The 144,179-nt window shown below is 38.5% G+C and overlaps 1 protein-coding gene and 1 pseudogene across 1 annotated transcript; one reads left to right on the forward strand and one right to left on the reverse strand.

The window, feature by feature from the left end:
• Window positions 1-17,976: 17,976 nt before the first annotated feature.
• On the forward strand, window positions 17,977-71,106 carry Ccdc7 (coiled-coil domain containing 7). The gene is made up of 13 exons (XM_032887978.1): window positions 17,977-18,249; window positions 20,277-20,288; window positions 21,020-21,100; window positions 32,421-32,504; window positions 36,120-36,140; window positions 36,398-36,430; window positions 37,094-37,245; window positions 47,201-47,262; window positions 48,588-48,644; window positions 63,889-63,961; window positions 65,828-65,858; window positions 66,228-66,317; window positions 71,035-71,106. The coding sequence occupies exons 1-13, from the start codon at window positions 17,977-17,979 to the stop codon at window positions 71,104-71,106; spliced, it is 1,041 nt and encodes a 346-aa protein (XP_032743869.1).
• Window positions 39,297-39,417, reverse strand: LOC116886740 (annotated as a pseudogene).
• Window positions 71,107-144,179: the final 73,073 nt, after the last annotated feature.

Raw genomic sequence — 144,179 nt, forward strand, 5'->3', positions numbered from 1 at the left:
TTATTTAACTATGGGTGAGGCTCATGTTTGCTTGCAAAAGTACACACATGGAGGTCAGAATACACCTTATAAGAGTTTGCCCTCTCCCTCCATCATGCAGGTCCCAAGGACTGAATTCAAGTTGTCAGGCTTAATAGCAGGCATCTTTATCCAATGAACCATTTTGCTGGTGCAATGATCTTTCTTATAACCAAGGCAATCAAAATAACCAAGCTCATATTTAAAACTCACCATAGAAGCAAGACTATAAAGAGTAGATTACTGAGAGTTAAGACAGAAGGAATTGGCTGAGACTGAAAACATTAGCATTCTTCTGTCAAATGTCACAAGAGAATCTCTGTGTACAGAGCAATCCATTTAGACAGTGTGTGTGGATTCTGAAGGTGAAAGTTGACCCCTTCCAGCACATATTTTTTTTGCATTAGCATTATAAACACATACAGACAAGCCGTCTTGTCTGAAGCCTTCTTCTTCAGGTTTTGCTGCTCTTTTTTCTTTATCTTCACTGATATTTCCAAAGGTCTTCTCCAAGGTAGAAACAACCTAAGAAAAATGGAAAGTGATTTGCATTTCTTCATAGTCAAAATGCTAGAACAGTTGCACCACAATTTAACAGATGTCACTTTATTGTCAGTGGCAGAAATGTAAGTTTTCTACCCTTTGACTCATCACACATTGTCAAGTAGGTGCCCTGCTCAATAGTGTTTGAGTCTACTTCCTAGTCATGAAACATTCCAAGGCTGTATGTTCTTTATAATGAATAAATGGCTAAAAAAGGTAAGTATCTGTGAATGACTGAAGAAAGCAGACTTTTCCTTAAAGTCTGATTTTTCTCAGAATATCACTAAATAAGGAAAATGTGGTACATCTATACAATGGAATACTATTTGGCTATTAAAAACAAAGGCATCAGGAAATTTGCAGACAAAGAAATGGAACTTAAGAATATATATCATCCTGAGAGAGGAAACACATAGCCAAAAAGACACATGTACTCACTTATAAGTGGGCATTAGTGATAAAGTGTAGACTAACTATGCAACAATACACAGACCCAAAGAAACTGGGTAATAAGGAGATCCCAAGGGAGGATTCAAAAAACTTACTCAGAAGAAGAAGCTAAGTAGTCATCTGTGGTGAATGAAGAATGAGAAATGGTTAGAAGAGGACATGATGAAGAGAATGGTGGTGGCATTAAGGTGTGGTGTAAAGAGAGTGAAAGTGGCCTAGGAGTGAGAATGGAAATCAGGATGGAGGAAATTCTGGTGACTAGCTGGAGACCAAGGATAGGAGATAATATGGGGAGTCTACATGGATGAGTAGCTTAGATTCCTACAAGAAAGGAACACAGAGACTGAAATGGCCACCTCCTGTAGCCAGACAGGATTTCCAGAGGAAGAAGGGAGAACATCAATCTACCCCCAGACACCTCAACCCAAAATATGTCTTGCTCACAAGATGTACAGGGATAAAAATGGATCAGAGGGGTTGGGGATTTAGCTCAGCAGTAGCGCGCTTGCCTAGCATGCGCAAGGACCTGGGTTCGGTCCCCAGCTCTGAAAAAAAGGAAAAAAATGGATCAGAGATTGAGGGAGCAACTAGCCAATGTCTGGCCCAACTTGAGACCATCCCATGTGAGAGAGCCAACCCCTGGCACTATTAATTATACTCTGCTGTGCTTGCAAACAGGAACCTAGCATAACTGTCTCCTAAGGGGCTTTAAGCAGCAGCAGACTGAAGCCAATGCAGAGATCCAGCCAAACATCAGGCTGAGTCCAGGGAGTCCTGTAGAATGAGTGAGGCATAGAAGTGGGAATGTCAGAGGGGACAAGGACAGCCCCAGGAAGTCCTACAGAGTCACGTAACCTATACCATGGAGGCTCACAGAGCTTGGGACACTAAGTAGGAAGAATGGAGGAATTTGATCTAGACACCCTACAAATTTGTAGCAAATGTACAGTCTTGATGTTCATGTGGTTGCCCTAACACGTGGAACAGGCGCTGTCACAATCTTTGATCTCCACCATTGGATCCTCTCTCCACTATTTGGACTGCCTGGTTGGACCTCAGTGGAAGACGATGTCCCTAGACTTGCTGGCACTAGATAACCCAGGGTGTTGTGGTATCCAGAGGAGGGCACAATGGGGCAGGGACTTATAAAGGTAGACTGTTAGGAGAGAAGGGAGGAGGGTGTAATGAGGATATAAAATGAACATTTAAATAAATGTAAGGAACAGGAAGCAATAAAATTCAAAAGACATTCTCCACAAAAGCAAATCATGCGATCTCAACAGGTGTCTCTAGGAAGTATGATAAACTATATTATCTTTTAATTTGGTGTCTTCCCTCCTTGTGACACTTAAAACCTATTACAACTTGATTGTCAATCCTTATGTACTTGGGGAAATATCAAGTGCTATAGTCTGTCTTGCTCCTTCTTTGCTTGAAGGCGCAGACAAGCATCACTACAGCTGGAATGGGAGTTTCGATGCTCGATGCTCACAAGGTCCCACTTTGGAATGGTGGCTTTAGTCTGACATTTAGAAATTTCATTTTCAGGAAGCTAGAAAGAGTGGTTTTTATCCCAGATAGTATGCTGTGAGTGTTGAACTCCTGCTTTCCTTGGATTCTCAAATTCTAGTATGTGGGTTGTCAGGGGACCATGCGATGGTTTGTATAGGGTTGATCCAGGGAATGGCACTATTACCAGGAATGACCTTGTTGGGAGCATATGTGTCACTGTGGACATAGGCTTTAAAACCTTTACCATAGCTTCCTGGAAGCCAGTCTTCTCCTAGATGCCGTTGGAATAAGAGGTGAAACTCTCAGTTCCTCCAGCCCCATGTCTTCCTGGATGATGCCATCTTTCTGCCTTGATGGTAATGGACTGAACATCTGAACCTGTAAGCCAGTCCTAATTAAATGTTGTCCTTTATATTGAGTTGTCTTGGTCATGGTGTCTGTTCATAGCAGTAAAGCCACAGACAGATTCACTTTAAGGTATCATCACTCTGGATATTGTCTAATGACTTCCTCTGGAACACATTCTATATGAGTTTTCATGATTCACTGCCAGAAGAACTAAGAATGTCTCAGATAACTTGGGTCAGATAACAATCTATAGCCTTGGTCCCATTTTCCTTCTGATTTCTCTTCACATGCTGGGCATAATAAATCTTAACATTGGCATAATAATATACTGAGTCCATCATAAATATAGCTGATTCTCATGCTGGCTTACAGCAAATCCCCCAGCTAGTGACCATGTTGGGAACTCTACCAGTAGAAGACAAAGGGACCTTACCGTCTTCTGTGGTTGATGGGAAAGTGGGAGGATCTAGGAGGAAGAGTTCTGGGAGGAAACCCATGATAAGAATATTTTGTATGAAAAAAATCTATTTTCAATCAAAAATTAGTAGTCTCATAAAGTAAATCATTTTTGTAAAAGTTTCAAATACTTAATTTCTCAAATAGGTTGGGCATAATTTCTAATGAAGAAAATACTTATTGATACAATTGTGGACTTAAAATGCAAATAGTTTTTTTTGTAGGCTTTTGCGAATATTTCAGCCAACAGAAAACACTTCAGGTAAAAGTTTAAGAGACACCTTATAAACTTTTAAATATGCACACCCAGTGACAGGGATACATTTCAAATATGTGTGAGGAAAACAATGAAGCTTGGTGTCTGGAACATGAATGACAGCAACAATTTCAGGGACTCAAAAGACACCAAAACCTACTTCACTTAAGTCTCCCTAGACAACAATTTTCAGAGAGGAAATAGAAGGAACATGAATATAGGAAGTTAAAGAAATGTAGCTAAAATAGAGGCTAATTCTGTATTACTAGACAGAGTAAAGGTGGTCAGGGGTTTCCTAGAAGGAAAAAGTATCGAGTTTTCATGTTGCTATAGGGTAAAATGAGTTATGCCCCAGATATGCAGAACCTGTGAATGTGTCCTTGTTTGGCATTAGCGGTTGAAAATGTCATCGGTTGAGTTCACAATAGACCCGGAACAGGCCCCCAATCTCAGCGTTTTCCTATACAAAGTAAATAAATGGACACAGACACACAGACAGCAGAATATCCCTGCATTTGAGGCAGATATTGGCTCATACACGGGTCTCTAAGCCGAAGGAAGTAATGGGTGCAAGCAACCAGCAGAAGTGAGCAGAGCAGCACACACTCGTCTCCCTACAACTCTCTAGGCAAAACCTGCCCTGGAAACACCTGAAGCCTGAGTTTCTAATCTAGGAACGGGGAGTGATGAACTTCCATTTCAAGCCACAAAGTCTGTGCTACCTTGTTGCACCAGCCTTAGGAAACACACACTAGGATGTGAAAAGGAACTAATGGGAAGTGGTTTCTGACTGGTGGAGATCCAATAGCTGGACAAATACCCCTAAGGAACAAGAAGGGCCTTAAATATGGCAGCTGTTCCTCAGGACTCATCACTGGGAAAGCTCTTGCAGGAGGCCTAATGCTCACCTTTACCATTTCAGGAAGTCACCCCTCCACCGCTGCCCTCTGAGAGGGTACCTGCTGAGGCTGTTGGCAGTTGTCTTACTGGGTGACTTGACTTTGGGGAGGCAGGCTGGAGGTGAGAATCTATTTGCCTGAGAAAGTTGTAAATCCTGAGTCTCCTAGATCTCTTTGGAAGACTCCAGCAAACTCCCCGGACAACTGCTCTGCCCCAGTACAAACTGACATCTGTGCTGAAAGGGAAAAGTGGGCCTTTGGGCCCCGGGTGGTAACAACGGACCACAGGGCACGCGCCTGGCCCACCCTGATCCCTGGCGCACAGGGGAGCCAAAAAGATCACAAGGCCACAGGGCGTGGCGCGTGGGCTGTGGCTCACCAGGATCCCTCATGCCCACTGATGAAGCAAAGACCAAGACTCGAGGATGCAAGCAGCTGCCTCCAGCTCTGCTGCCTTCGTGCCCTGGCAGCTACAAGGAGTCAAGTGTGGGTGCCAGGGATCATGGAAACCTAGAACATGGAAGCCACACTTCGATGTTAAAAGAAAGCCAACAGAGAGCTTGCGCCACCTGCCAGCCAACAAAAACAGTGATTTTTTCCAGAGTGGAAGAGGTGAGAGAGTGACAGATCTAGGTTTTCATAGAACACAAACAAATACATACAGACCAAGGTAAATAAAATAGGTTGAAATGAACTAAAGGAGAGGTGAGAGAGAGGTGAGCCATTAAGCAGCTTCTTGTGCTAAGACTCTCATCAGGAGCACCCTTGGAGTTACAATGTCATTATGTAATTGTAGGTGTTACCTGTAACAGCTCTTGGTATTCTGAGAAAGAAGAGAAGGTGCTTATATGTAGTAGAAAATGAACACAGTGGGATGATATTGGAATATGAAGTCTGAGGTACCAACAGTGTCACTGACTTGGGGTATGTGCTGATAAATGCTTGTTGATGCATGAATAAGCCAATATTTATGCCAGCTAAAGTACATTAGGTAAAGACAATATTCTGTTTATTTAAGTTTTCTGTGTAAAAATTTTTATTTTTCAAGAACCTTTGGGAGATTCATAGACAAACACTGATCTTTATAACTACAAATGTAGCAGTTCAATTATCAATATAAAGCCAAGTCGCTTGACTATAAGTATTATTTATTAAGTATATTGGGAAACACCTGAAAAGAACCTAGAGTTTCTGGGTCTGAAGTCTGGTGGTGAAGAGAGGTAATCTGGCTTTTCCTTGCCTCATCCCGAGTTTATTAGCTATGAGAGAAGATGAAAAGGGTTGAACTTATGTGCTAGGATGATGTATAACAACTGCATAGCCTGTCCCAAGGTCGTGAACTTCTAACGTCATTGAAGAGGTGTCTGCCCTGTTAGAATTTCCGATGTATTTACTCAACAGCTTTTAGTGCCCTTGAAAACTTGCTTTTGTTGAAAATATTAAGACATGCTAGCCTATTTCCTTTGACTTATAGAAATGTGTTATAATATACTGGGTTGAAGAGTCATGCCTCTTATCTCAGCATTAGGGAGGCTGAGACAAAAGAATTTCCTGACTTTGAAGCTGGCCTAGGTTACATAGTAAGCTCAAAGCCAGCATTGGGTATAGAGTATAACCTAATCTCAAAAGACCAAACCAATTTGTAAAGTTCGTTGTCAAGGATGCTATTGGTAATATTAATTCTTCTGAGCTTACTCTATAATTGACAAGCTTGATATAACTCACTACTCCTTAGTAACAAGGCAGTAGGGTAAGCAGAAGTATAAACATAAAACCTATAGGTCGAGGTATAGCCCAGGGAGGGGGAAGCAGTGATTGTACACAATTAAGGAGCACGGTATGATATATTGTTACTTTCACATACAGGAAACTCATAGTTAATGCCAGTTACTGGATAAGTTGTACAAATGTATGGACTGGACACAGTTCTGGAGCCCAGGAATGTCTATAGACATTTTCTGAGGCAACCATCATCTCCCTTGGGTCCTTTTGGTTTCTACTACTCTTTTCTTAAAGTACAAAGAGAAATAAATGGCCTTATTTTAATGGTATTCAAAGGGATGTCTGTATAATGACACAAGAAGAATTCTGCTTTTATGGGAAGAATCCTCGCTGTCAGCATAAGGCTAACACTAATCTACAAAACTACAAAAGCTGCAATTCAGAAGTACAAAGCAGAAGGGAACAACACTAATGCCCTTCTTCAAAATTTTCCTTTACTCATTCTGGCAGAAATAGACATTGTTAGAGGGTCACCCAGAGAAGACTCATTTTGTTGTTTTGTTTTATTTTCCTATTAAGATGAATTTTCAAAATATAAAAGGAAGGGTTGAAAAAAACTAAGCATTGCCTGTCCTTAATAAGAACTATGTTAGGAAAGTACAGTGCAGGTTGCATAAAAAGAGTGTGAAAAATAGTCAATACTATGCTACTACCATGCTAAAACTGCTTCAGAAAATGTAATTTGCAATGTATATCAAATAAGAACTAAAATAGATAAGACCATATTTATTGTCTATTAGTGGCTCATATCAGTTTAAGGCTATAAAGCTATATTTTTCTCCATTAAAGAAGCTAATCCTATTTTTTTAATTGAAGGAGAACTAAAATTAATATGGATGGCTGTTATCTCAAGGAAACCAGCTCTTCATTTTAAGTCAGAATAATAGAAAAGAACTGTGTCGATACTTTGGCATCAACAGGCTACGGCAGGTAAGAGATAAACAAAAGAAATGCAGTCTTCAGACTATACATGGACTGACCCTGCGCTCCAACCTCATAGGTAGCAATGAATAGCCTAGTAAGAGCACCAGTGGAAGGGGAAGCCCTTGGTCCTGCCAAGGCTGAACCCCCAGTGAATGTGATTGTTGTGGGGAGGGCGGTAATGGGGGGAGGATGGGGAAGGGAACACCCATAGAGAGGAGGGGAAGGGTTAGGGGGATGTTGGCCAGGAAACCGGGAAAGGGAATAACACTTGAAATGTAAATAAGAAATACCCAAGTTAATAAAGATGGGGGGAAAAAAAGAAATGCAGTCTCTCTGTAGATGACTTGATACTTATAGACTACTCCTAAAAACCACCTTTAAACCACCTGGATAAACCAACAACTGATTATTTCTTGAAAGACAAACTCTATAGCTTTTCATTAAGAACTACAAAATACTTGTTCGTGAAATAATGAGGATTGTGATGTTTACTGAACATGCGTTAACCAACTAAAATTTCCTCAATGCAAAGCAAGAATTATGTTGGACATTGGTCTGAACTGTTTGGGTAAATTCAAAGGGAACTCTGTCCATAATCTATGTATAAAGTAAAAGATAACTCAAAGCAGCATCTCTATTGGGAAGAGGAAATAGATGATGAGGTGATCAAAAAGAACCAATGTTCTTGCAGTAGTCATAGACTATCTCACCAAATCCTTAGTACAAGGCTTGGGAAACCTCCCTTTGAGTTTTTATTTGGAGGTATTTAAGAGGTTCCCAAAACAAAATGGTATTTCTGTTTCCCTTGGTTGTCTAAAAACATTGAAGGTAAGACCCTATTTTCAGAAAACACCACACACTGTAGACATAGAACTTAGGGAAATCAAGCTATAACTGATGTGGCAGCCTCCTCTCATAGTATTAGATATGAAAATGACCAAGGGAGAAAAGCAATCAATATTCCTACCTAGATATTGTAAGCGAAGGGTGTTGGGTGTACCTGGAAGAGAATGGGGGACAAGAGACACGAAGAAGGACGCCAAGACAAGAGTCTGATCAAGGCAACAATTTTATTTTTCCCCAAGGCTGAATTTATACCATAACCTGGGTAACAGAGGGAGGGGGGAAGTGTGAAACATTTACGCAGGCCAAGGACACAGTATTCGTGTGGTCAGAGAATCGGCTGATGTTGACAGGATGTCAGAAAGGTCACAGGTTTGTCATATTATTAGTCAGCAGGAGAACTTTATCATATTATTATTTATATTGACCACCAGGTTTGTATTAGTCTTCTGCAGCTGGCTGGGGATTTTCCATGAACCTAGTCATACTTAATTCTAACCATAATAAAAACATCAACAATGGAGGGCTTCAAGGGCATCACTCCCAACAAGATATAAAGCCTAGAGCCACAGCAATGACCAGCTTGTTAAGATGTACCAATAAGTGGCACTATTACCTTGGTGGTAACCAGTAGCTATCTAATTGGACTGTACAGTGGGAATGAATTTGTGCCTGGTACTGTAAGCCTAGTCAACCGTCTGTGGCTAGAGGGGTCATAGACGCTACAGGAGAAACGACTATCATTGTCCTAAACCAACATAGTTCTTAACTGTATTCTAAAGATATAACCTTATGGCCACATGTAACGGTAGCTCTCACCCTTCATCAAAGAAGCTCCTTTTGAGGCAGATGAAAACTATTACAAATACTGATCAAAGTGCAAAGAATAAGTGACCACGAGATATGCTCCCCCAACTGGAACATCTGCAGTGCAAACCCTAGACCTATGGCTCATGGAGCATCACAGAACAAGCAGAAGGAGCTAAAGGACCATGATGCTGTCTACTGTAAGATAGTGGCTTTTACACATGAAAGGGAAATGACATCTATGAAATCTTCACAATTCTGGCTGTCTAAATAAAATCTGCATAATGATAATAACAGTCAACATGCCAATACCAATGGGAGAAATTTCATAAGATACATTGGTAGGTGAACTACAGCCAATCCATGGTTACTAAGAAACAGTTTTCTCCAGAGAATGGACCATGATATGTTATCCAATCCTTAAGCATTTAGCCCTAAACACATGTACATAGGAACACCTCTAAATTAACTCAGTATGTTATAATCTATATGTAGCAATAATAATTAAATAAGAGGTGATAAATTTGAGAGGGTGTTGAGGTATTCAGGAAAAGCTGAGAGAGAGTGTGGTGGAAGTTATATAAATACAGAATGCATGAATGAAAAACTCTCAAAAAAATAAAACATTTAAAATTATTTGATTTTTCTATTTTTATTTACTTACTTACTTATTTATTTATTTATTTATTTATTTTTACACTCCAGATTTGATTCCCTCCCCAGTCCACTCCCCCCCCAAAGGTTCCATCCCCACCCCGCACTTCCCCCTCCTGTCTCCACAGGATGTCCCCATCCCACCAGACCTCTGAACTCCCAGAACCACCAGTCTCTTGAGGGTTAGGTGCATCTTCTCTGACTGAACTCAGACCTGGAGTCCTCTGCTGTACACGTGTTGGAGGCCTCATCTCAGCTGGTGTATGCTGCCTGGTTGGTGATCCAGTGTCTAAGAGATCTCATGGGTGCAGGTTAATTGCTACTGCTGGTCCTCCTAGTGGGTTGCTTTCCTCCTTAGCTTCCTCCAGCATTTCCCAAATTCAAACTGACAGTTCAGCAGCTTCTGTTTGTTGGTTGGGTGCACATATCTGCATCTGACTCTTTCAGCTGCTTGTTGGGTCTTTTGGAGAGCAGCCATGGTAGGTCCATTTTTGTGAACACCCCATAGCTTCAGTAACGGTGTCAGGTCTTGGGGCCTCCCCTTGAGCTGGATCCCACTTTGGGCCTGTCGCTGGACCTTCTTTTCCTCAGGCTCTTCCCTATTTCCATCCCTGCATTTCTTTTCAACAGGAAGAATTATGAGTCAGAGCTTTGACTGTGGGATAGCAACCCCATCCCTCACTTGATGCCCTGTCTTACTGCTGGAGGTGGATTCAATAAGTTCCCTCTCCCCACTGTAGGGCCTTTCATCCTAGATCCCCCCATTGAGTCCTGAGAGTCTCTCACTTCCCAGGTCTCTGAGGGTCTTCCCAACCTCCTTCCTCCCCAGGTTCCCTGTTTCCATTCTTTCTGCTGGCCCTCAGGACTTCAAAGTAATAATTCTTTGAGGTTCTGAGCTTATTGCAAAACCTTAAGAGTTGGATCCTGTGCTTTCTGTGTTTCTCACCTCACATTAACCAAGGAACCATTTTAACCACTTTGTGAATTACATATCCATTTATTCCTATTTGAATCTTTTCTCATAAGTTTGTCGTTAAAAGAAAAAAGTATAAGGAAGTTTGTCCACAAATACCCCATGGACAATGATAATACCAAAGATCACAACTAAGGAAAGTTAATTCGCCAGGTCTCTGAATGCATCTGAACTTAAGCTGCCATCTTCCAAAAATAAACATGTTAATACTTCTGTGAAAAGAATGCGGGAAAGTTTTTATTAAAGTAGATATTCAAAATACTAATGAAAATTCTCACGGTGGCTCACAACTTTAATGAAGCACTTGAGAGGCAGAGGGAGCCTGGATTGCGTGATGAATTTCAAGCCACCACAGAGGTACATAGACACACTGTTTGAAACAGCAACGAACCAAGCACCTAATGGAGCAGACTGGCTGTATGAAAACATGAAGAGAGCTCTATAACATACTTCCAAACATTGAAGCTGAGAATAAATACTCATGATACACAAAACCACGTGTCATCTAAACATGAAAATATAAAATTTAAAACTAGACATATGAGAATATCAATGCTGATAAGTCAGATAAACAGATAAAACTCTAAGCTCCACTTTTCTAAAAAAAAAAGACATAGACATAATTTTTTTCAGAAAGACATAAAATGAATAATAATGCAGAAAGTCCCAAAGAATACAACACACAGGGAGAGATCAAAAACCAGATTTAGAAAAAGAATGACAGTGACTGCAGCATTTGACCGAGAATTAATAGAACTGTGCAAAGTTGCTAGGCTGGCTTTAGGATTCTCACTGTTTCCAGCTTATAAGTTTATATCTCTTATATAGTAATTGGCACTAACAGTCAGGTTCCTTTATGTGAGAGTAACAATATACCATACCGTGCTCCTTAATTGTGTACAATCACTGCTTCCCCCTCCCTGGGCTATACCTCGACCTATAGGTTTTATGTTTATACTTCTGCTTACCCTACTGCCTTGTTACTAAGGAGTAGTGAGTTATATCAAGCTTGTCAATTATAGAGTAAGCTCAGAAGAATTAATATTACCAATAGCATCCTTGACAACGAACTTTACAAATTGGTTTGGTCTTTTGAGATTAGGTTATACTCTATACCCAATGCTGGCTTTGAGCTTACTATGTAACCTAGGCCAGCTTCAAAGTCAGGGAAATTCTTTTGTCTCAGCCTCCCGAATGCTGAGATAAGAGGCATGACTCTTCAACCCAGTATATTATAACACATTTCTATAAGTCAAAGGAAATAGGCTAGCATGTCTTAATATTTTCAACAAAAGCAAGTTTTCAAGGGCACTAAAAGCTGTTGAGTAAATACATCGGAAATTCTAACAGGGCAGACACCTCTTCAATGACGTTAGAAGTTCACGACCTTGGGACAGGCTATGCAGTTGTTATACATCATCCTAGCACATAAGTTCAACCCTTTTCATCTTCTCTCATAGCTAATAAACTCGGGATGAGGCAAGGAAAAGCCAGATTACCTCTCTTCACCACCAGACTTCAGACCCAGAAACTCTAGGTTCTTTTCAGGTGTTTCCCAATATACTTAATAAATAATACTTATAGTCAAGCGGCTTAAGCTTTATATTGATAATTGAACTGCTACATTTGTAGTTATAAAGATCAGTGTTTGTCTATGAATCTCCCAAAGGTTCTTGAAAAATAAAATTTTTTACACAGAAAACTTAAATAAACAGAATATTGTCTTTACCTAATGTACTTTAGCTGGCATAAATATTGGCTTATTCATGCATCAACAAGCATTTATCAGCACATACCCCAAGTCAGTGACACTGTTGGTACCTCAGACTTCATATTCCAATATCATCCCGACTGTGTTCATTTTCTACTACATATAAGCACCTTCTCTTCTTTCTCAGAATACCCGCAGCTGTTACAGGTAACACCTACAATTACATAATGACATTGCAACTCCAAGGGTGCTCCTGATGAGAGTCTTTAGCACAAGAAGCTGCTTAATGGCTCACCTCTCCTCACCTCTCCTTTAGTTCATTTCAACCTATTTTATTTACCTTGGTCTGTATGTATTTGTTTCGTGTTCTATGAAAACCTAGATCTGTCACTCTCTCACCTCTTCCACTCTGGAAAAAAATCACTGTTTCTTGTTGGCTGGCAGGGCGGCGCAAGCTCTCTGTTGGCTTTCTTTTAACATCGGAAGTGTGGCTTCCATGTTCTAGGCTTCCATGATCCCTGGCACCCACACTTGACTCCTTGTAGCTGCCAGGGCACGAAGGCAGCAGAGCTGGAGGCAGCTGCTTGCATCCTCGAGTCTTGGTCTTTGCTTCATCAGTGGGCATGAGGGATCCTGGTGAGCCACAGCCCACGCGCCACGCCCTGTGGCCTTGTGATCTTTTTGGCTCCCCTGTGCGCCAGGGATCAGGGTGGGCCAGGCGCGTGCCCTGTGGTCCGTTGTTACCACCCGGGGCCCAAAGGCCCACTTTTCCCTTTCAGCACAGATGTCAGTTTGTACTGGGGCAGAGCAGTTGTCCGGGGAGTTTGCTGGAGTCTTCCAAAGAGATCTAGGAGACTCAGGATTTACAACTTTCTCAGGCAAATAGATTCTCACCTCCAGCCTGCCTCCCCAAAGTCAAGTCACCCAGTAAGACAACTGCCAACAGCCTCAGCAGGTACCCCTCTCAGAGGGCAGCGGGTGGGAGGGGTGACTTCCTGAAATGGTAAAGGTGAGCATTAGGCTCTCCTGCAAGAGCTTTCCCAGTGATGAGTCCCGAGGAACAGCTGCCATATTTAAGGCCCCTTCTTGTTCCTTAGGGGTATTTGTCCAGCTATTGGATCTCCACCAGTCAGAAACCACTTCCCATTAGTTCCTTTTCACATCCTAGTGTGTGTTTCCTAAGGCTGGTGCAACAAGGTAGCACAGACTTTGTGGCTTGAAATGGAAGTTCATCACTCCCCGTTCCTAGATTAGAAACTCAGGCTTCAGGTGTTTCCAGGGCAGGTTTTGCCTAGAGAGTTGTAGGGAGACGAGTGTGTGCTGCTCTGCTCACTTCTGCTGGTTGCTTGCACCCATTACTTCCTTCGGCTTAGAGACCCGTGTATGAGCCAATATCTGCCTCAAATGCAGGGATATTCTGCTGTCTGTGTGTCTGTGTCCATTTATTTACTTTGTATAGGAAAACGCTGAGATTGGGGCCTGTTCCGGTCTATTGTGAACTCAACCTGATGACATTTTCAACCGCCCTAATGCCAAACAAGGACACATTCACAGGTTCTGCATATCTGGGGCATAACTCATTTTACCCCATAGCAACATGAAAACTCGATACTTTTTCTCACTAGGAAACTCCCCTTGACCACCTTTACTCTGTCTAGTAATACAGGAATTAGCCTCTCTATTTTAGCTACATTTCTCTTAACTTCCTATATTCATGTTCCTTCTATTTCCTCTCTGAAAATTGTTGTCTAGGAGACTTAAGTGAAGTAGGTTTTGGTGTCTTTGGAGTCCCTGAAATTGCTGCTGTCATTCATGTTCCAGACACCAAGCTTCATTGTTTTCCTCACACATATTTGAAATGTATATCCCTGTCACTGGGTGTGCATATTTAAAAGTTTATAAGGTGTCTCTTAAACTTTTACCTGAAGTGTTTTCTGTTGGCTGAAATATTCGCAAAAGCCTACAAAAAAAACTATTTGCATTTTAAGTCCACAATTGTATCAATAAGTATTTTCTTCATTAGAAATTATGCCCAACCTATTTGAGAAATTAAGTATTTGAGACTTTTACAAAAATGATTTATTTTATGGGACTACTAATTTTTGATGGAAAATAGATTTTTTCGTACAATGTATTCTTATTATGGGTTTCTTCTCTTAACTCCTCCCAGATCCTTCCGCTTCCCTATCCACCCCAATCCACATCCCTTCTTTTACTCTCATTAGAAAATGAATCTGCATCTATAATAGAAAATAACAACATAGAATAATAAAAAAAACAGAACAGGACAAAACAAACAGAAAAAAAAAGCCCAAGACCCTCCTTTTGGGGGTAGAATGACCCTTTCATAGGAGTTGCCTATCAGACTTCCTGCATATCAAATATTTACAATTCACAATAGAAGCAAAATTATAGTTATGAAATAGCTATGAAAATAATTCTAAGTTTGGGGGTCACCACAACATGAGCAACTGTATTGAAGCATTGCAACATTAGGAAGGTTGAGAACCACTGGAGCACATTTAAAGGGAAATGTAGTTCTCTGCTAAATACTTTTCATGCGTATAAATCCTGAAGGAGATTTGAGAAAAATCCCCAACAGGAGTTATGTAGTTTGAAATTGGGATTAAATGGGGACTAGGAACAAAGAAGCAGAAGCTGACAATTCAGATCTTAGAAATCCTACTTTACACTCAGAGTTATTCAAGACTCTCAGGCCAAGCTTACTTTGTTGTGTGGGTAATTTTTTTTTTCGTCAGGTTGAGGTGTGGCCGAAGTTAATGGAATAATCTAGTTACTTAGGTTACTCTCCATATCACTGTGCCAAAATTCCATTCTGGACATCTAGTCTTCCATATTGTCTCCAAAATACGATGAACACTGTTTAAGGCATTCCTAATGGAAATGGCACTCTTTTGAAGTCCCTCTCCAGTGGTGGGCAAGCACCTAAATTAGCACTGTTTTTGAGATGCTTAACTGAGACTCAACAGAAATATCTGCATACTCATCTCTGCGATGCTGGTCCTGACTGTATTAGAGCCCAGATCATCATTTCTAAAGTTGATTTCATTTGCTCAATACTCCTGTATTATGTTTGGGGTTTGCTAAGGTGAGGTTTCCCGTTTAGATTTGTTTTTTGTTCTACTCTTCCTTGACAGCATCCAGATCCTCCTTAAGAGCACAGTGCATTCACACAAACCCAACATGGCATACAATTCACAACTTACCTTCAAGATGATGAGGGCACAGAGGGGATAACAGATCCTGCAGCACAACTGTAAGTAGTCCTCCTTGACAAAAGAATGGCTCCTAGTTGCATGGGAATGAATCTTCTTCCTCTCTTGAGTTGTTCTGTGGCCAACTCCAGAGGCTCAGGATTAAAGAGAGAGGAACCATCTGTGGGGTAGCTTATCGCAGTGAGCTTTGTGTGATTCTTTTTCATCTTCTTGGAGAATTGAGTAGAGATACCAGGTTCTTACCTCACATCCAGTTGTCTGGCTGACTTGGAGCTGCCTTTCAGGAGGGAAAATCCTGAACTGGATCTGTCTGAACTCCCATTCAGGGGTGAGACTGACTAGATTCCCTGGAAGCTGGAAAATGGAGCCCAGGGAAACTGGACCGCAGATGGGTGGGGAAGTCACACAGACATGATCAAGGAGTTGGTGATCTGAATGGATAAATCCCTTTGTTTTAAATTAAGAGGATAGGATCAGTTGTTATCTACCAAAGGGGAAAAGAACTAAGCCAAGAATGAATGTCTCAGGCTTTTACTACTGGGAGCGCTGTAGGAGCTGGGGAGGACACACTTTGGATTGCTGAGACAGAGCTCTCAATGGAGAAGGGAAAGAAGCTTGCTTTTGAATAAGATATAGGAGGGGTTGCAGAGCAAGCAGTGGTAACACCCTGGTCCCTGGCCTGAGAGACAGCAGGAGAGAACTCCCAGCTGCTACAATCCTCACACTGCCTGAATGCCCAGAAAATGCTGAGGTTAGGAAGCTGATTGGGATTGATCATCTTTTTGTGGCCACTCTCCTGCGTTTGGAAGAACCCAGTTTAGAACACCAAGCTAAGATGAACAACCCTGTGACTGGAGAAACTACAACCTTGCTGGCCAGGCTTTGACTCTTGATGATGAGAGGTGACCACCACATGGCCAACTTAATGTGTTCCTAGTTTGGGGCATCCTAGCCCTGACAAACTGCACAACCTATACAGCCACTTCCACTAGAGCCTTCATTCAGGCTTTGTTCCTTCAGCACGAGCTCTGACTAAGTTGGTCATGGCAGGGTGCTTGGACTCTAGTCCCAGACTTAGCTGGTTCATTCTTAGCTTAGGACCACTGAACCTAGTCACAGCTCCTTAGCTGGTTTATTCTTTAAACCACATTTATTTGTTGGTCCTTAATGAGTTTGAAATTTAGATAACATTTAAAATCTTATGAGAAGAAATATTAAATCAGGGTAGGGGAGGTGGCTCAGTGGTTAAGAGCACTGACTACTCTTCCTGATGTCCTGAGTTCAATGCCCATCAACCACATGGTGGCTCACAATCATCTGTAATGGGATCTCATGCCCTCTTCTGATGGGTCTGAAAACAGTGACAGTGTACTCAAATACATAAAATATAAGAGAGAAATATTCAATGATACTATTGATTTTCCCATATTGTCTCAATGATATGCTCCATTTTCTGTAAGATTTTGTACTTTCTCTTTTGTTCTGTGTTTTCTTTTCTATTAGTTTTCTGAGAATATTTTATGTGTTCTTTTCTTTAAAGATGTATTTATTTATTTTTATTTATATGAGTAAACTGTAGTTATCTTCAGACACAGCAGAAGAGGGCATCAGATCCCATTACAGATGGTTGTGAGCCACCATGTGGTTGCTGGGAATTGAACTCAGGACCTCTGGAAGAGCAGTCAGTGCTCTTAACTGCTGAACCATCTCCAGCCCTTATCTGTTTTTTTTAAAGTGTATATATTCGGTACACTTTATGTCTCAGACATTCATCTTTATTTTTATTTGGAGTGTTTTCCCTATCTGTTTCATCTTTCTTTTCCTTTGGATCTCTTCCTATCAGTCTGTCAGTATTTACAGAATTCGTTTATCTCTTAGTTTTGCTCTTCATTTCTTTCGTATTTTCTCTGCATTGCTTTGCTTTTGTGTTCCTGGTGCTGTGTATCATATCCTTCCATCTCATCTCCTATCTTACTAACCTATCTTGGGGAATAGTCAATTATGTGATCCATTTTTATTTGTACTATTTTCATTTTAAAGCCCCAAATACATCCGTTTATAATGTATAAGCCCTAGCCTATTTGTGTTGAGTGTAAGACCACAAAGCTACATTATTATATCTTAATTAGGTCACCATATCCACAATCATCATGGTCTGACACAGGTTTTCACATTCTGTGGGAGGAGATATTGTTCTTAGTCTTAATCATGTAGCAAAGACGAAAAACGTTCATGAATGAAAGCTTAAACCTTTCTGGTCTGTTTTCTTTACCACACTGTAACTTTTAAAATAATGTTACATATTGAGACATCCATTGTAGGGGAAAAACAGAATTTTTCTCTTTCTGAAAACAATGTCTTATTTATTGCCTCTGCCTTCTTTCTTCTTCCTGAATCTCCCACACACAAATAACACTTGAGCATAGTATATGGATTAATTTAAATAATTTTGTTGATATATTACATGAAGCAGTGTGTGTTTTTCCTCTGAATTTCTTATCATTTTCTTCACAGGGAGGTACTGAATTGTTCACATTTAATTTGAAGCTGAATCAGCCACAAAAATGAATCAGGCAATGCATCCATCCACCATTAGTAAGAAATTGACCAGTGTTCCAGAATTACCTTTTAAGAAAGGACAACTGAATTTATCACCTGCACTGAAAGAAAAACATAGTATCAAGTCTACAGATGCTAAAATTGAACCAATGGTCCTGAGGTCTCCACCCACAGGAGAGTCAATTGTACGGTTTGCCTTGCCAATACCATTGAGTAAGACAAAGGAGTTAATATCAAGTCATGAAATGGTCAGGAATATTACCCAAAACCTGAAGACGGTAAGGTTTTTTTCCTTTGTCTTCTACTGGTAGAGTTCCCAACATGGTCACTAGCTGGGGGATTTGCTGTAAGCCAGCATGAGAATCAGCTATATTTATGATGGACTCAGTATATTATTATGCCAATGTTAAGATTTATTATGCCCAGCATGTGAAGAGAAATCAGAAGGAAAATGGGACCAAGGCTATAGATTGTTATCTGACCCAAGTTATCTGAGACATTCTTAGTTCTTCTGGCAGTGAATCATGAAAACTCATATAGAATGTGTTCCAGAGGAAGTCATTAGACAATATCCAGAGTGATGATACCTTAAAGTGGTCTGTCTATGGCTTTACTGCTATGAACAGACACCATGACCAAGACAACTCAATATAAAGGACAACATTTAATTAGGACTGGCTTACAGGTTCAGATGTTCAGTCCATTACCATCAAGGCAGAAAGATGGCATCATCCAGGAAGACATGGGGCTGGAGGAACTGAGAGTTTCACCTCTTATTCCAACGGCATCTAGGGAGAAGACTGGCTTCAGGAAGCTATGGTAAAGGTTTTAAAGCCTATGTCCACAGTGACACATATACTCCAACAAGGTCATTCCTGTTAATAGTGCCATTCCTGGATCAAGCCTATACAAACCATCACATGGTCCCTGACAACCACATACTAGAATTTGAGAATCCAAGGAAAGCAGGAGTTCAACATACAGCATACTATCTGGGATAAAAACCACTCTTTCTAGCTTCCTGAAAATGAAATTTCTAAATGTCAGACTAAAGCCACCATTCCAAGTAGGACCTTGTGAGTATGAGCATCTGAAATCCCATTCCAGCTGTAGTGATGCTTGTCTGCACTTCAAGCAAGAAGGGCAAGACAGACTATAGCACTTGATATTTCCCCAAGTTTTTTTTTACATAAGGATTGACAATCAAGTTGTAATAGGTTTTAAGTGTCACAAGGAGGGAAGACACCAAATTAAAGATATTATAGTTTATCATACTTCTAAGACACCTGTTAGATCGCAGTTTGCTTTTGTGGAGAATGTCTTTTGAATTTTATTGCTTCCTGTTCCTTACATTTAAAAAAAATTTAAATGTTCATTTTATATCCTCATTACACCCTCCTCCCTTCTCTCCTAACAGTCTACCTTTATAAGTCCCTGCCCCATTGTGCCCTCCTCTGGATACCACAACACCCTGGGTTATCTAGTGCCAGCAAGTCTAGGGACATCGTCTTCCACTGAGGTCCAACCAGGCAGTCCAAATAGTGGAGAGAGGATCCAATGGTGGAGATCAAAGATTGTGACAGCGCCTGTTCCACGTGTTAGGGCAACCACATGAACATCAAGACTGTACATTTGCTACAAATTTGTAGGGTGTCTAGATCAAATTCCTCCATTCTTCCTACTTAGTGTCCCAAGCTCTGTGAGCCTCCATGGTATAGTTCACGTGACTCTGTAGGACTTCCTGGGGCTGTCCTTGTCCCCTCTGACATTCCCACTTCTATGCCTCACTCATTCTACAGGGACTCCCTGGACTCAGCCTGATGTTTGGCTGGATCTCTGCATTGGCTTCAGTCTGCTGCTGCTTAAAGCCCCTTAGGAGACAGTTATGCTAGGTTCCTGTTTGCAAACAGCAGAGTATAATTAATAGTGCCAGGGTTGGCTCTCTCACATGGGATGGTCTCAAGTTGGGCCAGACATTGGCTAGTTGCTCCCTCAATCTCTGATCCATTTTTTCCTTTTTTCAGAGCTGGGGACCGAACCCAGGTCCTTGCGCATGCTAGCAAGCGCCTTACTGCTGAGCTAAATCCCCAACCCCTCTGATCCATTTTTATCCCTGTACATCTTGTGAGCAAGACATATTTTGGGTTGAGGTGTCTGGGGGGTAGATTGATGTTCTCCTTCTTCCTCTGGAAATCCTGTCTGGCTACAGGAGGTGGCCATTTCAGTCTCTGTGTTCCTTTCTTGTAGGAATCTAAGCTACTCATCCATGTAGACTCCCATATTATCTCCTATCCTTGGTCTCCAGCTAGTCACCAGAATTTCCTCCATCCTGATTTCCATTCTCACTCCTAGGCCACTTTCACTCTCTTTACACCACACCTTAATGCCACCACCATTCTCTTCATCATGTCCTCTTCTAACCATTTCTCATTCTTCATTCACCACAGATGACTACTTAGCTTCTTCTTCTGAGTAAGTTTTTTGAATCCTCCCTTGTGATCTCCTTATTACCCAGTTTCTTTGGGTCTGTGTATTGTTGCATAGTTAGTCTACACTTTATCACTAATGCCCACTTATAAGTGAGTACATGTGTCTTTTTTTTGGCTATGTTTCCTCTCTCAGGATGATATATATTCTTAAGTTCCATTTCTTTGTCTGCAAATTTCCTGATGCCTTTGTTTTTAATAGCCAAATAGTATTCCATTGTATAGATGTACCACATTTTCCTTATTTAGTGATATTCTGAGAAAAATCAGACTTTAAGGAAAAGTCTGCTTTCTTCAGTCATTCACAGATACTTACCTTTTTTAGCCATTTATTCATTATAAAGAACATACAGCCTTGGAATGTTTCATGACTAGGAAGTAGACTCAAACACTATTGAGCAGGGCACCTACTTGACAATGTGTGATGAGTCAAAGGGTAGAAAACTTACATTTCTGCCACTGACAATAAAGTGACATCTGTTAAATTGTGGTGCAACTGTTCTAGCATTTTGACTATGAAGAAATGCAAATCACTTTTTCCATTTTCTTAGGTTGTTTCTACCTTGAGAAGACCTTTGGAAATATCAGTGAAGATAAAAAAAAAGAGCAGCAAAACCTGAAGAAGAAGGCTTCAGACAAGACGGCTTGTCTGTATGTGTTTATAATGCTAATGCAAAAAAAAAAATATGTGCTGAAGGGGTCAACTTTCACCTTCAGAATCCACACACACTGTCTAAATGGATTGCTCTGTACACAGAGATTCTCTTGACATTTGACAGAAGAATGCTAATGTTTTTCAGTCTCAGCCAATTCCTTCTGTCTTAACTCTCAGTAATCTACTCTTTATAGTCTTGCTTCTATGGTGAGTTTAAATATGAGCTTGGTTATTTTGATTGCCTTGGTTATAAGAAAGATCATTGCACCAGCAAAATGGTTCATTGGATAAAGATGCCTGCTATTAAGCCTGACAACTTGAATTCAGTCCTTGGGACCTGCATGATGGAGGGAGAGGGCAAACTCTTATAAGGTGTATTCTGACCTCCATGTGTGTACTTTTGCAAGCAAACATGAGCCTCACCCATAGTTAAATAATAAAATGTAAGTTTTAAAAAGTATTCTTTTCTAAACTTTAATGTAGGAAATAAAGAGTTTTGAGATTTAGTAAATTGTTGTAATTCACGTATTAACAGTGCAGTGTGGTTCTCCCTAAATTGGTTGTTCTTGTTTTTGTTTGTTTCTTTGCTTACTTTTAAGCAAATACTATTAAGGTATTTTTAAAATTTTATTTTTGTGTATGTATGTGTGTCTCAGCATATGAATGTGCACATATGTGGTGGTGCCTACAGATGCCAGAAAAAGACATTAGGCTAAAAAGACAGGATGTTGTAAGCAAACCAATGTGAGTGCTGGGAATTGAATTCCAGTCTTTTGAGAGGGCATCAGGCACCCTTCACTGCTGAGCCACCTCACAAGCACTATTTTACATATATTTGACTCATCCAAATGTTTGCACTTGAGGATTTTTTTCATCTTTATTAACTTGGGTATTTCTTTTTATTATTATTATTATTATTATTATTATTATTATTATTATTATTAACTTGAGTATTTCTTATTTACATTTCGAGTGTTATTCCCTTTCCCCGTTTCCGGGCAAACACCCCCAACCCCTCCCCCTCCCCTTCTTTATGGGTGTTCCCCTCCCTATCCACCCCATTACTGCCCTCCCCCCAACAATCACATTCACTGGGGATTCAGTCTTGGCAGGACCAAGGGCTTCCCCTTCCACTGGTGCTCTTACTAGGATATTCATTGCTACCTATGAGGTCAGAGTCCAGGGTCAGTCCATGTATAGTCTTTAGGTAGTGGCTTAGTCCCTGGAAGCTCTGGTTGCTTGGCATTGTTGTACATATGGGGTCTCAAGCCCCTTCAAGCTCTTCCAGTTCTTCTCTGATTCCTTCAACGGGGGGTCCTGTTCTCAGTTCAGTGGTTTGCTGCTGGTTCACCTCTGTATTTGCTGTATTCTGGCTGTGTGTCTCAGGAGCGATCTACATTGGCTCCTGAAGGCCTGCCTTTTTGTTTCATCCATCTTGTCTAATTGGGTGGCTGTATATGTATGGGCCACATGTGGGGCAGGCTCTGAATGGGTGTTCCTTCTGTGTCTGTTTTAATCTTTGCTTCTCTATTCCCTGCCAAGGGTATTCTTGTACTCCCTCTTAAAGAAGGAGTGAAGCATTCACATTTTGATCATCCATCTTGAGTTTCATGTGTTCTACACATCTAGGGTAATTCAAGCATTTGGGCTAATAGCCACTTATCAATGAGTGCATATCATGTGTGTTTTTCTGTGATTGGGTTACCTCACTCAGGATGATATTTTCCAGTTCCATCCATTTGTCTATGAATTTCATAAAGTCATTGTTTTTGATAGCAGAGTAATATTCCATTGTGTAGATGTACCACATTTTCTGTATCCATTCCTCTGTTGAAGGGCATCTGGGTTCTTTCCAGCTTCTGGCTATTATAAATAAGGCTGCTATGAACATAGTGGAGCAGGTGTCTTTGTTATGTTGGGGCACCTTTTGGGTATATGCCCAAGAGAGGTATAGCTGGGTCCTCAGGTAATTCAATGTCCAATTTTCTGAGGAACCTCCAGAGTGATTTCCAGAATGGTTGTACCAGTCTGCAATCCCACCAACAATGGAGGAGTGTTCCTGTTTCTCCACATCCTCGCCAGCATTTGCTGTCACCTGAGTTTTTGATCTTAGCCATTCTCACTGGTGTGAGGTGAAATCTCAGGGTTGTTTTGATTTGCATTTCCCTTATGACTAAAGACGTTGAACATTTCTTTAGGTGTTTCTCAGCCATTCAGCATTCCTCAACTGTGAATTCTTTGTTTAGCTCTGGACCCCATTCTTTTTTAATAGGGTTATTTGTCTCCCTGCGGTCTAACTTCTTGATTTCTTTGTATATTATGGATATAAGGCCTCTATCTGTTGTAGGATTGGTGAAGATCTTTTCCCAATCTTTTGGTTGCCATTTTGTCCTAACAACAGTGTCCTTTGCCTTACAGAAGCTTTGCAGTTTTATGAGGTCTCATTTGTCGATTCTTGATCTTAGAGCATAAGCCATTGATGTTTTGTTCAGGAAATTTTCTCCAGTGCCCATGTGATCCAGATTCTTCCCACTTTTTTCTTCTATTAGTTTGAGTGTATCTGGTTTGATGTGGAGGTCCTTGATCCACTTGACTTAAGCTTTGTACAGGGTGATAAGCATGGATCGATCTGCATTCTTTCTTACATGTTGACCTCCAGTTGAACCAGCACCATTTGCTGAAAATGCTATCTTTTTTTCAATTGATGATTTTGGCTCCCCTTGTCAAAAAATCAAGTGACCATAGGTGTGTGGGTTCATTTCTGGTCTTCAATTCTATTCCACTGGTCTATCTGTCTGTCTCTGTACCAATACCATGCAGTTTTATCACTATTGCTCTGTAATACTGCTTGAGTTCAGGGATAGTGATTCCCCTGAAGTCCTTTTTTTATTGTTGAGGATAGTTTTAGCTATCCTGGGTTTTTTGTTATTCCAGATGAATTTGCAAATTGTTCTGTCTAACTCTTTGAAGAATTGATTGGTATTTTGATGGGGATTGCATTGAATCTGTAGATTGCTTTTGGTAAAATGGCCATTTTTACAATATTAATTCTGTCAATCCATGAGCATGGGAGATCTTTCCATCCTCTGAGATCTTCAATTTCTTTCTTCAGAGTCTTGAAGTTCTTATCATACAGATCTTTTAGTTGCTTGGTTAAAGTCACACCGAGGTATTTTATATTATTTAGGACTATTATGGAGGGTGTTGTTTCCCTAATTTCTTTCTCAGCTTGTTTCTCTTTTGTGTAGAGGAAGGCTACTGATTTATTTGAGTTAATTTTATACCCAGCCACTTTGCTGAGCGTGTTTATCAGGCTTAGTAGTTCTCTGGTGGAACTTTTGGGATCACTTAAATATACTATCATATCATCTGCAAATAGTGATATTTTGACTTCTTCTTTTCCAAATTGTATCCCTTTGTTCTCCATTTCTTGTCTTATTGCTCTGGCTAGAACTTCAAGAACTATATTGAATAAGTAGGGAGAGAGTGGGCAGCCTTGTTCCAGTCCCTGATTTTAGTGGGGTTGCTTCAAGTTTCTCTCCATTTAGTTTAATGTTAGCTACTGGTTTGCTGTATATGGCTTTTACTATGTGTAGGTATGGGCCTTGAATTCCTATTCTTTCCAGGACTTTTATCATGAAGGGGTGTTGAATTTTGTCAAATGCTTTCTTAGCATCTAATGAAATGATCATGTGGTTTTGTTCTTTCAGTTTGTTTATATAATGATTGCGTTGATGGTTTTCTGTATGTTAAACCATCCCTGCATACCTGGGATGAAGCCTACTTGATCATGGTGGATGATTGTTTTGATGTGCTCTTGGATTCGGTTTGCCAGAATTTTATTGAGTATTTTTGTATCTATATTCATAAGGGAAATTGGTCTGAAGCTCTTTTTCTTTGTTGGGTCTTTGTGTGGTTTAGGTATAAGAGTAATTGTGGCTTCATAGAAAGCATTCAGTAGCACTCCATCTGTTTCAATTTTGTGGACTATTTTGGATAATATTGGTATGAGGTCTTCTATGAAGGTCTGATAGAATTCTGCACTGAACCCATCTGGACCTGGGCTTTTTGGTTGGGAGACCTTTAATGACTGCTTCTATTTCTTTAGGAGTTATGGGGTTGTTTAAATGGTTTATCTGTTCCTGATTTAACTTCGGTACCTGGTATTTGTCTAGAAAATTGTCCATTCCCTGCAGATTTTCAAGTTTTGTTGAATATAGGCTTTTGTAGTAGGATCTGATGATTTTTTGAATTTCCTCTGATTCTTTAGTTATGTTTCCCTTTTCATTTCTGATTTTATTAATTTGGACAGACTCTCTCTGTCCTCTCGTTAGTCTGGCTAAGGGTTTAGCTATCTTGTTGATTTTCTCAAAGAACCAGCTCCTGGTTCTGTTGATTCCTGTATGGTCCTTTTTGTTTCTACTTGGTTGATTTCAGCTCTGAGTTTGATTATTTCCTGCCTCCTTCTCCTCCTGGGTGTATTTGCTTCTTTTTGTTCTAGAGCTTTTAAGTGTGCTGTCAAGCTTCTGGCATATGCTCTCTCCTGTTTCTTTCTGCAGGCACTCAGAGCTGTGAGTTTTCCTCTTAGTACAGCATTCATTGTGTCCCATAAGTTTGGGTATGTTGTACCTTCATTTTCATTAAATTCTAAGAAGCCTTTAATTTTTTTTATTTCTTTCTTGACCAGGTTATCGTTGATTAGAGCATTGTTCAATTTCCATGTATATGTGGGCATTCTTCCCTTATTGTTATTGAAGACCAGTCTTAGTTGGTGGTGGTCTGATAGGATGCATGGGATTATTTCTATCTTTTTGTATCTTTTGAGGAATGTTTTATGACCAATTATTTGGTCGATTTTGGAGAAAGTACCATGAGGTGGTGAGAAGAAGGTATATACTTTTGTTTTAGGATGGAATGTTCTATAAATATCTGTTAAGTCCATTTGGTTCATGACTTCTCTTAGTCTGTCTATGTCTCTGTTTAATTTCTGTTTCCATGATCTGTCCATTGATGAGAGTGGGGTGTTGAAATCTCCTACTACTATTGTGTGAGGTGCAATGTGTGTTTTGAGCTTTAGTAAGGTTTCATTTATTTATGTAGGTGCCCTTGTATTTGGAGCATAGATATTTAGGATTGAGAGTTCATCTTGGTGGATTTTCCCTTTGATGAATATGAAGTGTCCTTCCTTATCTTTCTTGATGACTTTTAGTTGAAAATCGATTTCATTTGATATTTGAATGGCTACTCCAGCTTGCTTCCTCAGACCATTTGCTTGGAAAGTTGTTTTTCAGCCTTTAACTCTGAGGTAGTGTCTGTCTTTGTCTCTGAGGTGTTTTTCCTGTAGGCAGCAGAATGCAGGGTCCTCATTGCGTATCCAGTTTGTTAATCTATGTCTTTTTATTGAGAAGTTGAGTCCATTGATGTTAAGAGATATTAAGGAATGTTAAGTGATTGTTGCTTCCTGTTATATTTGTATTCGGACGTGTGATTATGTTTGTGTGCCTTTCTTCTCTTTGTTTTGTTGCTAAGATTATTAGTTTCTTGCTTTTTCTAAGGTGTACCTTGCCTCCTTATGTTGGGCTTTGCCATTTACTATCCTTTGTGGATTGGTGAAAGATATTGTGTAAGTTTGGTTTTGTCATGGAATATCTTAGTGTCTCCATCTACGTAATTGAGAGTTTTGCTAGATACAGTAACCTGTGCTGGCATTTGTGTTCTCTTAGGGTTTGTATGACATCTGTCCAGGATCTTCTGGCTTTCATAGTCTCTGGCACGAAGTCTGGTGTGATTCTGATAGGCCTGCCTTTTTGTGTTACTTGACCTTTTTCCCTTACTGCTTTTAATATTCTTTGTTTTGTGCATTTGGTGTTTTGACTATTATGTAATGGGAAGATTTTCTTTTCTGGTCCAATCTATTTGGAGTTCTGTAGCCTTCTTATGTGTTTATGGGCATCTCTTTCTTTAGGTTAGGGAAGTTTTCTTCTATGATTTTGTTGGAGATATTTACTGGTCCTTTGAGCTGAGAGTCTCCACTCTCTTCTATACCTATTATCCTTAGGTTTGATCTTCTCATTGAGTCCTGGATTTCCTGTATGTTTTAGACCAGTAGCTTTTTCCATTTTCCATTATCTTTGACTGTTGTGTTGATGATGGAATCTTCTGCTCCTGAGATTCTCTTGTCTATCTCTTGTATTCTGTTGGTGATGCTTGTCTCTACAGTTCCTTGTCTCTTCCTTTGGTTTTCTATATCCAGGGTTGTCTCCCTTTGTGCTTTCTTTATTGCTTCCATTTCCATTTTTAAATCCTTCACCTGTTTGATTGTGTTTTCCTGGAATTTGTTCAGGGATTTTTGCGATTCCTCTCTATAGGCTTCTACTTGTTTATGTTTTCCTGCATTTTTTTAAGGGAGTTCCTTATGTCATTTTTGAAGTCCTCCAGCATCATGATCAAATATGATTTTAAATCTAGGTCTTGCTTTTCTGGTGTGTTTGGATATTCAGTGTTTGCTTTTTTTCAGAGATTTGGGCTCCAATGATGCCATGTAGTCTTGGTTTCTGTTGCTTGGGTTCCTGCGCTTGCCTCTCGCCATCAGGTTGTCTCTGGTGTTACTTTGTTCTGCTATTTCTGACAGTGGCTAAACCGTCCTATAGGCCTGTGTGTCAGGAGTGCTGTAGACCTGTTTTCCTCTTTTCTTTCAACCAGTCATGGGAACAGAGTGTTCTGCTTTCTGGCGTGTAATCTTTCCTGTCTACTGGTCTTCAGCTGTTCTTGTGTGCGTGTGTCCTGAGTCTACCTGGCGGGTCGCTTGGAGCAGAAAAGTTGGTCTTACCTGTGATCCCGCAGCTGAAGTTGCTCGTGGGGGCTGCTTTTGAGCTCTCCGTGAGGGCAGCAACCAGGAGGACCTGTGTCGCCTTTTCCCGCCCCCCCCACCCCCCCGTGCACAGGGATACCAGATGGCATTAGGTGTTTCCCTCTGGAGTCAGAAATGTGTGCAGGGTGTAGTCTCTTCTGGTTTCCTAGGCATGTCTGCACCTCTGAAGGTTTACCTCTCCCTCCCATGGGATTTGGGTGCAGGGAGCTTTTGACCGGGTCCCTTCAGGTCTGGGTGGTGTCTGGACCACAGGGAACCTGCTGCTTGAGTTCCCCTGTCTTCTGGTTACCAGAGGCCCTACACAGTTTCCTCTTGGCCCAGGGATGTGGGTAGGGGTATGCAGTATATTGGTGGTCTCTCCTGCTCTGCAGTCTCAGGAGTGCCTACCTGTCTTGGTGGTGAGCTCTCTCTCCTATGTGGTTTGGGAGCATTGGGCCGTGATAAGCGAGGTTGGGGCTCCAGCTAAAAACCAGAAGTGTTCTGTGCCAGAGGAATTTTGCCTCTGTTGTGTCCTGAGTCCACCAGGCAGGTCACTTCGAGCAGAAAAGTTGGTCTTACCTGTGGTCCTGCAGTTGAAGTTGCTCCTGCGGGGCTGCTTTTGAGCTTTCAGTGAGGGCGGCAACCAGGAAGGCCTTCGCCTCCTTTTCCCGGGGCCCTTGTGCACCGGTGTCCCAGATGGCATTAGGTGTTTTCCTCTGGAGTCAGAAATGTGGGCAGAATGTAGTCTCTTCCAGGCATGTCTGCCCCTCTGAAGGTTTAGCTCTCCCTCCCACGGGATTTGGGTGCAGGAAGCTTTTGACTGGGTCCATTCTGGTCCGGGTGGTGTCTGGACCTGCACTTGAGTTTTTTTAACTTTTATTTTCTCTTTGTTATATTGTGTGTATGAACAGCTGCATGTGCCATAGCATATATGTAGAGGTCAGAGGACAACTTTGTGGAGTAAGTTTTCTTCTTTCACCTTTACTTGGGTTCCAGGGATCAAATTCAGCTTGCCAGGCCAGTCTCTTACCATCTCATAGCCATATTGCCAGCCCCCAGTTTTACTCTTCAAACATAAAATATTACCCTTTTTTATAATTAGTTTTTTAATGGATTGATTTGGGCTATATAATAATACACCTGGGGTGAACCTTCCCATAAATATGTTTAATAACTGTACTTATTTATATTGTATTTAATCTTGTTCACCACAATTTAAATTTGCACACTGTTTAGATCTTTTACATGATTTGTTTGTCCTACACTTTGAAAGAATTGTTAATGACATGTTTAAAACTTTAGTTTCTACACATTTGACATTAGTGACAGGCATATGGTGGTTGTTTGTGATGATCTTTGATCTTGTGATATTAGTCATTGTATCATTTAACTCTCAGAACTTTATGCTGATTTATTGAAGGGATAATTATGTTGTCCTCACCAGATACTCTAATTTCTTTCATTCAGACTTCCAGTCTGAATGCTTTTCAGTTCTTATTTGACTCACAATGGTTTGGGCATTGTAGTAAATAATAGTGGTAAAAAATGAGGACCTTGTTGCATTCCAGTAGCTGTGCTCAGAGAAGGCTAAAAGTACAATTCAGGCTTAGCCCTAAAAACACAGTGAAAAAGAAAAAAAGGGCCAGATACTTCTATGAAACATTTAGCCTAGTGATTTGCCCTTGGTGTGAGAAGTGGAAAACCACTTTTCACTGTCACACAGCTGTGCTGTACTATCAGGTAGTGGTCAGAGCATTGGTCACTGCATGACTTACACACATAACTAGACTTAGCTTATGGATTAGATCCCCTCACCCCAGAAATACTTAGAGCGTATCTAACATTGAGGAAAGATCAATCTTCCAAGTTTCAGGGGACACTTGAGTGTTTAAATTTTGCTTACTTCCTGAGTCTAAGGCGCTGCCTTCTTCCTTCCTGGAGGGAACTTTTCAAATCTGAGGCAATCTGTGCAACAGCCTGAAAAGACTGATGGATGCTCAGCTGGTTTTTCTTCATCTCACAAATTCTGTTGTCCATACCAGAGTGCTTTGAGATTGTATGTAGGTAAGACCATCCTGCTTCTCCCATGCCCACTTTAGATAGGTTGGGCTTTGGGTCTTTGTTTCTTTTGAACTTGTTCTGTGGAATTCAGTTCCTCAAATTTTATGTTGTCACATTTTCTGTCTCCTCACTGAAGACTATGGAAGTTAATTTTTAGTTTTTCTTTTCTTTTCTTTTGTGACAGTAGCACTGGAGTTAGGTGTCTCATTTCTTTTTACATTTCAGTGCTAAATGAGACCTGTGACTCCTTTCTTGGGGTATTCATACCAGTGTTCTTCAGCAGTGTGGTTTTATTTCATTGAACTCATTGGGACACATGCCTATCTTTAGAGGCAGGGCATTTCATTTGATTTTATCCTTGTGGTATATTTATTTCAGTATCTTTTACTTTGTCTCATTTTATTTTTTTATATTAATTTTGTTAGAATTTCCTATGTAACTATCATATTTGCAACATTTCTCCCTTCTCCCTTCAACAACTTCACTACCTCCCTCATATTCATGGCTTCTTATACTTTACTTAGTATTGTATAATATATGTGTATGTATATATGTAAATGTTTGTATACACAATAAGCGAACAATGGCCTGTACACAGCCCATTGAATTCCTTTAATACTGCTCATTTGTAAATGATTTTAGAGTAGACCAATTGGGATAGAATAACCTCTCAGAGGACTCATCCGTGGAGAAAAATTAGTTTCCCTCACTCAGGATCTATTCATTGCCTCTATCTCTTCATTTAGGATTAGGGCCCTTTGAGATTTTCCTCATCTACATTGTCATATTAGGTGGTGTTGGCATTTTTCATGTCTTGTTTAGGCGACTATATTGTTGATATTTTATGTGGCACAACTTCCTGTCAATATGGAAGATATTCCACAGCAGATATCCTGGTACTCTTGCCCTTAGAGTATTTCTGCTCCTTCTTCTACAGTGCTCCCCAGGCCTTATTTAGTTGGTGTTGTGTTGTAGATATTTTGGCAGGAGATGAGCACCCTGTCGTCAGGTGTTCTTTGCAGTATAGTCAGTTGTGGGCTTTTATGATGGTCTCCTATATGCTGCAAAATAAGCTTCTTTGAGGAGGAATAAGAGCTTTATCTCTTTGTGTATGTAAGGAGATGGATTAGATGCATTTTGAAATTGAAGTGACTTAGGGCATTCTCCTCTAAGTTCTGGGACTCACCTGCTAAAGGAAGTTAGCCAGGTTTACAGTACTGGGAATAAATTTAGGTAAAATATAAACTTTGTCAAATTGATCTTTAGTTTTTGGCAATTAAATGCAATAGTGTCTTTATGTTTGTGACTGGTTGATCTTTTCTATTTTTGAACTCTCCAGGATGATTCTTCCAGGGTTGTTTTGTTTGTTTTGATACTAAGGGTTGAAATCCTGGCCTCAAGTATGGTTGAGAAACACTCCACTACTTTTTTAACTTTTTGAGGTCTGGCAAAGTGGTCAGTGGGTAAAAGTGCTTTCTACCAAGCCCAATGACCTGAGTTCAATCCTTGGTACTCACATGAACATCCATTACTATTCTTGGATCTCCACTGGATAATATGGCATACACACATATAGGCACATATATACACAAATACATAAATAATCCTTAAATTTTTTGAGACAAGCTAAGTTCCCTTGAATATTCTCTGGAGTTTGATCTGACCTGAAACTTGAAATCTCTGGATTTGTCCTTCCAAGTGCTGGAATAATACATATGTCTCATTAGTTTTGTTTGTATGAATATATTAATGGTTATTCTTTAGTGGACACCTTCTTCTGTGAGAATCTTAACTGGAAATAAGTGTGTAAGATTTATTTAACATGGGTTGGGTTTCTCATACAGAAATATCTACCAGAAGATATTTGATCATTGCACTGTATTGATGATTGGCTACTAGAAGATAACACTGAAAGGCTAAAGATTTTGCAAGAATATTCACAGACAAAACTTGTAGTTCACATTCTTTTCTATTTTTGTGATGTTGGTGTTTGCCAGACAATTTCTCTACCACTGAGACTCATCCATATCATACATTACATTCTAACATGTGCAATTCTATACACAGTATAACACAGAAGTTCCTTTTTGTTTTTTAGACCATCTTAAAAGCAGGAGTAGGATGTTCGGCTGCTAGAGTCTCTGCAGTTGTATAGATGAGATGAGGAAAACATACTGTGTCATCACTCTCATGATATGCTTCTTTCCACAATTCATTTCTAACAGGGTTCTCTGGGAAAACATTTGAAACATGTCTTCGTGCCACCTAAGTTTGAAGCAGCAGAAATTTCACAAAACCAACATATTTTCCAAATACATTTAAATAGATTAAGAAGTAAGTGGATATACAAGTGGGCTCTATAATTGAAAGTAACTGTTTTGCCAATTTTTTTGGAAGGTTGGTGATGATGTGAAGTCATTCTTGTTGTGCTGTTCAGAATTTACAGCTCAGCTGGAGGAAGCAGTTAAGGAAGAACGTGGTGTATGTATTCCAACTTTTGTCTGGTGAAAACTATGAGAGCTTGCATTGTGCATAGAAACTATGATGTAATATCTAGTAGGCAGTTAGCCTAGAATCAATCCTTTGGGGAATTACAGAAGTCATTAGAAATCTTTGTATTTTATTTCTTTATTTTGAATGTAACCATTTATATCTGTGGATTTTTCTTTAAATACAATATCAATACAGTTCTTATAAATATTATCTCTATATTTTATTTTCATTTTAAAAGTAAACCTGTATTATCAAAATCACATTATGATTAATGTTAATTTAAAAATAAAAAACAGGGGGTTGGGGATTTAGCTCAGTGATAGAGCGCTTGCCTAGCAAGCGCAAGGCCCTGAGTTCGGTCCCCAGCTCCGAAAAAAAGAAAAAAAAAACAGTTTGGTTTTTTTAAAAAAAGGATCATCATAATACTAAATCACTATCAGTATGAAAAAGCACTATTAGCATATATATATGTGTGTGTGGGTGTGTGTGTACACATGCACGTGTGTATATGTGTTTATATATATAATTTTTCAAAAATGATATAATGTGTGGCAAAAAAAGACAGCTCAGTGGTTAAGAGTATTTGTTGCTCTTGCAGAAGAGTCAGACTTGGTTCCCAGTAGGTACATGGTCACTCACACTCATGTGTAACTCTAGTTCTTCTGGCCTCTGCAGGAACACATGTAATATATACATGCAAACATTCATAAGATAAAACCACAGAAAATAAAAATGAAACTTTTTAAAATTTTAAATGAAATCACATTTTGCTCATTTCCAAATATACTTTAAGTTTTAAAATATATCATGGTCACTATATTTATAAGACATTTTGGACTGGTTAAAGCTTGTTATTGTGTAATATTTTCTTGCACAACCCGAAAAACAGACTCATCTTTATATGTGAGGGTCAACATTTGGTTGTCTGTCCAATATATATGATATAGTTAATAATACATAATATCATGTACTTTAAATTCTGTAAGATATACATATTTAAATGCATTTGTAATGTTGTTTAACTGACATCATTTGTTGTAGCCTTAGATTTTTCAAGACCTTCTTTATTTAGGGTTCTTAAATGCTTCAACCTTCTTTCTAGCCCACCGAACGAAGGTAGGAAAATAAAGGTTATTAGAAAAAAGGGTTCTGGACCTGTTTAGAAATCATTTCTGGGGGCGGGGGAGCAATTTTCCTCTTCTTTTTCAAGATACCAGCAGTCTAGTCCAGTAGAAAACAACAAATGGGAACCAGTAGCCAGAGCACAATCCAGCAGAAACAGCAAGGCTCTACAGAAGTGGCCAGAATCTGCCAGGATAACAGGAAAATTTCTTTGGTGCTTTTCTCTCTATAAAGTCAATACCAGCAAAGACCAGTGAAGACCAGTCAACACCAAGAACACTACTGAAGATGAGCAAAACATTGTTTGGGGCTAGCAAGTCAAGACCATCCTCTCCTCGTGGGGTTCTATTTATATTCTAAATATCACACACCCTCTCAAGTATCTGTTTTCAGCAAAACATCACATGTTCTTCCACACAACAGCTTCCAGAAAAACATCACATGACACAATTGGGGTTTTATAGAAACCAGAAAATTCCTCTTCAATTTGTCTTTGCCCTTCCTTCCTCCTCCCCTTCTCTTCCTTGTTCCTCTGTTTCATAATTCCTTATGACTATTTTGTTTTGATGGCTTCTGCTTTGCATGTTACTTTATCTGATACAAATGTTCCTACTACTTTTGTTTTTATTTTCCAATTAAATATTTATCTTTTTAAATACCTCTAACATTATTTTATGTTCATTTCTTATTGAAGAAAAATACTTCAAAACTTTTCTCAAAGTTTTCATTAATCCAAACAATATTTTACCACACAGACATGGAACTATAGACCTGTAGAACAAGCAGAGAACCCAGAAGTAAAGTGCCTGCCTATTGCATAAGCTTGAGGATCTGAGGTAGATCCCCAACATCTACATAATATCTGGTTGGTGCACATCTATAAGCCTTATACTGGGATGAGGGATGGAGATGGATGGATCCATGGAGCTTGCTGCTCTAGCCAATTGGTAAGCTCCAGGGTCATCAAAATAGAAGTCATAACGAGAGGGAAATACAAACCACAATAGGAAAGTCTACTTAACTCAACTATATTAAAATTAAAGTCTGAGTTTATTCAACAGTGTTGAAACTGAAAAATAAACAAATATTGCATTATGGTATGAACACACATCTTTCAGGGCCTTGAAGTGGAATGTGGTGGTTTGAATGAAAGTGGCTCCCATAGAGGCCATGTTTAAAAAGTTGGTTCGCAGTTGGTGGAACCATTGGGAGTTATGGCCCTGTTGGAGAAAGCATGTCACAGGGGTGGCTTTGAAACTTAAAAACCTCAGGCCATTCCCAGTGTGATTTCTCTTCTTGTTGCTTTCAGATCAAGATGTGCACTCTAGGCTGTTCCTGACACAATGCCTTTGCTCCGTCATCTTGTATTCTAACCCTTTCCTTGATAAGTTGTCTTCTTCATGATGTGTTGTCACACAACGTAATGGTAATTAGGGTAAACATGCAATCCTCTCTTCAGGAAGCTTTTCATACGGTTGCTTGAAGCTCCAGCTCCATGAAGCACAATTTAGCTCAACTCAGACTTCAGCATGAAAAGCAGTCATTTAAAGTCACAAGCTGAATGCTGGCCCCACTAAATATCTGATTCAGTAGCCGAGGGAAGGAAGAAGTCAAAGCGTCCTTATTTGCAGATGATACAACTCTGTATATAAAAAAACCATGCATTCCACCAATAAACCTCTACTCATAAATATGTTCAGTAAAATAAATGGACACAAAATTTAGACACAAAAATCAGTAGCTTGCTTTCTTGTACACAAATGACAAACATACATAGAAAGAAAACAGGAGAACAGTATTTACAATGGCCTCAAAAACAGTCTTGGAATAATGCATGAACTTTTTATACTAACAGAACAAAGAAAATTATAAATCAAGCAATTTTCAAATACTCTTCTAGGAAAATCAGGTTGGCAGATTATGGCACAGTGGGGAAATCTCTGCTGTAGCCCTCAGATGCTAACTGATATATTCTTAGCGTTTCAGGTGCTGGAATTTATGGATCTTGTCTGTACATTGGAAACTGATTGATCTAATAATCACAAGAACATTAGGTCACACAGAGGTGGACAATAAATGGCAATTTGGAGGCTGAGATAGCCCAAGGTGATTTCCCTCTGAAATTGCACATTTCAACTGTCATTTATGTTTCAATCAGTTAAAATCCTCTTCTAGAATATATAACACAGGCATGACTCTCTTCTGGAAACTTAATTTTATGAACAATATGTTAGATGTGAATCATTTTGTAGTTTCCTGATACAGTCCTATGGAGTGAAAAAGTAATTTTAATTTTGGATGTAGTTTTATATTCAAAATGGACCAAAAAACATAACCATTAAGTTATTACAACTTTGGAACTACAGAATTGTATTTGTTTCAGCAATATAAATTGTAGTAATTTTAGCAAATTTAATATTGAAAATTGTAAGTGTTGCATGACATTTTTGTTTAAATATACTATCCAACACTTTTTTTCAGGCGTTGGAATCTCTTTACAAGGTATGTGTTTCAATTAATTGCAGCTTAAAGTAACTAAAAGTAAAAAGAAGAATGCATATCAAGCAAAGATGATCTAAGTTTTGAGATCACAGCATTCCCTGGTTGCTGCTAGATATTTTTAAGTTTATCTCACAGTTGTATGTTACTCTACCCACTTCTGAACCCTGTGTGATGCATGTGAGTTAGGACTGGTGCTTGGCAGATACAGGGTCACAGACACATGTTCATTAACTTTCTCCCTTTTTTTTTTAATGAAGTGGTTTCAGCAACAAGTCAACCAACTGGAGGAGGTAAAACATAACTTCTTAACTGTTAATTATATTAGTAAATATTTGACTCATTTGAAAATCAGTTTAAACTATGTATAAATCAACTGTTTCAATAATGATGTCCATAATCATTGATTATAAAGTAATATTTTGATTTAGGTTGAAAAATAATTAGTTTGTAGCAAAATATTTATTAGTAACTTGCATAAGAGTTTTCCTCATGAATCCAGTAACAAGAGTAGCTATTGGATCATTTTTTCTCCTAAAGAATAATATCAATTTCACTTACTTGCTTTATCAAATTTACATAAAATGGTGGGAATTTGTCAACTGAAAAATTTTCCTATATTTAAAAACCATCCATAATATAAGCAGGCATAAAATTGTATTGTTTTTCAAAATTTATTCTGTTCTTTAGTGATATCCTTTGCATTTTAGATTTTCAAATCCTATAAAAACTAGACTAAGAATAACTGGTCTCTGTTTTCAAGGACGCTAAATGCTGCTTTGATAGAGAATATATATATTCCTTTAAGCATGAAAGAATAGTTTCCAAAGAAGCTTCATGGATTGTTCAAAATTATTTTTAGGTGATAATGTCATTTGATAAAGGAAATAATGAAATGCTTTTAAGACATGATATCAAAATGGGTCTTTAGTAACTGGTAAATTTTGTTACTTTAGATTGGCAAAGATCAAAGTAATTTAGAAGCAGAAGTTCAATCAGATAGAAAATCAATTTTGAACATTGTACAAATTGCAAGACTGGCACGTAAATTTGAAGATATTGAAGGTCGCCTAAGAGAGCGCAAGGCGGCCATGCTGGCTAAAGAAGAGTAAGTGAATTATGAGGATTAATTGAATTAAAATCAGTGACTAACATCAGATGTAAGCTAAGTCAATGTTACTGCTTTATAAAAAACTTCTAAATGATATCTGAATTTTTAGTTACTTTTTTGATATAAAATTTTAATAGTCTGAGATGGTATTATTTGGTGCAATGGACATTAGCCACCTGTGACTATTCAGATTCAATTTAGTAAAACAAATTGGCTTCTGGGCCATACTAAACACATTTTAAGTACTCAATAGCTATATGTAGTTATTATCTAAAACTTCTGTTGCATAGTCCTATCTTTAAAACATCTGGGTTGTAATCATGTTTCTGAATGCTTTAAAAAATATATTTTAATTAAAATAGAACTGCATCATATTCCACTTTCTTCCCTTCAGCTCCTCCCAGGTGCCCTGACATGTCCCCTCAAGTTAATAGCCTCTTTTTCCTTATTATTGTTACATATACACATATATGTATGTACATGTATGCACAGATACATAATTACAACCTGCTGAGTTTGCTTTTGTCTATACAGAGTTTCAGGGCTGACCATTTCTCATTGGACAGCTAATAAAGGGGGTTTATCTCTTTTCTGGGCAGTCAAAAATTGTAATTCTTTGTCTAGGGGTGGAACCCTGCAAACATTTCCACCTTCCACATTAGCATGTCTGTTGTTATTGCCCTTGTTCTCCAGTCTTGTTTATGTAGCCATTTCTAGGATATACTGTTTCACAGCAGACTTCCAGCTATTATGGTTCTTGCAATCTTTCCACCCCCTTTCCTGAAATGTTCTTTGAGCAATTGATGCAAGAGCTATGATGCAGATGTATCTGTTGGGGCTAGGCTGCCCATGATGTGTTGATCTACGCATTTTGTCCACTTGTGGATTACTGTGATGGTTTCCATTTGCTATTAAAAATGGTTTTTTTGAAAAGAAGTATAGTTATGCTTATCTACGATTATAAGGATAACATTTAGACTATAGTTAGCTATTATGCAAGTTTAGTAAATTTCTGATATAGGTTCTGTTTAAAAAAACCTTGTGAATTTCACATCATGCATCCCAAGCCCACTCATCTCCCACTTCCCTCATACCTGCCCTGGACCCCTGAAGGCTCCTCCCAAACAGAAAAAAAAAATCTTGTGGAAGCTGAAGTGTGTCGCACTGCATACCATTTCCTTCAAATTTTTTGCTTGCAAATGTTGGTTGTAATGAGTCATGTGGTCTGGTATGAGGCCTCTGATATAGTATCAATACCAGAACCTTAATTCTCCCATGTCCACATTAGCCCACTGTACCTCTGTCACTAAGACAGCTCTACTGTGCTGCCCAGGAGAGTTGCAGGGCCTATTCTCCAGAGCACTGCAGCAGATAAAAAGCTAAGACAGGCCTCCTGCTCTCGTGACCATAGGGTCGGCTCTCCTCCAATGCCTAGGCAAGGGGTGGGGCCAGTTCTGCACATCCCTCAGACATCAAAATGTCCCCAGACTGAAGTCCAGATCAGAGATATCCACCTAGACTTTGGTGGTAATAGATTCCTGCTGCTATGGGGACATGTACCCAGACTGGTACCCAGTAGCAACACAAGCCAAGACCCAGCTTCTCAAGTTAGGCTGTTATTCATTACCCTCAAGTCTCCAGTTCTGCCTTCTTCTTCTTCTTCTTCTTCTTCTTCTTCTTCTTCTTCTTCTTCTTCTTCTTCTTCTTCTTCTTCTTCTTCTTCTTCTTCTTCTTCTTCTTCTTCTTCTTCTTCTTCTTCTTCTTCTTTTCTTCTTTTTCTTCTTCTTCTTCTTCTTCTTCTTCTTCTTCTTCTTCTTCTTCTTCTTCTTCTTCTTCTTCTTTTTTTTCTTCCATAGCCTTACTCAGGAGTGGTCTAAGAAGTGATATACCCCACATGTCCATTATGGCTCCAGGCAGGGTATCCTCTTAGGCATGGGCTGCTTCCCACAGCCTGTGCAATGCCTGACTGGTGGTCATCTCAGGCTAGCTCCCTGCCTGAGCCCCATGGCACTGGACTGGTGATCATCTCAGGCTTTTCCTTTTCAGGAAGTGTTAAGTTACTAATCATTCAGATGTTCACATGTCAGAACACTGAGCACAGGCATAGCCTCTCTCCTCTCTGCTAGTTACTAATGCAGCAGTCACATTTGCAAATCCTGTAGTGGTAGGTGTAGTTTCTTTTTTTCTTTTCTTTTCTTGGGGGTGGGCTTCATCACTTTATTTTTTTTTTCAATGAAAAAATACCTTTAATTCAATTTTTTCCCTGCAGGTATTTTAATTTTATTTTTTAAATTGGATATATTTCTTTATTTATATTTCAAATGTTATTCCCTTTCCCGGTTTCCTGTCCATAAGCCCCCTATTACCTCCCCATCCCCCATGTCTTTTTAAAGGTACATTATATCAGTAGCTATGTTTCTGGTACCAGGCACTGGAAAAAGCCGTGCAGGGAATGCTGTGGCAAGCAAGTAAGCCTCCTGGAGTCAGCCTACCATTTTGCATGGTTGTGATGGGTGAATCCTGAAAAGGTGGGGCCCCAGGAGCTTCATTCCAGAATTGCTTCTTATGGCTAGTGTTTCTATTTATATTTGTCATTGCTCTGTTACTTGTCTTTCTGACAAATGTGATTGGGAAGGCACAGAAAGAATATCCAAATTAACAAAATCAGAAATAAAAAGGGAGATATAACAACAGAAACTGAGAAAATTAAAATAAATCATCAGATACTACTAGAAAAGCCTATATTCAACCAAACTGGAAAATCTCTAGAAAATGGACAGTTTTCTAGACAGATACCTGGTACCAAGTTAAATCAGGATCAGATAAACCACCTAAACAGTCTCATAATTCCTAAAGAAATAGAAGCAGTTATTAAGTCTACCAACCAAAAAAAAAAAAAAAAAAAGCCCAGGACCAGATGGGTTCAATGGAAAATTCTATCACACCTTCATAGAAGACCTATACTGTCCTATTGCATGTTTGGACATACCAATACTGTCCAAACTATTCCACAAAATAGGAAAAGAAGGAACACTACCCAATTACTTCTATGCAGCCACAATTATGCTTATACCTAAACCACACAAAAGACCCAACAAAGAAAGATAATTTGAGACCAATTTGCCTTATGAATATCAATGCAAAAATACTCAATAAAATTCTGGCAAACCGAATTCAAGAACACATCAAAATGACCATCCATCATGATCAAGTAGGCTTCATCCCATGGATGCAGGGATGGTTCAATATACAGAAATCCATCAATGTAATCTACTATGTAAACAAACTCAAAGAAAAAAACCACATGATGATCTCATTAGATGCTGAGAAAACATTTGAAAAAATTCAGCACCCCTTCATGTTAAAATTCTTGGAAAGATCAGGAATTCTAGGCCCATACCTAAACATAGTAAAAGCCATATAAAGCAAGCCAGTAGCCAACATCAAAATAAATGGAGAGAACCTCGAAGCAATCCCACTAAAATCAGGGACTAGACAAGTCTGTCCATTCTCTCTGTACTTATTCAATATAGTTCTCAAAGTCCTAGCCAGAGAAATCAGAAAACAAAAGGAGGTCAAAGGGATAAAAATTGGAAAGGAAGAAGTCAAAATATCACTATTTGCAGATGATATGATAGTGTACTTAAGTGAACCCAAAAGTTCCACCAGGTAACTACTTAGCCTGATAAACAACTTCAGCAAAGTGACTGGGTATAAAATTAACTCAAACAAATCACTAGCCTTCCTCTAATCAAAGAATTAACAGGCTGAGAAAGAAAGTAGGGAAATGATACCCTTCACAATAGTTGCAAATAACAAAAAAATACCTTGGCGTAACTCTACCAAGCAAGGGAAAGATCTGTATGACAAGAACTTCGAGGCTCTGAAGAGAGAAATTGAAGATCTCAGAAGATGGAAAGATCTCTATGCTCATGGACTGGCAGGATTAATATAGTAAAAATGGCCATTTTGCCAAAAGCAATGTACAGATTCAATGCAATCCCCACCAGAATCCCAAGTCCATTCTTCATAGAGTTAGAAAGAGCAATTTGCAATTTCATTTTGAATAACAAAAAACCTAGGATAGCAAAAACTATCCTCAACAATAAAAGAACTTCTGGGAGAATCACCATCCCTAACCTCCAGCTGTATTGCAGAGCAATAGTGATAAAAACTGTATGGTATTGGTACAGAGACAGGCAGGTAGATCAATGGAATAGAATTGAAAACCTAGAAATGATCACATACAACTAAAATCACTTGATCTTAGACAAAGGAGCTAATGCCATCCAGGGGAGGGAGGGGAAGCATTTTCAACAAAGAGTGCTGGTTCAACTGGAGGCCAGGATGTAGATGAATGCAAATCAATCCATTCTTACCATCCTGTATAAAGCTCAAGTCCAAGTAGATCAAGGACCTCCACATCAAACCAGATACATTCAAACTAATAGAAGAAAAAATAGGGAAGCATCTGGAACACATGGGCACTGGAGAAATTTCCCTGAACAGAGAACACCAATGGCTTATGCTCTAAGATCAAGAATCGACAAATGGGATCTCATAAAACTGCAAAGCTTCTGTAAGGTAAAGGACACTGTCATTAGGACATAATGGCAACCAACAGATTGGGAAAAGATCTTTACCAATCCTACAACAGATAGAGGCCTTATATCCAAAATATACAAAGAACTCAAGAAGTTAGACTGCAGGGAGACAAATAACCCTATTAAAAATGGGGTCCAGATCTAAACAAAGAATTCTCAGCTGAGGAATATAGAATGGCTGGGAAACACCTAAAGAAATGTTCAACATCCTTAGTCTTCAGGGAAATGCAAATCAAAACAACCCTGAGATTCCACCTCAGGCCAGTCAGAATGGCTACGACCAAAACTCAGGTGACAAGAGATGCTGGGGATGATGTGGAGAAAGAGGAACACTCCTCCATTTGTTGGTGGGATTGCAAGCTGTTTCAACCACTCTGGAATTCAGTCTGGAGGTTCCTCAGAAAATTGGACATTGTTCTACCTGAGGATCCAGCTATACCACTCCTGGGCATATACCCTAAACATGCTCTAACATACAGCAAAGACTCATGCTCCACTATGTTCACAGCAGCCTTATTTATAATAGCCAGAAGCTGGAAAGAACCCAAATGTCCTTCAACAAAGGAATGGATACAGAAAGTGTGGTACATCTACACAATGGAGTACTACTCAGCTATTGAAAACAATGACTTCATGAAATTCAGAGGCAAATGGATGGAACTAGATAATATCATCCTGAGTGAGGTAACCCAATCACAAAAAAACACACTTGGCATGCACTCACTGATAAGTAGATATTAGCTCAAAACTTGAATTACCCAAGATGCAATTCACAGACTACATGAAGCTCAAGAAGGACAACCAAAGTGTGGATGCTTCAGTCCTTCTTAGAAAGGGGAACAAAAATATTCATAGGAGGCGATATGGAGTTCGCCTATGCTCAGTTTGGAGCAGAGACTAAAGAAATGGCCCTTCAGAGCCTGCCCCATCTGATGATCCAGTCCTTATACATAAAGCCACGAAACCCAGAGAATATTGCTGATGCCAATAAGTCCATGCTGACAAGAGCCTGATATAGCTGTCTCCTGTTTGGCTCTGCCAGAGTATGACAAATACAGAGGCAAATGCTAGCAGCAAACCATTTATCTGGGAACAGGTCCCCATTGGAGGAGTTAGAGAAAGGATTGAAGGAGTTGAAGGGGCTTGCAACTCCATAAGATCAATACCAACCAATCATGTACAGATCCATGGCTCCAGCTGCATATGTAGCAGAGGATGGCCTTGTTGCATACCAACAAGAGGAGAAGCCCTTGAGCCTGCCAAGGCTGGACCACCCCACCACCACCACCACCAGTGTAGGGGAATGTCAGGGCGAGGAGGCTGGAAGGGATAGATGGTTGGGGAGGGGGAACACCCTCATAGAAGAAGGGGAATGGGTGATAGGATAGGAGGTTTATTGATGGAAACCAGGAACGGGGATAACAATAGAAATTTAAATAGAAAAACTATTGCTTTAAATGTATGATAAACTTGTGGGTTTAAAAAAAAACAAACTCAGGTGACAGCAGATGCTGGCTAGGATGCGGAGAAAGAGGAACATTCCTCCATTGTTAGTGGGATTGCAGACTGGTACAACCATTCTGGAAATCAGTCTGGAGGTTCCTCAGAAAATTGGACATTGAACTGCCTGAGGATCCAGCTATACCTCTCTTGGGCATATACCCAAAAGATGCCCCAACATATAACAAAGACACCTGCTCCATTATGTTCATAGCAGCCTTATTTATAATAGCCAGAAGCTGGAAAGAACCCAGATGCCCTTCAACAGAGGAATGGATACAGAAAATGTGGTACATCTACACCATGGAATATTACTCAGCTATCAAAAACAATGACTTTATGAAATTCGTAGGCAAATGGTTGGAACTGGAAAATATCATCCTGAGTGAGCTAACCCAATCACAGAAAGACATACATGGTATGCACTCATTGATAAGTGGCTATTAGCCCAAATGCTTGAATTACCCTAGATGCCTAGAACAAATGAAACTCAAGAAGGATGACCAAAATGTGAATGCTTCACTCCTTCTTTAAAAGGGGAACAAGAATACCCTTGGCAGGGAATAGGGAGGCAAAGATTAAAACAGAGGCAGAAGGGACACCCATTCAGAGCCTGCCCCACATGTGGCCCATACATATACAGCATCCAATTAGACAAGATGGATGAAGCAAAGAAGTGCAGGCTGACAGGAGTCAGATGTAGATCTCTCCTGAGAGACACAGCCAGAATACAGCAAACACAGAGGTGAATGCCAGCAGCAAACCACTGAACTGAGAATAGGACCCCCGTTGAAGGAATCAGAGAAAGAACTGGAAGAGCTTGAAGGGGCTCAAGACCCCATATGTACAACAATGCCAAGCAACCAGAGCTTCCAGGGACTAAGCCACTACCTAAAGACTATACATGGACTGACCCTGGACTCTGACCTCATAGGCAGCAGTGAATATCCTAGTAAGAGCACCAGTGGAAGGGGAAGCCCTGGGTCCTACTAAGACTGAACCCCCAGTGAACGTGATTGTTGGGGGGAGGGCGGCAATGAGGGGAGGATGGGGAGGGGAACACCCATAAAGAAGGGGAGGGGGGAGGGGGATGTTTGCCCGGAAACCGGGAAAGGGAATAATACTCGAAATGTATATAAGAAATACTCAAGTTAATAAAACAAAACAAAACAAAACAAAACAAAAAAACCAGATAAGGGATGAGTAGTCAGAAATGCCTCTTAGTGGAAAGACATGTAAACAATTCTGCTGTAACTCCTTAAAGCCTATCAACCTATGACATGGACTATTACTTTAAACTTACTATGAACTTATGAAATATAAAAATGTTTAGAAAACCATGTAATCAGTTTTCCTGCTGTGACTTCTTATGGGACATTTTATCTGTGAGGTAAATTCTTACATAGAGAACTTTCATCAGTGAAGCTATAAAAGGCTGAAAGTAAAAATAAAAGAATGAACTCTTTTCATTTTCTTTCTTTTTTGTTTTTATTTCTTTTTGGAAATTTTATTTTTTTATTAGATGTATTTCTTTATTTACATTTCAAATTTTATTCCCTTTCCCGGTTTCCTTTCCATAAGTTCCCCTCCCCGCCGACATTCCCCTGTACTGGGCGTCCAACCTTGGCAGAACCCTTCCCCTTCCACTGGTGCCCCAACAAGGCTATTCTCTGCTACATATGCAGGGTCAGTCCAGGCATAGTCTTTCGGTAGTGGTTTAGTCCCTGGGAGTGATGGTTGGTTGGCATTGTTGCTCTTATGGGGTTGCAGGCTCTTTTGATCCTTCCTCTAAGGGAGTCCTGTACTCAGTTCAGTGACTCTTTTCATTTTCATCCAGCATGCATGCATGCGCTTTTGCACACGCTGTGCATGCGTGCGTGCGTGTGTGTGTGTGTGTGTGATTTTTCTCTTTTCCTTTTCTTTTTTACCAGTCCCTAAAGAGTTGAAAGACTTCAGAGTTTCTAGTCATAGAAAGTACTGGCTGTAAGGAGCTAACTTTGCTATTCTAGTCCCCTGCTGCTATCAGCAGGAGTCAATTGCAAGAAGCCATCAGCTCTGGTCCCAGAATAGTTTAAGAGTGTTAATTACCACCAGCTTTCAGTCCAGCCATTTTTCTGGTTCTCTCTGTTCTGCTGGATGTTAAAGCTGGTCTTTGACAGGGCTTGATTTCCTTACTGTTGAATGGGCTTTATGCTGAGTTAGACAGCTGCTGGTTACCAACACGTGGGTATCATTAATGCATTGTTACAGATTTCTTGGTATATTTTTCATTGTTGTGGTTCAATTGTTCAATTGCTTTTTTTGGTGGGAAGCTTGTAAAGTATTTTCTGGTACTATAAGCTAGATTGCAAGAAGGAAGCTTTCAGATCAGATACAGCTCAAATCATTTGAGACCTGTGTCTGTCTGTTGTATGGCATTTCTTCAGCAATAGGTGTCTACCGTCAACTCCAAGAAGTAACCAAAGGCTATTGACAGTCTCTATTGCTTTAGGAGTCACTCAAACTACCCTGAGCAACTATTTAACGAGTGATTTTTCATGCCTGGTACTGGGATCTCCATTAGTCGATGGTTTTGTGGGGATCATTGTCACCCAAGTGGCATAACTTCCTGATAGGTAGATTGGACGGTAGTTAAATAAATAGATGATTGATAGATAGTGTATATATATATACTTATATGAATTTTGTAAGATTTTAGATAAATATAAAATAATGATTCCTTGAGGCTTTATCAAACAATCTTACGGGTAATAGTTCTGCATCTGTCTTTCTCCATCTGCATTTCCCTCCTGTCCCTCCACCCTAGTTGAAGCCCTTCAGTGTTTTCTCAGTTCCTGTTTCATATCACCTGTGTCCTGCTATTTCTTCTCACTCCCTTCCTACCATGCCTAGGGTTCTTTTAGACTCTTCTCATGTTAGTTGTTACTCCATGCTGTCTGCTCACATATGAAGATTTGTAGCTAGAAACCACACATGAGACAGAACATTGTGTTTCTGGGTCTGGTATGTCTGAGTTTGTTCAAATGGGTCATAGTTGCAAACTCAATACTTATTTAAAAGTTATCAAACCACATCTAGAATTGTACTTATACTTGTTTTCATCAAGTATGTATACAGCACATTTGTATTATTAAAAGAAAAACTACTTATACTGGGAAGAAGATAATACTCAGTATGCAATCTCTTCATGTGCTTTTTATATATTATTGACTTGACTTACAGGAATGGAGAGAATATTACTGTGTCACTACTTAATAATGTACATAATAAAATATGCCAGTGTAGAGGCTTCTATAAATGTATTTGAGCTTCTTGTTTGTAGCAGGAATATTTTAGAACCACATATTAATATTTATATTTGATATTTATGTGTCTTCTTGTACAAGGTATTTTTCTAGAAAATCCTGGGAGACCTGTAACTACCTTATGAGAAAGGCATTAGTACGTGTAAGTTTTAACAGATGAGGACCCTGGAGCAGAGAGAGGCACAGAAGGTGGCTCCAGGCCACATAGTTACAGGTTTGGAGCAGGTTGTCTCACTCTCGGGCTTGTGGTCTTAGCTCTAGACCAAGTGATAATGTACTAGCAGTTTCTACTGATTTGTTTTAGTTATTCTAGTTCTAAATGTTATTGGTGTACTTAGTTACATTCTTGGAATACACAACTTATAGAATTTGTGCTTTTTATTATAGGACAGAATTTATCTTAGTACTGAGTGACAGATAACTGATATGCTAACTTTTAATTAACAAACTTCGTATGTCTAGTCTAAATTACAGTTCTTTAAGCATGTAACTTAACTCTGAATGTATATGAAGATATGTTTTCTTTATTGGCACTCTTAACAGGGATAAAGCAACTGTATTAGAATCATTGAAAAATTATGAACTTATAGAAAAGCAAATTGAAGGTAATATTTTATAAGTGCTTAATTTTCATAGTTTCATAAATATATTTTTTAATTTTAACTTACATCCCTTCAATAAATCCCTTATTACTTGCTGTTTCCCCTGGCCACTTGCTCATGGTCCATCTCCTCTCATAGTGATTTCCCCCTTTTGTGTGTACTTTCTTCCTCTCTCTTCTCTATCTGCCACCCTGACTGAGGTAATTGAAAACCCACGTACCTTTGTCTACTGCTCAATCACAGGACTTAGACTTTTATTGACTTATTAACTCATGAAGCAAGATGACATAGCATCACTTGGTACATGTGAGTCCTTGTTGTGGGCAACCAGGTCTTGGGAGTCAGTTTTTAACATTTGAATACACAACAGCCACAGACCAACCCTAACACAGGCATTGCACACATAGAGGGCACAAGCAGGCAAAACATTCAAACACATAAAACAAATATTTGTAAAAGATGAATGTTGTTATGACTTGGTTGTTGCTTCCATAAAGTTTAGAGATTTCAAGGAAAGAACACATTATGGACCATTCAAATGTGTGGTAATACCTGAAGTTGATGTAGCCTACAAATCGTTTCATCTCAGGAAAGTTAGAAATACTGTGCAACCTTAAAAGATGAATAGGGCTTATTTGAGTGAAGGAGGAAAATATTGGCCATTTGAGATGGCAATAAGATGAAAAACCAGCATTGACTTGAGAATTAAAACTGGAAAAATAGAATGTGAGAAGATAAGCAGCACTAATTTGACAGGCCATGCTTGGAGGACGAAAGTCTTTGGACACTTTTAGTATTAAACAGGGAATTGTTAAAGATCTTTTATACTGAAATGACAATGCAGCTTAAATGTGTAATCAATACAACTTAGATCGCTAATGAAAGAAAGTGAAGTGCACAGTTTAGAATCTTTTTACCTCATACAATTGACAAAACTTGATGGTTGAAGGCAAAGGAAAGGTGATGGGATACTCACGTTACTTTCAACCAATAGGGATGAATAGAGGGAAAAACAAGTAGTGGGAGGGTGTGGCACAGTTGTGGAGCACCTGCCTATCCCCCAAGACCTGGGCCTGATCCCTGGTGTCACACAAGAAAGAGAAAAGCATGTTTTAGAGGGAAAATGATGTATCAGTGGGTGGCTATTATCCGCGTTCATTCAGACATCACAGCCAATGTGCCTGATTGCAAGTGTTTGGTATTAGAAGCTGTTGTTTTTGTCTTTCCTTTGGGTGACACATTAAAATTAATAATGTAGACTATGAACCCAATTAGTGGATAGAATTGTATATAAAATATAAAATGGTGAATTCTTGTATTTATTTCAGAGTTCCTAACGTCCCATTCAGATATAGAATTTCAAACTGTTTCTGAAACTGAGTCAGGTAAGCAGCCATTTATTTAAATCTCATCACATTAACACCTCCCAGTTACTACCACCAACCGAGGACCAAGTGTGCATGTACATGAGCCTGTGGGAACATTCTCCTTCAGACCACCATAGTTAAGAAACCTCTGCATTCTTGATGCTTTTTTTCAAGGTTTTGTCTGTTCTGTTTGTTTATTTGTTTGTGTTTAAGAGAGAGAGTGTCAGGTATCCCAGGTTGGCTTCAAACAACAGCTCACTGTCTTTGGAGCTCTTTTTGTAGTCTGTACTAGTGATGATTTCAGGAGTCTTCATATGCAGTATATAAGCACCTGCATGGGGACCTATTGTGTTTTTTGGTAGCAAAGTCTGTTTGAATTTGCGTGCGTGCGTGCGTGCGTGCGTGCGTGCGTGCGTGCGTGCGTGCGTGCGTGCGTGTGTGTGTGTGTGTGTGTGTGTGTGTGTGTCTATTTCTCACCCAAGGGAAATTGTAGCAGGAAGATAGGTGTTGGTGAGAAATTTGCAATATGAACATAATGACAGTAGCACCAGCATTGAAGCATCTATGACATTTACACAGATTTGGCTTCTGTACCACAGGTTCTTATGGGCTAGCTGGGTCTGTGAGATCCAGCTGCTGCTGTATTCTAGCTACTGCTTTCTCAGCAACCTCAGTGGAGATTTTCCTCCTGCATCTGAAGCTCTGATATCTGCATTGCAGGTTTTGTCAGACTGGCACCAAGTTCATCTCTTGCAATAGAAGTTGCATCAGATCGTTGGGCTGTTAACTTGTACGATCTGGTAGCAGCTTTTATGTTTGAGTCCTCGGCATTGAAGCTTGGGTTGTAGTGTGATGTGTACACAGTGCAGATCTGCAGTCCTGTAGGCTTCCCTTTTTTTAAATGGATATTTATTTATTTACATTTCAAATGTTCTCTTTCCAGGTTTTCCCTCTGGAAACCCCCTATCCCATACTTCCTCCCCCCTGCTTCTTGAGGGTGCTCCCACACACACCCACCAACCCACTCCCACCTCCCTGCCTTACACTAAATGTTCGAGCCTTCCCAGGACCAAGGACCTCTCCTCCCATTGATGTTGTACAATGCCATCCTCTGCTACATGTGTGGCTAGAGCCATGGGTCACTCCACGTGTACTCTTTGGTTGGTGGTTTAGTCCCTGGGAGATTTGAGGTGGGGTCTGGTTAGTTGATATTGTTGTTCTTTCTTTGGGTTGCAAACCCTTTTAGCTCCTTCAGTTCTTTCTCTAACTCCTCCATTCAGGACCACATGCTCAGTCGGTGGTTGACTACGAGCATCTGTTTCTGTATTTGTCAGGCTCTGACAGAACCTCTCAGGATACAAGTGTATCAATCTTTTGTCAGCAAGCACTTTTTGACATCCCCAATATTGTCTGGGTTTGGTGTTTGTATATGAGATGGTTCCCCAGTCAGGGCAGTGTCTAAATGGCCTTTCCTTCAGTCTCTACTCCATACTTTGTCTCTATTTTCTCCCTTGAGTATTTTGTTTCCCCTTCTAAAATGGACTGAAGCATCCACACTTTGGTCTTCCTTCTTCTTGAGGTTCATGTGGTCTGTGGATATTCCAAGCATTTCAACTAACATCCACTTGTCAGTGAATGCACACTATCTGTCTTCTTTTATGACTGGGTTACCTCACTCAGGGTGATGCTTTCTAATTTCATCCATTTGTGTAAGAATTTCATGAACTCATTGTTTTTAATAGCTGAGTTGTACTCCATTGTGTAAATGTACAACATTTTCTGTATCCATTTCTCTGTTGAAGGACATCTGAGTTCTTTCTAGCTTCTGCTTATTATAAACAAGCCTGCTATGAACATAGTGGAACATGTGTCCTTGTTATATGTTGGAGCATCTTTTGAGTATATGCCCAGGAGTGGTATAGCTGGGTTCTCAGGTAGTGCTATGGTACTACCTGATGGGTTTTTAGAGTGGTTGTATGACCTCGAAATTCCACCAACAATGGGAGTGTTCCTCTTTCTCCACATCTTTGCCAACAACTGCTGTCACCTGAGTTTTTTATCTTAGTTATTCTGACTGGTATGAGGTGAAAGCAAAGAACTGTTTTGATTTGCATTTCCCTGATTTCTAAGGGTGTTGAACACTTCTTTAGGTGCTTCTTGGCCATTCGTTATTCCTCAGTTGAGAATTCTTTGCTTAGCTCTGTACCCCATTTTTAATAGGGTTATTTGGTTCTCTGAACTCTAACTTCTTGAGTTCTTTGTATATATTGAATATTAGCCCTCTATCGATGTAGGATTGGTAAAGATCTTTTCCCAATCTGTTGGTTGCCGTTTTGTCCTATTGATAGTGTCCTTTGCCTTACAGAAGCTTTCCAATTTTATGAGGTTGCATTTGTCGATTCATGATCTTAGAGCATAAGCCATTGGTGTTCTGTTCGGGAAATTTTCCCCTGTGCCCATGTTTTTGAAACTCTTCCACAATTTCGTTCTATTAGTTTGAGTGTATCTGGTTTTATGTGGAGGTCCTTGATCCACTTGGACTTGAGCTTTATACAGGATGGTAAGAATGGATTGATTTGCATTCATCTACATGCTGACCTCCAGTTGAACCAGCACCCTTTGTTGAAAATGATGTCTTTTTCTCCTGGATGGCATTAGCTCTTTTGTCTAAGATCAAGTGATATTAGTTGTGCGCGTTCATTTCTGGGTTTTCAGTTCTATTCCCTTGATCTACCTGGTCTCTGTACCAATACCATATAGCTTTTTATCACTATTGCTCTGTAACAGCTGGAGGTTAGGGATGGTGATTCTCCCGAAAGTTTTTTATTGATGAGGATAGCTTTTGCTATCCTCGGTTTTCTGTTATTCAAAATGAATTTGCAAATTGCTCTTTCTTACTGTATGGAAAATTCAGTTGGAATTTTGATGGGGATTGCATTGAATCTATAGATTGTTTTCAACAAGATGTCCACATTTTCTTCCCTTTTTTTCTTTATTAACTTGAGTATTTCTTATTTACATTTCGAATGTTATTCCCTTTCTTGGTTTCCGGGCCAACATCCCCCTAAACCTCCCCCTTCCCTTCTATATGGGTGTTCCCTAGCCATCCTCCCCCCATTACCGCCCTCCCCCGAACAATCACGTTCACTGGGGGTTCAGTCTTGGCAGGACCAAGGGCTTCCCCTTCCACTGGTGCTCTTACTAGGCTATTCATTGATACCTATGAGGTTGGAGCCGAGGGTCAGGCCATGTATAGTCTTTAGGTAGTAGCTTAGTCCCTGGAAGCTCTGGTTGGTTGGCATTGTTGTTCATATGGGGTCTTGAGCCCCTTCAAGCTCTTCCAGTCCTTTATCTGATTCCTTCAATGGGGGTCCCGTTCTCAGTTCAGTGGTTTGCTGCTGGCATTCGCCTCTGTATTTGCTGTATTCTGGCTATGTCTCTCAGGAGAGATTCACATCGGTTCCTGTTGGCCTGCACTTCTTTGCTTCATCCATCTTGTCTAATTGGGTGGCTGTATATGTATGGGCCACATGTGGGGCAGGCTCTGAATGGGTGTTCCTTCTGCCTCTGTTTTAATCTTTGCCTCCCTATTCCCTGCCAAGGGTATTCTTGTTCCCCTTTTAAAGAAGGGTGAAGCATTCACATTTTGGTCATCCTTCTTGAGTTTCATGTGTTCTGTGCATCTAGGGTAATTCGAGCATTTGGGCTAATAGCCACTTATCAATGAGTGCATACCATGTGTGTTTTTCTGTGATTGGGTTAGCTCACTCAGGATGATATTTTCCAGTTCCAACCATTTGCCTACGAATTTCATAAAGTCATTGTTTTTGATAGCTGAGTAATATTCCATGGTGTAGATGTACCACATTTTCTGTATCCATTCCTCTGTTGAAGGGCATCTGGGTTCTTTCCAGCTTCTGGCTATTATACATAAGGCTGCTATGAACATAGTGGAGCAGGTGTCTTTGTTATATGTTGGGGCATCTTTTGGGTATATGCCCAAGAGAGGTATAGCTGGGTCCTCAGGTAATTCAATGTCCAACTTTCTGAGGAACCTCCAGACTGATTTCCAGAATGGTTGTACCAGTCTGCAATCCCACCAACAATGGAGGAGTGTTCTTTCTCCACATCCTAGCCAGCATTTGCTGTCACCTGAGTTTTTGATCTTAGCCATTCTCACTGGTGTGAGGTGAAATCTCAGGGTTGTTTTGATTTGCATTTCCCTTATGAATAAAGACGTTGAACATTTCTTTAGGTGTTTCTCAGCCATTCGGCATTCCTCAGCTGTGAATTCTTTGTTTAGCTCTGGACCCCATTTTTAATAGGGTTATTTGTCTCCCTGCGGTCTAACTTCTTGAGTTCTTTGTATATTTTGGATATAAGCCCTCTATCTGTTGTAGGATTGGTAAAGATCTTTTCCCAATCTGTTGGTTGCCATTTTGTCCTATTGATAGTATCCTTTGCCTTACAGAAGCTTTGCAGTTTTATGAGGTCTCATTTGTCGATTCTTGATCTTAGAGCATAAACCATTGGTGTTTTGTTCAGGAAATTTTCTCCAGTGCCCATGTGTTCGAGATGCTTCCCACTTTTTCTTCTATTAGTTTGAGTGTATCTGGTTTGATGTGGAGGTCCTTGATCCACTTGGACTTAAGCTTTGCACAGGGTGATAAGCATGGATTGGTCTGTATTCTTCTACATGTTGAACTCCAGTTGAACCAGCACCATTTGCTGAAAATGCTATCTTTTTTCCATTGGATGATTTTGGCTCCCTTGTCAAAAATCAAGTGACCATAGGTGTCTGGGTTCATTTCTGGGTCTTCAATTCTATTCCACTGGTCTATCTGTCTGTCTCTGTACCAATACCATGCAGTTTTTATCACTATTGCTCTGTAATACTGCTTGAGTTCAGGGATAGTGATTCCCCCTGAAGTCCTTTTATTGTTGAGGATAGTTTTAGCTATCCTGGGTTTTTTGTTATTCCAGATGAATTTGCAAATTGTTCTGTCTAACTCTTTGAAGAATTGGATTGGTATTTTGATGGGGATTGCATTGAATCTGTAGATCGCTTTTGGTAAAATGGCCATTTTTACAATATTAATCCTGCCAATCCATGAGCATGGGAGATCTTTCCATCTTATGAGGTCTTCTTCAATTTCTTTCTTCAGAGGCTGAAGTTCTTATCATACAGATCTTTTATTTGCTTGGTTAAAGTCACACCGAGGTATTTTATATTATTTGGGTCTATTATGAAGGGTGTTGTTTCCCTAATTTCTTTCTCGGCTTGTTTCTCTTTCATGTAGAGGAAGGCTACTGATTTATTTGAGTTAATTTTATACCTAGCCACTTTGTTGAAGGTGTTTATCATGTTTAGTAGTTCTCTGGTGGAACTTTTGGGATCACTTAAATATACTATCATATCATCTGCAAATAGTGATATTTTGACTTCTTCTTTTCTGATCTGTATCCCTTTGTTCTCCATTTGTTGTCTGATTGCTCTGGCTAGAACTTCAAGGACTATATTGAATAAATGGGGAGAGAGTGGGCAGCCTTGTCTAGTCTCTGATTTTAGTGGGATTGCTTCAAGTTTCTCTCCATTTAGTTTAATGTTAGCTACTGGTTTGCTGTACATGGCTTTTACTATGGTTAGGTATGGGCGTTGAATTCCTATTCTTTCCAGGGATTTTATCATGATACGGTGTTGGATTTTGTCAAATGCTTTCTCAGCATCTAATGAAATGATCATGTGGTTTTGTTCTTTCAGTTTGTTTATATAATGGATCACATTGATGGTTTTCCGTATGTTAAACCATCCCTGCATGCCTGGGATGAAGCCTACTTGATCATGGTGGATGATTGTTTTGTTGTGCTCTTGGATTCGGTTTGCCAGAATTTTATTGAATATTTTTGCATCGATATTCATAAGGGAAATTGGTCTGAAGTTCTCTTTCTTTGTTGGGTCTTTGTGTGGTTTAGGTATAAGAGTAATTGGGACTTCATAGAAGGAATTCGGTAGTGCTCCATCTGTTTCAATTTTGTGGAATAGTTTGGATAGTATTGGTGTGAGGTCTTCTATGAAGGTCTGATAGAATTCTGCACTAAACCCGTCTGGACCTGGGCTCTTTTTGGTTGGGAGACCTTTAATGACTGCTTCTATTTCCTTAGGAGTTATGGGGTTGTTTAAATGGTTTATCTGTTCCTGATTTAACTTCGGTACCTGGTATCTGTCTAGGAAATTGTCCATTTCCTGCAGATTTTCAAGTTTTGTTGAATATAGGCTTTTGTAGTAGGATCTGATGATTCTTTGAATTTCCTCTGATTCTGTAGTTATGTCTCCCTTTTCGTTTCTGATTTTTGTTAATTTGGACACACACTCTCTGTCCTCTTGTTAGTCTGGCTAAGGGTTTATCTATCTTGTTGATTTTCTCAAAGCACCAACTTTTGGTTCTGTTGATTCTTTCTATGGTCCTTTTTGTTTCTACTTGGTTGATTTCAGCTCTGAGTTTCATTATTTCCTGCCTTCTTCTCCTCCTTGGTGTATTTGCTTCTTTTTTTTTCTAGAGCGTTTAGGTGTGCTGTCAAGCTGGTGACCTATGCTCTCTCCTGTTTCTTTCTGCAGGCACTCAGAGGTATGAGTTTTCCTCGTAGCACAGCTTTCATTGTGTCTAATAAGTTTGGGTATGTTGTACCTTCATTTTCATTAAATTCTAAGAAGTCTTTAATTTCTTTCTTTATTTCTTCATTGACCAGGTTATCGTTGAGTAGAGCATTGTTCAACTTCCATGTATATGTGGGCATTATTCCCTTATTGTTATTGAAGACCAGCTTTAGCATGTGGTGGTCTGATAGGATGCATGGGATTATTTCTATCTTTCTGTATCTGTTGAGGACTGTTTTATGACCAATTGTGTGGTCAATTTTAGAGAAAGTACCATGAGGTGCTGAGAAGAATGTATATCCTTTTGTTTTAGGATAGAATGTTCTATAATTATCTGTTAAGTCCATTTGGTTCATGACTTCTCTTAGTCTGTCTATGTCTCTGTTTAATGTCTGTTTCCATGATCTGTCCATTGATGAGAGTGGGGTGTTGAAATCTCCTACTACTATTGTGTGAGGTGCAATGTGTGTTTTGAGCTTTAATAAGGTTTCTTTTATGTATGTCGGTGCCCTTCCATTTGGAGCATAGATATTTAGGATTGAGAGTTCATCTTGGTGGATTTTTTCCTTTGACGAAAATGAAGTATCTTTCCTTATCTTTTTTGATGACTTTTAGTTGAAAATTGATTTTATTTGATATTAGGATGGCTACTCCAACTTGCTTCTTCAAACCATTTGCTTGGAAAGTTGTTTTCCAGCCTTTCACTCTGAGGTAGTGTCTGTCTTTGTCTCTGAGGTGTGTTTTCTGTAGGCAGCAGAATGCAGGGTCCTCATTGCGTATCCAGTTTGTTAATCTATGTCTTTTTATTGGGGAGTTGAGTCCATTGATGTTGAGAGATATTAAGGAACAGTGATTATTGCTTCCTGTTATATTCATATTTGGAATCGAGGTTATGTTTGTGTGCTTGTCTTCTCTTTGTTTTATTGCCAAGACGATTAGTTTCTTGCTTTTTCTAGGGTGTAGCTTGCCTCCTTTTGTTGGGCTTTACCATTTATTATCCTTTGCAGTGCTGGATTTGTAGAAAGATATTGTGTAAATTTGGTTTTGTCATGGAATATCTTGGTTTCTCCATCTATGTTAATTGAGAGTTTTGCAGGATACAGTAACCTGGGCGGGCATTTGTGTTCTCTTAGGGTCTGCATGACATCTGTCCAAGATCTTCTGGTTTTCATAGTCTCTGGTGAGAAGTCTGGTGTGATTCTGATAGGCCTGCCTTTATATGTTACTTGACCTTTTTCCCTTACTGCTTTTAATATTCTTTCTTTGTTTTTTGCATTTGGCGTTTTGACTATTATGCGATGGGAGGTGTTTCTTTTCTTGTCCAATTTATTTGGAGTACTGTAGGCTTCTTGTATGTTTATGGGCATCTCTTTCTTAAGTTAGGGAAGTTTTCTTCTATGATTTTCTTGAAGATATTTACTGGTCCTTTGAGCTGGGAGTCTTCACTCTCTTCTATACCTATTATCCTTAGGTTTGATCTTCTCATTGAGTCCTGGATTTCCTTTATGTTTTGGTCCAGTAGCTTTTTCCGTTTTACATTATCTTTGACCATTGTGTCGATGATTTCAATGGAATGTTCTGCTCTTGAGATTCTCTCTTCTATCTCTTGTAATCTGTTGGTGATGCTTGTATCTATGGCTCCTTGTCTTTTCCTTTGGTTTTCTATATCCAGGATTGTTTCCCTGTGTTCTTTCTTATTGCTTCTATTTCCATTTTTAATTCCTTCAACTGTTTGATTGTGTTTTCCTGGAATTCTTTCAGGGATTTTTGTGATTCCTCTCTGTAGGCTTCTACTTGTTCATGTTTTCCTGCGTTTCTCTGACGGAGTTCTTCATGTCTTTCTTGAAGTCCTCCAGCATTATGATAAAATATGGTTTTAAATCTAGGTCTTGCTTTTCTGGTGTGTTTGGATATTCAGTGTTTGCTTTGGTGGGAGAATTGGGCTCCGATGTTGCCATGTAGTCTTGGTTTCTTTTGCTTGGGTTCCTGCACTTGCCTCTCGCCATCAGATTATCTCTGGTGTTACTTTGTTCTGCTATTTCTGACAGTGGCTAGACTGTCCTATAAGCCTGTGTGTCAGGAGTGCTGTAGACCTGTTTTCCTGTTTTCTTCCAGCCAGTTATGCGAACAGTGTGTTCTGCTTTCGGGCGTGTAGTTTTTCCTGTCTACAGGTCTTCAGCTGTTCCTGTGGGCCTGTGTCCTGAGTTCACCAGGCAGGTCACTTGGAGCAGAAAAGTTGGTCTTACCTGTGCTCCTGAGGCTCAAGTTTGCTCATGGGGTGTTGATTATTAGCTCTCTTTGAGGGCAGCAACCAAGAGGACCTGTGCCGCCTTTTCCGGGAGTGCCCGTGCACCAGGGTTCCAGGTGGCGTTTGGTGTTTTCCTCTGGAGTCAGAAATGTGGGCAGAGTGTAGTCTCTTTTGGCTTCCCAGGCGTGTCTGCCTCTCTGAAGGTTTACCTTTCCCTCCCACGGGATTTGAGTGCAGAGATCTGTTGATCCGGTCCCTTCAGGTTCTGGTGGAGTCTGGGGCACAGGGGACCTGCAGGTCCAGTGCCCCTATCTTCTGGTTCCCAGAGGCCCTATACAGTTTCCTCTTGGGCCAGGGATGTGGGCAGGGGTGGGCAGTATTGGTGGTCTGTCCTGCTCTGCAGTCTCAGGAGTTCCCACCTGTCCAGGCAGTGAGCTCTCTCTCCCACGGTGTTTGGGAGCAGTGAAGATGTCCACTTTTAATATATCAATCCTGCTAATTCATGGGCATGGGAGATGTTTTCAAGTTCTGAGATCTTCGATTTCTTTCTTCAGAGAGTTGGAGTTCTTGTCATACAAATATTTCCCTTACTTGGTTAGATTCATACTAAGGTATTTCATGTTATTTGTGACTATTGTGAAGGGTGCCATTTCCTGAATTTATTTTTCAGCCTGTTTATCCTTTGAGTGGAGAATGACAACTGATTTGTTTGAGTTAATTTTATATCCAGTCACTTTGTTTACGTTGTCTTTCTTTGTTGGGTCTTTGTGTGGTTTACGTTTAAGTGTAATTGTGGCTTCATAGAGCAAATTGTATAATATTCCTTCTGTTTTTACCTTGTGAAATAGTTTGAAGAGTATTGGTATTAGGTCTTCTTTGAAGGTCTGATAGAATTCTGACCTAAACCCACCTGGTCCTGGACTATTTTTGTTGGGAGACTTTGAATAACTTATTTTTTAGCAGTTATGGGACTATTTAGATGGTTTATTTGATCCTGATTTAACTTTTGTATCTGTCTAGAAAATTCCCCATTTCATCCAAATTTTCAAATTTTGTTGGTATTAGTATCTGACAATTCTTTTATTCATTTCCTTGGTTTCTCTTGTTATGTCTTCCTTTTCATTTCTGATATTGATAACTTGGATACAATCTCTGTGCCCTCTGTTTAGTCTGGTTAAGGGTTTATCTATCTTGTTTATTTTCTTAAAGAACTAGCTCCTGGTTTTGTTACTTCTTTGTATAGTTCTTTTTGTTTCTACTTGGTTGAATTAAGCCAGCCCTGACTTTGTTTCCTGTCTTCCTCTCCTCTTGGGTGTAATTGCTTCTCTTTATTATAGTGCTTTCAGATGTACTGTCAAATTGCTAGTGTGTGTTCTCTCCAATTCCTTTTGGAGGCACTCAGAACTCTGACTTTCCCTCTTAGCACTGCTTTCATTGTGTGTCACATGTTTGGCTATGTATTACCTTCATTTTCATTGAATTCTAAAAAGCCTTTAATTTCTTTATTTAATTCTTCCTTGACCAAGTTATCATTGAGTAGATTGTTGCTCAGCTTCCATGTGTATGTGGTCTTTATGTTGTTTATGTTGTTATTGAAGACCAGCCTTAGTCCATAGTGATCTGATAGGATGCATGGGGCTATTTCAATCTTCTTGTATCTGTTGAGGCCTGTTTTGTGACCAATTATATGGTCAGTTTTGGAGAAGGTACCATGAGGTGCTGAGAAGAAGGTATGTCCTTTTGTTTTAAGATGAAATGTTCCATAGATATCTGTTAAATCCATTTGGTTCATATCTTCTGTTAATTTCTCTGTGTCTCTGTTTAGTTTCAGTTTTCATGATCTAGCCATTGATGAGCATAGGGTGTTGAAGTCTCTCACTATTATTGTGCATGGTACAATGTATGCTTTGAGCTTTAGTAAAGTTTCTTTTATGAGTGTGGGTGCCCTTGTATTTGGAGCATAGATGTTCAGAATTGAGAGTTCATCTTTTTAGATTTTTTCTTTGATGAGTATGAAATGTCCTTCATTATCTTTTTTGATAACTTTTGGTTGAAAGTCAATTTTATTCAATATTTGATTGGGTTACTCCAGCTTCTTTCTTGAGACCATTTGCTTGGAAATTTTTCCCAGCTGTTTACTCTGATGTAGTGTCTGTCTTTGTCACTGAAGTGTGTTTCCTGTATGTAGCAAAATGCTGGATCCTGTTTACTTATACAGTCAGTTAGTTTATATGTTTTTATTAGAGAATTGAGTCCATTGATATCAAGAGATATTAAATAGTGATTGTTGCTTCCTGTTATTTTTGTTGTTAGAGGTGAAATTATATTTGTGTGACTATCATCTTTTGGGTTATTTGAACGAAGATTACTTTCTTGCTTTTTCTAGCTTATAGTTTCCCTCTTGTGTTTGAGTTTTCCATCTATTATCCTTTGTAGGGCTGGATTTGAGGAAAGATATTGTGTAAATTTGGTTTTGTCATGAAATATTTTGCTTTCTCCATCTATGGTAATTGAGAGATTTGCTGTGTTTAGTAGTCTGGGCTGACATTTGTGTTCTCTTAGGGCCTGTATGACATCTGCCCAAGGTCTTCTGTCTTTCATAGTCTCTGTTGAGAAGTCTGGTGTAATTCTGCTAAGTCTGCCTTTATATGTTGCTTCACCTTTTCCCCTTACTGCTTTTAATAGTCTTTCTTTGTTTTATGTTTTTGGTGTTTTGACTATTACATGATGAGAGGAATTTCTTTTCTGGTTCAATCTAGTTGGAGTTCTGTAGGCTTCTTGTATGTTTATGGGCATCTCTTTCATTAGGTTTCTTCTATAATTTTGTTGAAGATATTTAATGGCCCTTTAAGTTGGGAATCTTTGCTCTCTTCTATACTTATTATCTTTAGATTTGATCTTCTCATTGTGTCCTGGATTTCCTGGATGTTTTGGGTTATGAGCTTTTTGCATATTTCATTTTCTTTGACTGTCGTGTCAATGTTTTCTATGGTATCTTCTGCCCCTGAGATTTTCTCTATAAATTGTATTCTGTTGGTGATGCTTGCATCTATGAACCTGATTTCTTTACAAGTTTTTCTATCTCCAGGGTTGTCTCCCTTTGTGATTTCTTTATTGTTTTTATTTCTGTTTTTATACCCTGGATGATTTTGTTCAATTCCTTCCCCTGTTTGGTTGTGATTTTCTGTAATCCTTTAAGAAATTTTTGTGTTTCCTCTTTAAGGGCTTCTACCTGTTTACCTGTGCTGTCCTGTATTTCTTTATGGGAGTTATTTATGTCCTTTGTAAAATCCTCCATCATCATCATGGGATGTGATTTTAAATTCAAATCTTGTTTTTCTGGTGTGCTTGGCTATCCAGGACTTGCTGTAATGGGAGAACTGGGTTCTGATGATGTCATGTAGCCTTGGTTTCTATTGCTTAGGTTTTTGTACTTGCCTCTTGCCATCTGGTTATCTTTAGTGCTAGTTGGTCTTGCTGTCTTTGACTGGAGCCTATCCCTTCTGTGAGCCTGTGAGCCTATGAGCTTGTGAGCCTGTGAGCCTATGAGTCTGTAAACCTGCAAGCCTGTGAGCCTGTGTTCTTAAGTGTGTCATCACTCCTGGGAGACCAGCTTTCTCCAGAAGGGATTTGGGTCTAGAGAACTGTGCCAGAGGGTTAACTCCAGGGCACAGATGGATACCAGAAGAATCCTGTCCCCAGTTGCTCTAAGGTCATTGAGCTCTCTTGTCTCCTGGATGGTCTCTTTTTGACCAGTTATTGGAGCAAAAGTGTTCATCTCTCCTGTGTGTGAACTTTGGAGTACTGCACTCCTGGGAAACCAGCCCTCTCCAGGTGGGATTTGGGATCAGAATGCTGTGCCATAGGGTTAATTCTGGGATGCAGATGAAGACAGGAACTCCTGGAAACATCTTACATGCCATGATTGCTTTCCTGGCTGCTTGTATGGGTGGCAGAGAAGTCTGGTATGATTTTCATGTTTTTCCTCTATATAAGGTTATTTCTGCTCCCTTTGACGTTTTTACACTTATCTCTTCATCTTTGATTTTTATACAGTTAGAATTTTATTACATGTTTAGGTGCATATTTTGATTTTGTTTTTATTTATGTTTTTCAGGTTTGGAACAGCCAAGTGGCTCAACAGGTAAAAGTACTTACTGCACAAGCTTGATCATCTTAGTCCTTGGAACTTGTATGGTAATGGAAGCAGGAAATCAGATTCCATAAAGCTCTGCTAAACTCTCCACACTCAGGCCCTGCTATAATCACTGGATATACACATTATGCATACCCATACAGTGATAACAAAAATTTTAAATGATATATGACTTAGTCTCATTAATTTTAGAAAGGCTGTAGTCAATATCACTTCACATTGCTCTTTCATTAGTCCTTTGTCATGTATTACACCTGGTTTTTTTACCCCATTGAGTATGTATTACACCTGTTTTTATTGTCATGTTATTCATATATTAAACCTCATTTTTCCCAATAGCCATATATTACACTTGTTTTTATTACCCCATTAGACATGTATTGCACCTGTTTTTTTTTTAAACTGAGCGTTGAATTTAAAGATCTTGAATGCTCACATTTTTACCTCATATGCCTCTTAGTTTGGGTAGTTTCTAATGACAGTTTCATACTCACTAACTTTTTCAAGTAAGTGCTTTAATAGTCTACAAAATACACTTAAGAATTATTTAAAATGTACAGGTTGTTTTTCACAGGATTCCAAGTATTAAATTACTTTTTTTTACCTTACAGTAGCCACATAGAATAGACATATTTATTAGACAGCAAGGATCTCCAAGACACAGGGCAACGACAGTATATCCAAAAGGAAATCCCTGTGAGGATCCAGTATTGATAGTGTAACAGAAGCCATAGACCTTGAAACAGACCAATGACTTATAGCAATGAACATTTGATGATGAGTAGATAAATGGCTATACTGTGTGAGTCACTGTGACACACACTTCAACTCCAAAAACAAGATGTTTTCTGTTTGTTTTGTTTGTTTGTTTTTGTTTTCATACTATCTTATTATTTTCTTTTGTGGGAGAGGTCGCAAAAGGTGGAGGGGAGATATGAAAGTATTGGGAGACAAATGGGATTGGGGTGCATGATGTAAAATTCATAAAGAATCAATAAAAAGTTTTTTAAAAGAGCCCATATAGATTAGAATACATGGTATGACTGGCACAATGCAATGTGTACAGTGATTATTCTGTATTTTTTTCTTTTTTTCCAAGATAGGGTTTATTTTGTGTAGACTTGGCTGTACAGTATAAGTAGACAGGGTGGACTTAAACTCTTAGAGAATTTGTCTGGCTCTGTAACTTCTGGGATTAAAGGTGTTTGCCAATACTGACTGTATGTATGTATGTATGTATGTATGTATGTATGTATGTATGTATTAAATGGAGACATTTTCTTTATTTTCTTATTTTTTTAATTTTTAAAAGATTTACACAACACACACATGTGATGTGTGTGTGTGTGTGTGTGTATGTGTGTGTGCATACTGTTGCTCTCTTCAGACATGCCAGAAGAGAGCATCAGATCCAATTGCAGATGGTTGTAAGCTACCATGTGGTTGCTGAAAATTAAACTCAGGACCTCTGGAAGAGCAGTCAGTGCTCTTAACTTCTGAGCCATCTCTCCAGCACCCCCCCTTAAATTTATATATAAAATTTATTTTAAATTTATTTTTATATATGCTCTGTCTTTATGTATATCAGAAAATGGAGTCTAATCCCATTTCATGTGGTTCTGAGCCACCATATGGTTACTGAGAATTGAACGGAGAACCTGTGGAAGAGCAGTCTTTGCTCTTAACCATTGAGCCATCTCTCCTTACTTTTACTTATTGCCTGTATCAGACACAAGGCATTCTTTATTACAGTAGAGCTTTAGCATTTCCTTTTATTTTTTAGAATTTCTTTTTATATTATCCATCTGCTTTTGTATGCTACCAGTTTTTCCCTAGGTAATAAATACTGTCAATTAATTGTTTAAAATTCCTGTCTGATAACTTACCTGTATTATGTCTGAAATCTTGTGCTCATAGTTGCCTAAGTCTTGAGAATTCTGTTCTCCTAGCCCCCATCCTCTAGGTATGCCTCATATCATAGGTATTTTCTATGAAATTTCTCTATTTGAAATTTCTATTTCAAATAGAAAATTGAAATTTTCTATTGAAAGTCAGAGATAATATATAGGACAAAGTAAAATAAGGTAAATGTGGTTGAGAGAAACATATCACCTCCTGTGATTATTTAGTTTTCTCATGCATATGAGTGAATTGTATGGGCATATAACCAGCCATTACAACACCTTTATATATTTTGTAATAGGAACTCCTTCAGTGACTAATCGGATGAATACAATGATGAAAATATTTGAAAATCAGTCAACTATGTTAGAAAAGTAAGCTTTGGAAATAATTATTTCTTATTTTCTACTTATAAAATTGGGTGGATAGAAAAGAAACATTGGGAGCATATATAAGAAATAATGTCTGCACATCTGAGGGAGAAACAGAAAAGCCTAATATAGTCAAACCTATGATTTTATTAAAAAAAAAAAGGTCTTTATCATAAGCTGACCTCTTTTTTGCTCATTAATTAATTAATTAATTAATTCACTTTATGGCCTGAACAGAGATCCCTTTCCTCCTCTCTCCCTCCCCCATATCCCCACACCCTCTCAAATAAGGGGAGGGCATTCACTGGTACCACCCCAACCTGATATATCAAGTCCTAGCAGGACTAAGTGCATCCTTTCCCACTGAAGCCAGAGAAGGCAGCCCAGCTATAGGAAAGGAATCCAAAGCAGACAACAGAGTCAGAGAAAGTTCCCTACTCTAATTGTTAGGGGACCAATATGAAGAACAAGCTGCACATCTGCTACAAATGTATAGTGGACCTAGGTTCATTCTGTGCATACTATTTGGTTGATAATTCAGTCTCTGTGAGCCACCACGGGCCCAAGTTAGTTTAGTCTAGAGGTCTTAGAGGTTTATTCCATTACTGCCATGGTGGGGAGCATGGCAGCATCTAGGCAGACATGGCGCCGAAGATCTGCAGGCAGCAGAGGTGGCCTGTGTGACATACTGGGAGTAGCATGGGCACAGGAGACTTTAAAGCCCAGCCCCCCACAGTGACATACTTCCTCCAACAAGGCCACACCTCCTAATACTGCCCTTCCCTATAGGCCAAGTATTCAACTTCATGAGTCGGGGCGGGGAGGCATACCTAATCAAATCACCATATTCTATTCCCTGGCCTCCATGCACCTGTAGCCATAACATAATGTGAAATCCATTTAGTCCAACTTCAAAAGTCTCCATAGTCGATCACAGCCACAACAATATTTAAAAGTCCAAAGTTCTAAGTCTCTTCTGAGATTCATTCAATCACTTGACTGTAATCCCCTATAATATCAAAATAAAAAACACATCACATACAATATAAGTCTGCACAAGATATACATTACCATTCCAAAATGTAAGCAAGAAAGCATAGTGAGGAAATACTGGACCACAGCAAAACTGAAAAACAGCTAGAGAAACTCCAAACTCTGCATCTCCATGTCTGATGTCAAAATGCTCTTCAGATCTCCAACTCCTTTTAGCTTTGTTGAGTACAGCACAATTTTTTCCTCTTAGGCTGTTCTCCCTCCTTGTTAGCAGCTTTCCTTGGCAGGTATGTCCTGGTACTGGCAAATCTAACCTCTTCGGGTGTCCAAGACAATCAAGCCTGTACCTCCACAGCTTCAAACAATGTTCTCTCTGGGCCTCCATGTGGGGACATCCATGCTACATGCCTGACCTTACTGGCTTTCCTTAGTTGCTGAGATTCCATAACTGCTTTCTCCTATCTTTGGTTCTAAAGATGGAATCACATGGCTGAAGCTGCCAAGTTCTGCTGCTTGCTGGGGCTGGAATATAGCGCCCTCATTCAATTACATCTTCACCAACATTCTGTTTTCCATGGTTTCCTTCCCTGCCTAAGCTTGGCTGTCATGGAACCTCTCTGTAGACCAGGCTGGCCTTGAACTCAGAGATCTGTTTGTCTCTGTCTCATGTGTGCTGGGACTGAAGGGATGTTAATTACAGGGCACTGTTGGTGGATATGTGTAGGAAGAATCCTCGCAGGAGTCTAGATTTTGGCTATAACACAGGAGTAGGTTGTGAATGACCTGTTAAAAATCATTTTAAAAATGTAAATGCGTTCTATAACTTGAAAATGTATATATTTAATATAGCATAGTTACCTTTGGTCTGTTTTTCAGAGCTTTAAGTGATCAGACTGAAGCTGAGGCTGTAAGTATAACATTCTTAATTTGGTATTGTACCTTGCCCTTGAATTTTGAAGACACTCTAGAAATGGCCATTTTCTCTCATTGTAATTAGAGATAAGCACTCAGTCAGTTTACCCAGGTTGTGAACTAGAAGGAATTGCATGTTCTTTTCACTTTATCGAAAAGTCATTCAGAAACACTTCCGAAATACTAAGCTGAAATCTAGTTCTTATCTAGATATATCAATACCAATGGCAGCTTAGAAATCAATGCCAGTAGTCCATTCTGTTTTCATGTTTTAGTGAAGTTAGTCTTAAATTAGTAACTAAGTATTGAAGTTAACCTTATTGAGATGCCTAATTTTAATTGAAATTATTACATTTGCCTTTAGAAATATAAAAAAATGGAAACTAATGTTCAACTGTTAGTAATGGAGAAAGCCCTCCTGAAAGGTGAAATACGAAGGCTGAGAGAAATACAGGTTGGTACATGTAACAAATAAAACTGATGTGCAGTAACAATTAAGACCTATTACCATACAGATGGGAATCAAAGTGACAATCATTTGTTTTATGACACATTTCTATTACTCATAATTTTTAGAAGCTCTGTTTCAAAGCCTTAAATTAATGTTCTAAATTTCCATATTAACTATCAAACCCATAAAGATGCAAAGAGAAACAGCTTAATCATTGTAAAAAACATCTATTTTTTATTTTAACTTCTGTTTCTTTTTATTTTTCTCCCATGCAATACAAGTCAACTACAGCCTCCCCTCCCACTACTCCTTCTGTTCCCTTCCCCACCTCCCCTCTTCTCCAGAACCACTGCTCTTCTGTTTCCCTTCAGAAAAGAGCAGGCCTCTCAGGAATATCAACCAAACATGGCATGACAAGATGCAATGAGACTGGGTAGGCATAAGCCCTCATATCAAGACTGGATAAGGAACCACCACATTGATTTCCACAGTGGATGTACATGTTTGCACTCACACCAGCAATGGAGCAGTGTTCCCTTGCTCCTCACCAGCATGAGTTGTCACTTGTGTTACTGATCTTAGCCATTCTGACAGGTGTTATATAGAATTTCAAAGTCAGTTTGATTTGAATTTCCCGGATAGATAAAGATGTTGAACATTTCTGTTAAGAGTTTCTTGGCCATTTAAGATTCCTCAATTGAGAATTATCTGTTCAGATCTGTATGCCATTTTTTAACAGAATTGTTTGTTTTATTGATGTCTAGTTTCTTTTCTTTTCTTTTCTTTTTTTTTTATTAACTTGAATATTTCTTATATACATTTCGAGTGTTATTTCCTTTCCCGGTTTCCGGGCAAACATCCTCCTCCCCCCTCCCCTTCCTTATGGGTGTTCCCCTCCCCACCCTCCCCCCATGATGTCTAGTTTCTTGAGTTGTTTCTTTTAAATATATTTCGTATATTAGCACTGTCTTGGTGAAAATCTTTTCCCATTGTGTTGGCTGTAGTGTTGTCCTATTGATGGTGTCTTACCAGGGGTCTGCCCAATCCTTTTGGTGACTGGTACTGGGTACTCTTCAATACAGTTTTGGATGAAGACCAAAGACAGATAGTACTTAGTATTATAATTTTATTACATGTGCTTAAATAAGCACTATTCTCTTACTCTGTAACTCAAATGAGATGAAGTCCCTTGGGACCTTGCCCCTCAGAGCTCATCCATAGCAGACCATGAAAAGATGATGGAGCATCTCCTGGGAAGTAACCTGTCAGCTTTAGCTTTTCCTAGATGGTGCCTAACAGTGTCCTTTGCCTTATAGAAGCTTTTCAGTTGATTTTAGTGCCACCATTACCCATGTTCTCTTTAAGAAGTTGTCTTCAATGCCAAAGCATTCAAGGATATTTCCTACTTTCTCTTCTATCAAGTTCAGTGTGTCTGGTTTTATATTGAGATCTTTGATCCAGTTGAACTTGAGTTTTATGCAAAGTGATAAATATGGATCTATTTGCATTCTTCTACATGTAGACATCCAGTTTGACCAACACCATTTGTTGGAAATTCTTTTTGTTTCTAATGGGTATTTCTGGCTCCTTTATTAGGAAGGAAACAGGTATTCATAGGTATGTGGATTGATTCCATCGATTAACATGTCCATTTTTATGCTAACACCATGCAGTTTTTATTATCATAGCAGTGTAGCACAGCTTCAAATCAGGGGTGGTGAGCTGAATCTGGAAGTTCTTTTATTGTTCAGAATTGTTTATCTATCCTGACTTTTTTGTTTTTTACATATGAAATTGAGTATTGTCCTTACAAGGTCATCAAAGAATTGTGTTGAAATTTTGATGGGGATTGCATCGAATCTGTTGATGGCTTTTGGTAAGATGGCAATTTTCACTATAACAATCCCATGAAGATGAAAGATCTTTTTATCTTCTGATATCCTTTTCAGATTCGTGAAAGACATTTTCATGGCAAATATTTAACTTTGTGAATTTGTTAGTGAATGAGAGAGTCAAAGTTTTTGTCTCCCCCCCCTAGATCTGAAGACTTAACTTAGGGCTTTTTGGTTATTAAGCAAAAAATACCACTGCACTAAATCCACAAACCCTAAGTCTTTTAAATGCATTTTATATTCTCTATAACTAGCTTATTATACCAACTATAATTATAGTTAGTTAACTATACTAATTAGTGTGAGTAGAAATTAGTACAATGCCAATGATATAAGAAAATCTGCTTCCCTTTATGTTTTCTCTTCTTACCATTTTTACTCATGTTATAAATGCAAACTACAGGCAAGAGTCAGACAAGGTAAACTGTGATGAAACAGCTAAATCATTATATGTATAGTTTAAACACTCTTCTTTTGGAATTTTGGAGGCTTTTTTCTTATACTGTACTGCAGGCTAGCCAAGAACTCACTTCAACCCACCTGACTTAATCTCCCAACTGCTGGGATATCATGCCTGGACCATTGTGTCCCACACAATTCTCTTGAACCCACTTTTGTTGGTTACTTGATATTTCTTTGATACTGGAGGAGAAAGCAGAAATTATTTTCTGTTGGCAACCTCTCATTATTAAGTATTTACTGGTCTGTACTATATATGAGTTAGAGAGGAAACATTTTCAAAAGCACACTATGTTATTTGGGGGATGACATAGTTATTAAAATTCATTGCTCTTTTTCCATATTCCTGTGTTTTTTTTATTGTGATGTTCTTGTTATTAAGACAGTGTCTTCTGTATCCAGTCTGGCCATAAACTTACTGTATAACTAAGAATGGTTTTAAATCCTTGATTGTCCTAATTCACCTCCCAAGTGGTGTGTTTTCAGAGTTCTACTGCTGTTTCTGTTTTTGGGTTTTTGTTTTCTTTTGCTTTTAAGCAAGATTTCTGTGTGTAGCCATAGATGTCTGAGGACTTGCTCTGCAGACCAGGCTGGTCTTGAACTCACAGAGATCTCCCTGCATCTGCCACCCAAGTGCCAGGATTAAAGGTGTGAACCACCACCACGACCACCATCTGGCTCTAGCTTTTTATTTTCAAGGAATTATTTCACCTAATGTTTAACTTGTGATAAGTTTACCACTACAATATATTTTTAATGAGGTTTTTAAATATAAATTAATCATAATACTGTCTTTGTCTATATTATCTATAACTTTAATAATTGTTAAAATTATTTCTCTACATTAATATATAAAACAATCTGGTTCTGTAGAGTAGTTCAAGAATATTTCGTGCTGGCATGGTGATATATATATATATATATATATATATATATATATATATATCCACAAGTCAACCATTTGAGAAGCTAAGACAGGAGGATTATGAGCTTATATCCAGTCCAGATCACTTAGATCCTCTCTCAAGAAGTGCTCTAAAACATGTGGTTGGTTATGATATAATGATGGTTTTAGATAAAATTTTGTTTGAACTATGTTACACAATTTGAGTATAATTTAAACTTCACTTTTGTGTGTTATGACATTGGAACAAACACAAGTTGAAGGTAGCTTTGCCAGTATTTTAGCAAAGGTTTTCTTGCTATGAAAAGAGACCATGACCACAACAACTCCTATAAAGGAAAACATTTTAATTGGGACTGGCTTATAGTTTCAGAGGTTTAGTCCATTTTTATCATGGGGGGAAGCCTGGAAGCATGCAGGCAGACATTGCTCTGGAGAAGGAGCTGAGGGTTCTACATCTGGATCTGTAGGCAGCAGAAGAAGACTGTGTGCCACACTGGGCATAGTTTGAGCCTAGGAGACCCTAGAGCCCACCCTTATAGTAACACACTTTCCCCAATAAGGCCACATCTATTCCAACCAGGCCTAACATCCTAATAGTGTCACTTCCTATAGGCTAAGTACCTGAACATACTATGACTATTCTCAGAATTATAGCAGTTCAATGATTCTCAACATACAGAGTCCCACACAAGCCACATCTGGTGTTTCAACTTTCTTTGCAGTTTCATATGAACCTGTTTTTACTTCAGGTTGAACCTCTACACACACATGGGTTTTCTCACTTGTGTATTCAGAGCCATTCACCATAGTTTTTAAATGTATCACTGATGGCAGTTTTGTATTATGTCAGCCTAATGAATTTTTGCATGTCTTTCTGGCTCTCCTGCACATATGGCACAATGAGGTAAATTTTTGGAGCCATGGACCACACTGCATCAAAACTGAAAACCCATCAGAGGAAATTAATTATTTCAGTGTGTGAAATTACTCAAAATGTATGTATACAAAGGATAGAGAGAGATTATTGGCAAAGTGCTTACTGCAGAAGCATAAGGAGCTGAACACAGATCATTAGAACCCACATTAAAAAGAAAACTGGATGCAGTGGTGCATTCATAACCCCAGCACTGGGGAATAGAGATGACCAGATCCCAAGAACTTGCTGGCCAGCCAGTCTAGCCAGAAGGCTGAAGTCCGTGTTAAATGAGAGGCTCTTTTTCTAAAGGTAAGATGGAAAGTAATAGAGGATGACTTCTGAGCTCTTCACATGTGCATGTGCAAGTACCCTCTCTTTTAATTACAAATACAAACAGCTTAGGTATATCACCAATTCCATTTTGTTTTGGTTCAGATAAGTTCCACAGAAACCGTAGAGTACTCTCAGGGTAAAGGGAAAATCTGAGCACCATATATTGCCATGCACTCTTATGCTATCCTTATTTTGACATGTTCACAATTGTAGAAAGCAAAGGCTACAAGCAAAGAAGTGCGACCCAAGAAATCTGGAAAATCAGAAAAGAAAAAAGATAGGTAAGGCATGAAGATATGTGATCTTTTCTTTCCTAAAGTTGTAAAACTGTACCTTAGTCACAATTTTTTAACATAAAAATAATAAATATATAGTTTTAAATCAGGCCAGGATATGACTGGGAAAGGTCAAAAAGGAAAAAAAACAAGGAACTTTTACAGGATTAGAGATGGAGAATGAATAGCAGAAGGTAAGGGGTTCTACTATTACTATTGATTATATTACATACTCTTATAAAGTCATTAAATCCCAATGGCTTAAGTGATAAATGAATAACTTTTCTCAAGCCAACTTTTCAATGCTATGATTAAAATGTAAAGTAGCTGAGATTTTGAAAATGTACTTGTCACTTTTCTTCCCTGACCAATTTTCTTCTTCAGAGTACTTTTTCAGTTGATAAATAACATCAGTAAGGTGGCTGGATTTAAAATTAACTCAAACAAATCAGAAGCCTAGCTTTATACAAATGATAAATAGAGAAACACCACCCTTCACAATAGTTACAAATAATATGAAATATTTTGGTGTAACTCTAACCAAACAAGTGAAAGATCTGTATGACAAGAACTTCAAATCTCTGTGGAAAGAAATCAAAGAAGACCTTAGAAGATGGAAAGTTCTCTCATGCACACAGAATAGTAGGATTAACATAATAAAAATGGCCATCCTATCAAAAGCAATCTACAAATTCAATGCCATCCCCATCAACATTCCAACACAATTCTTCACAGACATGGAAAGAGCAATTCTCAACTTCATATAGAAAAACAAAAAACCCAGGATAACAAAAACAATTCTCAACAATAAAAGAACTTCTCGGGGAATCATCGTCCCTGACCTCACACTGTACTACAGAGCAAGAATGATAAAAACTGCATGGTATTGGTAGAAAGGCAGACAGGTCAATAATCAATGGAGTAGAATTGAAGACCCAAAAATAAACCTACACACCCATGGACACTTGATCTTTGACAAAGAAGTCAAAATCATACAATGGAAGAAAGAAAACATCTTCAACAAACGATGCTGATCTAGCTGGTAATCTGCACATAGAAGAATGCAAATTGATTCATATTTATCTCATTGTACAAAGCTCAAGTCCACGTGGATTAAGGATCTCCACATAAAACCAGATATAATGAATTTATAAGAAGAGAAAGTGAAAAATAGCCTTGAATGCATTGGCACCGGGAAAAATGTCCTCAATAGACTACTGAGGCTCAGGTTCTAAGATCAACAATTGACAAATGGGACCTCATGAAATGGGAAAGCTTCCATAAGGCAAAGGGCACTGTCAATAGGACAAAACAGCAAACTACAGATTGGGAAAAGTTCTTCATTAACCACATATCCAGTGGAGGGCAAATATCCAAAATATACAAAGAACTCAAGAAGTTAAACTCCAAAAAACCAAATAACTCAATTTTAAAATGGGGTAAAGAGGAATCTCAAATGGCTGAGAAACACTTCAAATGTTCAACATCCTTAATCATTTCAACATCCACAATCATCAGGGAAAGGCAAATCAAAACAACCCTGAGATTCTACATTACACCAATCAGAATGGTGAAGACCAAAAACTCAAAGGATAGCACATGCTAGCAAGGACATGGATAACAAGGAAAACTCCTCCATTGCTAGCGAGATTGCAAACTGGTACAACCACTCTGGAAATCAATGTGTTGGACCATAGTAAATTGAAAATAGCTTTACCTGAAGACCCAGCCATATCACTCCTGGCAATACACCCAAGAGCTGATCCACCATACTACAAGGATATGTGCTCCACTATGTTTACAACAGCCTTCTTTGAAATAGTCAGAAGCTTGAAGCAACCCAGATGTCCTTCAACCGAAAATGGATACAGAAAATGTGGTTCATTTACACAATGTAATACTATTCACCTATTAAAAATAAAGACATCATGAACTTTGCAGGTAAAAGAATGGAACTAGAAAATATCATATTGAGTGAGGTGACCCAGACCCAAAGGCATATGCATGGTATGTACTCACTGAAAAGTGGATATTAGCCAAAAAGTTCAGAGGAAGCTTAAGGAGAAGGGAGACCCAGAGACCTAGGATGTGAGAGGTTACCAGGACTCAATGGGGATGACATTAGCTGAATTGCCCAACAATTGGGAGATGGAACCCGAAGAGACCACCTCCAGTAGACAGACATAGCCCCCTTTTTAAGCTAAGGTACCACTCACTCATCTTCAAAAATTTTAACACAGATTGTTCCTATCTAAAGGAAACGCAAGGACAAAGATTGAGTAGAGTTTGAAAGAAAGGCCACGGGCTGGAGAGATGATGGCTCAGTGGTTAAGAGCACTGACTGTTCTTCCAGAGGTCCTGAGTTCAAATCCCAGCAACCACATGGTGGCTCACAACCATCTGTAATGCGATCTGTTGCCCTCTTCTGGTGTGCCTGAAGACAGCTACAGTGTACTTATATATAATAAATAAATCTTAAAAAAAAAAAAAAGAAAGGCCACCCGGTGACTGGCCTGACTTAGGATGCATCCCATGTATGAACAGCAAATCCTGATGCTATTACTGAGGCCATATTGTGTGTACAGACAGGAGTCTAGACTGAGCCGACTATTGGATTGAGGTCAGGGAACCATATGGAAGAGTCATAGTAAGGACTGAAGGAGCTGAAGGGGATGGCAACCCCATAGGAAGAACAACAATAGGAAGGTCAACTAAGTCGGACTGCTCAGAGCTCCCAGAGTCTATGCCAAAACCCACGGAGCATACTTGGGCTGATTTATGGTCCAGGGCACATATGTAGCAGAGGACTGCCTTATATCGCCTCAGTGGGAGAGGATGCACTTAATTCTGTGGAATTAAGAGGATGCTGTGGGGATGTAGGGAGGAGTAGGTGGGTGGGGAGCATCCTATTAGAGGCTGGGGGAGGGAAGGGGGATGAGGGTGAAGAACTTGAGGACAAAGGGACAGGAAGGGGGGCAACTTTTGGAATGTAAATAAATAATTTTAAAATATCAGATTGAAATCTTAAAACAAATGTAGCAGAGAAAGGCTTGTGTTAACTCTTCCTTACTAGCTAATGTTCTAAGCTTGCAGACTCCCTAAGTCAGTTCTCCAGAATTTATTCTTTTCCTTCTGCAGGCTTTAACTATGTTTAGTTTTATAAAAATAATTACTGAACCTCGCTGATCCCAGCCCACAGTTCCTTGCTCCCAAAACTCATGGGAGAGAGAGCTCACCGCCCAGACAGGTGGGCACTCAGAGACTGCAGAGTGGAAGAGACCACCAATACTGCCCACCCCTGCCCACATCCCTGACCCAAGAGGAAACTGTATAGGGCCTCTGGGAACCAGAAGACAGGGGCACTGGAGCGGCAGGTCCCCCGCGGTCCAGACACTGCCCGGACTTGAAGGGACTGATCAACAGCTCTCTGCACCCAAATTCCGTGAGAGGGAGAGCTAAACCTTCAGAGGGGCAGACAAGCCTTGGAGGCCAGAAGAGACTACACTCTGCCCACATTTCTGACTCCAGAGGAAAACACCTAATGCCATCTGGTACCCTGGTGCACGGGGGCTCCGGGAAAAGGTGGCACAGGCCCTCCTGGTTGCTGCCCTCACGGAGAGCTCAAAAGCAGCGCCCCACGAGCAACTTGAGCCATGGGCCCACAGGTAAGACCAACTTTTCTGCTCTAAGCAACCTGCCTGGTGGACTTAGGACACAGTCCCATAGAACAGCTGAAGACCAGTAGGCAGGAAAGACTATACACCCAAAAGCAGAACACTCTGTTCCCATAACTGGCTGAAAGAAAACAGGAAAACAGGTCTACAGCACTCCTGACACACCGGCCTATAGGAAGGTCTAGCCACTGTCAGAAGAGGCAGAACAAGGTAACACCAGAGACAACCTGATGGCGAGAGGCAAGCGCAGGAACCCAAGCAACAAAAACCAAGACTACATGGCAACATCAGAGCCTAATTCTCCCACAAAAGCAAACACTGAATATCCAAACACACCAGAAAAGCAAGATCTAGATTTAAAACCATATTTGATCATGATGCTGGAGGACTTCAAGAAAGACATGAAGAACTCCCTTAGAGAAACGCAGGAAAACATAAACAAGGAAGCCTATAGAGAGGAATCACAAAAATCCCTGGAAGAATTCCAGGAAAACACAATCAAACAGTTGAAGGAATTAAAATTGGAAATAGAAGCAATAAAGAAAGCACAAAGGGAAACAACCCTGGATATAGAAAACCAAAGGAAGAGACAAGGAGCTGTAAATACAAGCATCACCAACAGATTACAAGAGATAGAAGAGAGAATCTCAGGGGCAGAAGAGTCCATAGAAATCATCAAAAAAGTGGTCAAAGATAATGTAAAATGGAAAAAACTACTGGTCCAAAACATCAGGAAATCCAGGACTCAATGAGAAGGTCAAACCTAAGGATAATAGGTATAGAAGAGAGTGAAGACTCCCAGCTCAAAGAACCAGTAAATACCTTCAACAAAATCATAGAAGAAAACTTCCCTAACCTGAAGACAGAGATGCCCATAAGCATGCAAAAAGCCTACAGAACTCCAAATAGATTGGACCAGAAAAGAAACTCCTCCCATCACATAATAGTCAAAACGCCAAACGCACAAAATAAAGAAAGAATATTAAAAGCAGTAAGGGAAAAATGTCAAGTAACATATAAAGGCAGACCTATCAGAATCACACCAGACTTCTCACCAGAGACTATGAAAGCCAGAAGATCCTGGACAGATGTCATACAGACCCTAAGAGAATACAAATGCCAGCCCAGGTTACTGTATCCAGCAAAACTCTCAATTAACATAGATGGAGAAACCAAGATATTCCATGATAAAACCAAATTTACACAATATCTTTCTACAAATCCAGCCCTACAAAGGATTATAAATGGTAAAGCCCAACAAAAGGAGGCAAGCTACACCCTAGAAAAAGCAAGAAACTAATCGTCTTGGCAATAAAACAAAGAGAAGACAAGAACACAATCATAACCTCAATTCCAAAAGATGTTCCAACATATAACAAAGACACATGCTCCACTATGTTCATAGCAGCCTTATTTATAATATGCAGAAGCTGGAGAGAACCCAGATGTCCTTCAATAGAGGAATGGATACAGAAAATGTGGTATCTACACAATGGAGTACTACTTAGCTGTCAAAAACAATGACTTCATGAAATTCATAGGCAAAAGGATGGAACTAGAAAATATCAAAGACTGCCCCACCTAGGGATCCAGCCCATATACATAAAGCCACCAAACCCAGACAATATTGCTGATGCCAAGAAGTCCATGCTGACAGGAGCCTGATATAGCTGTCTCCTTCGAGTCTCTGCCAGAGCTTGACAAATACAGAAGCGAATGCTAGCAGCAAACCATTGAACTGAGAACGGAACCCCCGTTAGAGGAATTAGAGAAAGGATTGAAGGAGCTGAAGGGGCTTGCAAGCCCATAAGAACAACAATACCAACCAATGATGGACAGACCCATGGCTCCAGCTGCATATATAGTAGAGGATGGCCTTGTTGGGCACCAATGGGAGAGAAGCCCTTGGTCCTGCCAAGGCTGGACCCCCCCCCCCAGTGTAGGGGAATGTCAGGGCGGGGCTGGGAAGGGCTGCCTGGTTGGAAAGGAAGGAGATGGATGAAGTACTCGGCTATGGAGGGACAGGAAGGGGGGCAACTTTTGGATTGTAAATAAATAAAATCATTTTAAAATATCAGATTGAAATCTTAAAACAAATGTAGCAGAGAAAGACTTGTGTTAACTCTTCCTTACCAGCTAATGTTCTAAGCTTGCAGACTCCCTAAGTCAGTTCTCCAGAATTTATTCTTTTCCTTCTACAGGCTTTAACTATGTTTAGTTTTATAAAAATAATTACCCATTTACGTGAATAAATTATTATAAAGTGGTTTTAATACATAAATATAAGTACAAATTGATCATGTAATTTAAATTTGTTTGGTATATGTTGTTTAAAATAAAGTTTTTAAATAAGCCTATGAATTTAGTGTTTATAGAGGGCTTAAGTTTCTGGAAAGAATTTTATTAGATACAAAACTTGTCCTTTGAAGAAGAAAAGTGTTCAGGGAAGAAAAATGACCAGTATACTTTCAAAATCTCAGTCACTTTACATTTCAATCATAGCAGTGAAAATTTGGCTTAAGAAAAGTTATTCATTTGTCTATCACTTAGGCCATAGGGAGCCAGTGACTATTTTAAGTAGTGTGTATGTGATGTAATAACTAGTAATAGTGGCAGCAGCAGCAGCAGTGAGTAGTGTACGAGAGGCTGAGGAGGTGGCTTAGCAGGTAAAAGTGCTTGCTGCATAAGCCTGATAACCTGAGTTTGATCCTTGGATAAAAGCCAGATGTAGTGTCTATAATCCCATTGCTCTTACAGGGAGATGGGGACAGGAACAGGTCATGTATATAGTGCAATGGAAGAAACAAGAGACAATGCCTCAAACACAAAGCAAAAAAAAAAAAAAAAGAAAAGGAAGAAAAGAAAAGAAAAAAGAAAAAAGAAAAAGAAATAAAAGATAGTTTCTTTTCTTTAAAAGAAAAAAAGATTGTCTCTGACCTTCAAGCATAAACTATGTAATGAGCTCCCTCTTCCTCTCTTTTCCTCTCCCTTTCCCTCTCTCTTTTCCTCTTTCCCTTTCTCCTTCCCTTGCTCTCTCTGTTTCTGTCTCTCTGTCTCTGTCTCTCTCTGATTGTGTGTGGCGGTATGTTTTAAGATTTTAAATGATCTCAAGTCTTTGGGAAAGTAACGCATGGATGTGTTTTCAAATATCATGAAAATTTTTAAAATATTTTTAATTACAGGAAGATATCTCCAAATGGAGAACTTCAATCATTTGAAGAACTGGCTGAAATCCAAGTAAGATATATTCTCCCTGAGTCTATTTCTGTAATAATTCATTAAAATTGTCTTCTGCATGCCAATTCTGATTTGAATCATAAATGCTCCATTTCGATGGCTCACCTGCCCTTTTGGAACTCTGCTGTCCTCAGAGGTGGCTGAGTCCATCAGAAGCCTAACTAAATTTCTGGCCTCTTTGCTGTGCATTTCTTTTCCAGTTTCCAGGTCCTACTGAGATTCATGAGTAGTGATTAGAGGTTTGCTTTTTCTCTTCATTGTTACTTGGTTTTGTTTTAGTAGATAGTGTTTCCCCTCATACTTCAATAGGAATAATATAGTTTTCAAATGTTTTCTTAAAACAATTACCTTTTAAAACAAAACTTAGAAGTGTTATACACTGTAAAGATGTTTCTAATTTTTACTGTTTTTTCTCATGAGATACAGCCTTCAAATTGTCATTTTCCTGTGTGATGTTTGAGTCCTTTCTTCTTTTCTCCTTTTCATTGCTTGTCAACAGTTTGGCTTAGTTGCATGGCACATGACTGTTCTTAGCACACTAAGTCGACATGTGCTCAGCATCTTGAGTATGTAACTTTGCCAAACATGTTTTTGCTTCTTTCTGTTCCTGTATGAAAATACACTTCCTTGGGTGGTAGAAATCTGATGTCACTCTACATATTCTTTATATGTTTGTAAAAGGTTTATTTCTGTATTTACATATTTTCATTGATAGATCTAAGTGGTTTCACCTTTTCGTTGTCCTATCTAACTTGCTATTCTGTCCATACATTCAGTTTTATAACCAGGATATAATTGTGGATGCTACAGTTGTAAACATTGGGACATTTATTGCAGCTTGTGTTTGGTGAGATCACTGTCACTTCTTTCACAGACATTGGGCACTGTCTGATGGCTGCATTGAAAGTGTTCTGTGATCATTTTAAAATCAGGGTTGTCTTCAGGTATCTTTCTTGGTTTCTTTTAACTTGATAATAGTAAGTACATTTTTTTAGTTTACTATAATTTTTCATGGATATTGTAATATGGTGTTGAAACTCCAGAATCTACTATATCCCTTTGATGACTGGTATTTTTCCTTTATTATATCATGGACATGATTGAGTGTGATTGGAAACTATGTACCTATCCAGACTTTTTTAAATCCTGTTAGATTTTGCCAGGTTGTTTTGAGTCTTTACTTTGTGTGTGTGGTTCATAGGTTACAGGGAGGCTTGGACAGATTTTATACAAGATTATTGGGTTCTTGTCTTCAGTTACCTCCTTTATGTGATTTTTCACTTAGCCTTTCCATGGTTAAGATTGTCCCAAACAGTGCCCTTGTTTGTAAGTTATAGAAACAGAGGCTTTTGTAAGCTTTTGGGAACCTGCTATGGCTTAAGTAAGCCTTACTCTCAAAATGAAAGCCACGAAATCAGTAATCTAGACCTTCTTTTCCTCCATGGGCCGCTTACCCTTGTTCACACATGAGTGTTGGTGCTTCTGTTCTGTGTAGTGCACAGGGTTACATGTGGCACAGATTGTCCTTAAGGAGCTTGTTGTGACAAACAGAAACCATACAGAGCTTTAGATATAGTTTTCAAACTCTCATCCACTGTGATTTTGAATGTGTAATTTATATTAGATGTTAAAATTGGAGATTCCTCTAACAATACTTCAAACATTTCCACTTACATATTTCAGACCTAATTAATAAAATGAAAACGTTTCATTTATAGTCGTTCTAATGTACAAGATTCATGGTAATTTTGAGTGTGGGAAATCAACAGGAAGATATAGCTTCAAGTTGTATCCACCACTGCATAGGAGAACTGAGCAGTTAGATGTGTTCAGATCATCATACTGGCAATCTGTATATCTGTTATATGCACTAACCACAAAAACTAAATCTGAAAAGTACCTGACTGAAACTGTTCTTTCTCTTTACCCCCTAGCAAGAAGCAGAAGTCCTGAAACGGGAGAAAAGAAACCTTCAAGAACAACTGAAATGGGCTTTAGCGGTGAGTGTACACCTCTAAGCAGCAGCAAGCTAAGAGAATGCCCCACTGGGAATTCCCAAATGAATGCTTTAATCTTATAAACTGAGTGTGTATCTGTTTACATGTGTGTGTGTGCATGTGCATGTGCATGCCCGTGCATGTGCGTGTGCGTGTGTGTGTGTGTACACACATATGGCCACACATATACATATATAATACATTGTTGCACATAGACTTTTATATCTGCAGATTTATTAATAGACCATGATGTTCTTTCATTTCTGGAACAGCAATCCAGAAAGAAAATAAGGCTTTCTTCATGAGTAAAGAAATCTCCTTCAAACTGCAGATACACAACTTATTTGGAAGTAAAATACTACTCAGAGGCAGGAGAGATGGCTCAGTGATTAAGAGTGATATCTCTGACTGTATTGATTACCTTTGAATCCCTTTCTCTTAACTGGGCTGCCTTCCCTAGCCTGTATTGAAGAAGAAAGGGATGAGTGGAAGGGGAGGGAGAGGAAGTGAGAGGAAGGGACTGGGAGACAGGAGAGAGGCAAGAGGGGAAGATGTGAGCAGGATGTAAAATAAGCTCTCAGAAATCTTCTAGGAAAGGCTAAAGTTTGCAAGTGAATTTTCTAGAGATGACCCACAGTTTTGCATAACCTGTGACAGGTGACCGCTGAGATGCAGGTCCTTAGAGACATCACCCCAGGGTTTCTTCTTGCTGATGATATGCCATTTTCCTACCACTATCACATAGTCTAATGATTCTGGGCTCCAACCCACCCTATTGGACAAATTTCCTGCAGATCATCATGAAGATGTACTCGCATATAGTAATGCTTATAGAGATGATTATATGTGATTTCACAGTTTCTGATAATCATTTTATAGGTCTCTTAAATTGATACAAGTAACCTTAAGCCCCCTATAGAATAAAGCTGCAAATAGAGCTCTGTAAACCTTCATGTGTCATGGACTAGTTGCAGTAGGATAAGAAAGTAGGCTTGAAAATAATTTGTGATTGAGGAAAAACATTCATTCTAGGTCAGGTCCAAGGATGAAGCCATAGGTGTGCACTATGGTAAAGCAAGGCTATTTCAAACTGTTTAAACTTATAATGACACTGCTCTGAACTTACTATCCACATCCTTCTATAACTCCCCCTTTATGTAACATTTCATCTATGATGTAGTTTTATAATAGAACTTTTTCCCATCTACCAAATGTATATATGCATGTATACATATACACATACATGGACAAATATATATGTTTATATATATGTATATGCATATGTGTCTAGGTATATGTGTATGTATATACATATGCATTAACACTAAAGGGGTTGCTTAACAGGTGGTTGGGTCTATTTAAAGTGCGTGTGTGTGTGTGTGTATGTGTGTGTGTGTGTGTGTGTGTATACATGTCTATGTGTGCGCTTGAATTTTCCCTTTCTTCCTTTTCTTTTCTCTCTAGCTCATGAACAGTTAATGAACTCCAAGCCTTTCTCCTGTCCAGCTAAGGACTCTTGAGACAAAGAGAAACTAAGAATTCTTTTTTTCTTAATCCCCTGCTGCTATGAATATTAGTTAATTACTAGAAGCCAGAGTATTTTGGCCTCAGAACAGCAAAGGGTTAAAAAATTTACAAAAGTGGGTTACTTAGCCCCTGCAACTGCCAACACCACCCTTTGTACTTGCATCAGTACCTGGTGCTTTGGCTGGACCAAGGCAATAAATAATTTATTAAAAAGCGAAATACTCCAGTGCGCGTGCGCGCGCGCACACACACACACACACACATACACACACACACACACACACACACACACACACACACACACACAAAGAGCGAATAATGTTCTTGCAAAATGCTGGAGGTTGGTTCCTAGCTCATGCCAGATGGCTCACAACAGCCTTTATCCCCAGCTCCAGGGATCTGCCACCCTCTAGTGCACTCCACAGGCAATGCACACAGATGTGCTCATAGCCACACTCAGTCATTCCCTCACTCAGAAGCCCATACACATGGATAAGGAAGAAGGAACGAAGAACTGGCCCTTGTCCTTCCAATTAAATTTAATACAATGAGTATTTTGTCTGTTTCTGCTCTTTCCCTAGTTCTAGCCAAACAAAAATTAAAATGAGATAAAAACATTTCATATATGAACACAGAAAAGTATTAATGTTTTAGTCTATATAAAACATTATTTTTAGTTTATTTAAAAATATAAGACAATTCATTAATTCTATAATTTCAAAGAGAAGCTATGAACAAAGAGACTGGATTTTAGAATAAAACAGTAAATTGAAAATCAAAAGATATTTTTATCCAAGATGTTTATTCAATTACATTATTCAGAAAATGTAATGCAAAACGTTATAATGGCTGTTACTCTTCCCTCTTCCCCTTTGTCCTTTCTCTCCCCTTTCTTCTCCCCACTTCCCTCCACGTGCTCATGGCCAGTCTCTACTCCTCTCCTTTTCTACTCTTCTTCTCTCATTAAACCTTTCCACAAGGAAAAAAATTAAAATGATGTAGGATAACATTTAACAAATTAACAAGTAGTTCTTTGAAGGTGCATAGATGAAGAGTGAAGAAACTTAAATTTCCCAATTTCAAAGTTCTGTATTATCATGTTTCGCAAGTCGATGCATAAGTATAAAGAAATCAGCACAGAAAGGCAAATGCAATTCCTTTTCAGCATAAGAAAACTCCTGTAATATGTAAGGGACAAGACTCTCGGTGATGTAAAAGAAGTACAATTAAGGCAGCTATCCTCATCCAAAATGAAGGTATACTGTAAGATTTCAGTGATGAAAGCACGTCCACTTCTGGTGCTGAATGTAAAGCAGGGAAGCTTTAAATTAATCTGATATAGAGTACTTAACAACTTTTAGTACTAAATGTTCTTATAGAAGGTAAAATAGTCACACAGAGTAAGCATTTATGGAAAAGATAGGCTAATACAGTATTGATTGTTTTAGAACACCAGAGTTACAAATGAACATTGGTGATAATTGAGAATTGTATTATTTTCTGGCCACAGAGTGACCGGTGTGAGTTGTCTGCACCCCAGGACAGCTGTGAATGTGATGACAATGTCATGTCAGTGTCTTTCCAGTCTCCTTTCTGTTGCTGTTACCAAACACTGACCAAAAGCAACCTGGGAAGGGAAGGGTTTATTTGGCTTACATGTCCTGACCATTGAGAGAAGTCAGGACAGGAACTCAAGCAGGGACAAAGGCAGGAGCCATGGAGGGAACAGCTTTCTGTCTTGACTGTTGCTTTTGCTCCGCTAGTTTCCTTGAACCTCCTACCTAGGGGTGGCACCACCCACAATGGGCTGAGGCCTACTGGATTAACCATTAATCCAGAAAGTGCCCCGCAGGAATGGCCACGGACCCATGTGATGGAGGCATTTCTTCAGCTGAGGCTCTCTCTCCCCAGGTGACTCTAGTTTGTGTCAAAATGACAAAAACTAAATATCACAATGTCAAAAGACCAGACATCCTGGTAAAGCAAACCTTCCTGAGGATTATTACCCAAAAGATAAATTTGAGTTTACAGCTTTAATTTAATTTACATTATTTAGTTTAAGTGTGTGGATGTTTTGTCTGTGTGTCTGCCTGTGTGTCATGTGCATGCAATGGCTCAGAAGATAAAAATGGTGCCAGAGCCCCTGGAGCTGGAGTCACAGTCACTCAGGAGCTACCGTGTGGCTGCTGTAACGTAAATCCTGAGGCTTTGGTAAGGGCAATCAGTGCTCAAGTTGTAGATGATGGTTTGAGTTGTCCTCCCCCTCGATCTCTGGTTTGCAAGTCATAATGGCCTAGGTTTTCTATTACAAATATTAGCTGCTCCGCATGGCTTAGGAAAACCGTGAGTCTGGGACTCCTGCCCAGGTACATATACAATATAGTTAGTATCAAATATTTTATATGAAGATATCTTATAAACTTCCCTGAGATACACAAGAAACCCAAAGAGCTAAACTGTGATTAAAAATAAACATGCTTAATGAAGCACAGACATGTATATATATATATATATATACACATATATATACATATATATATGGTATATTTTGTTAGACTAAGTTACAGATATATTTAATGCTTGTGGGTATATGCCAAAGTAATCTTTCACGTATTTCTATTATATCAGCATGAATTGTTGCTTATTTGAAAGGAAATAAAGGACTTTGAAAGGATTTGAAAGGAAATACTCAGTGAAAGTCTTGGGGAAACGTAACCATTTCATTTATCAAGTTTACTACTAAAAATTTATCCTAAAGAAAAAAATGTGCAAAAACTGAATGACCAAAATGTTCACTGATAAAATATTTGAAAATTTAAAAATGTAATTTTACTAAACATATTCAGTTACCTATTTTTGTTAATATATATTTTTGTTGCATGACTATGACATTTTGAATGAATAAGACCATCTTCTATGTGTAGAGCATAATATAGGGTATGCATAAACATACAAGAGCATAAATGTACATATTGTGTAATTTTTCTATGTGATGGGGATTTTTGTTTGTTTGGCTTTTTGGTATGAATTTTAGGTTTCAAGTTTTTCTTTGTAGAACAAATTCTGATACTTGGTTTTGTAAACATTCCCTTAGAATTCCTTTTAGGTTTCCATTGCTCATCATGGCTTTCAAGGTGGTAACTTGGGAAAATACCTGGGCTGTGCTTTATTACAATAAAAAAGGAAAAATTTTCAATTCTCTTTTCCAATATGCAAATAGTTTAATTCCAATTGTAAAACTGTTGAGTTATCCTTGGTCCTGCCAAGACTGAACCCCCAGTGAACATGATTGTTGGGGGCAGAGCGGTAATGGGGGGAGGATGGGGAGGGGAACACACATATAGAAGGGAGGGGGACGGGTTAGGGGGATGTTGGCCTGGAAACCGGGAAAGGGAATAACAATTGAAATGTAAATAAGAAATACCCAAGTTAATAAAGATGGAGGAAAAAAAACCAGTTGAGTTGTATCTGATGGTATAGTTTAACTTCACTAGGTCCGTTAGAGAGAATGCAGGTGTCAGTGTGCACAGACTCCTGATGTATGTGCTTTTAGGGGGAGATGTGACTTAAAACTGGCAAACTGATTTCTCACAATCAGGAAGCTGAAAGAAGTAAGTCTCAACTCAACCTTGTCCTACAACAAAAGATGGAGACTATCAAAGAAGAGAAGAGTAAAACAATATTGGATCAGTCTCAAAGTAAATCAAAGGTTAAGGTTGAAGATTCAAAAGATTCCCTACTGAAGAAGAGTGACACACAGACCGGTGGACAGAGGCAGGATCAGGTGAGGCAGACACTGACCAAACCAGTCAGTATCTGATTTACAGGAAAGTTTTTCCTATCTTTCTTACTTTATTTGTATGTTATTTTCTATTTATTTGGAGTTTTAATTTTTACTCTTTAGATGTATGGATTCATTGTCATCCTAAATACCAACTGGAAGCTGTCCATTTTGGGTGATGATTTATGCATTTATTTGAGAACAGGAAGAAAATAAGGTTTTAAAACTAAAGATATTCTGCTTAAAATGGATAAAATTCAATATAAACACAAAATTATAGAGAAGAGTCCTAAAGAATGTTTCATCTTGTTCCCCTAGCACTGTGGATTCAGAAGCTTTACCCTTCCCTAACCCAAAAAGGCTTTCATGAACTCAGGCTTTGTAGGGTCTGATCCTTTCCAGGGATCTGAGCCTCTTTGATTAGCGCCCAGGTCTCTGTGCATATCTCACGGCGATGGTCACAGTGCACACTAAAGTGTACCTTGCCCTGTAGCCACACCGGTCGTCTGTAAGTCAGTGGAAAGTGCTATGTATTCTGCTGTGTTCAGGCTCTTCCTATTTTGTTCCTCATACTCGTTTCCCCCTATTTTCTAAAAGTTTTCTGGTTATAGAAAGAGATGAAGAATGAAATGTACCAATCCAGTCAGTTACTGTGGGCTGCATAATAAATTCCCAAGGAACTTCATGGCCTAGGCAGCAAACACGATTACCTCAGATTTGTGATCTAGGATCCAGGTGTGCACACAGCTGAAGTTTGTAACAGTAACGAGAAAATACCACAGACGCCTGTCCACAAAACACTGTGTTCACAATTTTACAAAAGCTGTGAGAGCAACAATGAAGAGGCAAAGTCAGAGAGATAAGAGACAGAGACATGCTTGATCTCGGAAGTGACATGTCCTCAATCTTACCGTATCTTCTGCATTTATTTTGGTTATGGCAAATCTATACCCAAGAGGGTTCCATCCCTGGCATGAATACCAGGCTGAGAGCACGCCCATCAGTTGAGAGGCTGCATGCTGAAAGCAGAGTGAGTGAGATTGTGAAAACTCTTAAACTGAGCACAGATTGAGCAGTTTAGCTTAAAATACTCATCAGGAGGAGCCGTGGAAGATTAAGATTTTAGGTTAAGGACTAATGTGTAAGTCTGTAATTATGTAGAAAACAAACGATGAATTGCTAGGACAGGTGAAGGAAGATTAGAGATGCAGACTAGCACAGTGTCAAAGAAAGGAAACCGTTTTGGTGAACTGCCAAAAGTCCTGCTGTTTGTGGGTAAAGAAAGTTCGTATGAAAGAAGCGAAGTTATATGATGTTCAGGCCTGCAGCGACACTGAGTGTCAACATCTGTGTTACAGAAAAACGCCTGTTATTGTTTAAAGGAATTTGTCTATTAATAAAATCACACTTGTTGGGCACAGGTTTCAGTTTAATCAGATACCTCAATAAATTTTCGAGTATACATTCTTAATATATTTAAAATATATGTTGTTAAAATACCCTTATGCTAGTGCATTAGCATAATAAACTATAGCAAGTGTATTTAAAATAATATAGATAAATTTAAATAATTTTATCTCATAAAATCTATTTTATTATATTTGTAACAATATAATTAATTATACCCTATAGACTTTTAATTAAGAAATACATTTTCAGGGCCAGCTCTTCCTTAATCTCATCCTATAATTTCTCAGTCTTTGTAACATATTTGTCTTATATGATTCTCATGTTAAGAAAACCATCCTGATGCCTGGCATAATAATGCACGCGTTTAATGCTTTCGTCTGAGAAGCCAAGGCAGATAGGTCTCTGTGAATTCAAGACAGTTTGGTCCACATAGTGAGTTCCAGGCTAACCAAGGCTTCATAGAGAGAACCCATCTCAAGAAAAATAACGTGGGGTGGGGCAGGAAAATTACCTTGAACATCTTTATGTGACTCGTTTAAAACATTGTCCAAATATTTGTTATATGTAAATTTAATTTTATCTTATTACAGACCTCATCTGATCAGAGTAAAAGGTCAGTTGGTGAAAGGTAAAACAGTTTGTGTTTGTTCTGTGTTTTCATAGTTTTATTAGTTATATATCTAAGTGTAGAAATACCAAACTGCGTCTTTGTTTATATCATCACTTGCTCTTGTGCTATTACTTTGGACAACTAACTTTAAATTCAGAACGTTTGAAACTTTAGATGTCAAAAATTGGAAATTAGGGGGGATTAAAAACTCAAAAGTTTAAAATAGCTTTAAATTAAGAGTTAGATTTAAAGTATGATTAGATTTCTAAAGTGATAACTGAGTCTTATTCTTTTTCTCCATCTTTATTAACTTGTGTATTTCTTATTTACATTACAACTATTATTCCCTTTCCAAGTTTCCAGGCCAACATCCCCCTCACTCCTCCCCCTCCCCTTCTATATGGGCTTCCCCTCCCCAAACTCCCCCATTACCCCCTCCCCCCAACAATCACGTTCACTGGGGCCTCAGTTCGCAGGACCAAGGGCTTCCCTTGGTCTCTTTGATCAAGTGACCATAGGTGTGTGGATTCATTTCTAGGTCTTCAATTCTATTCCATTGGTCTATCTGTCTGTCTCTGTACCAATACCATGCAGATTTTATCTCTATTGCTCTGTAATACTGCTTGAGGTCAGCTGAGTCTTATTTTTAATTTAGTTATCAAACTACAGGACATAAATCTACAAACAACTCAATAAAACTTGTTGTCCCAGCTGTTCACATCTTGGTGCATATGGGAACGTGAAACTAGTTGAGTTGTTCGATTCACCCAAATAAATATTACAGTTTTCCTTCTTGAGTCTCTTTGATGGTCACACTGTGATTGTTACCAGACTTGCTCAGGTAGGGGGCAGTGCTCCCAGGCAGACTGCTTAAGGGGAAGTAGATTCTTTCAGAGGAGTTAGGTTACTATATTACTGAGTCAAAATACACTGTCAGTGCTTTATTCCCCATTAATTATAGAAAACTTCACACACAAAATTTTTACGTTGCTTACCTTGCAGAAAATAGAAGAGAATGCCTGGCCATATAGGCTTCTATGTTTTATTGCAAGTATTTGGCCTTGTTTTTAATGTTTGTGTGTGTGTGTGTGTGTGTGTGTGTGTGTGTGTGTGTGTTTTTATCCTTTTCTTGTTATCTAACTGTGGAAAGGTTTCTAATTTATTCTTTTTTACATTCAAATTTTCTGGTCAGCATTATAATATTGTAATGCCATAAGAAAAGAACTGATAAATAAACTCCCTCATGGATTCCTACCCAGCTTAAGAACTATGTGGAAAGAGAAATAAAGCTAGGGTTGTCATACTCATGCTTGGATTGTGGTAAGTGAACTAGCTCTATGGTTTCCCTAAGGAAACATGGTAGCCTGCAGGCCTTTGAAATGCGGCACTGTCTGCATATGTCACCTGAAAAAATTAGTAATATTTAATATTGTTCTAACATTGAGCCTTGAGGTGCTATTAATGAACCCATTGACTACCTTAGTAAAGCACATCTTGGAGAACAGAGACGTGGACTTTAAAAACTGTATCATATGGCGGCTCTCTAGTCTGAATGAAGGCATTAGTAAAGCAGCCCCAGGCTGGGCACAATTCTCCATGCCTTTAATCCCAGCTCTCAGAAGGAACTCTGTGTACTCAAGGTCAGGCTGATCGATATAGGGAGTTCCAAGCCATCCAGGGCTACAGAGTGGGATCCTGTCTCAAATAAAATACACTCGCCTGATTGTATGACTTTAAATAATTTTCCTGGCAATGTTACACTCTCATTCATTTTCATCAGTGAATCAGATTTGAGACTCATAATGGAGACCTGTGAATGAAACAAGAGATCACTGGGGCTGATAGGTAATATGGAGCATATTGTCAGGGAAGAATCCATTGTATAATTCCCAGAAGATCATTGTAATTATTTTTCATTCAGTTTGTTTTTGATGTAGAAACTCTATGTTATGCAAAAAGTCTGCTGAGGTGCAAGGTATGTAAAAGGGTAACAGAGACATAGCTATTGTCCTTGCTGTATGAGCAGTAAAACAGGTAAGTGTGAGTGTGGTGTGGAACATCAAAGAGGGTGCAGCATGTTTGTCTAGACTGAGAGTTATATGGTCTTTAATTTCAGAGGGAATGGGGTTGGCCTTTACCAGGCAATGTTATAATAGATGTTTCCGTATGGACAGATCTTGAGGCCTTCATGAACTTCTTTAGAGTCTGCATAAGGTGCACAAGGAAAAGTCTAGAAATTTGTTTTGTTGGGGATCTAGACGAATGGCAATGCTGAGAAATAATTCATGAAATAGGTCGTTTTTGCTTAGTATAGTTTATAAAATTGCCCATTAACTGCTACATTTTAAATATTGCTAAATGTGTTTAAAATTCAAAATTTTATGCACACAGCAGACAGTATTATTCACCAACTTTCATTTTGAGTCAGTGCTTAAATCCAAATAGAATTTGTGAAGTATTTCAGAAGACCCTTGACCTTCTGGAAGTGGACAGGACCAGAAGGAGATTCCCACCTCAGCAGATATATGGCATTACTTGCAATAAAGAACATTTTTCTGCTCTTGGCATGATTAGCAGTTAATTTTGGCTTAGGAAATGATTTAGTGAAAAATATTTAACCAGACAACTATTTCAATAGTTTACTGTCTCCCATATATGCATTGTTAGTTTTTCTAAAACATTTTACACTGAAATTCACATGATAGGACATGTGAATATAACTATAAGTTATATTCTATTTATTGGTATTTCACTTTTAAGAATCACACATCTAACCTTCATCATTATGAATATTATCATGAAACTTAGGCTCCCAAATACTACATAGACTTATTATAAATCACAAAATGCTGAAAACAGAAAGTTTTCTATGCTGATTTTCTCAATAAATTATTAGCTGCTAAGTTTACTTCATTAATCTACCATTCACTACCATATTTTTTGTTACTCTCAAATGCTGAATATTCTCTAGTAACAAAATTCATGCACAGCAAAGCCAGATAAAGTCCCTTTTCTTATGCCCACATTTGAACAGGAGATGGGTTGAAAAACAAAATATATAAAACAAACATACATGTGGCAAGTCTAGAATAGAAGAGAAATTAAAAATAATAAAAAATCCTCATCTGTATTATTCTCATCACTATTTCCAAATACAAGAAGCAACCCAAGGGAAGAAGAAGCCAGCAGAGCGCACAGTGTCACAGCGACCGGCTTCCTCCAGTCGGTCCTTATGTCTCAAAGCCTCCACATCCTCCCAAACCAGCCACTAGCTGGAGACCAACAGGGAATGATAATTTAGATCTAATTATTATGAAATAAGCTGTGAAAATGTATTTCTCCCAGTTTGATCAAGATATACTTCTGTAAGTGAAAGCTTGTATTAATATTGTGAATGCCAGAGGCTATTTTCTAGTTCACTCAGTTCAATGCTGCCCTTTACACTGTCATCAGGGGGTCTATTATTAGTGACGTACAAAAGGTAGGCTTTCGAGAGGAATCCTCATTATAAGAAGCTACAGAGGTAAAAATATTTGCAAGGAAGAAATTATTCTGTGGAGAATTGTTCATAAACTGGGTGAACACACAATGGATTCACCATGGAAAGTGTTTCAGAGAGGGACCCCTCTTCACATACCTTTTTACCAATGATAGGGGAATTGGAAGAGAATAGTGAATACTTAAATCAACCACATACAGGGGAGAACATCCTGGTCATGGAAGTGGCCGTGTTATGAAAAGGCAGATGAAGGCAGAACAGTATACACGTGATCCTCTCTGAGCAATTCTGGGAAACCATCTCTAGCCAGTCAGAAGGGAAAGTAAGAGAGCCACCCATGCCACCCAGAGATTAAGAGCTGCCTGTGCTGTGTCTTCCCATTGCACTAGAGTCCCATTACCATAAGTCTGTCCACTGCCTCTGGCTCCCACCCATCTGTTAATGTTAATGTTCCACAGAGAAAAGATAGACACTCCAGTTCCTGGAGTGATTAATTTAGGAGAGACTCCCATGAATGTCCTTTTGCAAGGATGATGTATATCTTTTAAATGAATAATATGTTGTATTCACTTGGTAGTAAGGGCAAAAATGAAACTCATTTTTCCTATTGAAGTGACTGCCTTTACAACCAGATTCCAGCTGCTTTGGAGTTCAACCACAGTGGTCTTTGCATCATATAATGTCTGTAACTTGGGAATTGGGAATCAACTTGTGAGTACACCATTTCTGAAATTTTTATCAAGCCTCTGCTTTAATGTTTCCAAGAAACATTTCTATTTCTGTAGACATTTTATTAACCTCAGTTTATTCTGTGCCATTTCTGTGGGTATATGATTTCTGCTTCTGCATTGGCCAGATAGTGTGATCTTTTTGGAGCTTTTGAGGCTACAACACAATCACTGAGATATGCGCCACAGTGACTCAGTGATGATTTGTCTGGGGTAAAGCTTCACATGGGTCATTTCCCATCTTGGTAATGGCATAAAGCTTCTATTTTCAAAAGCACTAATTGCTAGATGTGTCATGCGTCACACCTCCGTATAGTAAGTTTCATTGAAAACCTTATGAAAAGCAGTAGCAGAACACATGTAGTATTACTAGGCTCTCATATAGCTATACAGTATGTATTTATACTAGGAGCATCTGATGGAATAATGGAAAGTACTGGAGGGGGAGGAGTCTATCCACCAAGTAATTTATAAATTCACAGAAAAAATAGGTAATTCCTTGAAAGAGAGATAGAGATTTGTTGGGAAAGAGGCTTGTGCAAAGTACTCACAATCCATTATTTTAGGATTCACAGAAGACCTTGTCATAACCAAGGTATAAAATGGAGAAGAGAGGCCACTGGAGAGCAATCCTGTTCATCATTCCTGTCAAAGGATAATTTTCCTATTACAATAGTTTGGGTTATATAAGTTTAGATAGTTTTACATAAGTTATCTACAGTTAAATTTTATTTTTAAAATTGCCAACAATTTTAAAACTAGGTGCAAAGTCATCATTATCACTGTGTGAATTAGTACAAACAGGATTTTTTAAAATTTACATTTTAAATGTTATCCCCTTTCCCAGTTTAACTTCAAGAAACCCGCTATACCATCCCCACCCCTGCCTCTATGAGGGTGTTCCCCCACCCACTTGCTCCCTCACACCTCCCTGCCCTGACATTCCTCTACACTGGGGAATCGAACCTTTACAGGACTAAGGGCTTCTCCTCCCATCGATGCCTGTAAAGGCCATCCTCTGCTACATATGCGGATGGAGGCCATGAGTCTATCCCTGTGTTCTATTGGGATAGTGGTTTAGTCCCTGGGAGGTCTGGGGGGTATAGTTAGTTGATATTGTTGCAAAACCCAACATCTACTTCAGTTCTTTCTCTAACGCCTCCATTGGGGACCCCTTCTAAGTGCAATGGTTGGCTGCAAGCATCCACCTTTCTGTTTGTCAAATTCTGGCAGAGCCTCACAGGAGACAGTTATATCAGGCTCCTGTCAGGATGTACTTCTTGATATTGGCAATATTGTCTGGGTTTGGTGTCTGCATATGGGATGGATCCCCTAAGTGGGGCAGTCTCTGGATGGACTTTACTTCAGTCTCTGCTCCACATATTGTCTCCATATTTCCTCCTTGGAGTATTTTTGTTCCCCCTTCTAAGAAGGTCTGATGTATCCACATTTTGATCTTCCTTCTTCTTGAACTTCATGTTGTTTGTGAATTGTAACTTGGGTAGTTTTAACTATCCTAGTTTTTTTGTTATTCCAAATGAATTTGCAAATTATTCTTTCTATCTCTATGAAGAATTGGATTAGAATTTTTATGGGGAGTGCATTGAATCTGTAGATTTTTGGTAAAATGGCCATTTTTACTATATTAATCCTGCCAATCCATGAGCATGGGAGATCTTTCCATCTTCTGAGATCTTCTTCAATTTCTTTCTTCAGAGGCTTGAAGTTCTTATACAGATCTTTCACTTGCTTGGTTAGAGTCACTACAAGGTATTTTATATTATTTGTGACTATTGTAAAGGGTATCGTTTCCCTAATTTCTTTCTCAGCCTGTTTATGTTTGAGTAGAGGAAGGCTACTGATTTATTTGTATTCAGCCACTTTGCTGAAATTATCAGCTGTAGGAGTTCTCTGGTGGAATTTTTGGGGTCACTTAAGTACACTATCATATCATCTGCAAATAGTGATATTTTGACTTCTTCCTTTCCAATTTGTATCCCTTTGACCTCCTTTTGTTGTCTGTTTATTCTGGCTAGGACTTCAAGTACTATATGGAATAGATAGGGAGAGAGTGGGCAGCCTTGTCTAGTCCCTGATTTTAGTGGGATTGCTTCAAGTTTCTCTCCATTTAGTTTAATGTTAGTAACTGGTTTGCTGTATATGGCTTTTACTATGTTTAGATATGGGCCTTGAATTCCTTATCTTTTCAAGACTTTTATCATGAAGGGGTGTTGAATTTTGTCAAGTGCTTTCTCAGAATCTAATGAGATGATCAAGTGTTTTTTTTTTCTTTGAATTTTTTATATAGTGGATTATGTTGATGGATTTCTATGTATTGAACCATCCCTGCATCCCTGGGATGAAGCCTACTTGATCATAATGAATGATAGTTTTAATTTGTTCTTGGATTTGGTTTGAAAGAATTTTATTGAGTATTTTTGCATCAATATTCATAAGGGGAATTGGTCTGAAGTTCTCTTTCTTTGTTGGGTATTTGTGTGGTTTAGGTATAAGATTAATTGTGGCTTCATAGAATGAATTGGGCAGTGTTCTTTCTGTTTCTATTTTTGTGGAATATTTTGGAGAGCATTGGTATCAGGTCTTCTTTGAAGGTCTGATAGTACTCTGCACTAAACCCATCTTGTCCTGGTTTTTTTTTTTTTGATGGCAGACTTTTAATTACTGTTTCTATTTCTTTAGGAGTCATAGGACTGTTTAGATGGTTCATCTGATCCTGATTTAACTTCGGTACCTGATATCTCTCTAGAAAATTGTGCATTTCCTCCAGATTTTCCAGTTTTGTTGAATATAGGTTTTTGTAGTAAGATCTGATGACCTTTTTTTTTTGGATTTTGTCAGTTTCTATAGTTATCTCTCCATTTTTATTTCTGATTTTGTTAATTTGGATACTGTCTCTGAGCCCTATGGTTAGTCTGGCTAAGGGTTTATCTACCTTTGATTTCCTCAAAGAGCCTGCTCCTGGTTTTGTTGTTTCTTTGTATAGTTCTTTTTGTTTCGACTTGGTTGATTTCAGCCCTGTGTTTGATTATTTCCTGTTGTCTACTCCTCTTGGGTGTATTTGCTTCGTTTTGTTCTAGAGTTCTTATGTGTGCTGTCAAGCTGCTAATGTGTGCTCTCTCCAGTTTCTTTTGGAGGCACTTGGAGCTATGAGTTTTTCTCTTCACCCTGCTTTCCATACGTTTTCACACATGCCTTCATTATCATTAAATTCTAAAAAGTCTTTAATTTCTTTTTTTTATTTCTTCCTTGACCAAGGACTTTATCATTGAGTAGAGTTTGTTCAGCTTCCATGTGTATGTGTGCTTTCTGTCCTTTTGGTGTTATTTTAGAACAGCCTTAATCTATGGTGATCTGATAGGATGCATGGGATTATTTTTATCATCTTGTATCTGTTGAGGCCTGCTTTGTGACAGATTATATGTCCAATTTTAGAGAAGGTTCCATGAGGTGCTGAGAAGAAGGTATATTCTTTTGTTTTAGGATGAAATGTTCTATAAATATTTGATAAATCTGTTTGGTTCTTAACTTCTGTTAGTTTCACTGTGTCTCTGTTCAGTTTCTGTTTTAATGATCTATCCATTGATGAGAGTGGGGTGTTGAAATCTCCCATTATTTTTGGGAGAGTTATAATGTGTGCTTTGAGTTTTACTAAAGTTTCTTTTATGATTGTGGGTGATCTTACATTTGGAGAATAGATATTCAGAATTGAGAGTTCATCTTGGTGGACTTTTCCTTTGATGAGTATGAGGTGTCCTTCCTTATCTGTTTTGATAACTTTTGGTTGAAAGTTGATTTTATTCAATATTAGAATTGCCTCTCCAGCTTGTTTCTTGGTACCATTTGTTTGGAAAGTTTTCCTAGCTGTTTACTTTGAGATGGTGTCTATCTTTGTCACTGAGGTGCATTTCCTGTATGCAGCAAAATGCTGTGTCTTGTTTATGTATCCAGTCTTTTAGTCTATGTCTTCTTATTGGGGAATGAGTTCATTGATGTTGAGAGATATTAGCGGCCAATGGTTGTTTTTTCCTATAATTTTTTGCTTTTAGAGGTGGAATTTTGTTTTGGGGGCTATCTTTTTTTGGGTTAGTTGAAAGAAGATTACGTACTTGCTTTTTCTAGTATGTTGCTTCCCTCCTTGTGTTGAAGTTTTCCTTCTATTTTCCTTTGTAGGGCTGGATTTGTGGAAAGATATTGGTTAATTTGGTTTTGTCATGGAATATCTTGGTTTCTCCACCTATGGTAATGGAGAGTTTTGATAGATATAGTAACCTGTGCAAGTCTTTGTGTTCTCTTAGGGTCTGTATGACATTTACCCAGGATCATCTGGCTTTCATAGTCTCTGTGGAGAAGTCTGGTGTAATTCTGATAGGTCTGCCTTTATATGTTACTTGACCTTTTTCCCTTACTGCTTTTAATATTCTTTCTTGGTTTTGTGCATTTGGTGTTCTGACTATTATGCAACAGGAGGAGTTTCTTTTCTGGTCCAATCTATTTGGAGTACTGTAGGCTTCTTGTATGATTATGGGCATCTCTTTCTTTAGGTTAGAAAAGTTTTCTTCTATGATTTTGTTGGAGATATTTCCTGGCCCTTTAAGTTGGGAATCTTTGTTCTCTTCTATACCTATTATCCTTAGCTTTGGTCTTCTTATTATGTCCTGAATTTCCTGGATGTTTTAGGTTAGAATCTTTTTATGTTTTGCTCTTTCTTTGACTGTTGTGTCAACCTATGGTATCTTCTGCCCCTCAGATTCTCTCTTCTATTTCTTATATTGTGTGGGTGATGCTTGCATCTATTAATCCTAAGATCTTTCCTAGGTTTTCTATCTCCAGAGTTGTCTCCCTTTGTTATTTCTTTATTGTGTCTATTTCCATTTTTAGATCCTGAATGGTTTTGTTCAATTTCTTCACAGTTTTTTTTTTGTGTTTTCCTGTAATTCTTTAAGAGATTTTTGTGTTTTCTCTTTAAGGGAGTCTACCTCTTTACCTGTGTTCTCCTTTATTTCTTTACCATGAGTATTTTTTTTCCCGGAGCTGAAAACCGAACCCAGGGTCTTGTGCTTGCTAGGCAAGCGCTCTACCACTAAGCCAAATCCCCAACCCCTCTCCTTTATTTTATTTTATTTTATTTTATTTTATTTTATTTTTTTTTTTTATTAACTTGAGTATTTCTTATATACATTTTAATGTTATTCCCTTTCCGGTTTCGGGCAACATCCCCCCCCCTCCCCTTCCTTTATGGGTGTTCCTCCCAACCCTCCCCTTGCTGCCCTCTCCCCAACAGTCTAGTTCACTAGGGTTCAGTCTTAGCAGGACCCAGGGCTTCCCCTTCCACTGGTGCTCTTACTAGGATATTCATTACAATTTACGAGGTCAGAGTCCAGGGTCAGTCCATGTATAGTCTTTGGGTGGCTTAGTCCTGGAAGCTCTGGTTGGTTGGCATTGCTGTACATATGGGGTCATGAGCTCCTTCAAGCTCTTCCAGTTCTTTCTCTGATTCCTTCAACAGGGTCCCGTTCTCAGTTCAGTGGTTTCCTGCTGGCATACGCCTCTGTATTTGCTGTATTCTGGCTGTGTCTCTCATGAGCGATCTACTCACATTTTGATCATCTGTCTTGAGTTTCATTTGTTCTAGGCATCTAGGATAATTCAAGCATTTGGGCTAATAGCCACTTATCAATGAGTGCATACCATGTATGTCTTTCTGTGATTGGGTTAGCTCACTCAGGATGATATTTTCCAGTTCCAACCATTTGCCTACGAATTTCTTAAAGTCATTGTTTTTGATAGCTGAGTAATATTCCATTGTGTAGATGTACCACATTTTCTGTATCCATTCCTCTGTTGAAGGGCATCTGGGTTCTTTCCAGCTTCTGCTATTATAAATAAGGCTGCGATGAACATAGTGGAGCACGTGTCTTTTTTATATGTTGGGGCATCTTTTGGGTATATGCCCAGGAGAGGTATAGCTGGATCCTCAGGCAGTTCAATGTCCAATTTTCTGAGGAACCTCCAGACTGATTTCCAGAATGGTTGTAGCAGTCTGCAACCCCACCAACAATGGAGGAGTGTTCCCCTTTCTCCACATCCTCGCCAGCATTTGCTGTCACCTGAGTTTTTGATCTTAGCCATTCTCACTGGTGTGAGGTGAAATCTCAGGGTTGTTTTGATTTGCATTTCCCTTATGACTAACGATGTTGAACATTTCTTTAGGTGTTTCTCAGCCATTCGGCATTCCTCAGCTGTGAATTCTCTGTTTAGCTCTGAACCCCATTTTTTAATAGGGTTATTTGTCTCCTTGCTGTCTAACTTCTTCAGTTCTTTGTATATTTTGGATATAAGCCCTCTATCTGTTGTAGGATTGGTAAAGATCTTTTCCCAATCTGTTGGTTTGTTTTTGTCCTAACCACAGTGTCCTTTGCCTTACAGAAGCTTTGCAGTTTTAAGGAGATCCCATTTGCTTCCATTCTTGATCTTAGAGCATTAAGCCATTGGTGTTTTTGTTCAGGAAATTTTTTCCAGTGCCCTTGTGTTCCAGATGCTTCCCTAGTTTTTCTTCTATTAGTTTGAGTGTGTCTGGTTTGATGTGGAGGTCCTTGATCCACTTGGACTTAAGCTTTGTACAGGGTGATAAGCATGGATCGATCTGCATTCTTCTACATGTTGACCTCCAGTTGAACCAGCACCATTTGCTGAAAATGCTATCTTTTTTCCATTGGATGGATTTGGCTCCTTTGTCAAAAATCAAGTGACCATAGGTGTGTGGATTCATTTCTGGGTCTTCAATTCTGTTCCATTGGTCTATCTGTCTGTCTCTGTACTCATACCATGCAGGTTTTATCACTATTGCTCTGTAATACTGCTTGAGTTCAGGGATAGTGATTCCCCTGAAGTCCTTTTTTTATTGTTGAGGATAGTTTAGCTATCCTGGGTTTTGTTATTCAGATGAATTTGCAAATTGTTCTGTCTAACTCTTTGAAGAATTGGATTGGTATTTTGATGGGGATTGCATTGAATCTGTAGATCGCTTTTTGGTAAAATGGCCATTTTACTACATTAATCCTGCCAATCCATGAGCATGGGAGATCTTTCCACCTTCTGAGGTCTTCTTCAATTTCTTTCTTCAGTGTCTTGAAGTTCTTATTGTACAGATCTTTTACTTGCTTGGTTAAAGTCACACCGAGGTATTTTATATTATTTGGGTCTATTATGAAGGGTGTCGTTTCCCTAATTTCTTTCTCGGCTTGTTTCTCTTTTGTGTAGAGGAAGGCTACTGATTTATTTGAGTTAATTTTATACCCAGCCACTTTGCTGAAGTTGTTTATCAGTTTTAGTAGTTCTCTGGTGGAACTTTTGGCATCACTTAAATATACTATCATATCATCTGCAAATAGTGATATTTTGACTTCTTCTTTTCCGATCTGTATCCCTTGATCTCCTTTTGTTGTCTGATTGCTCTGGCTAGAACTTCAAGAACTATATTGAATAAGTAGGGAGAGAGGGCAGCCTTGTCTAGTCCCCTGATTTTAGTGGGATTGCTTCAAGTTTCTCTCCATTTAGTTTAATGTTAGCAACTGGTTTGCTGCATATGGCTTTTACTATGTTTAGGTATGGGCCTTGTATTCCTATTCTTTCCAGGACTTTTATCATGAAGGGGTGTTGAATTTTGTCAAATGCTTTCTCAGCATCTAATGAAATGATCATGTGGTTTTGTTCTTTCAGTTTGTTTATATAATGGATCACGTTGATGGTTTTCCATATATTAAACCATCCCTGCATGCCTGGGATGAAGCCCTTGATCATGGTGGATGATTGTTTTGATGTGCTCTTGGATTCGGTTTGCCAGAATTTTGTTGAGTATTTTTAAGGGCCAATGTTCATAAGGGAAATTGGTCTGAAGTTTCTCTTTCTTTGTTGGTCTTTTGTGTGGTTTAGGTATAAAATTGTGGCTTCATAGAAGGAATTCGGTAGTGCTCCATCTGTTTCAATTTTGTGGAATAGTTTGGATAATATTGGTATGAGGTCTTCTATGAAGGTCTGATAGAATTCTGCACTAAACCCGTCTGGACCTGGGCTCTTTTTTGGTTTGGGAGACCTTTAATGACTGCTTCTATTTCCTTAGGAGTTATGGGGTTGTTTAACTGGTTTATCTGTTCCTGATTTAACTTGATTACCTGGTATCTGTCTAGGAAATTGTCCATTTCTGTAGATTTTCAAGTTTTGTTGAATATAGGCTTTTATAGTAAGATCTAATGATTTTTTGAATTTCCTCTGAATCTGTAGTTATGTCTCCCTTTTCATTTCTGATTTTGTTAATTTGGACACACTCTCTGTGTCCTCTCGTTAGTCTGGCTAGGGGTTTATCTATCTTGTTGATTTTCTCAAAGAACCAACTTTTGGTTCTGTTGATTCTTTCTATGGTCCTTTTTGTTTCTACTTGGTTGATTTCATCTCTGAGTTTGATTATTTCCTGCCTTCTACTCCTCCTGGGTGTATTTGCTTCTTTTTGTTCTAGAGCTTTTAGGTGTGCTGTCAAGCTGCTGACATATGCTCTTTCCTGTTTCTTTCTGCAGGCACTCAGCGCTATGAGTTTTCCTCTTAGCACAGCTTTCATTGTGTCCCATAAGTTTGGGAATGTTGTACCTTCATTTTCATTAAATTCTAAAAAGTTTTTAATTTCTTTCTTTATTTCTTCCTTGACCAGGTTATCATTGAGTAGAGCATTGTTCAGTTTCCACGTATATGTGGGCATTCTTCCTTTATTGTTATTGAAGACCAGTTTTAGGCCGTGGTGGTCCGATAGCACGCATGGGATTATTTCTATCTTTCTGTACCTGTTGAGGCCCGTTTTTTGACCAATTATATGGTCAATTTGGAGAAAGTACCATGAGGAGCTGAGAAGAAGGTATATCCTTTTGCTTTAGGATAGAATGTTCTATAAATATCTGTTAAGTCCATTTGGTTCATGACTTCTCTTAGTCTGTCTACATCTCTGTTTAATTTCTGTTTCCATGATCTGTCCATTGATGAGAGTGGGGTGTTGAAATCTCCTACTATTATTGTGTGAGGTGCAATGTGTGTTTTGAGCTTTAGTAAGGTTTCTTTTCGTATGTAGGTGCCCTTGTATTTGGGGCATAGATATTTAGGATTGAGAGTTCATCTTGGTGGATTTTTTCCTTTGATGAATATAAAGTGTCCTTCCTTATCTTTTTTTTGATGACTTTTAGTTGGAAATTGATTTTTTATTTGATATTAGAATGGCTACTCCAGCTTCTTCAGACCATTTGCTTGGAAAGTTGTTTCCCAGCCTTTCACTCTGAGGTAGTGTCTGTCTTTGTCTCTGAGGTGTGTTTCCTGTAGGCAGCAGAATGCAGGGTCCTCGTTATGTATCCAGTTTGTTAATCTATGTCTTTTTATTGGGGAGTTGAGGCCATTGATGTTGAGAGATATTAAGGAATAGTGATTATTGCTTCCTGTTATATTCATATTTGGATGTGAGGTTGTGTTTGTGTGCTTTTCTTCTCTTTGTTTTGTTGCCAAGACGATTAGTTTCTTGCCTCTTCTTGGGTATAGCTTGCCTCCTTATGTTGGGCTTTACCATTTATTATCCTTTGTAGTGCTGGATTTGTAGAAAGATATTGTGTAAATTTGGTTTTGTCATGGAATATCTTGGTTTCTCCATCTATGTTAATTGAGAGTTTTGCAAGATACAGTAGCCTGGGCTGGCATTTGTGTTCTCTTAGGGTCTGTATGACATCAGTCCAGGATCTTCTGGCCTTCATAGTTTCTGGCGAGAAGTCTGGTGTGATTCTGATAGGTCTGCCTTTATATGTTACTTGACCTTTTTCCCTTACTGCTTTTAATATTCTTTCTTTATTTTGAGCGTTTAGTGTTTTGACTATTATGTGACGGGAGGTGTTTCTTTTCTGGTCCAATCTATTTGGAGTTCTGTAGGCTTCTTGTATGCCTATGGGTATCTCTTTTTTTAGGTTAGGGAAGTTTTCTTCTATGATTTTTTTGAAGATATTTACTGGTCTTTTGAGCTGGGAGTCTTCACTCTCTTCTATACCTATTATCCTTGGGTTTGATCTTCTCATTGAGTCCTGGATTTCCTGTATGTTTTGGACCAGTAGCTTTTCCGCTTTACATTATCTTTGACAGTTGAGTCAATGATTTCTATGGAATCTTCTGCTCCTGAGATTCTCTCTTCCATCTCTTGTATTCTGTTGGTGAAGCTTGTATCTACAGCTCCTTGTCTCTTCTTTTGGTTTTCTATATCCAGGGTTATTTCCATGTGTTCTTTCTTGATTGCTTCTATTTCCATTTTTAATTCCTTCAACTGTTTGTTTGTGTTTTCCTGAATTCTTTCAGGATTTTTGCGATTCCTCTGTAGGCTTACTTGTTCTCTAAGGGGAGTTCTTCGTCTTTTTCTTGAAGTCCTCCAGCATCATGATCAAATCTGATTTTGAAACTAGATCTTGCTTTTCTGGTGTGTTTGGATATTCCATGTTTGTTTTGGTGGGAGAATTGGGCTCCGATGATGCCATGTAGTCTTGGTTTCTGTTGCTTGTGTTCCTGCGCTTGCCTCTCGCCATCAGATTATCTCTAGTGTTACTTTGTTCTGCTAATTCTGACAGTGGCTAGACTGTCCTATAAGCCTGTGTGTCAGGAGTGCTGTAAACCTGTTTTCCTGTTTTCTTTCAGCCAGTTATGGGGACAGAGTGTTCTGCTTTTGTGTGTGTAGTTTTGTCCCTCTACAGGTCTTCAGCTGTTCCTGTGGGCCTGTGTCTTGAGTTCACCAGGCAGGTCACTTGCAGCAGAAAAGTTGGTCTTACCTGTGGTCCCGAGGCTCAGTTCGTTCGCGGGGTGCCCACGGGCTCTCTGAGGTGGCAGCAACCCGGGAAGATCTGCGCTGCCTCTTCCGGAGCCTCAAATGCACCAGGGTTCCAGATGGCCTCGTGTTTTCCTCTGGAATCAGCAATGTGTAGAGAGCAGTCTCTTCTGGTTTCGAGGTGTGTCTGCCTCTCTGAAGGTTTAGCTCTCCTTCCCGGGATTTGGGTGCAGAGAACTGTTTATCCGGTCTGTTTCCTTCAGGTTCGGCGGTGTCTCAGGCAGGGGCTCCTGCCTCACCTGGGCCCTCTCCCACGGGAGCCCAGAGGCCTTATACAGTTTCCTCTTGGGCCAGGGATGTGGGCAGGGGTGGGCAGTGTTGGTGGTCTCTTCTGCTCTGCAGCCTCAGGAGTGCCCACCTGACCAGGCAGTAAGGTATCTCTCCCACGGGTTCTGGGAGCAGAGAGCTGCTGCCTCTCCTTTATTTTTTTAAGAGAGTCATTTAAGTCCTTCTTAAAGTTCTCTAACATCATCATGAGATGTGATTTTAAATCATAATCTTGCTTTTCCTACGTGTTGGCATATCCAGGAGTTGCTGTGGTGGGAGGACTGGGCTCTGAAGATGCCAAGTGGCCTTTTGTTTCTGTTGCTTAGTTTCTTGCACTTGCCTCTCACTATCTGGTAATCCCTGGTGTTAGCTAGTTTTGCTTCTCTGACAGTGGCTTGACCCTCTTGTAAGTCTGTGCATCAGCACTCCTGGGAGACCAGCTCTCTTCCAGCAGGATTTTGGTACCAAGAGCTGTGGAACAGGGTCATTGCTGGGCACACAGGGAAACCAAAAGGATCCTGTCCCAGACTGCTCCTAGGCTCCTGCATCCCGAGGGCTCCAGGCAGGTTCCTCAGAACAGAAATGGTAGTCCTACCTGTACTCTCAGGTGTTTCAGCATTCCTGGGAGACCAGCTCTCTCCCAATAGGATCCAGATGCAGAGAACTATTGCACAGGGTCACCTCGGGATCCAGGCACAGAGAACTGTCACACAGAGTCAGCTCGGGGCACAGAAGGAAACAGAAAGACAAATAGGGTTTTATCAGGTAGTCTGCCATCCATATTTTTTTCTTCATTAATTATTTCAAGTATTTTAAACTTTGGCTTTTACAATCTTATAGTAATGTAGACTACTAAACCTTTTGAGCTTCTCTTTAATAGAAGGGCCTACAATATGTTACTTACTCTGTTTGACCAATGGTAAATATTTAATCTATTAAAAATTTGTGATAGGACTAGGGAACTATTTCATTTGGTAAAGTGTCTGTCTTGCAAATAGGAATATCTGAATTTGGTTCCCAGAATCATGTATACAGAAGCTAGGAGTGGTGGTATACACTTGTAATCTCAGCACTAGAGAGGCAAAATCACTGGTTCCTGGAGATCTCTGATCAGCTATTCTAGCCTAAGTTTGAGCTGTTGATCCCTAACCACCTTGTTTCAATGGAGGTAGGCATTGTTCCTAAATTATGATATTCACGGTTGTCCTTTGGCCTCCACAGACATGCCCACATATATACTTATGTACCTGAACACACATGTGTGTACAACACAAAGTTTATAATATCTATTGAGTTTTACATTTATAGTATTCAAATTTTCTATACATTTCATTTTCGGGGGGTTGGGGATTTAGCTCAGTGGTAAAGCGCTTGCCTAGCAAGTGCAAGGCCCTGGGTTCGGTCCCCAGCTCCGGAAAAAAAAAATTTTCAGATTATCTTAGACTTTAATGTATTATACACATTGATGCTTAGATATTTTTATTATATATGATTGTATTCCACATCTTGTATTATAACAGATAATACCAAGTTCAATCGTCTATACTTGCACTGATAATAAATATTTATCAGCATATATAATTCTGCCACAGGGCACAACTGCTTGGGGAGGTGGAATGTAGGGACTTTGATTGATCTTCTTACCCCATGCTGCCACCAGGGCGGGTTGTGGGCTGTAGGGAAACACCAGGACACTGTTCCAGTGTTGGGAGGAGCAGTCATGAGAAAGCTGGAGCTGGTTTGGGGGTCCCCAGGCCTGCGACAAGGCCGAGGACATGGGGTTCCCAGACTCTTGGATATTCAGGTGCCACTGGGAATCACAGAAGAGCTGAGAATGGAGTGGGGGCCCTCAGGCTGGGTATAGTTAGAGCAGGGGAAAAGGGGAGCTCTGGTTTTTCCCATGGTGAATGTTGTCCTTGGTTTGACTCTGGCAGGCTTGGTGACAGTTGAGGCTCGGAGAACAGAAAGGCCTTCTTCCAGAGATTAGGCTGTGGCTCTTTAGGTGAAGGGTGCCCCATGGTGGATCTCAATTTATTAAAAGGCATTTGTTGTCATGATGGAAGATGAATGTGTAAAAATCATACCCCACTTTTCAGGATGGGCCTGAAATTAAATACCTTTTGCATGAGGAATGTCTGGGAAGGAAAGCTTATTGGCTATGCTCTCTGGGCCTCTAGGTATCTCATTAGCATGGAGACCTCTGACTTGAGCCTACATGACCTATGGTTATGTCTCTTTTATGTGAGAAGTATGGCACATATTCCAAGTCAGGAGTCTGGCTGGGATCTGGGAGTCACCTAACCCTAAGTGTGTGCCCACCAAGTCTCCGGGTCTCGACCTTACTACCTTACTAAAGTGTTCTACCTTACTAAACTTCCTGGCATGGTTTTATGTCCCACATACAATAACACTTGTGAGAGTTTTTTTCCCTTCTAAAGAGGAGAGTTGTAGCTGGAATGTGTTTTGAAAGTATGGAAATGGAGTTAAGCAAAGTTATCCTAAAAAGGATCTTGGGAAAAAGAAAGCAAAGCAGTTTTCTATTTTGCCTAAATGGCTCATGTAATAAGAACTTTTGTTGATGGTGTGTCTGTAATGACAATCATACATCTGGTAACTCAGTGTGAAGCTATTACAATGCCACGACATGGACAATTAACATGGGTCTTACCCAAAAAGTGCTTTGTCCTTAACAGTATTATATAAACTATAGGGAGTGCTCTCCTGAGCTGCATGAACATTGTTACAGCATGTGCCTCAGTTTACACTGCCGCACTGTTTCGTGTCTTAGTATGGTGATGGCTAGAAAGAGACATATTCTGAGGTACATGGTGAATGACACAAATTGATAAGACATAAATTAGACCAAGATGGGGCAAATGTACATCACTCTCATCACATTTTTATTGTTATTCTCTTTGAGTCTACACTACTTCCCACAATCTTTTTACCTCCTTCCTCATGTATCACAGAAACGTATTGAAAACATTCCTGTTTCCACATCTTAGATGTGATGTCCGCTAAAATCTACCACCAATTGCATCCATTTAGCATTTTTTCTCTCCTCACCTTTCCAGCACACATTCCTTAGTTCTTCTATCCAGTGATCATTTATGAGTACAGAAGATGAGAAGTGGGAAATGACAGAGTGTGAGAAAATGTTTATGAGGTTCACACCAGTATGTGTATGTTATACAAGATGATTTGCCTCTTTAAATCAAGTGTTGTCTTCAAATCAAATCCTTGCATCAAAATCTTTAGGAATATCATATTCTCTTCTTATAGCTATATGCAACCATTAGTAATAGAAAGGGTGGTTGATACTACAACAGCTAGGGAAATGTAAGTAAACATCAGTTCACAGTGTGCACCTGAACCATTTTATGCTTCAACAACCCCATGATAATAGTTCTCTAGTATGTGCCTTTAAAATCACCTCTAGAAGAATATGTATTTTATAATTAGTCATTTTAAATACTAGAAGAAAACTAGTAAGTCATGTTTGAGGGTGAAAATTTACCCTTGTCAATTTGGAAGAGAAAACCACTCATTCTCTGTAATATTAGAGTCTGTTTTATAACTTTATCACAGAACTCTGTCCTTGGAAATTTCTTACCCACTTTACTGAACTATTTTAGAGACTTTGCAACAAGCATTATATAATTATTTCAACCAAAGTATTGTCTGATTAAGATAAACCATTAGAACGTGGTTAAGACTGCTCAAAGACAAATGATTAGTGATGCTTTCTAATAAAAAGGAAGGTTTTGTTGAGTTTTATAGAAAACGTGGATGCTTATACCATTTATATTATTACCTGACATTGAATATTGGTAGATGCATAAACTGAGAGTAAACAGGCAGAACTCTGGTTCTAGAAACTGAAGAGCTGTTATCATGCCTTGTGGTGGGAAAGAAAACATGATTCCTTGCCTTGAAAGAAAATCTTACTTTAAATATCTGGACTAAATCTGGACTTGGAGTTGACTTAGTTTAAAAAAAACACTTTTAATGTTAAAATTTCTCTGGAGAAATTTTTATTCCATTTTGAAATGAAATTGTAACTCAAGTAAATATGACTAAACAATATCCTCCAGATTATCCTACATTCATCTTTGTCTAGCCAAGCCTGCTTAGTCTATGCCCTGTTATCATGAATGAGTACTGCAATATTTTAAATGCACTTTTTGTGTTTTCATTTTAAATCTCTCAAGATTCATTACCATCTTTGACTTTCATGACATCAATTTTGTATATGAATTACCTTTGATTAGTTGATGCATTATATTTAAAATTGCTTGCCTAATATCTTTGTCAATAATGACTCTTCAGTTACAAGTCCAATGTTCTTCACCTAATCTAACACTAGATATTTTGTAATTCTAAAGATCAGAGAAGAAAAGGGCTGATGCAGATCCCTCAGCCTCAGAGGAGACCTTTAAGTCATTTACAGTGATGCCATTAATAGAAGAGCACGAAGAATCAACCCAGCTAAATGACACAGAAATGGGGTCCCTGAAATCACGTCCTGTTCACACTAAAGAAATGGTAAAGGTGTGGTACAGTTTATTGAAAATTGCTTATTTTAGGGTCCTAGATTCTTTTAGTGTTTTGAATAGTTCCTGGTTAAAATCTTATCAATATATTCTTATTTAAGGAATAACAAGTGCAGTTTTTAATACAATTGGTTTATATTTACAATGTTGGAAATAAAATTTGAGAAGTCTAAAAATTTTAGCATGTAAAACCTTCTAATTGGTATTGACAGAATGTTGCTTGATTTAATGATGAATTAAAAGGCATAATTCAAGGGATGAGAGAAATTTTTAGTTTTTATTCAAAATTCAACTATTTTTATAGTGTAAAAAGGTTTGACTATGAAACCATAATCACTTTGAGTGATTTTATATATACTTAAAACCTGGAAAACTATAAAAACTACTTTACTTAGAAAAATATTTAGTTATGACATTTTTAGGGCCAAAAATTTTGGGAAAAAGAAAGTCTCAACATTTCCTGTGCATGGGACATATCTCCACAATGTGTTTTTACCAGAGATGTTATTAGCGAAGGCTTATGGAAAGAATTCTGCAAGCCATGAGACTTTGTCTAAAGAAGTAAGCAGGCAAAATGGAGTTTTAATCAAGAACTGTAATGTTGGTTGACTGCCTGCCCATTTCAATACACTTAGTGTCCCCAGCTGTAGCTCTGATCTTCATATTGTTTACAGTCTTTTATTTAGTGAGTTCAGGGAGTAATAAAAAAATCAAATGTTTTTGTGATGAAAACACAGATTAGGGTGAAAGTGTCCTAACAAAAGAATAAATTAAATAAAGCTTTGTCGTGCATTATTTCTAATTGTTTACAATTTTTATCATTAAGGCTGGAAAGTCAGAACAGAAAAAAGCAGAAAACACTGAAGGTAAAAAAGGATTTTCTATTATATAACACAAAACTTATGAAGGTTTATGTCTCCCTTTGAATAAGAACCTTGTTAAATACAAACATCGCTTTGTCCCAAGTAATACTGGAGTTATGTAGGAATTAATTTGATGAAGTCTCACTATATTACTCAGACTCCATTTTAACTAAAACTTCTACACAATAACAGCTTTGCCTGATCCAAGAATAGATTTAGCATCATAAGCTCTTGGTCTATCTGGGTGTATCAAAAGAGTAAGATTTCTGGTATTGAATAATCGGTATTCTGCTAGGTTCTTTGAAGATTTGTTGATATATAATATGTATAAAACAAAGATAAAGGTATTCTTTATGCATATCTGTCTTGAATATCCTACTTATATTGCATTGTCTGGCCTGAACTTTCCAAATAAAGTGAAATTATTGAGTTTTACAGTATGGCAGCATCAATGCTGTGCTTTTTAGGGGAAGTGCCTTTACATATCCCCTGTGGCAGTGGGATCCTCAGACACAGTCAGGACTTCCATGTTGGTTTTGTCATGGAATATCTTGGTTTCTCCATCTATGTTAATTGAAAGTTTTGCTGGATACAGTAACCTGGGCTGTCATTTGGGGCCTCTTAGGGTCTGTGGGACATCTCTCCAGGATCTTCTGGCTTTCATAGTCTCTGGTGAGAAGTCTGGTGTGATTCTGATAGGTCTGCCTTTATATGTTACTTGACCTTTTTCCCTTACTGCTTTTAATATTCTTTCTTTATTTTGTGTGTTTGGTGTTTTGACTATTATGTGATGGGAGGATTTTCTTTTCTGGTCCAATCTATTTGGAGTTCTGTAGGCTTCTTGTATATCTATGGGCATCTCTTTCTTTAGGTTAGGGAAGTTTTCTTCTATGATTTTGTTGAAGATATTTACTGGTCCTTTGAGCTGGGAGTATTCACTCTCTTCTATACCTATTATCCTTAGGTTTGATCTTCTCATTGAGTCCTGGATTTCCTGTATGTTTTGGATCAGTAGCTTTTTTTTGTTTTACATTATCTTTGACCGTTGTGTCGATGATTTCTATGGAATCTTCTGCTCCTGAGATTCTCTCTTGTATCTCTTGTATTCTGTTGGTGATGCTTCTATCTATGGCTCCTTGTCTCTTCCTTTGGTTTTCTATATCCAGCATTGTTTCCCTGTGTCCTTTCTTTATTGCTTCTATTTCCATTTTTAATTCCTTCAACTGTTTGATTGTGTTTTCCTGGAATTTTTTCAGGGATTTTTGTGATTCCTCACTATAGGCTTCTACTTGTTTATTTATGTTTTCCTGCGTTTCTCTAAGGGAGTTCTTCATGTCTTTCTTGAACTCCTCCATCATCATGATCAAATGTGATTTTAAATCTAGATCTTGCTTTTCTGGTGTGTTTGGATAGTCCATGTTTGCTTTGGTGGGAGAATTGTGCTCAGATGATGCCATATAGTCTTGGTTTCTGTTGTTTGGGTTCCTGTGCTTGCCTCTCGCCATCAGATTATCTCTGGTGTTACTTTGTTTTGCTATTTCTGACTTTGGCTAGACTGTCCTATAGGCCTGTGTGTCAGGAGTGCTGTAGACCTGTTTTCCTGTTTTCTTTCAGCCAGTTATGGGAACAGAGTGTTCTGCTTTTGGGTGTGTAGTCTTTCCTGTCTACTGGTCTTCAGCTGTTCTTGTGGGCCTGTGTCCTGAGTCAACCAGGCAGGTCACTTGGAGCAGAAAAGTTGGTCTTACCTGTGGTTCCGAGGCTCAAGTTGCTCGTGGGGGACTGCTTTTGAGCTCTCTGTGAGGGCGGCAACCAGGAGGGCCTGCACCATCTTTTCCCTGGAGCCCCCTGCACCGGGGTCCCGTATGGCATTAGGTGTTTTCCTCTGGAGTCAGAAATGTGGGCAGAGTGTAGTCTCTTCTGGCTTCCCAGGCGTGTCTACCCCTCTGAATGTTTAGCTCTCCCTCCCACGGGATTTGGGTGCAGAGAACTGTTGATCCGGTCCCTTCATTTCTGGGGCGGTGTCTGGAGCATGGGGTACCTGTCGCTCCAGTGCCCCCATCTTCCAGGTCCCAGAGACCCTATACACTTTCCTCTTGGGCAAGGCATGTGGTCGGGGTGGGCAGTATTGGTGGTCTCTCCTGCTCTGCAGTCTCAAGAGTGCCCACCTGTTTGGGTGGTGAGCTCTCTCTCCCCCGGGCAGTCAGCTCTCTCTCCCCCCATTTTCTTTTACTTATTCATTTTACATCTCACTCACTGTCCTGTCCCAGCCACTCCTTCCTACAATCCTTCACCCCATCACCTCTCCCTTCTCATCTGAGCTAGTGGGGGCCAATTGAGTATCCCCTCACCCTGGCACATCAAGTCTCCGTGAGGCTAGGTACATCCTCTTGCACTGTGGCCAGACGAGACAGCCCACCTAGAAGAACATATACCAAGTACAGGCAACAGCTTTTGGAATAGCCTCTGCTCCAGTTGTTTGGGGCCCACATGAAGACAAAACTGCACATCTACTACATGTGTTCAGGAAGGCTTGGGTCCAGCCTGTGTATGTTCTTTCGTGGTTCAATCTCTGAGAGTTTTAAGGGTCCATGTTAGTTGACTCTGTTGGTCTTTCTGTAGAGTTCCTATCCCCTACAGGGTCCACAATCCTTCTTCGTATTCTTTCATCCACTTTTTCACTGCAAGTGTCCTCATTTATCTGAGTTAGCTGGTAGGTGGAGCCTCTCAGAGGACAGCCATGCTAAACTCCTGTCTACAAGCATAACAGAGTATCATTAATAGTTTTAGGCAATGGTGCTTGCCCATGGAATGGCTCTTACGTTGGGCCAGTTATTGGTTGACCATTCTTCAGTGTCTGCTCCATCCCCTGTCCCTGCATTTCTTGTAAGCAGAGTAAGTTGTGGGTAGATTGGTGTCCATATCACTGCAAGGGAGTTCCTGCCTGGCTATAGGAGATGGCCTTTTCAGGTTCCATATCCCCAATGCTATGAGTCACAGTTAAGGTCACCTCCACTGATTCTTGGGTACCTTCCTTATCCCAAGTCTTTGTCTCCTCCTTGATATATCCCTGACCTTTCCACCTCCATCAGCTTGAGATTTCCATTCATTTTCATGGCCATCTGACCTGAGATGTCCTTCCCCTCACCTGATCCTGACACCCGCCCCCACTCCCTTCACTATCCTCTCTCCCATCCATTTCCTTCCCTCCATCTGCCTCTTTTGATTACTTTATTCCCTCTTTTGAATGAGTTTCAAACTTTCTCATTTAGACATTCTTTCTTATTTAACTTCTTTGCATCTGTGGAGTATAGCATGTGTATCCTATATTTCATGCCTAAAATTCACTTATAAGTGAGTATATACAATGCATGTCCTTTTGGATCTGAGTTACTTCACTCAGAATTATAGTCTCAAGTTCCATCCATTTGCCTTCAAAATTCGTGATATCTTGGTTTTTAATAGCAGAATAGTATTTCATTGTGCAGATGTACCACATTTTCTTTATCCATTCTTCAGTTCAGGGATATTTAGGTTGTTTCCAGTTTCTGGCTATTTTGAATCAAGTTGTATGAACATCGTTGAGCAAGTGTCTCTGTAGGATAATGGAGCATCTTTTGAGTATATGCCCAGGAGTGGTATAGCTGGGTCTTGAGGTAGAACTATTCCCAGTTTTCTGAGTAACCGCCAAATTGATTTACAAAATGGTTGTACAAGTTTGTACTCCCACCAACAAAGGAGGAGTGGTCCAATTGCTCTATATTCTTGCAAGCATGTGCTTCCCTTGAGTTTTTGATCTTAGCCTTTCTGATGGGTGCAAGACTGAACCTCAGAGTTATTTTAATTTCCATTTCCCTGATGACTAAAAACTTTGAACATTTCATTAAGTGCTTCTTGGTAATTTGAGATTCCTCTGCTGAATATTCTCTGTTTAGTTCTATACCCCATTTTTAATTGGGTTTTTTGGGGTGTCGATGTCTAACTTCTTGAGTTCTTCATACATTTTGGATCTTAGCCCTTTGTCAGAGATAGTGTTGGTGAAGATTCTTTGCCAATCTGTAGGCTGCTGTTTTGTCTTAGTGACAGTGTCCTTTGTGTTACAGAACCTTTTAGTTTTATGAGGTCCTGTTTGTCAATTGTTAGTTTTAGGGCCTGAGCCATTGGTGTTCTGATCAGGAAATTATCTCCTGTACCAATGTGTTCAAAGACATTTCCCACTTTCTCTTTTATGAGATTTAGTGCATCCAGTTTTATTTTGAGGTCCTTAATTCACTTGGACTTGAGTTTAGTGTACAGTGATAACTACAGATCTGTTTTCATTCTTCTACACGTAGAATACCAGTTAGATCAGCACCTTTTATTAGAGATGATTTCTTTTTTTAGTACTGTATGTTTCTAGCTTCTTTGTCAAAGATCTAGTGTCCAAAGGTATGTAGGTTTATTTCTGGGTTGATCAACCTATCTGTCTCTGTACCAATACCATGCTGCTTTTAATCAGTATTGCTCTGTAGTACGGCTTGTGGTCAGGGATGATGATTCCCTCAGAAGTTCTTTTACTGTTGAGAATGGTTTTGATAACCTGGTTTTTTGTTTGGTTTTGTTTTTGTTATTCCACATAAATTTGAGAATTGCTCTTTCTGGCTTTGTGAAGAATTGCATTGGAAAATTGATGGTCTCCATTAAATCTGTAGATTGTTTTTAGTAAGATAGCTAGTTTTGCTATATTAATCCTACTGATCCATATCTGTGCCAGCCTCTGATGTCGCCTGAGTTTTTGATCTTAGCCATTCAGACCGGTGGGAGGTGAATTCTCAGGGTGGTTTTGATTTGCATTTCCCTGATGTCTAAGGATGTTGAATATTTCTTTAGGTACTTCTCAGACATTTGATATTCCTCAGCTGAGAATTCTTTGTTTAGCTCTGTACCCCATTTTTAATAGGGTTATTTGACTCCCTGCGGTCTAACTTCTTGAGTTATTTGTATATATTTTATATTAGCCATCTATCAGATGTAGGATTGGTAAAGATCTTTTCACTTGCTTGGTTAGAGTTACATCAAGGTATTTTATGTTACTAGTGACTATTGTAAAGGAACACTGCTAAATCCATTCTATGAAGCCATAGTCACCCTGATATTTAAACCACACAAAGACTCAACAAAGAAAGAGAACTTCGGACCAATTTCTTGATGCAAAAACACTCAATAAAATACTCAAAACTGAATCCAGAAACATCTCAAAAACACCATTAATCACGATCAAGTAGGCTTCATCCCAGGGATGCAGAGATGATTCAATATACAAAATTACACCAATAAATCCACCATATAAAAAAACTGAACGAAAAAAATCACATGATCGTCTAATTAGATGCTGAAAAAGCCTGTGACAAAAATCCCACAGCCCTTCAAATGTATTAGAGTAATCAGGGATACGAGGCACATATCTAAATATAAAAGAATATACAGCAAATCAACAGCCAACAGTCAACAGCCAACAGCCAACAGCCAACAGCCAACAGCCAACATCAAATTAATTGGAGAGAAACTGGAAGCAATTCCACTAAAATTGGGTACAAGACAAGGTTCCCAACACTCTCCCTTTCTATTCAATATAGTATTTGAAAATCTAGCTGGAACAATAAGACAACCAAAGGACATAAAGGGGATACAAATTGGAAAGGAAGAATTCAAAGTATTGTTATTTGCAGATGATATGAGAGTATACATAAGTGATCCCAAAAATTCTACTAGAGAACTCTTCCATCTGATAAACACATTCAGCAAAGTGGCTGGATACAAAATTAACTCACAGAAATCAGTAGCCTTTCTTTACACTAATGATAAACCGGCCAGGAAAGGAATTAGGGAAACAACACCCTTTAAAATAGACACAAATAATACAAAATATTTTGCACCTATGTTAATAAGGGATACTGGCCCATACTTCTCTTTTTATGTTCAGTCTTTTTTTGGTTTTGGTACTAGGCTAGTTGTGGCTTATTAAAATATTTGAAACATCCAGTTTCTATTTGGTGGAATAATTTGAGGAGTGTCCTCTTTGATGTATGGTTGAATTATGTGGCAAATTTATTGGCCTTGTGCTTTTTTGTTGTTGTTGGGAGATTTTTAGTTACTGCTTCTATTTCAGTTGGATTTATGAAACTGTCTAAATTGTTTATTTCATCTTAATTTAACTCTGCTAGACCATATATATCAAGAAATTAATTAGTTTCTTTTAGTTTCCCAATTTGGTGGAATACAGATTTTTAAAAGAAAGTACTTAGGATGCTCTGAATGTCTTCAATGTCTGTTGCAATGGCTTTGATTTTTTTCTTTTCTTTTCTTTTTTCTTTTCTTATAATGTTATTAATTCAGCTTGCCTCTGTCTTTCAGTTAATTTGGGTAAAATTGGCCAATTTATTGATTTTCTGAGATCAACATTTTCATTGTTTCATGTTTCTTTGTTTCATTGACTCTTTGTATTATAAATTTGTTGTTTATTTTTATTTCATTGATATCAGCCTTGACTTTATTTCTTCCCAGGTAACTCCCACCCCCATCCTCTTCCTCCTCCTCCTCCTCTTCTTCTTCCATCTTCCAGGTGTGTTTAAAGTTACTAATATTAAACACCTGTTTTTTGTTTTGTTTTCTTCTTTTTCTTTTTTTTTAAAAATCGTATTGGTTATTTTATTCATTTACATTTCAAATGTTATCCCCCTTCATAGTTTCCCCTCTGAAAACCCCCTATCCTACCCTCCTCCCTCCTGCTTCTATGAGGGTGCTCCTCTACCCACTCACCCACTTCTGCCTCACCACCTGAGCATTCCCCTATGCTGTGGTATCAAGCTTTCAGGGGACAAAGGGCTTCTCTACCCATTGATGACAGATAAGGCCATCCTCTACTACATATGCAACTGGAGCCATGGGTCCCTCCATGTGTATTCTTTGGTTGGTAATTTAGTCCCTGGAAGCTCTGGCGGGGGTGGAGGGGTCTGATTGGTTCATACTGGTGTTCTTCCTATGGGGTTGCAAACCCCTTCAGCTCCTTCAGTCCTTCCCCAACTCCTCCATTGGGGACCCTGTGCTCAGTCCAATGGTTGACTGCGAGCATCCACATCTGTATCAATAAGGCTCTGGCAGAGCCTCTTAGGAGACATTCATATCAGGATCCTGTCAGCAAGCACTTCTTGGCATCAGCAACAGTGACTGGGTTTGATGGCTGCATATGTGGTGGATCCCTGGGTGGAGCAGTCACTAGATGGTCTTTTCTTCAGTGTCTGATCCACTCTTTGTCCCTGTATTTCCTTTAGACAGGAATAATTCTGGATTAAAATTCTGAGAAGGTTGGGTAGTCCCATCCCTCAACCAGGGACCTTGTCTAGCCTTGTCTCTATAGGTTCTATCTCCCTTTGTTGGATTATTTCAGCTACTGTCATCCTTATTGGGTCCTAGGAGCCTCTTGCTTTCCTGGCATCTGGGACTTTCTGTTGACTAACCCCAGTTCCCCACCCGCCATTGCTACACATCTCTGTTCACTTTCCTGACCCTCTGTACATCTCCTCCATCTCCTCTCACACTGATCCTGCTGCTCCTTTTTCCCACTAACCCTTCTCTCTTTCTCCCAAGTCCTTGCCACCCCCTACCTCCTGTTATTATTTTGTTCCCCCTTCTAAGTAGGACTGAAGCATCCACACTTTGGTCTTCCTTCTTGTTGAACTTCATTTGGTCTGTAAGTTGTGTCGTGGGTATTTTGAGCTTTTTCCTAATATCCACTTATCAGTGAGTACATATCATGTGTATTCTTTTGTGACTTTGTTACCTTACTCAGGATGGTATTTTATAATTCCATCCATTTGCCTGCAAATTTCATGAAGTCATTGTTTTTAATAGCTGAGGAGTATTCCATTGTGTAGATGTACATTTTTTTTATCCATTCCACGGTTGAGGCACATTTGGGTTGTTTCCAGCTTCTGGATATTATAAATAAGGCTGCTTATGTAGGTGCTTACTCCTATGAATTTGCCTCTTAGAACTGTGTTCATTGTGTCCCATAGGTTTGGGTTGTTGTTATTTTGTTCTCATTCTGTTCTAATTTTTTTCTATTTTCATGTTGATTTCTGTCTTGATCCCATTCTCATTCAATAGTGAATTCTTCAGTTTGAACACTTTTTGCCATTTCTGTTGTTGTTTATATTTAGTTTTAATCCATAATGGTAAGACAGGATACAGGGTGTTACTTCAATTTTCTCATATCCATTGAGACTTGCTTCATGTCTGAGTATATGATCAATTTTGGAGAAAGTTTAATGAGGTGCTGAAAAAAGTTCTTTTTTGTGTGTATGTGTTTTGGTAAAATGTTCCGTAGATGTTTGTTTGGTCCATCTGATTTATGACACTATTTAACTAACAGTTCTTTGTTTAGTTTTTTCCTGGATAATCTGTCTATTGGTGAGATATTGGAAGTTGCCCACACATACTGTGTTAGGTGTAATATGTGATTTTAGTTGTAGAGTTTCTTCTATGAAATTGTGTCTCCTTGTGTTTGGTGCATAAATGTGTAATTGGAACATCGTTTTGGTGGGTTTTTCCTTCGATGAATATGTAATGTCCCTCCCTATCCCTTTTGATTAGTTTTGTTTTTAAGGTTTTGCTTGATATTAAAATGGCTACAACTGCTTGCTTCTTGGACCCATCTACTTGGAATAACCTTCCCCATCCTTTCACCCTGAGGTAACTTCTATACTTAATGGTGGAATGTGTTTCTTAAATAAATGCAGCAGAAAGATGGATCCTATTTTATAACTCAATCAGTTACTCTGTGCCTTTTCATTGGGAAATTGAGACCATTACTAATGATAGTTACTATTGAGCAGTATTTATTAATTCATATTATGTCTTTGGAGTGGTGTGTGTCTTCCCTGCCTTTCGATTTACTACTTATTACTATTATTCCTTGTTTTTTTCCCCTTGGGCGTAGTTAACCTTTTTTTTGACAGTGATGTTTTTCTTTTTATGTCATTTGTAGAATTGAATTGGTGAACAGAAATTGTCCACATTTATTTTTATCATGGAATGTTTTGTGATTGATGTTACATCTGTGCTTTCTCAGAGCATGTAGAACCTCTGTCTAGTTTTTTCTGGCTTTCAGAGTCTCCTTTGAAAACCTGGGTGTTATTTTAGTGTCCCTTCATTTATACATGACTTGGTTTTTTCATTGAAGCTTTTAGTATCATTTTTGTTGTGCGTATTTATTATCTTGATTATTACGTGTTGTGGGGATTTCCTTTTCTGGCTTTGTCTATTTGGCATTCTCTATTTTTCCTGTTCCATGATAAGTATGACTTTCATTAGATTGAAGGCATTTTCTTCTATGATTTTGTTGAAAATATTTTAAAATCTTTTTTTTCTGTTTCTCTATGTTTTCTTTACTGTTCTTCTTATCTTATTTCCTTCATTCTGTTAGTAGGGGTATAATTTCCAATATCAGTTCCTTGTATAAAATTTTATTGTTTATTTTATTTTCTTATGTTAACAAATAAGAAAAACTTATTTGTTAATATATTATCATGTTCAATTAAATTTTTATTTTTAAGAATTTTGTAATAAGTACTGTATTTAATTTTCACTCCTCCCTCTCTCTTTGAAACTGCTCTTGTGTTACCCCTCCCTCCAAATTTATGACCACTTCCTCTTTAGACAAATATATAAGTACATACCTACATGTACACACACAAACATATATACACCCACAACATGTACAATTCATAAACACACACACAAGCAACACATACACAAAGAAACAAACAAACAAAACTGGTACTTTCTCTCTCAGGAGCCATTAATCACCTGTAGCTCTTTGTCTAAAGGTTGAAGCCTTGTGAAGTTCCTCTCGTACACAGTAGCACGTCAACTGGTGTGGCCATTATGTTACTCTTGTTTAAGCAACTGTCTTGTTGAGATTTCATATATGTAGCATTCCTGTCATGCTTAGAAGTCAGTATTTCTCAGCTAACTGCAAATGGTCAAAGTACGGTCATGTCAGACTTAGCATCTGGGTCATTTACATTAAAAAGTTATAGAAAATGTTGCTGCCATTTTCTTTTACATTTGAAATCTAGGTACATGTAATAGAATTTTCTGTTTAGTATACTGAATGATTGTTTTCATGTAGTTCCTTTTGAGACTGCAAATGAAGATGAGGATTTGCTGACAGAATCCCAGGCACCTACAATGGAGAAAGTCAGAGAAAGAGGGAGACACAAACGTGAGCAGACACAGAGAACTCTTACTAGATTATCATAAGCTAAACGCAACTGCAAGCCACTTTCCCTTTGATCGTGATTACTTATATGAGGATGTGTTTTATAACTTTATTCTAATAACTTTTAAATTTCATTCCTCAAAAGTTTCAGATACATGAATAGATAGATACATAGATAGACAGCATTCTGATTCCTATTCTCTCCCCTCTGCTCTATTGTCTTCTTTTCATCCCTAGCATACCCACCCTCATCTCTATCCTTTCCTGTATTCATGACTTAGAACTTTTTCATCTAAATATATATCCTTTAAAATACCCAAAGAACTAAAATGCAAGCTCTGGTACTATTTGAATGGTCAGTGACCACTCTGCAGTTTGCTCTCCACAGACATTTCCCACTTCATCTCCACTCTCTTTTTTGTTGCATAGCTTATGGTTTTTATATTTGTAGTCCTCTACCAGTAGTGATATACAAGTGAGATGGATTTTGCCTACCAGAAGTTTAATCATGAATCTATTTCTCTTTAGCACTTCGTATCTCTGAAAAATCACTTGAAACCATGAATTTAATTTCAAGAACACCATCTGAAATCGAGAATTTTGAGGACACCAAATATGAGAATGTGCTTAGTAAGTAATTATTAAAATATTATAAAGCTGTTTTCAACTTAATTCAGGATAGTTATGTCCCTCCTTTTATAGTTACATTGATAATTATATTACCTTTTTATTTTGGAATGTAATTCATTTTTATTTACTATTTATTTATGATTTACCTGTTGTCACTATATTCAGTTTTAATTTTTCTACTAATGCTGATGTACAGAAACTTATTTTAGTCCTAGTAAAAGACACTGTCATATCACATCTGTGGTTATGTTTGTTGGAATTTGCCCCAACATGGGGGAGTGCTAGGGCGGTGAGGCAGGAGTGGATGGGTGGGTTGGTGGGTGGGTGAGCTCCCTCATAGAAGCAGAGGGAAGGGGGGATGTGATAGGGGAAACAAGAAGGATGACATTTGAAATGTGAATAAATAAAATAATCAATAAAAAGAGAAGAAAAAAAGAATTAAACTATCATGTCTTCTGTTCATGAAGTTCTACATGTTTTTTATTTTTTTATTTTTTTTAGTCTGATGTATTTATGATACCTTATTTTCCTTCTCAGCAATATAATCTTTCTGATTGGCTTTTCCACATACCTTCTATGATGCATATAATGATAATGGGATTTTTTCAAATACAATTAGCTGTATTTTAATTAGTAATTGTAACCACATTTAATTTAGTTACTTATTTTGAAGTTTAAGTATAGCGTGCTCTCCGGAACCCGGGACGGAGAATAACAATCAAAATGTAAATAAGAAATAGTCAAGTTAATAAAGATAAAAAAATTTTAAAAAGTACAGCATGTTCTTTATGTCTTAACTTTTTATCTAGTTTTCTTACTGTCTTTCAATGCTGTGTAGTTTTATAACATCATACATTTTCCCTTAATATAGTGACAAATATTTTAAACTTTTAATTTTTGATAATATTGTCTTAATACCCTAAGAAAACTACAGAATATATTATCAGTATTTGAAAAGTAACATAATGTTTATAGTCCAGGTAGATCATCTTCTTTATTAGTTTATTGTCACAGAATATGGAATTCCTTATGCATGAAAAAATGAAAGTTACATTGAATAATTAATGTTATGAATTTAGTACTTATATACCTGGAATGGCTTCAATTCTGAGCGTTCTAAGCCATTTTCCTTGTAGCCTCATGTATGGGAAAAAGTAGATTAAAAAATATTGTGTCAGCTGCCAAGAGCTGCTAGAAAAAAATTATAGTGAATATAATTGTATTATTTGTTTTGAGCAGGATGCTTCATGAGCATGCATCCCCTTGCTCTTTTAGAAATTCCTATTGAAGTATGATGATTAATTTACTTTGTCTTCATTGGCTTAGATTTTTGTGTTAGTTTTGACATTGACTGTAAGATACATATTCTTGTACTTTTATTTATTTACATCTTTCTTCTTATAGTGCTATTCAGTTAGAACACTTCTTATATTATTGATATCTACCTTATAAGAATCCCCATATTTCTGGCAAATCCATCTTTATCTCGTTCTGATATTAATGGAACTAAGTTATGTTTATTCATTTTGGAACTATGTAATATTTATCCCTTTTGGAGAAGACTGCTGAACCTAAGGCCTCAGATGTGATAGGCAGTCTACTGCTAATCCATTTCCAGCCTGATTTGTTCATCAGTGTATTCATAATGTGTCATTTTTTTACTTTTCTTTCAATGGAAATAATTTACATTTAGGTTATGTATAAATACAGTATAACCAGCATTGCTTGCCCCCTCACATGTGCATACAAATACATATACATGCATAGTCACACAACGCCAAGCTTTTAAAAGAATAAACACCCATAGAAATACAAAATTGTCCATGTCTTCATGAAGTAATAGATTGTTCCTTCATTCTGTCAGTAAAATCACTGTTGTAATTTTCATACTTAGTGGAATTGTTTGGTTCATTGAAAAGTTCATGCACAACATTGTAAAAATCCAATTTTAATATTATCACCATTGGAAAGTTAGATATTCTAATATGACCTCTTCACTTTCTCTCATTTTTATTATTTTATTTGTGTTATATGATTATCACAAAGTTTTATACATGCATTAATATCTAAATACCTTTCTTCTACTCTTGTCCCATAGTTCTATTTCTTCCCCAAACCATAGAAATCTGTCTTCTACTTTCAAGCCATTTCTTTCTTAGTTTCCACTCATGAGATAACATTTAGTATTTTTTTTCCTTTATTGGATTTTTTATTTACATTTCTTTTTATCCCTTTTATTTGATTTTTTTTTACATTTCAAATGTTATTCCTTTTCCTGATTTTCCATACATAAGTCCCCTATCCCATCCCCATCCCCTTCTTCCATAAGGGTGTTTTCCTCCCCATCTACCCCCCTTTCCTACCTCCCTCTTACATTCCCCTACCCCAGGCTCCAACCTTGGCATGACCAAGGGCTTCTCCTTCCATTGGTGTGCAACAAGGCCATCCTCTGCTACATATGCAGCTGGAGCCATGGGTCAGTCCATATATAATCTTTGGGTAGTGGTTTAGTCCCTAGCAACTCTGGTTGATTGGCATTGTTGTTTATGGGGTTGCAAGCCCCTTTAGCTCTTTCAATCCTTTGTCTAGTTCCTCGAATGGGAACTGTTCTCAGTTCAATGGTTTGCTGCTAGCATTCACCTCTGTATTTGACATACTCTGGCTGTGTCTCTCAGGAGACATCTATATCCAGTTCCTGTCAGCATGTCCAGTTCTTAGCTTCATCAATTGTATCTAGTTTTGGTGGATATACATATATATATGAGCCACATATAGGGCAGACTGTGAATGGCCGTTCCTTCAGTTTCTGCTCCAAATTTTGCCTCCATATCCCCTCTTATGAACATTTTTGTTCTCTGTGTTAAGGAGTGAAGCATCCACACTTTGGTCATCCTTCTTGAGCTTCCTGTGGTCTGTGGATTGTATCTTGGGTAATTCAAGCTTTTGGGCTAATATCCACTTATCAGTGAGTGTATACAACATGTAGTATTTATAACACTGTCTTTCTGTGCTTAGTTTATTTACTGGGCATGTTGTCTACCAGTTATTTTTTTCTGCAAAGGACCAAATTTAATCTTTATATCTTAATAGTATTTCTTATTGGGTATATACAACATATAGCCTTTATCCACCTGTAAAGTCAATCTATGATGACAGCTTCCTATGCTGGTTCTTTTTTTTTTTTTCCTATGCTGGTTCTTTATCATACCCATAATAAACATTCCCAAATAGGTCTTAGTTTTGTACACTGATTTTGTTTCATTTAAGTATATACTGGGGAGTATATTAATTGGATTATATGATTTTACTTACAACTTTCTGAAGAAACTTTGTACCATTTCCCATAGTCAGTGCACTAATTTATATCCCCATCAAAAGTGCACAAGCGTTCTTTTCTTCAGATCCTCAGCAATGTCTGCTTATTTTAATTGGATATTTTATTATTTACATTTCAAATGTTATCCCCTTTCCAAGCTTCTCCTCTGGAAACCCCCTGTGCCATCCTCCCTTCCCCTGCTTCTATGAGAATGCTCCCATACCCACCCAGCAACTCCTACCTCCTCACCCTGACATTTCCCTACACTGAGGCATAGAGCTTTCCCAGGACCAAGGGCCTCTCCTCTCATTGATATCTGACAAGGCCATCCTCTGTTACATATGCAGCTGGACCCTCTGTCCACGTGTACTCTTAGGTTGGTGGTTTAGTCCCTGGGAGCTTGGGGAATGGGGGTCTGGTTGATTGATATTGTTTTTCTTCCTATGGGTCGCAAACCCCTTCAACTCTTTCTGTCCTTTCTCTAACTCTCCTCCATTGGGGACCCTGTGCTCAGTCCAAGGGTTGGCTTCATGGCGGTAAGCATCGCCTCTGTATTTGACATGCTCTGGCTGTGCCTCTCAGTAGACACCTATATCAGGCTCCTGTCAGCAAGCCCTTCTTGGCATCCACAATAGAGTCTAGATTTGGTGTCTGTATATGGGACGGATCAACAGGTGAAGCAGACTTTCCTTCAGTCTCTGCTCCAAACTTTGTCTCCATATTTCCTCCTGTGAGTATTTTGTTCACCCTTCTAAGACTGAAACATCTATATTTTGGTCTTTCTTTTTCTTGAGCTTCATGTGGTCTATGAGTTGTATCTTGGGTATTCTGAGCTTTTGGGCTAATATCCACATATCAATGAGTGCTTACTATGTGTGTTCTTTGTGACTGGGTTACCTCATTCAGGATGATATTTTATAATTCCATCCATTTGCCTAAGAATTTCATGAAGTCATCATTTTTAATAGCTGAGTAGCACTCCATTATGTGAATGTACCATATTTTCTGTATGCATTCCTCTGTTGAAGGACATCTGGGTTTTTTCAGCTTCTGGCTATTATAAATAAGGCTGCTATGAAAATAGTGGAGCACGTGTCTTTGTTATATGTTGGAACATCTTTTGGGTATATGCCCAAGAGAGGTATAGCTGGGTACTCAGGTAGTTCAATGTCCAATTTTCTGAGGAACCTCCAGACTGATTTCCAGAGTGGTTGTACTAGTTTGCAATCCCACCAACAATGGAGGAGTGTTCCTCTTTCTCCACATCCTCGCCAGTATCTGTTGTCACCTAAGATATTTCTGCATCTAAGGAGATAATCATGTGATTTTTTCTTTGAGTTTTTTTTAATATAGTGGATTACGTTAATGTATTTTTTTAAATATAGAACCAACTTTGCATCCCTGGAATGAAGCCTATTTGATCATGATGAATGACTTTTTTGAGATGTTTCTGGATTCAGTTTTGAGTATTTCATTGAGTATTTTTGCATCGATATTCATCAGCAAGATTGGTTTGAAGTTCTCTTTTTTAGTTGGATCCTTGTGTGGTTGAGGTGTCAGAGTAATTGTGGCTTCATAGAATGAATTCAGTAGTGTTTCTTCTGTTTCTATTTTATGGAATAGTTTGAGGAATATTGGTATCAGAATCTGTAGTATTTTTTCACATTTTATTTATTCTTTGAGAATTTAGTACAATATATTTTGAACATATTCCCTCCACCAACTCCTTAATTGATATTAACTTACTCTGAACTAATGAGCCCTTAACACTTTAGGGGGTGGGGGGGGACAGGAATACTTTGTACTATATTTATTGTTGTTCTTGTTTAAGAGTTTTCTTTTTTGTGTGTGTTTGTATTTTTCATTATTCTTTAATTTTTTATAGTCTATTCGTTATCCCCATCCTGGTCTACCCTCTGATGCTTCATCATCCCATTCTTCCTCCCCTGTCTCCAAGAAGGTGTTCCCAAAACCCCTATCCCACCAGACCTCCCTATTCCCTAGGTCTTCAAGTCTCTTGAGAGTTAGGTGCATTTTCTGTCACTGATGCCAAACCAGGCAGTCCTCTGCTGTATATGTGTCGAGGGCCTCACCTCAGCTGGTGTATGCTACCTGGTTGGTGATCCATTGTCTGAGAGATCTCAGGGGTCCAGATTAGTTGAGACTGCTGGTCTTCCCATGGGGTCGGGCTCCCCTTCAGCTTCTCCAATCCTTTCCCTAATTCAACCATAGGGATCCCCAGCTTCTATCCATTGGTTGGGTGTAAGTATCTGCATCTGACTCTTCCAACTGTTCATTGGGCCTCCTGGAAGACCACCATTCTAGGCATCATTAATTGTGTGAGGACTTGGAGCCTTCCCTTGAGCTGGATCCCAATTTTGACTGGTCACTGGACCTCCTTTCCCTCAGTCTCTTCTTCATTTTTGTCCTTGCAGTTCTTTTAGACAGGGACAATTCTGGGTCAGAGTTTTTGGCTATTTGATGGCAATCTGATCCCTCTACTTGATGCCCTGTCTTTCTACTGGAAGTGGCTTCTACAAGTTCCCTTTCCACACTGTTGGGCATTTCATCTAAGGTTTCTCCCTCTGAGTCCTGAGCATCTCTATAGATTTCTTATTTTCCACTGCTTCTCCTGTCCTCCACTCTTGATTATTTTTTATGTTACCTGTCTTTTGCCCAATGCCCCTTCCTGAATTCTTCTCATAACCCAATGGTCTTTTCTCTTGCTCTCCTTTCAATATGTTTAGATTTTACATACATACATATTTGTGTGTGAGAGTACACACACACACACACACACACACACACACACACTTTTTTTTATTCATTTATTTTAGTTCTATTATTTATGGTGATCTCTTTCTTTTTCCTTATCTGGGTTTACCTTGTTCTCCATTTCTCCATTTTCCAAGAATTTAGGCAATTTATTTAAAGCTATTCTGTTTGTTGGTGTAATTGTTACACTTTGCACTGCTCTTGATCTCCATTACAGGTCTTGGAACATTGTATTACCATTTTCATTTGTTTTGAAGGATTTTTTTTAAGTTTCTCCTCTGAAGAGGCGATTTCTGGTTTCTTTGGAAACTCAGTTATGGCATATGATGTTTAGCTGGGGTTGGCAGGTGAAAGGATGTTTTGCTAAAGCTAGCATGTGAAAGAATTTTGAAGCAGACACATGAAAGAATGTTTTCCTGAAGCAGACACATGAGAGGTCTCATAATGTTTAGAAAGAATGTAAATATGACCCACAGACAGTGCAGGGAGGCTCTGGCATTGGTTCACCTTGCTTGTTAGTCTTTGCTTGTCAAGACTTCATGGAGAGTAACTTCAGAGTAACTTTTTGTGATATTGTTGTGGCTTCTTACTGCTACTGTGGACTCAGACCAATTGGTGGAGCCACATGGTTTCTTCTGGATTGAACTGCTGTTTCTGATTCGCAAGTGGTGATTGCTGAATAGACTAGACTGTAGTGTTGGTATTTTGCTAGAAGACTGGATTGATGACAATGAAGATTTGAATAGCCCCAAAGAAGTATTTCTAAATAGGACCACAATCCCCCATTTCCTATTAACCTTCCTTTTCCACTACCTCTCTTTGTGGATGGTGGGCTAAAGGGGAGGTTGAAGGATTTAAGGACCCACATTAAAGTAAGTTTTGAAAAATCAAAGCCTACAATTTTTACAAATTTGTAAAAATATTTTTAATCTGTTTTTTCTTTTTGAACCTTGGCTCTCAGAATGACAACTCTGAGACTAAAAATTTATTAATAAATGCTTAGGCCATAAGGTTTGGCTCATTCAAAGACTAGCTTGTAACATATCTAACCTAAACTATTCTATATATACCATGTGGTTAGTTACCTCTCCTTTAGTCCTGGGCCACTTTTTCCTTTGTGTCTCCTTAGCATCTTCCTGCTGGTTTGCATCACTCTCCACAGTTCAAATCCTTTCATCTTGTGTGTCTCTCCCCACATCTCTCTTTTATCTCTTACTAGTTCCCAGAACCTTCTCTCTTTCTGTCAGCGTCCAATGTCATATTTTCTGGCTCAGTTCATTGGCCATCAGCTTTTTTATTGACAGGTGATGCTTATAAGATATTCTACACCCTTCTGTTTTTCTCAGTGTCTTATTTATTTAAAAGTGTGTTATTCATTTATTTGTTCCTAGAACTTCTAAGGTTCCTCTTGCTGTAAAGTCTAATTTTATTCCATTGTGAAGTACAAACCAAAGAGACATATTTTTTTTTTGGTTGTGAGCCTAGCCTTTAATGGCTGAGCCATCTCTCCAGCCCCAAAGTGACATATTTTAATTTTTTGAATTTGTTGAGGTTTGTTTTGTGCAGTGATATATGGTTTGTTCTATAGAGAGCTGTATGTGCCAATAAAGTTAATTATACATTAATATAATAATAATTATACAAACTATTGTAAGCAGTGTTCTGTAAACTTTAATAAGTTTATTTTATATATAAGGTAGTTTAACTCTGATGTATCTTCATTGATTGTTAGGGTTTATTTTCTTCCCATTGGTGAGAGTATAGTTTTTAAATCCAACTGTAATTGTACACTAGCCTATCTCTTCCTTTAAACAATGCTCATTTTATAAAATTAGATATTCTGTTTCTAGAGGCATGGAGATTGGTAGCAACCATATTTTATATTAATTAATCCATTAATCATTATTAATTTTTAATGATTAAATTATAAATTCAAAATTTATTATTCTGTTTCTGGCTTAAAATCTGTTTTTCCAGATGAGAATAGCTACTCATACTTGCTTTCTGATTGTTTTCTTATAATTTCCCATTTTGTCACTTTTATTCTGTATATCCTTATTAGATGTCTTATAGGCAGCATATTGTTTTTAATCCATTTATCCAGTCCATATATTTTAACTTGACAATTCTGATTACTTACATTCAGAGTTATTGAGGAAAACTATGAAATAAGATGTCACTTTGTTAGGTTTATTTTATCTGTTTAGCATATTCCTTATAAGATGTCACTTTGTTAGGTTTATTTTATCTGTTTAGCATATTCCTTCTTTCTTAAGTATCTTAAGATTTAGTACTTTACTGATAATGTTTGATCCATTCTTATTTCTCATTCATGTGTGTATACTGCTGGAATTTACACTGGGTATATGGAGCAGGTAGGATGTTTTGTTTCCCTGTTTATGCTCTGGGTTTCTACATGTTGTAAGGTTCCCATTTTTCCACTGTTGGGCTCCAGTGCTCACCCGCTGTCATTCGCTTCAATGTATGGCTACACATCTACTGCTATGGTTCTTCCTTGAGGAGAAAAAGATTAGTGCTGATGGTTTATATTCAGCCATTTTTCTGGAATCTGAACTGCTAAAAAGTTGCATTGTTATTGCATCAAGCTATTGTATGTTCTGTCCCTCTTCTCTTTCTTCTCTCTTCTTCCTCTACTTTCATCATTTCTTCCTTCAATTCAAAGTCAGTTATACAAGGTATTTATTAAATGTTTACCATCATTCCTTTTGTTGATTTACTTTTAATTGTCTGTGAAGTTCATTCTCTAGTCAAATTTTCAGAAGGGTTAATGAAACAGGTGTTATCTGAGTTCTTTCATATTAATAAGTTATCCAATATGTTTTGTCCTCAAACATCAGAATTTTTGTTCATCTCTGCTTTAGTTTACTAATGTGGAAACTAATCATTCACAGTAATACAGTATGAAACCACCTCTGAAAATTCAACACATTCACTACTTTGTTCAACCCTATAATTCTCAAGTTATTTCAAAGTTGTTTAGTTTGTACCACCGGAAAAGCAACCCTTCCAGAAAGATTTTGTGATTTGCTTGTGCTATACCCTTCCTTTACTCCCAATATAGTGGTAAGTTATTTGGGCTAGTCTCTCTCCTAAGCCCCAGTAGACCAATTTTTTTGAGTTTTTATTTCTATTTTGTATTTCATTTCAACTTTTCTTTTTATGATGTACTTGATTTTTTATTTAATTTCTGAAATGTGTGGGAAATGTAAAGGTAACTGTAAGAAGTCATATTTACCTAAAAGAATATCTTGACTTTGTTTCCTACTCATCTTGCAGGTAACCAATTTCATTGTTTTTGATATCTTTACTGTATTTTATTTTTATAAAGATGAGACATTTTACTACTATTCCCCAAGTCCCTTCTTTCTTATGGAGGGTAGCACATGAGTGATCCTTTCTATTCTTTTTCCCACTTAACATTACCTCCAAGTAATGCTTATACATTGTTTTACAGCTATGTTTAGTATACCATATTTTATAATCCTTCGTTTGTTTAGCCTATTCCCCATAATTAAGATTTGACTATATTATAAATGCTATAATAATGTTGTACATATACATTGCCCATATCCTACTATTTATACAGTAACATAAAAGCACAAACAGAACAGCAAAACTAAAAATTGAGAAAAAAGTTAATACATATTTATAAATTAAGGACACAAATTTGATAATATGGATTTAATATGGATATTAATATTATCTCTTTTATATTTTTCTCGTATTATACTAGCCTAGTTAAACATTTTCTGGGGAGGTGAAGACTGCTGTTGTGCATATTTTGAAATATAAATATTAGTTCTCTTATTTACTACACTAAATATATTTTATGTAGATGAAGATGAAGAGAAAGATAAAATCGTTGGCAAAGAAGACTCAGACAAAGGAATAAAATCAAAGAGACCTAAAGTTTCTAAGCGTAAGAAACTGTCTAGTAAGTATGAGAGTTATATGATATTATATTAACTTGAATTAAACTCATCACACCATTTTTCTTTGCCCAGGAAATTTTGAGATGTATGCTATATGAATTTGTACTTTCTCTTAGAATACTTTAAGATAGATAGAGAACCATGACAAAGAGCTTGTGCCTTTTGTCTGTTATTTCTGATTCTGTCAACCAAGGCCCTGAAACCAGCCAGTAATTGATTTTTAAAGTGTGTGTCCTACCTTTCAGCTCCCTCCTGGGGATTTTATGTTTTAAAATTACAGCAAGCACCTCTACCCTGTGCTAATAACCATTTGCCATAATTTCAAATAAGCAGGCAGAGATCTAGCTCCCATCTTTAACTCAAGTAACAGTGGGTAGCGGTGTCATGTGGTAGAAGGACAGGTTGTAACTTGTTGGAAAGCGTCTAACAACTTCTTGATTGTAGCTCTCCTCAAAGAAAACAACTTTTTGGTAACACATAGATAGGTGGTATTAAGGATTTCATATGGAAAATGAAAGTGCAAAGTGTTAAGGTGTCTTACCATAGCTGGGTCTCTTTAATAGCTGTTGGAGCAAAGAAGGCTAGTGGTTAGCCATCTCCAGAATGAGATACTATCCCCATACAAATCTCACAAGGCTTCTAGGTAACTGTGTCTTGTAAATAATATTTGTCCATCTTATTGCCATATATGGCTCATTAGGGCAGTGTTTGCCATTCAGACAAGAACCAGATTTGAGTTCAGTTCTTCCTCTGAAGTGGGGACTTTCCCATTGTTGGTAGCTCTTCTTTTGAGGGCCTCATGGAGTATATTGATAGTGTATGACAAGCTATTTCTTGACCAGGTACACTGATCATCATCAGTCACCCCACAAGGTACTCAGGGTACTTGTGATGTCACTTTCTATATATTTATTCATTTGTTTTAAACAATATCAAGAACTGAGCAAGGAAGCTTTTGCTTGTCAGAGGAACTGTAACAATGTAGTTCCTCATTAAGTCAACATGCACATGATTCCTAAACTAAGGCATGAAAAATGTACAGGTATGGAAATACCAAGGGCTTCCTTACTCCATTTTGCAGCTAACAATGTGTACTACATTCTGATGTTTCACATATATTTTATTTGGTAAAAGTAACTATATGTGATTTTCCCTTTTATCTTCATTGTTTACCTAAATTCCTTGTTTAAACAGCACATTCCACCAGAGAATGTTCCAATACAGAGAACCTGTTAAACCCATTTCAGCTCTATACAGTTGTTTCCATCATAATGTGCATTGATCATAGCATATAATATGTACTCTCTTTAAGACGGTGTATAATATACCTATTTAAACTTACTTTTCATGATTGAACATTTATAACTTGATGTTCAATTACAAAGGAATAATGGATAAACCTAAATATACATTTTTGCTGTTTTGCCTATGAAACCTATGTGATCTGTAATATGTAAGCAACTTAAGAAAAGTAGGAGCTGGAGAGATGACTGTGCAGTTAAAAGAGCTTGCAGCTCTTCCAAAGGACCTGAAATCATTTCCCAGTTGCCATATCTGGCAGCTCACCTGTAATTTGAGCTTCAAGTTCCAGTGTTGCCTTGTGGGATCTAGACACACCAATACACATGAAAATACATAAAAATAAGAACAGTAAAGGAGAACTATACTGTACCTATAAACTATAAATTGACACTTTGCCACTATATAGATGAAAACTATACCACTTTCTTATCATGTCTAACATTGTCCTCATTTATTTATAACTCTGAAAAATGGCCAGGAATAACACTGTCAAATTGTTTGAATATGAAATAGATACTTCATAATAATTCTAGTTTTTGTTTATTGCAAAAATGTTTCTTTGTATATAGCTCATGAGAAGGAATCAGATCCAGTGAATTATGAAGAAGTAACAAAATCCAAAGTTCCATCAAGGAAGAAAGGTACTTCTAGAGGAAAATGATTTGACTGTGAGAGTACAAACTTTAGATTGTGTTGCATTATGTTGAATGGAACCAGCGGTTCTTTTGCCTCAGCTACTAGAAGGCTGGAAGAACATGTATACACCACAGTGCAACTCTGTGCTAAAATTATCTTAATTGCATGCAAAATGTTTTCATTGGTTCAAGGGTCTGTATTTTACTATGTGTGTTGTTTCAGGGGTATTCCCATTAGCCATGTATTAACTGACAAACAAAATCTAAGGTATGCATTGTTTTTATTCAATAGTTCTAGATGTAGCAATTGCACAGAAATGATTGTGTGCTGAATCTCTAGCAATGTGTATTCCCTTTCACCAACTCAAGTAGAGTTCTAAAAGACAATTCACTCTACAAAATGTCTTGTGAGGACAATTTTTGCTAGAACTGATAGGTAAATAAACAAACTTTACAAAGGCTGATGAAGATAGTGGCCAGGGCCATGGTGGCCTCTTCAACAGTCTCCAAGGCAATCTGTAGATTCACTCAGAAGTTGAGATCTGCTTGGAAAATTCATAGATTACTTCTGGTGGCATCTCACTGATGCAATGAGAAGGTTCCAGGAGCAGGGAAGACACACAAACAGCATCACCTCTCTTGTGTTTGTTGGCACAAATACAGACCAAAGTTACAGTGAGCTACTCCAGAACAAGATACCATGTGCCTTCAAATTTCTCAAAGTGTTTCACTTAAATATTTGCTCCATGCACCTTAATCTGTAGCATGGACAAGTCATGCTGTACCAGAGTCAACAGAGCATAGATCCTTGTTAGATGCTGCCATCGCCTAGCTCTGCCACTGGGCCATCACAGTCTCTTAGCACAAGCAACCACTGTCACTCACTGAGTTAACAGGGTTACTTTCTTCATGGCAAAGGAAATATTCATGTTTCTGTCATCTCTGCAAGTGGATGGAGAAAAGAACTGGAGAGACATGCATTATTTATTACTATCATATTTTTAACTAATGAAGGCAAAGGGCAATGGTGTTGCAAACTTTTCAGAAATTTGAACTTATGAATTTTTCTTGTAATTTTTACACTCCAGATTTTATTCCATTCCCAGTGCACTGTCCAACTGTTCCATATCCCTCCCACCTCCCCTGTGATTGCTCTCTTCTCCCTGCCAAGTGGAACTGAAGCATCCTCACTTGGTCCCTTCAGCTTGTTGACCTTTTTGAGTTCTGTGGACTTTATCTTGGGTATTCTGTACTTTATTTGGCCAATATTTACTTATTAGTAGAACATACCATGCATGTCCTTTTGGGTCTGAGTTGCCTCACTCAGGATTCTTAATAGATGAGTAGTATTCCATTGTGTAAATGAACCACATTTTCTGTATCCATTCTTCTGTCATGAGACATCTGTATATTTTTCAGCTTCTTGTTATCACAAATAAGGCAGGTATGACAAAGCTCAAGTCCAAGTGGATTAAGGACCTCCACATCAAAATCAGATAAACTCAATCTAATAGAAGAGAAAGTGGGAAAGATCCTTGAACTCATTAGCACAGGAGGAAATTTCCTAAACTGAACTCTAATGGCTCATATTCTAAGATCAAGAATTGATAAATGGGGCCTCATGAAACTGGAAAGTTTCTGTAAGGCAAAGGACATAGTCAATAAGACAAATCTGCATTGGGAAAAAAACCTTCATTAACCCCACTTCAAATAGAGGGCTAATATCCAAAATATATAAAGAACTCAGGAAGCTAACCACCAAAAAACCAAACAACCCAATCAGAAAATGGGGTATAGAACTAAACAGAGAATTCACAACAGAGGAATCTCAAATGGGCAAGAAGCACCTAAAGAAATGTTCAAAGTCCTTAGTGATCAGAGAAATGCAAATCAAATGACCCTGAGATTCCACCTTACATCAGCCAGAATGGCTAAGATCAAAACTTCAGGTGACAACACATGTTGGCGAAGATATGGAGAAAGAGGAACACTCGTCCATTGCTGGTGGGATTGCAAACTGGTACAACCACTCTGGAAATCAATTTGGAGGTTCCACAGAAAATTGGAAATAGACCTACCTAAAGACTCAGAAGCACTACTTTTGGGAATATATCCAAAAGATGCCCCACCATGCCACAGGGGCATGTGTTGCACTATGTTTATAGTAGCCTTATTTGTGATAGCCAGAACTTATGAATTTTAAACAGATACATTTGGAGACAAATTTTGATATATCCAGACTGGTTTTTCAAAGATGGCCTTGAATCTCCCTGTGTGCATCTCCTTGAAATTCTAAGCATGAGTTATATACAAAATTTCAAACATTTTTTTCACATATTGAACTAAATGTACCACTACCTGTTTTATGCAGCCTCTGATGCAGAAGGTGAGGAAACACTTGCCCTTGAGAGTCGAGGTTCAGTCTCAAAAGCACACAAACCTACAAAGAAACAAAGAACTCACAAAAGAGGAAAAGGCAGTGGTAAGTATAAATATCCCAGACAGCTGAAGCCTACATTAGGCTCTTAAGGTGGTCTTATATTTTGCTTCATGGATACACATATGAGCATGTAATTACCAAAATCTTACTCCTTCACTAAAATGTAGATTTCCAAATTTACCAAAGAATTAATGCTAGAACTATGTAGCTCAGGCTGGCCTTGAACTTGAATTTCCCTGCCCCATCCTTTCAAGCAGAAGTTTTGACTCTAAGATTATTTAATAGCCATCAAATGTAATAACCCTTGGCACCCAATAGCAGATAACTTCCACTGTTGTGTCTTTCAGAGTTCTAGTGTGTCCCTGGGCACCATGTGCTTTCCAAGTTTTTCAAAGAGGTTTACTTAAATATTTGCTCCACGCACCTTAATCTGTAGCATGGACAAGTCATGCTGTACCAGAGTCAACAGAGCATAGATCCTTGATAGTTGCTTCCATCGCCTAGCTCTGCCACTAGGCTATCACAGTCTCCTAGCACAAGCAGCCACTGTCACTCACTGAGTTAACAAGGCTAGTTCCTTTATGACAAAAGGAAATATTCATGTTTCTGTCATCTCTGCAAATGGATGGAGAAATGAACTGGAGAGACATGCATTATTTATTACTATCATATTTTTAACTAATGAAGACAAAGGGCAATGGTGTTGCAAACTTGTCAGAAATTTGAACTTACAGATTTTAAACAGGTATTTTTGGAAGCAAAGTTTGATATATCTCAGGCTGGCCTTTCAAAGATAAATTTCCCCTGTGTCCACCTACTGAGTACTGAGATTCTAAGCATGAGCTACATACAAAATTTCAAACACTTTTTAAAAATATATTGAACTAAAAGTACCTGTTTTATACCGTTCCTGATGCAGGTGTTTATGAAGCACTTAACTCTGAGGGTCAAGGCTCGTTCTCAAAAGCATACGAGGATACAAAGAAACAAAGAACTCACAGAAGAGGAAGAGGCAGTTGTAAGTATAAGTATTCCACATAGTTTACATTAGGCTCTTCAGGTGTTTTTTTTTTTTTATTTTGCTTCATGAATATGCATATAAGCACATAGTTTTACCAAAATTTTACCCCTGCACTAAAATGCTGATTCCCTAACTTATCAAAGAATTAATACTAGAACTATGTAGCTCATGCTGGCCTTGAACTTGAATTTCCCTGCCCATCTTTCTAGCAGAAGTTTTGACTCTAAGATTGTTTAGTAGCCACCAAATGTGAAATTCCTTGAGTCCCAAGAGCAGATAATTTCATACCATTATGTCTTTCAGATTTCCAGTGTGTTTATGGAATTTTGTGGTATCTCAAAAGAATATACCCATAGTAGCATTTGACCAAAGTTGTTCATTCTTTGTAATATGAATCAGAACATGAAAACATCATCTGATCTGGCAGCTATCCTAGAACAAACACACACATACTCAGAGTTCCTAGAGTTTGTAGTTTCTCTGACCTGTCAAATAGTTGCCTTCTTATTGACAAGACTCCAATCACAAACAGAGTTACTATTGAGATAAGCAAATTAAATACAAATTAGGAACCAAAATGCCTAAAGAATTATCTAGGAAGCCTTGATAGGAACTCCAGTGGTGTTTATGGCCCCAGTATAGGAAAGCCTCTGTGCTAACCTGACAAGTTGGTCTCAAGAAACATGCCACTATTAAGTAAATGAGTGTGCATATCTGAGTAATCCCATCCACAATGAGACCTCTGTTATGTGTTGAGTGATTAGACTTGGAAGCTTGGAAGTTTCCTCTAGACTCTAGAGTATCATGCCATGCCTTTGGGAGATCAGAACATGGAATTTGATTAGTTCCAGAGCTGATTATAAAACCAGTCTATATGAGAAAGCATAGCATAGGTGGGAAAATATATTTAGTTCTTTGGTAATATATTTGCTGAGGTCGATTGATGTGATAACATTAATATGGTAGAGGGCTGGTCCTTCCCCTACAACTGTAGACTTTTGACTGATGGGGAGAATCAGTTCAACATCCTGTGGAAGATATTATGATAATAACTCACTCCAAATAAAATTAAATTAGTCTTGAACACCTGTATAAAAAAAGTAAAAGGACACTAAAGATACAAGTTCCACATATTAGTTTCTCTCTACTTGGAAGACAGTCTCAGTGTTTCTGGCAGAACACAATGACATGATTCAAAGGTACTGAGGGCTAGGAATCATTGAATATGTGATCATGAAAAGTCCAAGAACTCTTTGTGCACAAATATTGTTGTTACTGGGTGGAAAATACTTACTTTGACAATGTTTACTTCATTAATACAAGTCATGACAACAGCTTTATTTTTCTCCCTATGAAGTTGTTTTGGGTAATAAATATGATAGATAAATCGGAGATGTGTATTACATACCCGACTTAAAACAAAAACTTAAATAAAACAATTCTTTGGGGCCTTAAGGCTGAGTGTAAGGTAGGGCTTGAAATGAAAGTATCTCTTGGCCACTTTGTCAAGTATCTAGGGTCAGAGAATCTTGTGGAACCTTTACCTAGATCATCCAGGAATGGGATCCACTTACCTCCCTTAGGTCACTGTGTATTCTTTGACTGAACAGTGCTTACTTAATGGTAACTGTTTTTTCATTCTGTGTCCTGTAAGTTGGTTATGTTATACTAGTAGCATAGTCTTAGAGAGAAGTTTATTCTAACTAGGTAAGCACTGGCAAAATGCCTCAGTGAGTAAAGGCACGTAAGGTCCCCATGTAACCTAAACGAAAATGACACAAATTTGTATGACCTCCATACACATGTACATACACAATAATAATAATCAGTAAAGTTAATTTAGCTAGGTAAGCAGTGAAGATAGTGAGATAGGTACAAAACTAGAAATCAGAATGTGAGTATAGATCTCAACATTTTTGTTCTCACTCTACCATGACCTGGGAGAAGCCTATCATTTTCCCCAGTACATAGGCCATCAGGTACCACCAAAATGGTACCTAGTAAGGTGGTAGAGAGTCTTAGATGTTCCTTCCTCTTTGTGCAGTATAGAAGCCAAGGCTCAGAGAAAGTTGTGTAGTAAAGACCCATATTGTCCTATTCCCCTTCCTAAGATAAACAAAATTCCCTCTCTTCCTATGGAGACAAGTTAGCCAGCTCTCTAAGGTTTCTGAATGGCTATGCAACAGAATCTTAGGACTTTCTCATAAAAGCACAAGTTAAAGACTCTCTCTTCCATGGACATGCTACAGCACTAACTACTACTGGTGAAGCTCAGTAACCACAATCGCTCTGTAACATAAGATATAAACAAAAACTGAATCCCAGACCTTTTTTGGGATTCTTAGGAACACCTTATATTGACTGAAACGGTATATTTTCTTCTCATATTTAATGTTAAGGTCATTTATTAATAATCCAGAAAAAATAACAGAATAGCATTAAAATTTTATTTTGAATCTGAAATAGAGACTTTGAAATAGTTCTATTTTTGTGTCTGTTGCACTAATATTTATATTTATATAGCTCATGAAGAGGAATATGATTCAGTGCACTATGAAGAAGCAAGAAAAGCCAAAGATCCATCAAAGAAGCAAGGTACTTCTAGAAAAAGGATTTGATTGTGAGCATAAAAATTTTAGATTACTTTGCACTATTTTGAATGGGACCAGCAGAGACAGGTTCTCTTGCCTCAGCTACAAGAAGGCTGGAAGAACATATGTACACCACAGTACAACTCTGTCCTAAACTAATCTTTATGGCACCCAAAATGTTTTCCTTGGTTCAAGACTCTACATTTTACTATATGTGTCCCGGAAGTATTACCTTTAGCCATGGAATAACTGACAAACAAAAGCTAAGGTATGTATTGCTTTTATGCAGTAGGTCTAGATGTAGCAATTTCACACACATGACTACTTGCACAGTGTCTGATGATGTGTACTCCCTTTCACAAACTCCATAAGTTAGACTTCTAAAGCCAGTTCACTTTGTAAACCTGTACACTGAATTCATTCTACATGTTTCCACTTCTGGGTACAATTGTGGCCGGAACTGAGAAATTATATTTACAAAGGCTGATGAAGATAGTGGCCAGACCATGGTGGCCTCTTTGATGGTCTCCAAGGTCATCTGAAGGGTTAGATTCACTCAGAAGTTGAGATCTGCTTGGAAAATTCATAGATTACTCCTGGTGGCATCTCACTGATGCAATGAGAAGGTTCCAGGAACAGGGAAGACACACAAACAGCGTCACCTCTCTTGTGTTTGTTGGCACAAATACAGACCAAATTTGGCAGTGAGCTACTCCAGAACAAGACACCATGTGCCTTCAAATTTTCTCAAAGAGTTTCACTTAAATATTTGCTCCATGCACCTTAATCTGTAGCATGGACAAGTCATGCTGTACCAGAGTCAACAGAGCATAGATCCTTGTTAGATGCTGCCATCGCCTAGCTCTGCCACTGGGCTATCACAGTCTCCTAGCACAAGCAGCCATTGTTCACTCACTGAGTTAACAGGGCTAGTTCCTTTATGACAAAAGGAAATATTCATGTTTCTGTCATCTCTGCAAATGGATGAAGAAATGAACTGGAGAGACCTGTATTATTTATTACTGTCATATTTTTAACTAATGAAGACAAAGGGCAATGGTGTTGCAAACTTGTCAGAAATTTGAACTTACAATTTTTAAAGAGGTATTTTTGGAAACAAATTTTGATATATCCTAGGCTGGCATTTCAAAATGGCCTTGAATTGCCCTCTGTCCAACTCCTCAGTATTGAGATTCTAAGCATGAGCTATATACAAAATTTCAATCACTTATTGAACTATTCAATCAATCATATATTGAACTAAATGTACCTTTACCTGTTTTATGCAGCCTCTGATGCAGAGGGTGATGGAGCGCTTAGCCCTGAGGGTCAAGGCTCAGTCTCAAAAGCACACACACCTACAAAGAAACATCAAACTCACAGAAGAGGAAGAGGTAGTGGTAAGTATAAGTATTCCAGGTAGATTAAATTAGGCTCTTTAGGTGGCCTTTTATTTTGCTACATGAATGTACATATAAGCATATATTTACCAAAATATTACCCCTGTACTAAAATGCTAATTCCTTAACTTATGAAAGAATTAGTACAAGAACTTTGTAGCTCATGCTGGCCTTGAACTTGAATTTTTCTGACCCATTCTTCCAAGCAGAAGTTGTGCCTCTAAGATTATTTATTAACCACCAAATATGACATCCCTTGACTCCCAAGAGCAGATAATTTCATAATGTTGTGTCTTTCAGACTTCCAGTGTGTCTGTGGACTTTTGTGGTAGCTCAAAAGAATTTGCCCATAGTAGTATTTGATCAAAGTTGTTCATTTCTGTTAGAATCAGAATCAGAACATGAAAACACCATCTGACCTGGTAACACACACACACACACACACACACACACACACACACACACACACACACACACACACACAGAGAGAGAGAGAGAGATTTCTCAGAGGATGTAGTTTCTCTCTCCAGTAAAGTAGTGTCCTACTTATCAGAAAGGCTCCAATCAGAAACAGTTACTATTGATATAAGCAAATTAAATACAAATTAGGAACCAAAGAACCTAAAGAATTATCTAGGAAGCCTTGGTAGGACCTCCAGGGGTCCTCCTGTTTATGGACCCACTAAAGGAAAGCCCCTCTGCTAATCTGACAAGTTTGTCTCAAGAAACATGCCAGTATCAAGGAAATAAGTATGTAAGTAATCCCATCCACAATGATACCTCTTTTATGTGTTGAGAATTGAAAGTTTGGCTGTTTCCTCTAGACTCTAGAGTCTAGATAATCATGTAATGTCCTTGAGAGTTCAGAAACAGGAATTTGATTATTGTTCTAAAGGTGTTTATTAAATCTTTCTGTTCTGATAAGCATAGCATAGGTAGGAAAATAAAGAGTATTTAATCACTCAGTGATATCCCTTGCTAGGGTCCATGTATGTGTAACATTAATATGGTAGAAACTGCGCATTCCTCTTGAATAGAATATTTAGATGTTCTATGGTAGACTTATCACTGATGAGGGAGCTTTTCAACAATGTGTGGAAGGATATTAGTGGTGACAACAACTCAATCCACATAAAGTTAACTTGGTCTTGGATATATCTGTGGGAAAACAGTATGAAAAAGGACACTGAAGGTATCATTTTTACATATTAGTTTCTCTCTACTTGGAAGTCAGTCACAATTTTCATGACAAAACACAAGGTCATGGATCACAGGTACCCAGAGTTATACAGCATTGAACCATGTGATTATAACAAGCCAAAGATCTCTGTGTGTAAAAATATTCTTATTTCTGGTTAGAACATACTTACTTTGACAATGTTTGCTTCATTAATCTTAGACAACAGCTTTATTTTTTTCTCCCTCTGAAGTTGTTTTGGGTAACAAATGTAATGGATAAACTGGATGTTTCTATAGTACAAGCCTACCTTAAAATGAAAATTTGCATAAAACTATGTTTGTGGACTTGAGGCTGAGTGTAAGGTGGAGCTTGAAATGAAAGTATTTCAGTCATTCTGTCAGTAACTAGGGCCAGAGAATCTTGTGGAACCCTTACCTAGATCATCCAGGAATGGGGTCCATTTACCATCCTTAGATCACTGTGTGTCCTCTGATCAAAGTGCTGTCTTAATGGTAACTGTTTTTCCATTCTGTGTCCTCTTAGATGAGGATATTACTGTCTACCAGCTAGCACAGGTTTAGAGAGAATTTAATCTAGCTAGGTAAGCACTTGCAAGATGCCTCAGAAGGTAAAGTCATGTAAGGTATCCATGTAACTGAAATGGAAATGCCACAAATTTGTGTGACCTCTATAATCATATCTCTCTCTCTCTCTCTCACACACACACACACACACACACACACACACACACACACACACATGTAGATCCACAATACAAATAATTGATAAAGTTAGTTTAGCTAGGTAACCAGTGAATGTGGCAGGAACAAACAAGAAATCAGACTTAATAGACATCTTAAAATTTTCGTTGTCACTCTACCATGACCTGGGGGAAGCCCATGGTGTCTATGTAAAGGATGGACCTATCGTTTTCTCTACTACATAGGCCATAATGTAAGACCAAAATGTACCCAGCAAGGAAGTCTCAGATGTTCTTCCCTCTTAGTGGAGTTTAGCTGCCAATGTACTCAACAAAATTGTTAGTGACAAACCCACACTGTGCCATTCTTTTTTCTAAGGTAAACATAGTCCCTTCCTTACTATGGAGGTAAGTTGGCCAGCTTCCTAAGGTTTCTGAATGGGTATACAACATAATCCTCATGACTTTCTCATAAAAGCACAAATCTTAGACTCACTGTACCACAGGCATGCTATAGGCAGAGCTACCACTGGTAATTCCAGTGTGCAAAGCCCTAATTCCTTTTTACCATAAGCTATAAACAAAATCTAAATGCAACACAGATAGTTCTTAGAGTCTGTCAGTTGTAACCTGTGTTAAGCACATAATTACTGAAATGTTCTATCATATCTTTATAATACCTATCATTATGGTAATTTATAACTGAAAAATAGCAGAAAATAACAGTTTAAATTTGTTTGACATCTGAAAGAGAGACCTCACAATAGTTCCATTTTTCTGTTTACTGCACTAATATTTCTCCTTATACAGCTCATGGGGAAGAATCAGATAGAGTGAACCATGAAGAATCAACAAAGTCTAAAGTTCCATCTAGAAGAAAAGCATTTGCAAGTGAGCATAAAAACTATGTATTACTTACTGTTATCCTTGAATGGAAACAGCTGAGGTGGGTTCTTTTGCCTGAGCTTCTAGAATGCTGGAAAAGCATATGTATACCCCAGTGCCACTAAACTAAAATTATGTTAATCACATGTAAAATCTTTTCTTTGGTTCAAGAATCTGTATTTTACTATAAGTGTCCCAGGAGTATTACCTTTAGCCATGTAATAACTGACAAACAAAAGCTAAGGTATGTATTGCTTTTATGCAGTAGGTCTAGATGTAGCAATTTCACATGACTACTTGCACAGTGTCTGATGATGTGTACTCCCTTTCACAAACTCCAGAAGTTAGAGTTCTAAAATCCAGTTCACTTTGTAAACCTGTACACTGAATTCATTCTACATATTTCCACTTCTGGGTACAATTGTGGCCGGAACTGAGAAATTATATTTACAAAGGCTGATGAAGATAGTGGCCAGACCATGGTGGCCTCTTTGATGGTCTCCAAGGTCATCTGAAGGGTTAGATTCACTCAGAAGTTGAGATCTGCTTGGAAAATTCATAGATTACTCCTGGTGGCATCTCACTGATGCAATGAGAAGGTTCCAGGAGCAGGGAAGACACACAAACAGCGTCACCTCTCTTGTGTTTGTTGGCACAAATACAGACCAAATTTGGCAGTGAGCTACTCCAGAACAAGACACCATGTGCCTTCAAATTTTCTCAAAGAGTTTCACTTAAATATTTGCTCCATGCACCTTAATCTGTAGCATGGACAAGTCATGCTGTACCAGAGTCAACAGAGCATAGATCCTTGTTAGATGCTGCCATCGCCTAGCTCTGCCACTGGGCTATCACAGTCTCCTAGCACAAGCAGCCATTGTTCACTCACTGAGTTAACAGGGCTAGTTCCTTTATGACAAAAGGAAATATTCATGTTTCTGTCATCTCTGCAAATGGATGGAGAAATGAACTAGAGAGACCTGTATTATTTATTACTGTCATATTTTTAACTAATGAAGACAAAGGGCAATGGTGCTGTAAATTTGTCAGAAATTTGAACTTGTAGATTTTAAACAGGTATTTTTGGAAACAAAGTTTGATATATCCCAGGCTGGCATTTCAAAATGGCCTTGAATGTCCCTATATCCACCTCCTGTGTTTTGAAACTCTAAGATTGCACTCCAAAAATAATTTCAGGGGCTGGAGAGATGGCTCAGTGGTTAAGAGCACCGACTGCTCTTCCAGAGGTCCTGAGTTCAATTCCCAGCAACCACATGGTGGCTCACAACCATCTGTAATGGGATCCAAAACCTCTTCTGGTGTGTCTGAAGAGAGTTTACAGTGTACTCATATACATAAAATAAATAAAAAATTTAAAAAAAAATAATTTCAGTCATGCTTTCATATACTGAATTTAATTTTCCACTCTTTATTCAGTTCCTCTTAAAGATCAAAATGAAGAACTTAGTCATGAGAGTCAAGACTCAAACTCAAAATCAGACACAGAACAAAGGGAACAAAGGGAACAAAGGGAACAAAGGACTCACAAAAAAGAAAGAGGCAGTAGTAAGTATAAATATTCCAGGTACCTTTAGGCTCTTCAAGTGATCTTATATTTTGCTTCATGAATGCAGATATAAGCATAGAGTTACCAAAATCTTACCCCTGCACTAAGATGCTTATTTCCTAACTCAAGAAATAAATTAATGGTAGAATGACATAGCTCATGCTGGCCTTGAAATTGAATTTCTCTGCCCTCTTTTTCCAAACAGAACTTTAGAGTCTAAGATTGTTTAACAGGCACTAAATATGGTAGCAATTAAAACCAATAGCAGATAACTTCTCACTGATATGCCTTTTAGACTTCCAGTGGTAGCTCAAAAGAATATGCCCATAGTAGAATTTGACCAAGGTTGTTCTTTCAAGGTGGAATCATAGTCAGAACATGAAAACATCATATGAGCTGATAGCTATCCTAAACAAAAAACACACACACACACACACACACACACACACACACACAAGAACACACAAAAACACAACACGTACAAGTTTCTAGCGGTTTTGTGTGTGTGTGTGTGTGTGTGTGTGTGTGTGTGTGTGTGTGTGTGTGTGTGTGACCTGGCCAGTAGTTGCCATCTTGTGGCCATTGGTTCCAGTCACAAATACTATTGATATCAAAATGTAAAACCAAAAGGCTTAAGAGGTTATGTAGAAAGCCTTGTTATAACCTCCAGGGGTCCTCCTGTTTATGGCCCCATTATAGAAAAGCCCCTCTGCTAACCTGACAAGTTGGTCCCAAGAAACATGCCAGTATCAAGGAAATAAGTGAACATATCTGAGTAATCCCATCCACAATGAGACCTCTTTTATGTCCTGAGAATTGAAAGCTTGGCTGTTTCCTCTAGACTCTAGAGTCTAGAATATCATGTAATGTCTTTGAGAGTTCAGAAATGGGAATTTGATTATTGTTCTAGAGGTGTTTATTAAATCTTTCTGTCCTGATAAGCATAGCATAGGTAGGAAAATAAAGAGTATTTAGTTTTCAGTGTTATCCTTGTTAGGGTCCATTTATGTGATAACATCAATATGGCAGAAGACTGCTTATTCCTCTAAAGTAGAATATTTAGATGTTCTACTGTACACTTATCACTGATGGGGGAGCTTTTCTTTTTTTTCTTGGATGTTTTTTATTTACATTCAAGGACATTCAAATGTTATAACCTTTCCTGGTTTCCCATCCATAAGTCTCCTCCCATTACCCTCCCCTTCTTCTATATGGGTGTTCCGCTCTCCAACCATCCGTTTTTCCCACCTCACCACCCTGACTTCCCCTACACTGAGGGTCCAGCATTGGCAAGACCAAGAGTTTCTCCTTCCATGAGTGCCCAACAAGGTCATCCTCTGCTACATATGCAGCTGGAGCCATGGGTCTGTTCATG

The sequence above is a fragment of the Rattus rattus genome, chromosome 17 (assembly GCF_011064425.1).
Source record: "Rattus rattus isolate New Zealand chromosome 17, Rrattus_CSIRO_v1, whole genome shotgun sequence".
Taxonomy (NCBI): Eukaryota; Metazoa; Chordata; class Mammalia; order Rodentia; family Muridae; genus Rattus; species Rattus rattus.

What these genes read in the sequence shown, in the direction of transcription:
- Ccdc7 (XM_032887978.1), top strand. Translation starts at nt 17,977, where the DNA reads ATGAATCAGGCAATGCATCCATCCACCATTAGTAAGAAATTGACCAGT. An exon ending in AGAAGGCTTCAGACAAGACG is followed by an intron (nt 21,101 to 32,420) that starts GCTTGTCTGTAT and finishes TTTTTTTGGAAG; the next exon opens with GTTGGTGATGATGTGAAGTC. An exon ending in AAGTCAACCAACTGGAGGAG is followed by an intron (nt 36,431 to 37,093) that starts GTAAAACATAAC and finishes TTGTTACTTTAG; the next exon opens with ATTGGCAAAGATCAAAGTAA.